At 37.9% G+C, this 144179-nt stretch overlaps 2 protein-coding genes across 2 annotated transcripts; one reads left to right on the top strand and one right to left on the bottom strand.

The window, feature by feature from the left end:
• Nucleotides 1–54245: 54245 nt before the first annotated feature.
• Nucleotides 54246–55729, top strand: NKX2-4 (NK2 homeobox 4). The gene is made up of 2 exons (XM_030309012.1): nt 54246–54714; nt 55113–55729. Exons 1-2 carry the CDS (start codon nt 54258–54260, stop codon nt 55727–55729), a joined length of 1074 nt encoding a protein of 357 aa, XP_030164872.1. The 5' UTR covers nt 54246–54257.
• A 6324-nt stretch (nt 55730–62053) lies between these two features.
• Nucleotides 62054–142675, bottom strand: XRN2 (5'-3' exoribonuclease 2). The gene is made up of 30 exons (XM_030310206.2): nt 142458–142675; nt 126686–126813; nt 126492–126603; nt 123977–124088; nt 122396–122454; nt 122230–122319; nt 121303–121375; nt 121124–121174; nt 120507–120664; nt 119417–119491; nt 119197–119330; nt 119040–119097; nt 118849–118956; nt 114465–114509; nt 112719–112850; nt 109065–109183; nt 106854–106989; nt 104928–105035; nt 104745–104834; nt 103893–103965; nt 94584–94667; nt 93389–93486; nt 92703–92782; nt 91441–91497; nt 83367–83435; nt 83137–83268; nt 81988–82115; nt 70724–70787; nt 64802–64940; nt 62054–62591 (listed from the first exon to the last, which is right to left on the bottom strand). Exons 1-30 carry the CDS (start codon nt 142530–142532, stop codon nt 62526–62528), a joined length of 2853 nt encoding a protein of 950 aa, XP_030166066.1. The 5' UTR covers nt 142533–142675; the 3' UTR covers nt 62054–62525.
• Nucleotides 142676–144179: the final 1504 nt, after the last annotated feature.

Below are 144179 nucleotides of genomic sequence, written 5' to 3'. Positions count from 1 at the left end.
GTTTAACTGACTGAGTTACTGGGGCATCCCCCAAAATTATTATTTTCAAGGCCAAGACTCAGATGAGGCAAGCAAGGCACCAAGGGTGTAAAATTTAAGGAAGCGTTGCTTTTGGGACCATGCCATCCATGTACAGTCAACACTTGAGAATGGGTACCCTCCTATCAGCTCTGTATTTGATAGTGCAGAATCTCATTTCCCTTATTGTTTCAAATTTTCTTCTTTTATAACTGGTTTGTTTATTTGGGATCCAAAAAGAACCAGAACTTCCTTTGAATTGTTACATGTGTACACCTTTTATTTAGGACAGTCCTCACCCTTTTCTGTTTCCTGCTTTTGATTTATCCAAATACTGTGTCACACTCTTCATTTGTCTGCTTATTCCTTGTTGATATCTTTAAACTTGTTTCTCTATTCCCTGCATTTTCTATAAAGACTGAGATTCATGGTGATATAAATGCATTCAACTTTACATCTATTTATAGAAAATATTTATATCATTTATAGTTTTTTATTGATTGTAATGAAATTGTCTATGATATTGTCTTAGAATTCATGTTCTCTGCATCTATAATTTTGCAATAGATCTTCTCGTGTTTATTTTTTTTTAAGTAAACTCTACACCCAATGTGGGGCTCAAACTCACAACCCTGAGATCAAGAGTCACATGCTCTACCAACTGAGCCAGCCAGATGCCCCTTGTCTGTGTTTCTTGATCACTATTCTATCTTATTAATATTCCAAAGAACCAGCTTTTAATTGTATTGAACCACTCTCCTGGGTTTTTGTTTCACCTATTTTATATTAAGTTATTTTCATTATTTACTTCTTTCTACTCTGCTGCTATTTTACAAACTTATCTAAATCTCAGGTCCTGCCAGGACTCCATGCATTCAGTCATGGGTATGTCCATTCTGCAGTAGGCCTCCCCCCCCTTGGGATACAATGTCTTCTTTCGGTCACTTCCACTTGCCTTCCATCTTTCAAAGATTCATCATTGTTCCAGTTACTATTGCTGCATAAAAAATCATTTCAAACTTGGTTGTTTAAAACAATAACAATTATTTATTTTTCTCAGGAACCTACAATGTGTATTGAATTGAACAGGGACAGGTCATCTCTGTTCTATGTAGTACCAGCTTGGAAGGTACAACTGGGTGCTAGGGGATCTGCTTTTAGATGGCTCATTCACATGGAGGGCAACTTGGTATTGGTTATCAGAGCTGTGGACCAGGGGCCTTGGTTCCTTTGCACAGAGACTTCTCCACCAGCTGCTTGGGCTTCCTCATAACTTGGTGGCTCTGTCAAGACAGCAAAGCAGAAGTATCTGGCATTTTCATGATTTGGTCTCAGACATCACGTGACATGCCTTACACTGTCACTATTGATTGAGTCACAAAAGCTCATTCAGGTTCATCAGAATGAGACTTACACCTCACCACTGGATAGAAGGAATATAAAGATCACACTGTAACAAGAGCATATGGCAAGGAGGGAAAGAGCGTATTATGGAAAGTATATTATGGAGGGAAAGGAGAGGGAGATCTGGAGTATAGAGATCACTGACACAAACATTGTCTTTCTGCCATAAATGATCAGATGCATGGTTTGAACCTGTGCCATCAAGCAGAGAAGGAACAGTAACTGTGCTTACCTACATGGAAGAGGCAATCTTTGTCCATTTTTGGGCTGGTGATCTTCAGTCTGCCCCACACCCATTTTCCACACTTCTCTTGGCTCTGTGTCCTGGGAGGCTGACCTCTATAAGCTACATTATTTGGGCTTCTGTGCCCTCTGGCTTCCAGTTGGGAGATGAGGGAGTAGAAGGAGAAAGGAGTGGGGTATTTATCCCCCTTTCATGCCTTCTCCCATCTCTGGTTAAAGAGAAAATCCAAAGGAAGGGTAAAATAGAAAATAATACACTATTTAGGAATGGCCACAATGAGATTCTATCTACTCTTAAATATCACTATTTTTTAAAACTTGTGGTGTAATACAGTTGGTACCTAGGTATATCTTTGTCTTTGGTTAGAAGAATTATTTTAGTCTAGATTTAAACATACATTTTACTCTTAACTGATTGAATTGAATTCAAAGAAGAGGGACACATGGAAACTTACTTTTATTTATTTTTTTCTTTTCTTTTTTTTTTAAAGAATTTTTTTTAACATTTATTTTATTTTTGAGACAGAGAGAGACAGAGTATGAACGGGGGAGGGTCAGAGAGAGAGGGAGACACAGAATCTGAAACAGGCTCCAGGCTCTGAGCTGTCAGCACAGAGCCCGACGCGGGGCTCGAACCCACGGACCGCGAGATCATGACCTGAGCCGAAGTCAGACGCTTAACTGACTGAGCCACCCAGGCGCCCCTTACTTTTATTTTTTATTTTTTTAATGATTATTTATTTTAGAGAGAGAGAGAGAGAGAACCGGGGAGAGGCAGAGAGAGAGGGAGACACAGAATCTGAAGCAGGATCCAGGTTCTGAGCTGCGAGCACAGAGCCCAACGTGAAGCTTAAACCCATGAACCATGAGATCATGACCTGAGCCAAAGTGGGATGCTTAACTGACTGAGCCACCCAGGTGCCCTGGAAACTTATTTTTAAATGTTAACTGGCACTATGCAAAAGATTGTAAAGCAGTGTTGATTTAATGAGGTTTTCAGCTTCCTATGCCTGGTAAGTCTTAAGCCAAAATTTGCAATTTCAATTTTTTTTTATATTTGCTATTTGATAAAACAGATGATATGTTGTATTTCCAGTGACATTTGCTGATATGACAATAATAATAATAATACTGCTGTGAACAACTCTGTATTTCTGACTGCACTTTGGATCATTTCTTAGTATGCATTCCTAGAAGAGGAATGACTGGGGCAAAGGCTATCACCATTTTTCCTGCTCTCGGGTACAGAGCAGAGCCCTTTTCCGGGCTTGTTATAGTAAGTCATACTTTCACCAGCCATTTCATAGCCCCAGTCTCAACACACCCTCAATAGCATCACTGATTCTCAATGTTTTGTAATTTCATAAGCAAAGTGGTATCGCATAGCTGTTTAAATTGGCATTTATTTCATTACAGATGAGTCTGAATCTTTTCACATATTTATTTTTAATTCATATTTATGTTGCAAAGTTATCTTATTCTTGTTCTTCACCTATGTGAATATAAGGCACCTCTTATATTTTTCTCATTGCTGAGATCTCTTGTTAAGATTACAGACTTAGGTGGTGCCTGGATGGCTCATCAGTTGAGTGTCAGACTCTTGATTTCAGCTCAGATCATGATTTCACGGTTCATGAGTCTGAGCCCTGCATAGGGCTTGGGATTCTCTCTCTCCCTCTCTCTCTGCCCCTCCCACACACATGTGCATGTACTCTCTCTCTCTCTCAAAAATAAATAAATATTTTAAAAAAGATTAGAGATTTAGTTTTAAAATCCTGTTACCTGCAATATTTGCAAATTAGATGTTATATGAACAGTCTTGAAACTTTCAAAGGTGATTTTTTTTCCTGGTTGGCATGTGTATGTGTGTTTTCATATTAATTTCAATAATGCTACTTTTAATTGTCTCTTTTAGTTGTATCTATACAGGCAATATATTATGAAGAAACAAATTCAAGACCAAAGCAAAGTTTATATGGATGTTTCAGATAAAAGGAACAAAAGCAGAGTGCTGCCTGTTTCAACTGGATCATTGGTACAGGTCTTACCTTAACTTTCCATAAGTAGATATACCTTATTAAAACATCCACTACTTAACTTTGTAATGGTTTTCTACTTTAATATCGATGCATCTGTGTAGAATGCAAGAAGTTAAATGTTCAAAGTGCTAGTTGAACATAACTCTTCTTCTGATGTCTTTGGGTTCCTGGTAATAATTCCTGTAACAAGTAGTTTCAAATGCATTTGGGATTTGCCTTATTTGGACCATCTGAGACAAGTTTGAGTTAATGTGACTCTTTGCTATAAAAGCTGCTGAAGAATACATTTCCTCCATAATGCAGGGGTCCACGTGGAAAGAGAACATTGTATGTTTGCTTTAGTATATTGCATTAGAAATTCCAAAAACTGATTTTGTTTCAGGGTGATTCATTGTCCCAAGGATTTGGTCTTCAAACTGGTGTTTCCTTCATTTCATTCTTGGAGAACTGCAGGCACACATATTTGTTAATATTGAATACATGAGTGCCATCACTGGCTTCCTTATAGGATAGGTACATGAATGACATCCCAAAATGACACACAAAAAAAGTCTTCTCAAGCATTTTTTTAACTTTAGAATATAATGGTTCTTTATATTAGAAAGCTTTCATTATCATCACTTAGGAGAAACTAAGTCTTCCAATGCAGAACATCTTTGCTAAAGATAACGGGAGATCTGTAAAAGAGTTTACAATCAACATGGCACATAGGAGAAGTGTTTTATGGATAACGTTTGTTTTTTACACCAAATATTTATAAATGTATATGACTCAATATATGTAGAGCTTAATTGGCACAGAGACATTCTCCCATGTGACTTTCAATCTGCACTTGAATCTTCTACCTGGAATCTTTCTTCTTCATTAAGTACTTGATTGTGGTCAGTGATTTTTGAAGTTCCTCAGCACTTTGCTTAAGTTCCATTTCAGACACACCTTGATCAACTTCTGTATCAACTCTGCCCACTTCCCTTAAACAAATGCTTTCTGAAGAAGCCCTCAGTCACATCTCTGCTACAGAGATTGCTGAACATCAAGTCACCTGATATTGGCTCAAAGCTGGACACTACTTGATATATTTTTTATCCAGAAGACTAAGCAATTCTTTTAAGAATTTTAAAGAGGCCAGGCCAGACCAGGCTTCTTATGAAAGCCTAATTGACAGGCAGCTCTCTAATCAGAATGAAATTCCAAATCATCTTTCAACATTTGCCATATTGATAAATACCACTTGGAGTATCTGTGGCTATTTTCTGAATTTCACCTTGATATTCTGTCCATGAGCAGTTTTTTTTTCCTTTCATTGCACCTTCAACCTACAGCCTACAGCCCCCACCCCTTCTAGTGATCTTTTCCCCCCCATTAATAGCAGTGTTTTAGTGATTGATGGTTTTTAAAAAGGACAAATAATAGAGGGATAGAGTATAGATGTTATTTTAAGGTCAGGAATCATCTATTACCATGGCTTGAAGAACGTTGACAGATTTTTGTTTTACCCCTGCATAATTTTTTAGGAGAAACCAGGGATAGTAAATATGGAAAGACATGAAAATGATAAACTTCCCTGCAATGACCTTATAACTACAAGTCAATCTATAGACAATTCCAGAATTAAAACATCTTTTGGAGATCTCTATTTCACTCACTACCATCATCATCAAAATCATCAAGATTTGCAAACATGTATGGTGTATTTCCTATGTGTCAGGCCCCGTGATTAGTATTTACATGGATTAAACTACATTCGTGTCCTTTCGGGAAGGTGCTATTACTATGTTCATTTACAGGTAAGTAGAAAGTTGGGCTGTTTGGTGCACTTCTCACAGCTAGGAAGTGGGAGCTGGGGTATAAGGTCAGGCAAATGGATACCTGAGCCCTCGAACTTCATCACTTATACACCATCCTGCTTTCTGTCATGCAGGTTCAGCCAGGAGCCAACCTTTCAATCTCCCGTTCCTCCACTCCTTCTATTCAATTACTCCAGTCCCATTGATTCGGAGTTGGCTCCTGAGACTGCCCATTCTTGGCTCTCAAGTCTTCATTCTCCCCATGGCTGGGCTTGCACCAGCTTTCGTTGACTCTCTCCTCCGTGACTGTGGTCTCTCTGCCTCAGTCTTCCCTCTGCCCAATCAATTCTCTGCATTGGCACAAAGCAAGAAACCAGTAAGTTCAGGTTCCACTAAACAAAAGTAGAGACATGACCATGTTACTGCCCACTGATGGTAGAGTAAAGTTTCAAGACCTGAGAACAGTGTTCAAAGTTCTTGGTGTTCAGGTTCCTAGCTTGGTCTGCCATGCCCTCCTGAGAGCCTATGGTATAGTAACCTGAGATTCAGCCTGAGATTATAAAATTACCCAGACAAGTTGGGACTTCCCTACTGTGTGCCTTTGCTCAAATTCTTTCCTCTATTTGTAATGTCCTTTCCTTTACCCTACTTCTAATCCTTATTTTCTGCCTATGCTTTCTTCAAGGCCCTGCTCAAGCACCATCTCCTTTGCAAAGGCTTCCTGACACCTTGAGTTAGAATACTCACTTTCATTGGACTGTTCATACAAGTCCACACTCCTCTATTCACAGTTCAGAAACTTAAAATGCTCTGAAGACTAAAATTTATTTTTGTGATTTTGAAACAAACTTTTTTGGTGGCCTAACCTAATCCAAACTGACATGAGACTATTTACAGTCAGCGTGAAAATTCACATTTCACTTTAAAAATTTAAAAAATTGAGTATGATTACTGTGTGGCTCCCAAGATCCCAGTGGAGGTGTTACATAAAATGTGGTATGTGTATTATATTGCCTTAAATTCTGAATTCCATAGTGCCTCTGGTCTCAGAGTTTTGGATAGAGGATTATGGACCTATACCTAGTGCTCACCACAGTATTTGGCATTAAAGGTACTTGTCATCACCCATCTCACCAGCCACCTAAGGGCAGAGATTATGAATAGAACCAGACACTTACGTGGCTGACATTCACACTCTTCATGTAAGCCATGAGAGGCATCAGGTATGAGGTCCCTAAACTTTCCACTATAGTCCCTACATTTCTTCCTTTCTGTTTTTAGGTTGCATAGTTCCCACACCTGTCCAGCACCAGCTCCTTCAATCTGCAGTCTTAATCCCACCCTTTCTTTAGACTTCGTTGCTTTAATTATCCCCTATATTCTCTATATTACCTGTTGGCTCTTTTTATTCAATCTACAAGAAAATTCAAGTCTTCCCACTGTTTGAAAACCTTCAGTATCCACCCTGATTAAATAAACAAATAGAGAGCTCTTCTTTATAGTAATAAACAAACTAATAAAGGCAGAAGGAATAAATTTTTTAGAAAAATATCACATTTTGTAATCATCAGAGTAATAATTGATTCAGGCAACAATCATCAATGGATACTGAAACTAGGAGGTGATTATTAAGGAGCAGGATATTTACATAGTCTCAAAGTAACTTTCCACGAACTACAAATTATAGAAGGGAAATAGTTACTTTACAGTGGAGAAATGTAGCAGACAAGTGATCAAAGTTCATATCCCCAACATGGTGACAAAATGGCATCATATGCCTCCTGATATAATGCTCTATAATATTCCTGCAATAATTAGTAATCTTGATCAAATTTTGAGGAAGCATCATCAAACCCACATTGAGGGACATCCTATAAAATAATCAGTCTGTACTCCTCAAAAAATGTTAATGCCAGGGCGCCTGGGTGGCTCAGTCAGTTGAGCAACCAACTTGATTTCAGCTCAGGTCATGATCCTGGAGTCATGGGATGGTGCCCCGGGTTGGGCTCTTTTCTGAGTGTGGAGCCTGCTTAACATTCTCAATCTCTCTCTCTCTCTCTCTCTTTCTTTCTTACTCTGGCCCTCTTCCCCAACTCATGCTCTCTCTCTCTTTAAAAAAAAAAATTAAATGTTAATTCCATGAAAGACAAAGAAAGTCTTGGAAACTGTTCCAGATTTAAGGAGATCAAAGAGACATAACAACAAAATGAAATATACTATCATGGTTTGGACCCAGAATGGGGAAAGAATAGCTGTAAAGGATATTTTGGGGACAATTACTGAAATTTGAAAATAGAATGTAGATTAGATAATGATATTATATCCATGTGAAATTTCTTAATCTGATAACTGTACTGTTTGTAATGGAAAATAATGTCCTTGTTTCTAGAAAATACACAGCGAAGAGTGCCTGGATGGCTCAGTTTGTTAAGTATCCAACTTCGGCTCAGGTCATGATTTCACGGTTCATAAGTTTAAGCCCCATGTCTGGCTCTGTGCTGACAGCTTGGAGCCTGTAGCCTGCTTCAGATTCTGTGTCTCCCTCTCTCTCTGTCCCTCCTCTGCTTGCACTCTGTCTCTCTCAAAAGTAAATAAACATTAAAAGAAACATAAAATTCTCTTAAAAAAAAGAAAATACACAGTGGAATATTTAGTTGCAAAGGGGGCATGATATCTTAAACTCACATCATTCATAAACAGAAACTAAGTGAGAGGATGATAAAGCAAAGAGGCAAGATGTTCACAGATGGTGAATGGTGAATCTGAGTGTATGGGAGATCTTAGTATTATTTTTGCAATTTTCATGCGAGTTTGAAATTATATCTGAATATAAAGTCACCAAACTTTTCCTAGATTCTATCTTAACCTAAAGCTAACATCTTGTTTCTTCCTCCTGTGATCTCAGCCTTCTCATACCGACTCCAAGTTCTCATTTTGTGTTCACTTAAGTTCCAGTTCCAATTACAGTAAAACGTTGGTTTGTGAGCATAATTAATTCCAGAAACATGCTTGTAATCCAAAGTACTTGTATATCAAAGCAAATTTCAAGAACCGTTGGCACAGTTGGGATCATGTGACATTCAGCATCACATAATACTTGTATGGTGAGACATCGCTCATTTATCAAGTTAAAATTTATTAGAAATGTTTGCTCATCTTGTGGAACACTTGCAGAACAAATTACTCACAATCCAAGGTTTTACTGTACTTCTTTTTACTTCTCATCCATCTTTACCTTCACTGAGCTTTTTAAAAATCCCCCAACTCTTCTGTAAAATTTTAACTTCCTGTGGGTTCCACAATAAAACTCTCTTGTTTTTACTCCACTTTTCTCATCTTTCTGATAATGTTCACTGACTCCTCATCCGGTGGTTTTCCCCCAAGACATCTTCACCTTTTTTTCTTTCCACTCACCATTCTCTAAGCGTCTCATCCATTCCCACTGCTGTCTCCCAAGCAGTTAAATCCAGCCCTGGCTCTCTCCCAAATGCTATAACCACAATATCAATAGCCTAAGGAAGAGTTTCTCATGTAGGTTCCCAATTTTGCCAAAATTTATCATCTCTCTTCCCTCAAACCTCTTTGGTTTGTCCACATCTTGATCTCTAAAATCCTTAACCACTCAGTCTAGCTTGGAAATGCAAGATTGCTTTAACTCTTCTTCCCCATATGTACTCTGCCACTCTATTCTCTCCTCTACTCTTGGCCTTTAACAGGGGTTGGGTCCAGCTGCCTAGAAACCTGCTAGGGTGGCTGATATTAATGATACCATCCAGCCTCTTACTAGGCTATGGCCCAAATCCCTTAGCATGCGAGTCAAACTCTCAGTCCAGGGGAACCTACCTCTTGGCTCCACCTCTTACCACTCTATGGTGCTCCTCAGGCCCCAGTTACACTCGGCTTCTAGCTGGACACCAGGCACATTGTATCATCTCATTCCTGTATCCATCCTCACATGCTGTTCCTTCCATCCTTTCCTAATCTTCCACCTGATGATCCCACTCATCTCTCAAGACCCAGTTTAAATATCACTCCCTTTACAAAGCCTTTTATTATCCTTCTTGCCAGATTTAATTGAACCAGATAATTCTCTGGGCTCCCATGGCACTTGATTTATCTCCTGTTTTAGTGCTATCTGCAACTAAAGTATAGCCTAGTTAGAGGTATAATACTTGTCCCCCAAAATGATTCATTTTTTATTTCTAGTAACTCCTAAGCACACAGTAGGCTTTCAACAAATGTTTTATATATATATATATATGAAATTTATTGACAAATTGGTTTCCATACAACACCCAGTGCTCATCCCAAAAGGTGCCCTCCTCAATACCCATCACCCACCCTCCCCTCCCTCCCACCCCCCATCAACCCTCAGTTCAACAAATGTTTTTAATTAACTTTCATTTCTGCATGCTACAATTATGCTAGTTGCCTTGAGACATGTCTAACAAAGTCTGCCAATCTTACTTTAAAGGCCTTTGTGGTTGCCCAGTTACGGCTCTTCACTCCTTTCTCTATTGCTTGTTTTTGGCTCCATGCATAAGGCCTTGGCTTCTGCTTTGGTCCTCATTTCTGTGCCTCCCTGCTCTGAGAGCTAGTCAGGCATCCTGCACTACCCTAATGTCCCATCTACCTCTTGCCTGCCCTCTTCTCTGGAACCTGAGTTTCTGGAAGAGATAGAATTACACCTTGACTTAGAAGAATGAGTAAAGGTAACCATTCAATCGTCTCAAAGATTTTCACTCTATTCTTTTGTCCCATTCTCAATTCCCTGTCACATGAGCTGTGCTCTGTATTGGGTGACTGTGGGCCAGAAAAACATTGATGTTAAGCTCCTTGTGAGACCTTACAGAGCATCTAATAGCAACCCTTCAACTTACAGATGAGAAAATTAAGACTCAGAGGTGAACAGGCTTGTCTAAAGTCTTCTAGGCAGTTGGCAAAAGCCTTCTGAGTTCACTGCTCTTTCCACTCATATTACCTCTGTGAAGAGCAGTTCACATGTCATCACTCATGACTGTGAAACAGTCTCCCTGTAAAAGCCCATTTCATAACCCTAGCTCATCTTATTTAGTACATGGCAGTCATGTTCCAATTTTTGATTGCTGAATGAATTATATTTCTCTATGTTTGCCAAGTAGGTTTTTGTGTATTGTAAATAACGCAGAAGGACAATGTCTCGCATATGGAAATTGACTAAATATTGGCCCTTATTTTGTCAGATAATTGTAAAATAATAAGCACCTGGGAAAAAATCAGATATAGTTTTCTATGCCATATTGTCTTCAACAACATTGGATTTGGTTAACAAGGAGGAAAAAAACAAAGTTGAAATGAGAAAAATAAAGAGGGTTATTTACATCCTGCTTTGTGTGTATGTCCTCAAAGAAGCTGTAATGCAGCACAATTTCAATGATTGTCACAAAATTGGTAGTTCTTAGCAGCACCTATGATTCTCCATTGATCTGATTGTTCCTGAAATTCATTATAAAAGAAAGATAAGGATAATTTTCCTGGGACTGTTGTCAACCATTCGATTGTATAAGCAACAACCATTTTCAGGTTTTTTCTGAGTATAAAAGGACAACAAAGAGAAAGCAATGATTAAGAAAAAATCCACAGAACATGTTATATTCAAACCTCCCTGTATGTATCTGTATTTGTTCTGTCTTTAGAATTCAAAAGTCAAAGAAGGCAAAAAAGTATTTACTTATGATTTCACTTTAGTGTAATACTTCTGTAGCTCATGTAAATGTTTTTTCTTCTTCTTATATTTGGCAACAATTAAGTGCTTTTATTTTTAAAAAATCTGAATCTTCAAAACAATACCTGAGCCATTCCCAAAATAAAATGTCTTCCCCAGAATTTAAAAGTATATCCAGTTACAAACAGAAGTTTAATGACACCTAATATGAGTATAATTATATGGCCATTTGTGTGATGATTTGTCTACCTTTCTCACTCATCAGTAAGTGCCATTAAGCACAGATGTTCTGGTTTGGGGTTCCTCCAGAAATAGGTCCTGAGATGAAGATTTTACTACAAGTGGTTTATTGAAAGGTGAGCCCAGGAAGCACACACTAAGAATGGAGCAGTGAGAGACAAAAGAAGGAAGTCAACAAAGGGTGCACTATTAAGCAGGTAACTTCTGGGTGCTTCAGATTTGTCCCCTCCTTGGAGATTTATATACCAACTAACACCCATCTGGCATAACTTGAGGGCTGCTGGGGTAGGAAGGTATTAACTCTCAGTATTTCTGTCCTGAGGATAAATAAATCTTCGGCACCAGGACACCAACAGTTTTGCTGTAATAGTTTATGGCCATTTTTGATCACCACTGCATCACCTAGCAGAGAATGTGCCCTACAGTGGATGCTCAGTGTTGGAAGGAAGGAAGGAAGGAAGGAAAGAAGGAAGGAAGAAGAGGGAGGGAGGGAGGGAGGGAAAGGAAGCTGGGAGGGAGGGAGGGAGGGAGGGAGGGATAAATTGTCCTTCTAAATCCATATCCAGTCTAAGCATCACACTGAAACTGGATAACTGATGGATAATCTGTTCTTAATGTGTCCATTTACTCTATTTTATATATCACTATTGCCTGCTGCATATCCATAGTCTCCAAAAAAAATTTGAAGAGGTAAGAAATGCATTTACAAAGCTAAACAGAAGCTAAGCAGCTGAAGAAAACAGCAAAAGGAAGAGCAAAAATTTTGTTCTTCAGACGATAAGAAAAAATGGGCAAGGTTGCCATTGTGACCAGCAGATCCTCAAAGAAGAATTAAATCAATTCTCAGAACTGATATATCACTGATGGAAGAAAAGGAGTCATTCTGATGAGAGGGATGATGACCAAGCAAAACCATGAAACCTGAGCTAGTAATCTTTGGTGCATCCCTTTCTTCCATTCTACTCCTAATTCCCATACTCTCAAACTGACCAAAGTCCCTGCTTCCACACAGACTCAGCAGCAATCTCTTTCCCACCATGAAAGCTACTCCCATGTTCTGGTCATTCCTCATTCCTCCTCCCATCAAAGCATGCCTATTCTTTTTCTTTTTTTTAACATTTATTTATTTTGAGAAACAGAGAAAGACAGAGCATGAGTGGGGGAGGAGCAGAGAGGGAAATAGAGAATCTGAAGCAGGCCTCAGGCTCTGAGTTCTCAGCACAGAGCCTGACACGGGGCTTGAACCCACAAACCATAAGATCATGGCCTGAGCCAAAGTTGGACACTTATCGGACTGAGCCGCTCAGGCACCCCAAACATGCCTGTTCTATATCCTATAGAATCCCAGCCCCTATCTGAGTTTGGTCATGCCAAATGACACTAATGTGAATGGGTGAGAGAATGTGTATGACCTCTCTCAGAACTACACAGTGCATTGCAACAACCACTTTTCAGAATAAGGCCTTACTCCAAAGTGGTTTCTTTAAATACCACAAACTTATAAAGAAAATTCTTCAAAATAAGACACAAACCTTTCATTTGGGAATCATTTTAAACTTATAAAATGTAGCAAAAATAAAAACAGCACAAGGCATCTCTGTACCCAGATTATTAACTACTATTAACATTTTACCTGATTTGCATTATCATTTCTCTTCTCTTTCTCACTTGCTCTCTCCACATACCTTTCGCTGAACCATGAAGGTTAACATACATCATGGCCTTTTATCCCTAAATAATACATATGTGTTTCCTAAAATTAGGAAATACATGCACACAGGACAGGGGTCAACTTCATGAATTTCATTAGCATAGCACTTTTATCTCATCCGTGTGTAAATTGATTTAATGATTTCTTTCATAGCATTTTTCCCCTTGTAGTATAGAATCCAGTCTAGGGTTTGGTACTGCATTTAGTTGTCATGTCTCTTTAGCCTTCTTCTATCGGGACATTTCCACACACTTCCTTTGGGCTTTATGACATTGGCATTTTTGAAGAACACAGTGCCCCCTCCAAACTTTAAATAGACCCATGATCCAGCAATCTACCCTAAAGATACAATGGTTAAAGCATGAAATGATGCATGCTATTCACTGCAGCACCATTTGTAATAACAAAATACTGGGAACAACCTAAATTTCCATCAATAGAGGATCAATTGATACATGTACATCCATACAGTGGGGAATCATGCAGTTGTAAAAAAGAATAGGAAATATATCTCTATGTCTACAGAGTAACCTCCAGGATATACTGTTAGGTGATAAAGGCAAAGGAATAATAAGTGTGTATTATATACTCCCATTTATATAGAGAGAATATAAAATGACTTCTTTCATATATATAATATATATATATGTTATGTGTATATATATATTATATATATACATATGTCTTTATATATAAACACTGGATCTTTTTAATATTATGGAATTATTGCTTACCTTTATGTCTGATTATAATATTGTGGTTATTTTAAAAAATAAACCTTAAAAAGGAAGCATTAAAAGATATACTCCTACTAGTAGACCAAGAAATAGGGGGAAAATCTCAGAGCTCAAAAATAGAGAAATGGAACATAGATGCAAAACTCCATAAAAATGTATGAAATCAACCATGTTATAAAAAGGAAAATATATTATAATTAAGTAAGATTTATCCCAGTAAAGCAAGACTGACTAAATATTTTTTAAAAAATTATCAATGTAATTTACTACATTCACAGAATAAAGGAGAAAAACAATATCATTCCAGACACGCCTGGGTAGCTCAGTCAGTTAAGTGTCCGATTTGGGCTCAGGTCATGATCTCATAGTTCATAAGTTTGAGCCCCATATAAAGCTATGTACTGACAGCTCAGAGCTTGAAGCCTGATTCGGATTCTGTCTCCCTCTCTCTCTACTCCACCCCTGCTTGTGCTCTGTTTCTCTCTCTCTCTCTCTCTCAAAAATGAATAAACATTAAAAAAAACAAACATCATTTCAACATATGCAGAAAAACATATGATGAAATTCAACATTGACTTAGGATAAAAATTCTCAGGAACCTAGAAATAGAAGAAAATTTCTTCAAATTGATAAAGGGCATCAGCAAAAATATGTACAACTAATATAATACCTAACAGTGAAAGACTGAGTGCTTTCCCCCTAAGATTGGAAACAAGGCCAGGATGTCTGCTTTCAGCACTTCTATTCAATATTGGGCTAGAGGTCCTCCTAATCTTTGCTGTAAGGCAAGAAAAAGAAATAAACTCACAAAGATTGAACAGGAAGAAGTAAAACTGTCTGCACTTGCAAATGTGAGCATATATGTAAAAATTTCAAACACGTCTACGAAATACTACTAGAACTAGAACTAACTCATGAATTTCACAAAGTCACAGGATACAAGGTTAATATGCAAGTCAACTGTATTTCTATACACTGATGACAATCTAAAAATTAAATGAAAAAAAAAAAAAGGGGCGCCTGGGTGGCGCAGTCGGTTAAGCGTCCAACTTCAGCCAGGTCACGATCTCGCGGTCCGTGAGTTCGAGCCCTGCGTCCGGCTCTGGGCTGATGGCTCGGAGCCTGGAGCCTGTTTCCGATTCTGTGTCTCCCTCTCTCTCTGCCCCTCCCCCGTTCTGTCTCTCTCTGTCCCAAAAATAAATAAACGTTGAAAAAAATAAAAAAAAATAAAAAAAATAAAAATTAAATGAAAATATATCATTTACAATAGCAAGAAGCTCGTAAAATACTAAGAGATCAATTTAGTTAAGTGTATGTAATATGTATACACTAAAAATCCTCGAAATTAAAGAAGATCTAAATAGTGTTCATAATCGTAAAATTCAGTATTGTCGGGATGACAGTTCTCCACAAATAAATATACAGATTCAATACAATTCCAATCAAAATTCCAGTTAATTGTTTTGCTGAAATTGAGCATATCTCTTAAATAGCTGCAGTCTCCTTGGAATTTTACACAATCCATCCTGGACTTGTTTCCTCTCATCAGTGATGTGAAATGAAAATTACCACAGTCCAACAAGAATGTGTAATATTTATAATTTGACAATGAAACATCTCAATTCAGATTATTGCTTTATTTTGCATATTTTTAATTTTATAACTTATCCTTTAAGTTTTTGCCCATACCGACCTACTGAACTCATACCTGAATTCATCTTGAATAAGGAAAAGAAAATAAGAAAGAAATGATGGTAAAGATTGTAAGAAATGATGGTTTGCACCCCAAAAAGTTGAAATAGAATTCAAAATATTTGGCTATAAAACCAAAGTTAAATGTAAAAAATACTATATCTTGCCACAATAAAAAAAAATGAGATAGAAAAAATTCTACTTGAAATTTCAAAGGCCAAAAAATGAAAATAAAATTATGCCATCACTAGTCTTCCAAACAAATTATTGTAAAATATAATGTAAAAATGTACCAGTTACTTAGATCTAAAACTTAGTAATATAAGAACATAAAAATGGGGATGAGGAGAAAGGAATAAAATCATACCAAATCTTTTACTTAACACAACAGAGTAATATATGGTGTTTCCCTCTTATCTCTGAAGATTATAGAAATAAAGTTTAAAAACGGCTTCTGGAAAACTCAAAGGTAATTATTAGCAGAATTTAAAACAGTATATATGCTTTTTGATCACTGAAGATGAACAGAAAACACATACTGTGCACATCGAGAACCATCTACAAGAGACAAAAAAAAAAAAAGGATAAAAACAAGAAAACACAAGATGACAGAAGCAAGATCAGATGTAACAATGATAATTACAGTTAATTATAATAATAGTTAAAATACATTAAAAGACAAATTCTCTGATTCAGTAACAACAGTGTGACACCAAAAGTCTAAAAGGTCGGGTCAGCATCTGTCAGACAGATTCAAAAAATAAAAAAGCAAGAGTACAATATTAATATTAAACAGATTAGAATTTAAGGCAAAACATTAAAATGGGCAAAGAGTATTAGAACAGATAAAAGAGCACAACTCAAAGTGAATTTGTTTCATGAACTGGTACTTTCTAAATACAGTTGCAGCCAAACATACAAAAGTTATATATTTGTATCTTGCACTTGCAAGAATAAATTTATCAAATTTACATATGAACAGGGGCAGCAAGAAATAGGGTAGGAACAGGGAAGAATCTTTTAGTGAATCTCTTTAGTTGACAAAAGATAATTCTCATAGATCACGTGGTTTGGAAACAGACCCTAAGACAGAGTTTGCATGCAAGAGGTTTACTGGAGTGTCTTCTCAGGAATACCATCTGTAAGGGAATGGTGGAAACCAGATTGGCACAAGGAGAACTTGAACTATGCTGCAGTCACAACAAAGGCCTCAGCAGATCTTGGGAAAAGCTCTGGAGCTGACACGGTCCTTCAAAATATTTCCCCATTGAGGCAAGCGGAGCATAACTTTGTACTCCTGTATCTATCAACCAGTCATTGGCTACAGACTGCACCCAGGGAGGGGACTTAATTTGGGACAAGAGAGCTCCCTTCAGCTGAAGACAATTTCTTCAGGTTAGAAATCACCACTCCATCCTAACAAGTTAAAAGCTGCACAGACTGAAAAATCAACTTTTCTTGGATCAATAAGAGAAGGAAGAACACAGGGCAAACTATTGCCCCCAAGGTTGGAAAGACAGGTGAATAGACACAGTCAAGGCTTCCTGGTGCACACATTCATGAGTGGAAGCCACTGTCAGGGCAAAAACACCAGAACTACAATTGGAGAATTGCTGGAGGCCCAAAGCAGACAACTCTAAGAGTTAAAAGCTAGAGGTGGGTCCTGTCACAGAGGCTCACAACACTGAGATTTGCCACTGGCAAGTCAACCACATTCCTACAGTAAATATCAGAGAAAAATCCCCTCCTTCTTCCAAGAGGAGCAGGGGGAAAAGAACCATTTTGAAATACACTAGACCATTCTGTTCTTAACAAGGCCTGCCCTCGGGGGAAGCTAGTTAACCAGAGTGTAACCTGCTGGGGTATTATCAGAAATGAACTGACCCAGGGAAGGGAAATACTGAACTCAACTCTAGCTGGTTCTAGCCATCCTGTCCCAACAAAGTGGGGGGAAAATAAACTCAGAAAACTGAGAAACACCTGTGAAGTTCACAGACAAGAGGCACAGACTCACTAACAGATTGAGACCTAATCATAGGCTTATAGAACAATTCTGTCTCCCACACCTCACTACCACATCACTAGGGGCCTATTTACCACAGTTTATTTTAACTAGTACATCATGTCAGGCTATTAAGAATAAATGATAATACACACCAAAAGGCAAAAAAGTACAATTTGAAGAGACAAAGCAGAACTTTACATGGCAGATGTTGGAATGATCAGAGTGGGGATTTAAAACAACTATGATTGGGGTGCCAGGGTGGCTCGGTTGCGTAAGTGTCCAACTCTTGATTTTGGCTCAGGTCATGATCTCATGGTTCATAAGATTGAGCCCTGTGTCAGGCTCTGTGCTGACACCATGGAGCCTGCTTGTGATTCTCTTTCCCTCTCTCTCTGCCCCTCCACTGCTTGTATTCTCTCTCTCAATCTCTCTCTCTCTCTCTCTCTCTCTCTCTCTCTCTGACTCTCAAAATAAATAAATAAATACAAATTAAAACAACTGTGATTAAAATGCTAAGGGTTCTAATGGGTACAGCATGCAAGAACAGATGGGCAATGTAAGTAAAGAGATGAAAGGCCTAAAAAAAAAAAAAAGTGCTGAAGATTAAAAAGGAAAACAGTAACAGAAATGAAGAATGTGTTTGATGGCCACAACTGAGGAAAGAATCTCTGAGCCAGAGGATATATCTGTAGAATCCTCAAAAACAAAAATCAAAGAGAAAAAAAACTGAAAAATACAGGACAGAATATGCAAGAACTGTGCGACAACTGCAAAAGGTGCAACATACGCATAATGGGAACACTGGAAGGATAAGAGAGAAAGGAACAGAAGAAATAGTTAAAAGAATAATGACTAAGAATTTCCCCAAATTACTGAAACACTAAAACATAGATCCAGGAAGCTCAGAGAACTGAATAAATGCCAAAAAACAAACAAACAAAAAAAACAAACAAAACAAAACAAACAAACAAAAAACAACCTCTAACTTTATCTTTGACTTTCTGCAGTTGATAATCCAGATGAAATGAACCAACTGCTTAAAAGACATAACATGCCAAAACTCACACAGGAAGAAATAGATGATCTGAATGGGCCTATATCTATTAAACAAAATGAATCAACAATTAATAATCTTCTGAAACAGAAAGTACAAGGCCCAAATGAGCTTAGTGATGCAATATACCAAACATTTATGGAAGAAATTATACCAATTCTCTACAATCTCTTTCAGAGGATAGAAACAGATGGAAAACTTCCTAACTCATTGCATAAGACCAGCATTACCCTAACACCAAAAGTAAACAATGCCATTACAAGACAAGAAAAGTACCAGACTAGTATCTCATGGACATGAATGGAAAGATCCTCAACAAAATATTAGCAAACTGAATCCTAAAAAGTATTAAAAGAATTAAAAGAATACATCATGACCAAAAGTGGATTTTTTCCCCAAGTATGCAAGGCTGGTTTAACATTCAATAATCAATTAATGTTTGATTCCATCACATAGACAGACTAAAGAAAGAAAAAAATCACATGAATGTATCAGTAGACGCAGGAAAACCATTTGACAAAATCCAACATCCATTCATGATAAAAACTCTCAGGAAACTAGAAATACAGGGGAATTTTCTCAACTTGATAAAGACTATCTACAAAAATACTACAGCCAACATTATACTTAATGATGAAAAACTCAAAGATTTCCCACAAAGATCAGGCACAAGGCAAGGATGTCCCCTCACACCAATCCTTTTCAGCACAATACTGGAGTCCTTGCTAGTGCAACAAGGCAAGAAATGGAAATGACAGATATACCTATTGGAAGGAAGACAAAAAACTGTCTTTGTCCACAGACAACATGATTGATTGTCTAGGCAGAAAATAAAAAAAAAAATTATTAAAAAAAAAACTGGAACTAATGGGGATGCCTGGGTGGCTCAGTCAGTAAAGTGTCTGACTTTGGCTCAGGTCATGATCTCACGGGTTCGTGAGTTTGAGCCCCATGTTGGGCTCTCTGCTGACAGCTCAGAGCCTGAAGCTTGCTTCAGATTCCATGTCTCCCTCTCTCTGCCCTTCACCTGCTTGCACTCTGTCTCTCTCTCCCTCAAAATAAATACACATTAGAAAAAAAATTTTAAAGAAAAAAACTGGAACTAATAAGTGATTACAGCAAGGTTACAGGATACAAGTTTAATATACAAAAGTCAATTGCTTTCCTATATACCAACAATGAAAAAGTAGACTTGAAATTAAAAACACAATACCATTTACATTAACACCCCCAAAACTGAAATACTTAGATATAAATCTAACAAAACATGTACAAGAGCTATATGAGGAAAACTACAAAACTCTGATGAATGAAATCAAAGAAGAACTAAATAAATGGAGAGATAGTCCATGTTCACAGATAGGAAGACTCAATATTATCAAGACATTAGTTCTTCCCAATTTGATCTATAGATTCAATGCAATCACAATAAAAATTCCAGAACACTATTTTACTTATATCAACAAAGTGATTCTAAGGTTCATATGGAGAGGTAAAAGACACAGAGTACACAAAGTTGGAGGACCAATGATATGCAACTTCAAGATTTACTGTAAAGCTAGTAATCAAGATAGTGTGGCATTTATGTAATAATGGGAAGTTAATAGATTAATGGACGAAATAGAAAGCCAAGAAATAGGCCACCATAGATATAACCAACTGATCTCTGACAAGGGAACAAAGGCCATAAAATGGAGCAAAAATAGTCTGTTCAACAAATGGTGGCAGAACAACTGGACATCCGTTTGCAAACAAAACAGAAGAATCTAGACACAGACCCCCCACCTTTCACAACAATGAACTCAAGATGGATCACAGACCTAAGTATAAAACACAAAACTATAAAACTCCTAGAGAATAACAAAGGAAAAAACCCAGATGACCTTGGGTATCGTGATGCCTTTTTAGGTCAAAGATATGACCCATAAAAGAAATATTTTATAATCTGGACTTAAATAAAATTGAAAACTTATGCTCCACAAAACATAATACCAAGACCTCACCAAAGAAGATATGAAAAGATATCATACATCCTATGTCATCAAGGAATGCAAATGAAAACAACAACAAGAGGAGCAACTGGGTGGCTCAGTTGGTTAAGCATCCAACTCTTGATTTCAGCTCAAGTCATGATCTCACAGATTCAAACTCGATCTCACGAGATCGAACCCTGTGTCAAACTCTGCATTGACAGCATAGAGCCTGCTTGGGAGTCTCTCTCTCCCTCTCTCTCTGCTTCTCTCTCTCTTCTCTCTTCTCTCTCTTTCTCTCTATCTCAAAACAAAAAATAAAATAAAATAAAATAAAATAAAATAAAATAAAATAAAATAAAATAAACAATAGATACACACCTATCAGAATAACTAAAATCCAGAGTACTGAAAACACCAAATACTGGTGAGGATGTGGAGCAATAGGAACTCTCATACATTGCTGGTGAGAATGCAAAATGGCACAACCACTTTGGAAAACAGTTTGGCAGTTTCTTACTTTAAGATCCAGCAACTGTGCTCAAAGGAATACTTACCAAAAGGAGTTGAAAATTATGTCCACACAAGAAACTCCACATGGATGTTAATAAAAGCTTTATTTATAATTGCTCAAACTTGGAAGCAACCAAGATGTCTCTCAGTAGGTGAAAAGATAATAATCCTTTATTTATCCAGACCATGGAATATTATTCAACACCAAAAAGAAATGAGCTAACAAGCCACAAAAAGACAGAGAGGAAACTTAAATGCATATTACTAAATGAATGAAGTCAACCTGAAAAACCTACATAATGTATTATTCCAACTATACAGCACTTTGGAAAAGGCAAAACTATGAAGACAACAAAAAGGTCAGTGGTTGCCAGGGATGGGAACAAAGGGAGATGAATAGGTAGTACATAGAGGATTTTAAGGGAAGTAAAAATATTCTGTTTGAAAACTTGTCATTTTACATTTGTCCAAAACTATAGAATTTACCACTCAAAGAATGAACCCTAAAGTAAACAATGGACTTTGGATGGCTATGATGTATCAAATGTAGGTTCATCCTCAGTTTAAAAAATGTACCTTTCTGGGGGTGCCTGGCTGGCTCAGCTGGTAGAGCATGCAACTCTTGATCTCTGGGTTGTAAGTTACAGCCCCACATTGGGTGTGGAGATTATTTAAAAATAAAATCTTTAAAAAAAAAAAGTACCATTCTGGTGAATAATGTTGATGATGGGGAAGGCTATGTATATGTAGGATCAGGGGGTAGGTATATGGTAAATCTCCATACCTTTCTCTTAATTTTGTTGTAAACCTAATAAAACTTCTCTTAAAAAAAAAAGTCTTAAAAATTTTTTCAAATAACAAAGCTTACCTTCTTATCTAGCATCCAGGAAACATCTACAAAGTTGATTGAATATTAGGTTACGGAAAACACATAAGTACATTAAAAGCATATTCTTTGGTGATGTTACACTACAAGAAATAATCACAAAAGTTATGAAATAAGACAATAGTCAGTAAAAATTTTAAAGTAAAATCCAAAATAATAAAGCTAAAGTCAAATGACAAAAAAAGTTACTATTCTAGCAAACAAAAGATACTTATAAATAAAAAATGGAAAAATGTCTTAAAAAAGTGAACAAAAGACATGAACAGGTAACTCAGAAAAATAGACTATTTATGACTAATAAACATGTGAAATATGTTTGGTTTCACTTAAAATTTTAAATATGAGGGGCGCCTGGGTGGCTCAGTCGGTTGAGCGTCCGACTTTAGCTCAGGTCATGATCTCATGGTTTGTGAGTTCGAGCCCCGCGTCAGTCTCTGTGCTGACAGCTCAGAGCCTGGAGCCTGCTTCTGATTCTGTGTCTCCCTCTCTCTCTGCCTACCCCTGCTTGTGCTCTGTCTCTCTCTGTCTTCCAAAAATGAATAAACATTAAAACAATTTTTTTAATAAAATGAAATTTTAAATATGAAATAAAACAATATCAAGATATTTTTATCAGTTTGACAAATATTAAAATAATTTTTAAAAATCCATTGTTGGGGCGCCTGGGTGGCACAGTCGGTTAAGCGTCCGACTTCAGCCAGGTCACGATCTCGCGGTCCGTGAGTTCGAGCCCCGCGTCAGGCTCTGGGCTGATGGCTCAGAGCCTGGAGCCTGTTTCTGATTCTGTGTCTCCCTCTCTCTCTGCCCCTCCCCCGTTCATGCTCTGTCTATCTCTGTCCCAAAAAATAAATAAATAAACGTTGAAAAAAAAATCCATTGTTGCCCAGGAATAATAAGCAATCCCTGCAAGGATGGGGACAGAGAATCTAAATTGGACCATCTTCCTAGAAGGCAGTTTAGCACTGAATAAAAACTATGGGGCGCCTGGGTGGCTCAGTAGGTTGAATGTCAGACTTTGGTTCAGGTCATGATCTTGCGCCCATGCGTTCGAGCCCCACGTCAGGATCTGTGCTGACAGCTCAGAGCCTGGAGCCTGTTTTTGATTCTGTGTCTCCCTCTCTCTCTGTGCTTCCCCTGCTCTCACTCTTTCTCTCTCAAAATATAAAATAAACCATTAAAAAAAATGCATACCAGATGACACAGCAATTTTACTTTTATGAATTTGTCCCATTGTAGAAGTTTATTTTTCCCTTAATAAAACTTACTTGTAGTAAAATTCACCCTTTTTCATGTAGAGTTTTGACAAATGTATACAGTCATACAGAATAGGTCCATTACGCCTCACCAAAAAATTCCCTTATTCTATCTCTTTGTAGTCAAACCATTCCCCTAAAATTACTACTGATCTGTTTTCTTTCACTATGGTGTTGCCTTTCCCAGAATGTCATATAATTGAATTATACAGGATGTAGCCTTTTGAGGCTGGCTTCTTTCACTTAGTACAGTGCATTTGATATGCATCCATTGTGTTGCATGTGGTATGACTGTACCACAGTTTGTTTATACATTCCCCAGGTGAGAACTGTTTCCAGTTTTTTACAGCTTAGTGGGTTTTTTTTTCTTCTTTGGATCATGTATATCTAAGAAATCTTTGCCTAACCCAAAGTCACAAAAATCTTCTGTTTTCTTCTTTATACTTTTAGGTATTACATTTATTTACCTTTATTATGTGTTTGATTTTGGTATGAATCAAAGTTCACTTTATTACACATGGTTGTTCACTTATTCCATCACCATTTGTTAAAAAGACTAGCCTTTTTCCATTCCATCACCTTTGTATTTTTTTTGAAAATTAATTGACAGGGTATGTGTGGGTTTATGTATGGACTCTATACTGTTCTACTGATCTATGTGTCTGTCTTTTCATGTCGTGATGACTTGTAGCTTTATAGTATGTCTTGAAAACAGGTAATGTTAATTCTTCCAACTTCGGTCTTTTCGCTCTCTTTTTTTTTTTTTTTTTTTTTTTTTTTTCCAAATCATCTTGGCTCTTCTAGGTCTTTTGCCTTTCCTTATGAAATTTTAGAATCAGCTTCTCAATTTCTATAAAAATTTCTGCTGGTATTTTGATTGAAATTGTGTTGAATCAATTTGGGGAGAAGTAACATCTTACTAGTAACAGTCTTAAAATGAACATGATATATAGCTCTCCACTTATTTAGAAATTTGATTTCTTTCATCAATGTTTTATAGTTTTAAGCACACAGATCCTGAGCATATTTTGTTGGATTTCTATTTAACTATTTCTTTTCTGGTTCTATTATAAATGGTACCTTTTAAAATTTTCAATTTCTGGGGCACCTGGGTGGCTCACTCGGTTGAGCGGCCGACTTCGGCTCAGGTCATGATCTCGCGGTCTGTGAGTTCGAGCCCCGCGTCGGGCTCTGTGCTGACAGCTCAGAGCCTGGAGCCTGTTTCGGATTCTGTGTCTCCCTCTCTCTGACCCTCCCCCATTCATGCTCTGTCTCTCTCTATCTGAAAAATAAATAAACGTTAAAAAAATTTTACGGGCTCCTGGGTGGCTCAGTCGGTTGAGCGTCCGACTTCGCTCAGGTCACGATCTCACGGTCCGTGAGTTCCAGCCCCGCATCAGGCTCTGTGCCAACAGCTCAGAGCCTGGAGCCTGCTTCAGATTCTGTGTCTCCCTCTGTCTCTGGCCCTCCCCCCATTCATGCTCTGTCTCTCTCTGTCTCAAAAATAAATAAAAATGTTTAAAAAAAATTTTTTTTTAATTTAAATAAATAAATAAATAAATAAAATTTTCAATTTCTAATTGCTCACTACTAATATATAGAAATATAATTAATATTTGAACATTGGTCTTGTATCCTATGATCTTGCAAAACTCAGTAGTTCTAGTAGCTTTTTTAAAAAACTGAGATAAAATTAACATATACAATTGTATTAGTTTTAGGCGTACAACATGATGATATGTACAAATTGCAAAGTGGTTATCGTTAAGTTTAGTTACCATCCATCACCACACATAGTTTCCAGCTTTTTTCCTTGTGATAAGAAATTTTAAGATCTACTCTCTTAGCAACTTTCAAATACGCAACATAGTACACATTAACTGTAGTCATTATGCTGTACATTACCTAGCCCGGACTTATTTATCTTATAACTGGAAGTTTGTACTTTTAGGCCACCTTTACTCATTTCACCCACTCCCACACCCCACTTCTGGTAACCGCAAATCTCTTCTCTAAGAGTTTGAGTCTTTTTTTTTTTTTTGATTCCACACATAAGTGAGATCATATAGTATTTGCCTTTGTCTGACTTATTTCACTTTAACACAATGTCCTCAAGATCCATCCATATTGTCATAAATGGCAAGAATTCCTTCTATTCATATAGCTGAATTATATGTATATGCAAAAGACATATATGTGTGTATATATATATATGTGTATGTATATATATATGTGTGTGTATATATATACACATATATATATATAGCTAGTGTAAATAGTGCTGCAGTGAACATAGGGCTCCAGATATTTTTTTCAAGATAGTGATTTTGTTTCCTTTGGATAAATACCCAGAAGTAGAATGCTGGATCATATAATAGCTGTATTTTTAATTGTTTGAAGAATATAATGTTTTCCATAGTGATTGTACCAATGTACTTTACCACCAATAGTGTATGAAGGTTCCCTTTTATCCACATCCTTGTCAACATTTGTTATTTATTGTCTTTTTGGTAATATCCATTCTGACAGGTGTGAGGTGATATCGCATGGTGATTTTTTAAATTTGCATTTCCCTGATGATTAATGATGTTGAGCACCTTTGAATACAACAGCAGGCCATCTATATGTCTTCTCTGGAAAAATGTCTACCCAGATCTTCTGCCCATTTTTAAATCATATTGTTTGGGATTTTGTTCTATTGAATTGTATGAGTTCCAGTCCTACTTTTCTGAGAATTTTTATCATGAATGGATATTGAATTTTGTCAAATGCTCTTTCTACATCTATTGAAGAGATCACATGCTTTTTCTTCTTTCATCTGTTGATGCAGTGAATTAATTACACTGACTTATTTTTTAAATTTTGAACTAGGCTGTGTTGTCATGAGGTATTATAAGGATGGAAAAATAAAATTTAAAACTGTCCTTATTCACAGATTGTGTGTGTATAAAGTTAAAAATAGTGTACAAATAAATTAGAATTAGTGTATTTTGCAAATTTGCTGGATTTAAAGTATTTGTATACAACTATATTTCTATATCTAAGCAACAGTCAGAAAATGAAAATTTTGGTATTCCATACATAATAACATTTAAAATCATTTACTAGAAATAAATTTAACAAAATATATGTAAGATCTTTACGCTGTAAGCTATAAAACATTATTGAGATACCTAAACAAATGGAGAGATATACCATGCCTATGATTGGAAAACCAACATTATAAATAAGTCTTCTTCCAAATTGATCCATTCCAAATACTGTAAAAACTTTAATAGAAACTGACAAAGTGATTCTAATGTAACCATATATGGTGATGGATGGTAACTAGACTTACTGTGGTAATCATTTCACAATGTATTCAAATATCAAATCATTATGTAGTACACCTGAAACTAACATAATGTAATATGTCACTTATAAACTTTAAAAAAGTCCCCAAACTATATCAACACCTTTAAACTGGCTCCCCTCTAAACTCTGCTCAGTCATTTATTTTAATCTAAAGGATATTTTTGAGGATTTTTACCTTTAATTCTGTTTCTTCCTGAATTGTTTCTATGTTTTGGGACCTATCAGGTATTCTGTTCACACTGAAGTTTAAAGATGGGTTTTGTGTGTGTGCTATGTTTGTGTGGTGATAAACCATAAAATTATGGTATTAATTTCCTACCTGAGAAGATAGACTTGACTCCAGTGTAGGCCTTCCCCATGCTTTGCAACAACTTGTTTCACACTCTCTTGATAAGCTACAAAATGAATGTTCCCATTGGGCTAGGACTGAGACGCAGATGAAAATACACTCTTTGTGCCCTCTTTCCTTGCCTTTCCATTCCAGCATTTCTTTCTTTTTTTTTTTTAATTTTTTTTTTCAACGTTTATTTATTTTAGGGACAGAGAGAGACAGAGCATGAACGGGGGAGGGGCAGAGAGAGAGGGAGACACAGAATCGGAAACAGGCTCCAGGCTCTGAGCCATCAGCCCAGAGCCCAACGCGGGGCTCGAACTCACGGACCGCGAGATCGTGACCTGGCTGAAGTCGGACGCTTAACCGACTGCGCCACCCAGGCGCCCCTCCAGCATTTCTTTTTAAAGGTAAATCAAGGTTTTTTTTCCCCCTAGAAGGGGAAAGAAGTCATAGAAGTTTTGTGTCATCTGAAGTTTGTGTATGGTGAGAAGAGGCAGTTGTATTCTCCTTAGTGGTGGCAGTGGTGGTGGTGTTACAGGGCAAATGGCTCAGGGAGCACCAGTTGATGTGGTATCCTGCTATTTTCATTCCCATCTGTCATTGCATAGTAACCAGTTAGTGGAACAGCATAGGAACCCCTGAAACATGCAGTTTCCAGTGGTCTTTTCTTAGGGTTTTAGTCATTCATTTGTATATGCTATGAACATTTAGTAAGTGATTATAAAATTTATATGAAATGTATAGGGCCAAGAATAGCCAAGATAATTGAAGAAGAGTGAGATAGGAGGACTTAATCAGATATCAAAATTTATTATAAAGTTACAGTAAATAATACAGGGTGGTTTAGTGCTTGGGAAGACAAATGAACTAATGGCACAGAATAGAATCCAGAAAGAGATCATATAATTTAGGCATAAATTAGAACATTAAATAGTAATGTTAGAGGATCATCATATTGTATTAAAGTTTAACCTTTTCTTGGAAGCTATGTCTGATAACATCATGATTATACCCATGTAGCATTATTTCATCATCATATTAGTAGTATGTTTATTTTTATAGGGGATAATATAGAGTTATCTTTCAATAATTAATGTGTCAGTATGTTGAATGCAATTTTAATAGAAGATTGTTATGTTTACCTTGGTCATGTTATAGTGTAAATTATATCAGGATTGTACAGTACTTACTTGCTGAAACTTTTCTGAGTTCAGAGCTTAGTGATTTATTTTTTTAATGTTTATTTATTTTTGAGAGAGAGAGAGAGAGAGAGAGAGAGCAAGCACAAGTGGGGAAGGGACAGACAGAGAGAGGGAGACAAAGAATCTGAAGCAGGCTCCAGGCTCTGAGCTGTCAGCACAGAGCCCGACCCAGGGCTCAAACTCAGGAACTGGGAGATCATGACCTGAGCCAAAGTCAGACACTTAACTGAATCACCCAAGAGCCCCCAGAGCTTAGTGATTTGATTCCGTTGGACTTAAGAAACAAATCTAATCCATGTTAATGCTGATAGCACAATCCCTTTGCATTTTACTAAAGAGTTTCTGATTTCAAGTACAGGGAGCCAACATCACTCTTTTTATTGGAAAATTATTGCCGCTATTTTAGGTAAAATTTGTTCAGCATTTTCCAAGAAAGCTGGACCAAAACCTATTACTTTCTTATTTTTAATTTTTGAGAGTTCTATATTAACAGGTTTTATATTTGCCAAATACATCTAGTAAAGAAATCCCTCAACTCCATGAACTTGATGCCAGTGTGAAATTCATGTTGATCTCTCAGAAATCTATGGTTTGTAATTCCAACAAGTATAATAATGGAATAAAAAGGATTTATGCAGGAGTGGCTCAGTTGGTTATGCATGTGACTCTTGATTTTGGCTCAGGTCATGATCTCATGGTTCTTGAATTGAGCCCCATGTCAGGGTCTGTGCTGAAAGTGGAGCCTGCTTGGGATTCTCTCTCTCTCCCTCTCTCTCTGCCCACCCCCCCCCCCACCGCTCACATGTGTGCACACACTCTCTCTCTCTCTCAAAAATCAATATGAATATTTTTTAAAAAAAGGATTTATGGCAGTGAAAGGTGTTTGAGTAATACCTTGAAAAAAAAAGAAAATTTTTGTACATACAATAAAAACCTGTGTAGAAAGCATGATCAAAGGATTAAAAACATAGTATAAAAATAAAAGGACAGAATACTAACTCTTTAAAAACAAATAACTACAAGTGGAATTCATGACTCAAGATCTTGGTGTTTGACAAGCTTTTACAGAAGGCAAAAATTAATTACCTGGCATGGCATTAAGTGATGAAAAAATAAGTAACATTTGATTCTTCAGTTTTCCCAACCACATATTCAGGCCCTGAAAATTAGTATTGAACATGAAACCACATTTATTTCAGAACTAAATAGATTCACAAAGATATATGTAACTAATCTAAATCAAAGAACCCACTGAAATCAAATAACCACTTACACTCTCAACAAAAGCAGGAATATCTAAGAAGGAAATGCTCCACTATGTCTGTTTGTACTATTGAAAGTGGTTACCAAGAAAGACAGAAAATCTGAAAAGCAAGCAGTCAAGGGCAGTAACTGCTGCCTAAAGAGAGAGAATAAAATTACTGTGAATAATGGAGTGATTTCAGGAGGAAATGAGAAAATCATATATCAATGAATAGAATTTTTACAAAGAAAAATAGCCACAGTTTCTAGATATTCAGCATTCTAGAAATAAATGTATTGCTGACATCTGATTCATAGGACATTAGTAACTAAATCACCAAATAATGGAAAACTCAGGACTGAGGCATTATTAGAAGAGTATAAGATCATGTGTGTCCATGTGGCTGAGGAAATCATTTAAAATCTGTCTCAACATAAATGACTGACCTATCAAGAAGCCTAGGTTAGGTGTGGTGAACACAGACATCATGATTATCTGCAGTTCCTGACACAAATATTTTTGTTTTTATTTTTACTTATTAAATTTTTTAATGTTTATTTCTGAAAAAGTAAGTGGGGGGTGGGGGGCAGAGAAAGAGGGAGACACAGAATCTGAAGTAGGCTCTAGGCTCTGAGCTGTCAGCATAGAGACTGATGCAGAACTCGAATTCATGAACTATGAGATCATGACCTGAGCTGAGATCAAGAGTCAGATGCTTAACTGACTGAGCCATCCAGGAACCCCAAATATTTTAATTTTTTTGAAGGTGTTTTGTTGGTTTTGGCTATTAGCAACTCCATAAATAAATACCTTTGGTATAAACCAGCATTTTGGGGGGAGTGTAAATTCCTTAATATACTGGTGTCCCCACCTTTCAGGATATATAAATGTTACTGTTCAGTGATTGGTGGTTATACTAAGGAGACTGACTGCTATGGGCCTGTAAGACACATCCCTGCCTTTGCCCCTCTGCTCCACATTTGGGAGAGCTGATAAAAAAAAAAACCTTTGACTCCAAAAGAAGATTCAAACCAAACAAGCTTCTGGCCCCACACAGAAATCCTCTCCCTAGCCCCAGGCCCAGCCCCAACCACAATAGCATGCCAGTCTCCTTTCCTTACTCTCTCAAGCCACTTTGGATCTTCTTGGATGCCTGCACTACTCTCCTCAGAGACCTGTCTTATATTTCGATTAACTTTTCCATACCCTCTTGGTGTGTGTGTGGTGTCATCAGTCTCAACACATGAAACAAATATTGAGAGGGTGTCCATACTGTTTCTCAGAGTGGCTACAACAGTAATTAATAACATATTGCTTACCCAGGTTTCTTTTCCCTTATACAGAAAAATCTAAGCCAATTGGTTAGTGGCCTAAAAATTATAAAGCTGTTATATATTTGGTCAAGACTGGAAACAAAACATTTGTTCAACTTAATAACAAGAGAAACATGGGTTCTACCTTTCATTTACTTACAAAACATTTGGGGCAATTGTATTAAAACTGTGTGGATATATCCAATGTCATCAAAGTAGGCTCTTGGCTGCACTCAACTTCTATGGTGCTTATAAGATTCTATTTCACCAAACCTGTGAAGAAGTGACTTCATAGTACCCTCTTTCATTCAGCATGGGAAGTCATCCTACAATAATCCTTCCCTTAACAAAACAAATTCTCCATGTTAAGATTTTTAAAAATTGTTAGGAGCAATAAACACATTTAAATATGTTTATAATCATTGAGTGGGAAAACTGAAAAACCAGAAGCCACAAAGGAAAACACCAACACATTTGACTGCATAAAAATTTTAAATTTCATTTGGCAAAAGACACTAGAATCAAAATTAAAAGAGAAACAAACTGGAGGGAATATCTGCAATGTATACACAAGAACAAAGAGTTAATATTTTTACTATATAAAGAAGTCTTACAAATCAATACAGAAAAGATGAACATTACAGTAGAAAAAAATATGAACAGACAATTCACAGAAAAAAATCCAAATACTATTCACTACATGAAATGATCCTCAACTCCACTGATAATCAAAGGGATGCTAATGGAAACAATAACATATTATGTTTCCCCTGGTATAGGTTTGGTGTGAGACAGATAAAAAACAATAATAATAAAGCCCAAAGCTGGTGAGAGTGTAGGGAAATGGTGATCCTTATCCTGCTGCTAACATAAATGGTGTTGCTTTCCTAAAGGGTAATGTGTATCAAAACATAAACTCTATTCAGTTCCACTTCTGATATACATATACATAAGTATACATCCTGAGTAAATCATGTTCAGGTAACAAAGATGTACATACATGGATGTTCATGGGGTTGCTATTTGTAGTACCTGAAAATTGGAGCAGCATAAGCACCTGTCAATAAAAATCTGGTGAAGTAAACCATGCTATAACAATCCAATAGAATTTCATGCAGTTGAAAACATGGACAATGCCATCAACATAGGAGTAAATAAAGAAGACTACTGTCTGAGTGGTATCACCCCATGTATGTTTTGAAAAATGCATAAAGAAAAGTGGAAAATGATATACCAAATCTTTAAATGGCTGACTCTGGGAGTTATGCCCTGGAAGAGAAGGCAGGGAAGGCATGACAAAAGGCTCTAGGATCATTTGCACAGATGCCTCCCTAGAAGACTGAAATTTGGAAAGCAAAACAGAATAATGAAGCCTTCAGGTAAAGTCACCTTCGCCTCTGGCCCCAGCTGCCTGCTGCTCCAAGTGTTCTGTCATTAAGGGTGCAGGGAGATGTCTTCCAATTACAGCAGTCCCTACAAGTAAGGCACCATGAACACAATTGGTTTCGGTAGCCAAATCAGGGGGCTTAGAATGCTTTTTCATTTAGCATCACTGAGCTAGCTATTCCTGGCTGCAGTGCCCTCAAGAAAAGGGAGATGAAAGGGTCTGTTGTAACACTGGAATGGGGTGGGAGTGTGGGAGGGGGGGGTGTTACAAATTGCTAAGGAACTCTGGAAACTACCAGGACTGACTTAATGAGCTGTGCCCTGGCCTAGGCAGAGGAGATGGTAAAACAAATCGCTTTATCAGGGAGGGAGGGAAATGGCAATGGCTTGCCTTCTGGGAGCTGTCAGAACATGCTGGGGCAGAGTTCCTTCAGAGGCACACTCTGCAAGTTGTCAATTGAAAGACAGAAGGCCAAGCTTCTGTAAGCAGGAAACACCACAGAATAGTGGAAGCAACCTAATGAAACTCTTAGCAGGTGCAATGAATATCCCTATCTGTAAACCCATCTGCAACTTTCTGGAATCTTGTGCTCGTCATGTGCATGACACAGAGTGGGAGGTAGGTATGGTCTGGGAGTGACCATGCTCATCCAGTGTCATGACAGAGGAACATTTCCAAGGCTATAGAAAGCCAACCCAATGATAGAGAATAAGAGTCACTGGGGCAAAGAATAGACTAGATCAGAGTTCTCTGGGTCAAGGTAAACAACAACAACAACAACAACTCCTCTCATTCCTCTCCCTTCCTCAGTCACGGCTATTCCCAGAATGAGAGACTGATTTAGAGCCCCAACCCCTGGAGACATAGGGAAGAGCAGAGATTTTAGTGGTTGATATTCCATCTCTTGCTCTCTGTACTCCCACCACCTCCAACAATAGAGACAAAACCTATCTACTGCTAAATATGGGCTTGAAGAGAGAGTACTTGAAAAACAAAATATCTGGTGGAATACAGCTTTTCTCAAAGGAACCAAAGTAGTCTTGCTTTGGATGTAGGCAAGGGAGAAGTTGGGGTCCCACCAATCTTGATACACTCGTCAACTCGAACCCAGGATAGACAAGAGGAAGTTAGACAAAAACAAAGAGACTTTCTGCTAAGAGTTCAAAGAAAGAAATGTCTCTACTTTCTTAGTAATGTTTTACTCTTGAATACTTTTAATATTGAAACAGATTAGACTCTTAAATACTGAGAACAAACTGAGGTTTGATGGGGGGTGGGGAAGAGGGGAAAGTGGGTGATGGGCATTGAGGAGGGCACCTGTTGGGATGAGCACTGGGTGTTGTATGGAAACCAATTTGACAATAAATTATATTTAATATTTAAAAAAAAGAAATAGATTTTCTCAAAATTACAAAGTAATTATGGGACCAGACAACCAGGATGGCAAAAAATGGTTTCACTGTGATATCTGAAATAGTTTCACAAGATAGATTTAAACATGTTAACATTTTCATTTCATTATACTGGCAACATAATTAGTTTCAGAATGTAAGTACCAAAGGTGTTGATTCAAATGTAATCTCAGTATTTTAGCTTGGAAATATAAATGTCAATGAGTTATAGTAAGATATTTTTAAAAGTCAAAATGTATACATATATATACATACAAATCTTTGCTTTATATTATTTTGGCACGTCACAGCTCAAGTAGTGGGATAACAATGGCCGTAAGTGCTAGGTCTTAACCACACTAATGAATTTAAAATTTATAGAATTTTGATCAATGAAATAAAAGTGAGAGCTCAGAAATTTTATATATACACATATATGGTGAATTGATTTTCCACAACAACAAAAAAAGGCAATTCAGCAAATGGTCCTCAAATAATGGCATATCCACTTTTGAAAGGAAAAAAGGGGAAAAGAAAGGAAGGAGAGAGGGATGAAGGGAGAGAAGAAATGATGAAGGAAGGCTGAAAGGAAGAAAAAAAGTAAAATAACTACATCTGTACTTCCTCACATCCTCACAAAAATGGACTGAAAATGGATCATAGACCTAAAAGTAAAATTTAAAACTTTAAAAGGGCATGATTGAATTTTTTTGGTTAATGGAAATATTCTATATTTTGATTGTGGTGGTGATTACATGACTGTAAGCATTTGTCAAAGCTCAGAGAACTAAACATACAAAAAAGAGTGAAGTTTAATGTTTATAAATGGCAACTTAATTTAATTTTTTTTAATTATGAATGCTAGAAAGGGATCACTTTACATAAAACCTATCAACTCTATTACTAACATCAAATGTGACTTAAGTCAGGATAAAAACCTAAATTTTCTCATCTCTTTAATAAGTATACTGATTTTTTTTTTCAACGTTTATTTATTTTTGGGACAGAGAGAGACAGAGCATGAACGGGGGAGGGGCAGAGAGAGAGGGAGACACAGAATCGGAAGCAGGCTCCAGGCTCTGAGCCATCAGCCCAGAGCCTGACGCGGGGCTCGAACTCACGGACCGCGAGATCGTGACCTGGCTGAAGTCGGACGCTTAACCGACTGCGCCACCCAGGCGCCCCTAATAAGTATACTGAAGTCAATATAAGTGGTTCCTAGAAAATAAAATGAAAAATAAAATGAGAAAATATATTCATAAATATGCCATGGGTTGATTAGTGGGAAACAAAACCCCAATGAATTGAATAGAGTTCAGAAACCATGAACTGCATACAATTCAGAAACATTGTTATTTCTAAATCATATTTCTTAGCCCTTGAAAACAACTTTTTAAAGACCTGATTTGTTTTTTAACCTCTGGAAACATGAATGTTTCTTCAAAATATAACAGGAAGATGTAAAACAACCAACCAAGGTCTTTCCCTCTTTATCATTATCAATAAAGCTTTTAGTGCAAAAGCAATACAAAATAGCCATGCCACAAACAAGCACTATATTTTCAGCAAGCATGCTACATACAGCAGTTTCCCAACAGTGGAGATAAAAATTTTAAGACCTTTTGAGCCCATCTCTTCCCTGAACGTAAGTTCCTGCATAAGGGGAAAGTCACTTCCGGAAACTTGTGCAAAGGCATTTTCTTTCTCCTCTGCTCTACAGGCATACTTGTGAGCAATGTCATGACAGCCCAGCACACATGCAAGTGTGCCCACTGGCATTTCATTTGGAGGCATGGCTGTCAGCAGGGCTGGTAACCCACACACAGCAGCCTGCTACAAGAGGAGTCCAAAGCCTAACCCTTAGATATACACATATTAGATACATGGAATGGGGTTCAGGACACTGTACATCAGCTTCCTCAGAGGCCATGCCATCACCGTTACACATGTGTACAAATGGATTTAAACTCTATTTAGACAAAAATTGAAAAATAAGTGGAGGTTTTTCTCCTTTGGGAGGTTAACAGGATACACTGAAAATCAAAGAACCTCCACACTGAAAGCTTTATAGTACCACCTCTCATCCAAGATAGTTTTTCCTTTACTGCAAGTACCTGAGGAGTTGTCCCTTAGCTTATGCTTCCATGTACCCACCCATGAGAGCAGGAAAAACTTACTGGCATTCCCAAAATAATTCACAGAAGTGGATTTTCAGAGGCGCCTTGGGGGCTCAGTCGGTTAAGTGTCCAACTCTTGATTTCAGCTCAGGTTCAGGAGATAAAGCCCCAAGTTGGGCTCTGCACTGACAGTGTGGAAGCCTTCTTGGGATTCTCTCTCTCTCTATCTCTCTGCCCTTACCCCCTTCAAAATAAATAAACTTAAAAAAATAAAATAAAATAATTTTTCTAGAAGTTCCTTATATTGAATTAAGACTTGACTACATGGAAATTTTAATTTCCACTAATAGACCTTTTGGTGCCATTGAGAACAAATCCAATCTCTCTTTCATATTATAACTCTCTAAATATTTGAAGGTGGCTTTAATTTTCCATTTAAAAACTTTTATGTCAGCTGGCAATTCGCAGAACAAAAAATAAGTTGTTAAAATAAATATACAAAATTCTACAGTCCAATAAAGTTTACTTTGTGGCTACTAAGTGTTTAGCACACTTCACTTCCAACATGTAAAAAGCTTAGACGTCATCACTCTCCTCTTTACAACAAGAAAAAAGCTGAACAAACTGAAAACCAAAGGCTTTTCTTGGACCCATTAGAGAATTGAGGATGCAAGGCTGTCTGCCACCTTGATATCTGGCAAGATAGAAAACCTAGCATGTCACAGCTGAGCTCTGCTTACCTGGAGCAGAAATGCTAGAGCCATAAACTGGTAGGGACCCTTAAATGGTAAATTTGATTAACTTCTAGAGGCTGAGGGTAGACTAGTGTAACAGTGAGAATATCTTGGGGCTCAGCCTTGAGGGCAACTACACTTCTTGAGGGGGGAGGGGGAACCAGCTTCTTATGGTAAAAAACCAAGAAAGATTCCCTCAAGACTGTGGTAGGGGAAGGGGAAAAGTGACATTGTGAAATACACACAGAGAATTCCCCTACAAATGCCCACTCTCCAGTGGGAAGGACTTTACCAGAGACTTCTCCAACCTGGGGAAAGAACATTTCTCCAACTCTAGCCCTCTCTAGCTTTCCTGCCTCACCAAAGATTATGGGGAGCTAAGAGACATTTCTGACAGTCACACTCAGGGACCGAGGTCCACTAAAAGGCTGAGATTTAATAAGATTATAGAGAGGCACCTGGGTGGCTCTGTTGGTTAAGCATATAACTTTGGCTCAGGTCATGATCTCACGGTTCATGAGTTCAAGCCCCACATCAGGATCTCTGCTGTCAGCACAGAGCACTTTTCAGATCCTCTGTCACCCTCTCTCTCTGCCCCACCCCCCTCTCAAAAATAAATAAACATTAAGAAAATTAGATTTTTTTTTACCACCACACCATCAGGGCTCCACTATAAAAGCAGTGGATTATTGGGGCGCCTGGGTGGCTCAGTCGGTTGAGCGACGACTTCGGCTCAGGTCACGATCTCGCGGTCCATGAGTTCGAGCCCTGCATTGGGCCCCTGTGCTGACAGCTCAGAGCCCAGAGCCTGTTTCAGATTCTGTGTCTCCCTCTCTCTGACCCTCCCCCGTTCATGGTCTGTCTCTCTCTGTCTCAAAAATAAATAAATGTTAAAAAAAAATTTAATAAAAAAAAAAAAAAGCAGTGGATTATAGCCGAAAGAGCTTCAGGACACAGACTCTATTTAAGAGAGTCCTTAGTTAAGCCCTAAAACAACAGGAGAGACAAAAGCAAGGACACTAGAGAAATTTGAAGCCCCCAGCATCTATAGTTACAGAAAATATTAAACACAGCCCAAATCTTAGCCAGATTAACATTAACATCTTACACTAAAAGCCTATTTAACAATTACTATTGCCTAACACATAATGTTTGACTTTCAACAACAAAAAAACTAAAAGCCATGTTAAAAGGCAAGAAGAAGCACAGTCTGAAGAAACAAAATGAGCATCAGAATCAAACTCAGACATGGCACAGATTTTTTATCAGACAGGGACTTTAGAATAACTGTGATAAATATGTTAAGAGATCTAAGGGAGAAAAATGCACAATAAACGAGAATGCAAGGGTAAGAGAAGCATAGAGATGGAAACTCTAAGAATCAAAAGGAAATACTAGAAATCAAAACCACTCAGTGGGCTTGAAGAAGTGTCAATAGAAACTTCCCAAATTGAAATATAAAAAGAAAAAAAAAAGAATGAAAAAGACAAAAGTATCTAAGAATTGTTGGACAATTTAAAAATATATAACATACACATAATTGGAATACCAAAGGGAGAAGACATAAGAGAACACAGTAGAAGAAATACTTGAAATAATAATGGCCAAGAATGTTCCAAAATTAATGGCAGACACAAACTAAAGATCCAGGAAGCTGAAGGAATACCAAGTAAGATAAATACTGAAAAAATCTACACCTAGGCATATAATATTCAAACTGTAGAAAACCAAAGACAAACAGAAAACTGTAGAAAACCAAAGACAAACAGCCAGAAGGGAATAGGGCTAAGGTTATTATAGAGGAGTAGGGATCAAAAATACAGCACACTACTAATCAGAAACATGTAAGCAAGAAAGAGTGGAGTCAAGTTTATATAATCAGCACTGTGGTAAGTGCTACGAGGAAGAGATGATTTTATCTGGAACTAAAGAGTTAACTAATTGGAGAAAGAAGATTAATATATTAAAAACAGGTAATCTTAACAATTACAGCCAAGTTGGGGAGCCTGGGTGGCTCAGTCGGTTAAGCGTCCAACTTCGGCTCAGGTCATGATCTCGCGGTTCATGGATTTAAACTCAGAGTCGGGTTCTGTGCTGACAGCTCAGAGTTTGGAGCCTGTTTAGGTTTCTGTGCCTCCCTCTTTCTCTGCCTGTCCCCTGCTTACGCTCTCTCTCTCTCACAAAAATAAATAAACATTAAAAAAAAATTGCAGCCATGTTTAAAAGTGAAAATTCCTTACTTTATTTCTCCTACTTCTGCTCCCTAGGAGTAATTCTGTGTAACTGTTTGGTGTGCCTCCTTCCAAATAATGTTTCAGGCATATAAACAGATTGATGAAGTTGTTTTTTTTTTATTTTTTTTAACATTTATTTATTTTTGAGACAGAGAGAGACAGAGCATGAACGGGGGAGGGGCAGAGAGAGAGGGAGACACAGAATGGGAAACAGGCTCCAGGCTCTGAGCCATCAGCCCAGAGCCTGACGCGGGGCTCGAACTCACGGACCGCGAGATCGTGACCTGGCTGAAGTCGGACGCTTAACCGACTGAGCCACCCAGGCGCCCCACAGATTGATGAAGTTTTAAGTGTATATTTAAATACATGATTCTTTTTTTCTTATTTTCTTTCTTTCCCTCTTTTTTTTTTAACAAAATGGGATTATAGTGTATGGTTTTGCAACTCGCAAAATCACGGATATCTGTTCACGGCTATGAATGCAGCTGAATGCTGCCCTCCCCCACTCTTTTCAGTGACTACCTGGCATTTTCCTGTTGATGGGAATTCATATTATTTATAATACTACAAATTATGCTACCATAAGGACAGAATATGTGTGTTAGTGTGTGTGTGTGTGTGTGTGCGCGCGTGCGTGTGTCCTCGTCCAACATATTCTCATCAATAATGTGCCTTTGTGGTCCTATTTGGAATTCTCCAAATTCTAGATAGAATGTAAATCTTTCTGGGAGAGAGAAGTGGCTTTTCATGGCCTTTTTAATTTGGAGGTTTCTAAATACTACCGGGGAATGAGCACCTTTTCAGGTGGTTATTAGTCATTTGTGTTATTTATTTTGTTTTGTTTTTTTTTTTTCAACGTTTATTTATTTTTGGGACAGAGAGAGACAGAGCATGAACGGGGGAGGGGCAGAGAACGAGGGAGACACAGAATCGGAAACAGGCTCCAGGCTCTGAGCCATCAGCCCAGAGCCTGACGCGGGGCTCGAACTCACGGACCGCGAGATCGTGACCTGGCTGAAGTCGGACGCTTAACCGACTGCGCCACCCAGGCGCCCCTGTGTTATTTATTTTGTAAATTATCCATTCTCTATTGACTTACTTGTTTGAAGGCACTTTTATAGTGGCAATATTAATCCTTTGTGTATAAGTTGCATGAAAAGGTGCTCAACATCATCAGGAGAATGCAAATCAAACCACACTGAGATATCACCTCACACCTGTTAGAATGGCTATTATCAAAAGACAAGAAATAACAAGTGCTGGCAAGGACATGGAGAAAAGGGAAGCCTTGTGCACTGTTGGAGGAAATGCAAATGGTGCAGCCACTATGGAAAATAGTATGAGGTTCTTCAGAAAATTAAAAATATAATTATTATATGATCCAGCAATTCTACTTCTGGGTATTTATCCAAAGGAAATAAAATCACTATCTTGAAAAGATAATTAGTTTTGCATGTTCACTGCCCCATTATTTACAATAGTCAAGACATGGGAACAACCTAAGTGCCCATTAACAGATGAATGGATAAAGGAAATTATATATATATATTTCAATATATATTTATATATATAATTTATATATATATATTTCAATATATAAACATGTATATATACAATAGAATTTTATTCAGCCATAACAAATAAGGAAATACCACCATTTGCAACAACATGGATGGATTTTGAGGGCATTATGCTAAGTGAAATACTGCATGATCTCACATATGAAGTCTAAAACAAACAAACAAAACCCAAACTCATAGATACAGAGAACAGATTGGTGGTTGCCAAGGGTGGGGGGCATGGGGGAATAAACACAGGTGGTCAAACGTCCAGTTATAAGATACATAAGTCCTGGGGGTGTAATTTACAGAATAGTGACTATAGTTAACAATACTGTATTATATATTTGAGAGTTGATTAAGATAAGATTAAATGTTCTCATCACAAAAAAAAAAATGCGTAACTATGTGCAGTGGTGTAGGTTAAGTAAACTTATTGTGGTAATCATTTCACAATATATACATATATCAAATCATTATGTTGTATACCCAAAACTAATACAATGTTTTGTGTCAAATATATCTAATTTTTTAAAAAAGAATCCAGCTCTTTCCACATAATATTCTCCAACAATGACAAAATAACAACAAAGACAATAAATGTAATTGATAAATCTAATTGTGCACTAGGAACTGTAAGTTGGAGTAGGGCATCAGTACAGAGATCAAGAGGGCTGGTAAACTGGAAGAGAAGTGCAGAGCTACTGTACTCTTCTTCTCCCTGCTGAATATGTGGTGAAAAAGAAAAAGTGGTGGCAGCAACCAGCTTGAGAATCCACCCATCAAAGTTTGAGATCTGCTAATCAGAATATCAAGGACTGGGTTTGAACAGTTTTTCAGTTGTGAGGGGTGTGAAGAGGAGATAGAATCAGTATAGGAATCACAGAATGAGCATGAGGTCAAAGGGGAAGCAGTACCAGAAACTAAGGAAGTTTCTCCCAAAGTGACGATAGTCAGCAGCATCAGCCTTAGCACAGAAGTCGAAAAAAAGGTACTGGATAAAATCTGTTGGATTCGACATAAAGTTTTGGTGGCCAGGTTTTGTTTTGCCTATTATGCCCCTTCCTCCAGTTGGGAGCTGTTCTCTATCCTCCTCTCAAACACACACATATTTTGAACCTGATAGTTCTTGTGGTAGCTGCCTATTAGAATTGTGGCCAAAGTGAACAAGCACTCTAAGCCAACATTAGAATTAAAGTAGAAATGAGTCTGAGAAAGGAACCACAGAACAGGAGGCCCAGAACTGTTACTGGCCATTTCTTGCCACATAGAGGAAACTGATCTACAGTAGGAGAAACACCACCAACATGCAGAAAGATATCGGGAAATGAGTGTGCTAGTGACATTTAAGTTTCTGGTTCCATTTCTGACACCCAGCTGCATGCCTATCCTTCTCTGGCCTATGAAACTAACTCCAGTATCATTCAAATAAATCCCCCTCTTCACATAAGCTACTTCAAGGTAGGTTCCTATAATCTGAATCCAAAAATAGTTGTGAATAATACAATATGGGTTTAAATGCAAATTAGTGGAATGAATTTCTACATGGGGCTATGTATTTTTTTTAAACTAAGTTGACAGGTCTACAACTGCTAATGGTGGATAATGGAGATGGCTTCACATGTGGTGATGTGGCAGACATTCACTAAATGTTCATTGACTTAAAATGCCTCTTCAAACATGCTTCTTCCTGGAATACCATTTCTACCTTCTAACTCACTGATCTATAAAGTTCATCCCATATATCACTTCAGCCAGGTAATCTTCCTTGATTTTCCACAACCCTTTTCCTCTCCTCAGACTGAGTTAGGGGCTCCTCCTTTGTAATTTCATAGCCCCTTATGCATAACTACCAAAGCACTTTAAAATAAAAAATAAATTGTAAATGTTGCTCACTTATCACTCTCTCTCCTTCACCCTTCCCTGTTCCTACCACAGGACTTCATTGAGCACAGAACCTGTCCTGTCTTCTTCTTTGTTATCTATAGCTTAGCATGTGGTGGGCAATTCTCAAATGTTTACTGGATAAGGGACTGAGTGGATAAAGCACATATTCATGTATGTGTGGAAAAGGGCTAAAAGCCATTCCGTCTCCAAAGATTCTGTAGTTGTTAGTTTAGCAGCCAAACAATACTGGAATAAACTTACTTGCAAAATATTGTTCTAGTTACAGAGGTATTCTTTAGTAGTATACCATTTGTTGTACTGGAGAGTTCCCATCGAGGGTTTTTTAGACATAACCTTCCAGATGTTTCCACCTTGACATAGAACTACCCAAAGGGAAATTATCTGCATAAGAAACTTTTCAGTTTGGTTGATTCCAGGATTATCCAGATAATTTTCTGGAACAGAAAGGTATTTCTTTTGTGCCTGAAGATTCATGTTTTCCCAAAAGAGAAGATAATATTATTTAACACTTTGGCTGTAGGACGTCATGGAAAAGAAGAGATTAATAAGTAAAGGGGAGGTGCTGGAGGATGGTAACACTCAGTCCTCAAATGAATAAATCTTTCCACACATCCAAATCCATTTCTATACTAATGTTACTTCTCAGTTATCTTCTTTGACATATTGTGGGTTTCTAACTGCTGCAATAAAACATAGTATTTTAGGAAATATGTCCTTTTCTTGTTCTCAGAAAGAAAGCAGAGCAAAAGAAAGCAATAAGGTGAATATTTTATGGAACTGAGAGGTGATTCCATCTATTACTTAAACACATTTAAGTTAACCTTCACATTTTTACACATGAGAAAATTGAGTTCGGAATGGTCAAGTAAAGTTTGCAACCAAAGTTTACAGTTTGGATTACAGTAGGATTCAACTGAAATCTAATTCTAAAGCATAATCATTTTGTATTATGCCATATACCCCCTCAAAGAAACATAACAAGGAGAAAAATGCAAATATATTAGAGTTGTAAGCTAAAATTTTAAGCTCGAATACTTATTTAAGAGTGGGTATCCCTGGATGTATTTCAGGGGACTTTTCCCTTCACACTTTATATATTTCTTGGCAAATTTTCTTGTTTTTTAAATAAACTGTAGTACTTTAGTAAAAATAACAATAAAGAGATACTAAATTATGTATGTAAAACTAGATTGGTAAAAAAAAATTAATGATTATCTAGTGCTGGTGAGAGATGCAGGGAGAAAGGAGTAAGTACACCATACACTGCTGATAGGTAAACTGAGATGACTTTTTGGAGGGTAATTCCTTTTCTTTAAAAAAAAAAAAAAACTTTTTTAATGTTTACTTTTGAGAGAGAGACAGAGCACTGAGCAGGGGAGGGGCAGAGAGAGACGGAGACACAGAATCCGAATCTGAAGCAGGCTCCAGGCTCTGAGCGGTCAGCACGGAGCCTGATGTGGGGCTCGAACCCATGAACCATGAAATCGTGACCTGAGCCTAAGTTGGACGCTTAACTGACTGAGCCACCCAGGTGGGCAATTACAACACCTGCCAAAATGGTAGGTGTATTATTAGCCTTATCCCCACCTTATAAATGGGCTATATTCTAAAAAGTTCATTAGTAAGTCAATTATATAATAAACTTACCTCTGATCCAATTTCACTTCTAGAAATATAGCCTGCAGAAATATTTGTACCGGTACACAAAGATCTGCATATGTGTTCACTGCAGCACTGTTTGTAATAGAAAGGGGTGGGGAGAGAAGAGAGGAGGGAGAGAGGGAACAGAGAGAGAAGAGGCGAGAAGAGGCTAAACTCATTAACAGGGGCTGATGAAATGTATAGTAAAACCGTATCACAGAATATGATATGATCATTAGAAGGAATGAACATCTATGTGCAATGCCATAAAAGCATATATTTGTACTGACAAGGAACATATGTATAGGTACTGATGTGGAAAGTGAAATAAAATATAATTGAATGAAGAAAGGAAATGAATATATATGTGATAATAACCATTATATCTTTTTAAAGTATGAACATAAGGTCTAGACACATAAAGAAATATGTATATACATTCCATAGTGTAAAATTACAAAGATTTAGTGACTAAAAACTCAGTAATTTTTATGTTGGTTATTGAAAGGACATTTGTATATGCTGGGTTAAATAAGATGTACTTTTATTTAACCTCACCTGTTTAATTTTACTTTATTTAATGTAGCTATTAGAAAGTTTAAAAGTATATGTGTGGCTCACATTGCATCTCTATTGGACAGAATTGCTCTATATACGTACATATTATTTTCAGTTTGTCTGGCAGCAAGCTTCAATTTGTTCCTTTAATAATTTTAATACTAAGCTGATATCAATAATTAATGCCTGTAATTTGCAAATCAAATATTTACAATTCACTATAATCTGAGAAATTATACTGCTAATTTTTCTAAGGAAATTACTTTATTCTGTAGTAAGTATAGGAAAGAAACACCTTTTATCACTGCTCTATTACAAACCCTACTTATAGTCACTTAAAGCTTCCAAACTTTCTGCTCTCTTTATAGAGAAAATGTATACAAAACAAACATCAAGTTGAATAGTAAGTTTGTAAACTTCTCTAGATAGCCATCAAAATAGTCTAACAATGTAAGAATAGTCTCATTAACAATAGCTACTCAAATATCGCATAAATTCTGATCCATCAACCTTGTAGAGATGCTGGAAAGCATATAAACAATTTTCTTTGATATCTCTTTCCCCACTCCTTTTCAAAATATTTTTTCATTTGAATTCACTGCCAATGTCAATCACACTTTAAGTTCTCTTCTATTGTAACTGTTACATGAAATAAACACCTAAACGTGCCTAGCACACTGGCAAAAGATTAATAAATTTTAGTGAGTTTTAATATATTAGCCTTATCCCCACCCTACAAATGGGCTATACTCTAAAAAGTTCATTAGTAAGCCAATTGTTTAGAACTTGACATGTATTTTCATACACATGGCCATCCATAAACACACATATATATTCACATGTACATAAACATACACATGTGTACATATAACTTAAAATAATAAATACATAATGTACATATAATTTAAAAGTACTGTTTCAAGATCTCGATACATGTGCCAAGAATAAGTCTCTGCTCTCTGGTATCAGAGGGACTCTCTTCCCAATTTTCTAAAGCACTCAGGATACTCTTCAACATATAGTAATCACTTGACAAATTATTGGCTAATACAGTTGTGTGTGTCCATTCCAGATACTTTTGTTCTGGGGGTTATTTTTGTATGAAAAGAAGAAAACATAAGATAATATCATAATAATATACCTTCTTATATTTAGAGGGCTTTACAGGAAAAGGCTAGACAGAATTTGGCATGAGAAGACTGAAGTAGGTACAATTTGTATAAATCACAGTAACTTAGCCTCAGTGTAAGAACTTTCTAATACCAAACTGTTGAACACTGTGGTGGCTTTTAGGAGGTCTTCTGTGAAAATATGGAATTCGTTTCTGGAATATCAGAAGGCTGCATATCTGGACCATATTATTTTGTCCCCACCCTTCAGAGTTACCTTAATTAAACTGATTGGTGTTGCAGGCTCAAATTTTTAGGCATGGCCACCATAATGAGCTAACCTTAGGGAATAATAACTCTATCTGTTACGGAACTATTAAGTACTTTATGCTCCCTATGTGAACGCCCCACCCCATGAGGAATTTCTAAGTGAAGTGTTAGAGGAAACAGGGTTTTTTTTCCCTAAAAATAAAAAGAGTGGAAACAGGCTTTTTAAATTGGCTGTTAGGAAGCTTAGAGACAAGTGGCAAGTTCAACTGTAGGAACATAGTAGGCTTCATGGCCTATATAGTTGTTTTTTTTCACCTAGATCTTAACTTCCTTCTCTTATAGGATCTTTATTTATGAAGTTCAGAGTCTCACTAAATGTTAAAAGTACATAAATCTATTTATTTATAAACTGCCTCATATCCTTTATGAATCAATGTAGAGGAAGAATAAATGTATAATTAAGCTTTTCTCTTTTGCATCATATAATTAATTCCTCCTCAGTCTCTGTGTCAAAATATCTATGTAAGAGCTACCACTTACTCCTTGAACACATAGAAATATGGCAATTTATATGTGGAAGAAAGCTAAGGACTATTCATGATTAGACTTTGACTATGAAAAGTGTTTGATTTTTGTATTTACATATATTCATTAATTGCCAAGAAGCGAAAGGCAACCCCACATGGAATACCGAATATACAGAATATTCTGTTTCCCCCTTTTGAAATTGGTATAGAATAGACACTCCAATTTGTTCATTTAAGATCCATGACCAAATAATCTCTTTTTCCCACGTAAATATTATTTTTCATGAGCAGAGCACTTATACCACACTTATACCTACTAAACCAGGGTTTTATGTGAAAATGATTTCAGAGGGCATTGGAAACCCCAGGTTTCTTTTCGATCCTCCAATGTCTTTAGAAAGCAATTCCTAAGCCACCATTTCCATCACCCTTTTAATCTCCGTAAATTGTTCATAAGAGCTGCATCAAGGCAGTCTGCCATCAATTATGTCCACAATGGCAGCTCAATCATATATGCACTACACCGATTATTCTAAAGAAATGTTACATTTAAGAGAATTAACTATAGAAAAAATCACTGCACATACCGGACAACTTACAGAAAAATAAAATGTCATATGTGAAAGTTTTATTCAGATCTTTCAGAATATTTTATAACGGCATAAACACAATGTGTTGTGCTATGCACAACATTCAGCCTTAACATACTCTTCACAGTTCAAGATTTATTTATGCCATTAAAAAGTGAACTTTAAATGATTATAAGCTCAATTTTAAACTTCCTTTCTTTATACTGTGTAATTTTTAAAAATCTTTCAGCCATTGAAGTTTGCCATTTATTCTTATGGTTAAGTTAGGGGTTTTTTAAATTATTATTTTTTTTTCTTTTTTTTTTTTTTTTTTTTTTAACGTTTATTCATTTTTGAGAGAAAGAGAGAGACAGAGCTTGAGCGGGGGAGGGGCAGAGAGGGAGACAGACTGTGAAGCAGGGTCCAGGCTCTGAGCTGTCAGCACAGAGCCCGACACAGGGCTCCAACTCGTGAATTGTGAGATGACCTGAGCAGAAGTTGGACACTCAACCAACTGAGCCACCCAGGTGCCCCAAGTTAGTTTTGTTTTTTAAACTTTTTTTTTTTTTGGATATATATGCTTTTTATTTTGGAAGAGATTTTGAGTAATCTATTTCTTCTATTAGATAATTATATATTATACCATATATCAGTAAGTTGCTTTCATTCAAACTGGTACTGATTTTCTCAAGCAATTCTTATTTGGCATTTTTCACTGAATTCCAACAGTTTGTAGCTTGTAGCACTTTTGTAAAACTTCTATTATTTCTAGTTCTGTTTGAAACCAGTCTGAATGACCTTTGCAATCTTACCTGTTGTCATTCCCTGTGTGGTAAATCAAACTACATTTTAAATTTAGTGCTGTACTTCATTTTCCAGAACTTAACAAATACTAGGTTTACTGAAGAGTCAGATTCCATTATTCGTTTACATCACAAACTTTATCACTCAGTTCTCTTTATGGCATTCAATGTTTGGATAAAGTAGATTAATGAAATTATTTATATATATTTTAAAAGCAAATTACTGAACCAATAATTAAGTTGTTTAAAATCTACCCAAATTCATATTGATTTATGAAGCAAACACTAGCCTAGAATGCAGATACATACAACTATCTGTCAAATAGCTCATCATTAGCAGGACACAGGACAAAATTGGGCAGATTATTCTCAAACTATATTACTGTCATAGTTACTTTTTCTAAAATGTATTTTGTAAAACTCTATTAATAAATGCAACAAATAAACCATTTATTAAAATATCAAAAATTGGAATTTCTCCTTCAAGTGATGGCAACAAATAACCTAATTACCTGACTTAAGTGTAAAGACTGATATCTTCCTTTATAATTACAATTCAATTTATAAATGTAAGGTGACATACACCTTTAATGAGATTTGCTGTAAGAGATTTTACATTAATTTCACTGAGTTCCTTAGATATGGAAGAACTGAGAGCATATGAGAGAAAAGTTATAAAAGTGCATATTTTTAAAAAAGATATATATGTTCACTAATGAGGTATGTGTAGAGATAGGGTTAAATCTTTATAATGACTAGCTCCTCCTACAAAATAATAAATAGAAATGTGGTTTTGCCTAAAATTCAAAGGATTCTTTTTTCCTATAAAAAAAAAGCTATTTAATGACATTCCAAAACATGTGAAAATATGTCAAAGGTATTGTTCAATGGAAATGCTATTATATTCCAAAAGGTCTTAAACATTCTATGTAAGCAAGATACATTCTAAGTAAGCTTGCTTTTCAGAAATAAAAAATATATTTCAATATTGCCATTGTTTCCCTGATCTAGTATTTTATTACTTACTCTAAAATATTTTTTTAAACACACAAGAATTCAAATTTCTAGCTCAAGCTCAAAATCCTAGGGTAAGAGAGTTATGACATTCTAGTCAATTTTCATGTGTTTACATCCCTGGGTAGCCTAATGTTATTCTCTGTTACTATAAAACCTTGTTGTACATCTTGACCCTAGGAAGGGAGGCTTCTAGTTTTTGCTTTTTAGGAATCATTTAACCAGACCTCCTTATTATGATTATTTCAACAGCAATATCTTTAACACCTACCGTTCATTCTCACATTGTATTAATAATCATCTTAATTTAAAATATATTCATTGCTATTGCTGGGTCATAGGGTAGGTCTATTTTTAATTTTCTGAGGAACCTCCACACTGCTTTCCAGAGCGGCTGCACTGCTAGGAATTTACCCAAGGGATACAGGAGTACTGATGCATAGGGGCACTTGTACCCCAATGTTCATAGCAGCACTCTCAACAATAGCCAAATTATGGAAAGAGCCTAAATGTCCATCAACTGATGAATGGATAAAGAAATTGTGGTTTATATACACAATAGAATACTACATAGCAATGAGAAAAAATGAAATATGGCCTTTTGTAGCAACGTGGATGGAACTGGAGAGTGTAATGCTAAGTGAAATAAGCCATACAGAGCAAGACAGATACCATATGGTTTCACTCTTATGTGGATCCTGAGAAACTCAACAGGAACCCATGGGGGAGGGGAAGGAAAAAAAAAAAAAAAAGAGGTTAGAGTGGGAGAGAGCCAAAGCATAAGAGACTGTTAAAAACTGAGAACAAACTGAGGGTTGATGGGGGGTGGGAGGGAGGGGAGGGTGGGTGATGGGTATTGAGGAGGGCACCTTTTGGGATGAGCACTGGGTGTTGTATGGAAACCAATTTGTCAATAAATTTCATATATATATATATATAAAAAATAAAAAATAAAAAAAAATAAAAAGTTAAAAAAAATAAAATAAAAAAATAAACTTTTTTTACCCCTGGCAAAAAAAATAAAATAAAATAAAAATAAAAAAAAAATATATTCATTGGTCAGAAAACTATCTTCAATCTAAAATATCTGAATCTCTGGGCGCCTGGGTGGCTCAGTCGGTTAAGCTTCCGACTTCAGCTCAGGTCACGATCTTGCGGTCCGTGAGTTTGAAGCCCCGCATCGGGCTCTGGGCTGATGGCTCAGAGCCTGGAGCCTGCTTCCGATTCTGTGTCTCCCTCTCTCTCTGCCCCTCCCCCGTTCATGCTCTGTCTCTCTCTGTCTCAAAAATAAATAAACGTTAAAAAATTTTTTTAAAAATATCTGAATCTCAAAGAGTAACTCAATGTATTTTTAATTGCAGAGTTTGCATTTGGTGAAGCAAATATGAAAGGGTGACTGTAGGGATGAGGTGAGGGGTGTCAAGTTCTCAAATTTCTTCCTCTTGTTCTCCCAGAGAGAGGTTACCATTTCTCCTCAGCCCTAGTGTCGAGCTCCCAAGCTGCATTTCTGTGTACTGTGGAGAGATGGGCTGAGGATTCGGAGAGGGAAGCATGGCAGGCAGGCACACAGGTACTGCAAAATCCTACCTCTGTGGTACCCCGTTGGGAAAGGGGGAGAGAAGCAACAAAGTTGCATAAATCCAAGTATAAAGTTATCATAAAAGATTGAAAATAATTGAAATGAACATTTAAAACAAAAGATTTTTATGATTAAAAAGAAATGAGGACCAAATTTCAGAAATTGATGAAATCAGCACTTTTCAAGATTTTATTTTTAAGTAATCTCTACACCCACTGTGGGGCTCTAACTTACAACCCTGAGATCAAGAGTCCTATGCTTCACCGACTGAGCCAGTCAGGTACCTCAGAAAAAAATTTTAAAATAATTTTTAAAAACTTTTATGTTTTATCTGTTTTGTTTCCTCTTTATAACCTCAAATTTTGCTACAAAGTACTATCTTGACATGTTTCTTTATTCCTTCCCAACTGCAAGGATGGCATTTTAAAGTTACCTCCACAAAATAGCCATTCTATTAACCAAATTATTTCACAATTATTTTAAACTAATCACAAATGCAAGTGTCTCATTTCTAAAAGTCACTTATCTTCTTGAATGTCAAGCAAAAGTTACATTTTCAAACACAGTCTGTCTTTATAAGGAAATTTGGGACACATTAGAAATCTACTTGCTAGACAGAAAAGCAACAACCTAGAAAAAACACATTTCCCTTTAAGTACCGGCTGGATATATCAGACGGTTTCTCAACATCTCGCAGGCCCCTTTCTCTGAGCTTCTATCTGACAAAAGCAAATCCCAAATTTGGAAAAGGCTTCTACTTCAGATTTTTTTTCCCAAATATCTTTGGCCCTAAGGGTAATGGACACATCAGAGATTTTCAACAAATGCCACATTTTTGTCAAGAAGCCAAGAGATCTTAAACTTTTTGTCCAGAAAATTTTCTATCTCTGCCACAACTCATTTATTAAGTTGCCAGTGTTAAATGGGATTTGTAAAATTACAAAAACCTAAACTATGAAAAAGACAAGGTACCAAACCATACAGAACATGCTACCTCTAGTGTGTAAAATGGTCGTATGCTTCAAATTGTACAGACTACCCCAGGAGAAACAGGTAACAATGCATCTGAAAAAAGAAAGTGAGAGAGAGGCTAGAGCAGAGGAATGGGAGGGCCCTCTCTTTTCACTGTATTCCCTTTGGTGGTATTTGCTTCCCACCTCCCACCCCCCGCCGCTGCCCTGTGTGCCAGCATTGTTTTTAAGGAATGAAAAATCCCCCCCACCCAAAAAAAATTCCTTAAAAATACATTTCCTGTGAAATCCAATTTAGTCAATAGTATTTAAGAATCTACCGAGTATAAATTTCCATACATAACTTAGGCAGACAATAATTGGATGAAGTGAATTTGATGAAAAGCTTTAATGGAGTATCAGTTGGACTGTTTTAATCTGTGTCTGTATATGAATGTACATATACATCCTCCAGACTACATCTACTTTCAGAATCATCTGCATATATCCAAATAGTGTTTCCAGCATAAAAGTACATAATTTCTAAAATGAGACACAAATAATTGAGAAAGAGAAATGTTAAAGATTATGGATTTTTTTTACCCCACAACTACTGACTTCTAGTGAAGGAGTAATATTCAGGGCATCAAGTTCCCCAGCAGCCAGAAAGTAACTCTCAGCAGAGAGCCTCCAGACAGGATAAAGTGCTTTTTTTTTTTTTTTGTTTAAAAACAGGAGGCTTCTATATGTAAATGAACCCGTAGTAGGAACAAATACAGTTGAAAAACAAAATAAGCAACAACTAGATGTGAACTGCTATCCTGTGGTTCTATAACAAACTACACAAGGTGAAGTATACAGCGTGAACAAAGAGTAAATAATAATTATCTGGAAAAAAATCTTATTAAACACTTTTTCAAGTAGGTAACTAATCAACATGAACATTATGACACTAGGTTTCATTTCTGAGACATGTTTGAACTTGAAAAATAAAATATAATGGTTCACAACAGACTTTTTAAATCCACAGATGCCCTAACACAAATATTTTTACTTACCTCGTTGTCGCTGAGAAAAGTTTGAAATGAAAGACTTTCTATTTTTTATTTAAGCGAATACAAGTAAACAATACTATTTGAATTAAACCAGAATTTAAAAGCCAAACTGCAGTTTTCAGGATTCCAGCAATCACAAGTACATATGTAAATGCTTCTTTGTGTGTCACTAATTTAAAAAAATGAATAGGCAATTCCAGTGCAGGTGAGGATGAAGACCTAGCCCAAGTGTTTCATGTTCAGGAAAGACCTGTAAAAGTCTGTGAAAGTAACATCATGTTAAATTGTAGCAATACTGATCTTGCCAAGTCAATTAACTGACAACTGCAAACAATTCATGTAACTTCGCCTTTCCTTCTTTTAGTATTTTAAAATACTACTCTACACACTTGCCTGGTTGACACTTTGTCCTCATAGATGACCATACTGATCCCTCCGCATACCCCTTAGCCCCACAGAGGGCAGATTCTTTGCAAAACTCACTGAAATGAACAAAACAAAGATTAAAACAATAAGAGCAAAGCTATGGAAGACATTCCAACCAAAGGGCTGAAGCCAAACAGGAAAAGGAATAGGTAGCACTGTTCTTGCTTTCAAGACATGTACCCTTAGGTTAAACTGGAATCATTTTCACACATCTTTTTCTTCTTCTTAAACAATAAAATCTGGCTTAAGAAAGCATTCTCCTTGTTTTCCTTTCTCTTGCCCCACCAGTATCCAGGAAAACTTAAAAACTGTATCTTCATCTCCCCATTTTCATTTTTTTTTAACTGCAAGGTTGTTTTCAAAATTTAGACAATATGCTTTACACACTTCTTTTGTCTTATTCTTTGCCATGCTCAGCATTTGGTGGAGAGAACTTAGACTAAGTTCTTTGCTCTGCAGGTAAATTTGCAAATTAAAGACTGACAAAGTTGTTTTTTTTCTTAAATCAGTTTATCTATGGTTTCATATTTTTCAAAAGAAACTATCATTTTTACCTGGTTTCTGTATCCACTTCATATTCCTTGAAGAGGTTATGTATTTTCTGACAACAACAAAAAGACCCCTTTCAAACAACTAGAAATATTTAGGTTTTCAAGGTTTTTTTTTTTTTTTCCTTTGATCATGGTAGTGATAGGAGAATAAACCCTAAGTTGGATATTTACTTGACAGCCAGAGAGGGAAGGCGGGAGAGGAGAAGGAAGAAAGCAGCAGCAACAGCAAAGGGAAAGAAAACTGTGATGAACTTTACATGTGCAAATTGAAGACGAAACAGCCCAAGAAATAAATATGTACTCTTCCTCTTATCCAACCTCCATCCCCACAGATAAAAACAGAATACTTACAAGTTAGCATCTGTGTATTTGTGGGTGTCTCTGTGTGCATGTTTTCTCTCTTCTTTGGATTTGGCTACTTGGAGCTAATTTAGAAGTGCCTGTTTGGTTACCCGCAAAATGACGCTTAAGGGTCTAAAGATGCATAAATTAGAAGCCTTACAAAGGCAGAGGGTGGTCATTGTACCTCATCTCTTTATGCGCTCTTATGGTGGGACCCAAGAGCCTTTTTTTTTTTTTTTTTTTTTAACACTTTAGATGATGGCGCGAATGAGAGGCTGGTCACCGGGGAGGACCAAGAGAGCCCTGCACACCCCCCTCCAACTCAGCACCACATCGCCGCTGTCCAAATATACCGGACTTTGCTACAAAGTCCCTTTTGGAAAACTGCGGTCTGGATGGAAAGAAGCGCCGAGTCCTCGACGTCAAGCCTGGACGCCGACCTCAGAGTTTTCTATTTCTGGTGCTCGAGGGCTGGGGTAACTGCCGGGGTTCCAGGCGGGAAGGATGGAGAAAGCAAAGGGGGGTGATGTTCTCAAGAAACACCCAACTGCCCCCTTTACCTTTTTTGCCTCCATTACAGGGGGTGGAGGGTAGAGAAAAAGATGTCAATGACCATTGTTTGCTCGTTTGGGATGTTGCTCCGCCCCCCGAGTCTGTCGTAAACCTGGCGGCGGACTAAAATAAACCCCAGATCCCGCGGCTCGGGGGTTCGCCGCGCCGCCGACTCCTCGTCACAGGCGCTACCGCCGCAGCCGGGGTGGCGGCGACGAGCGGCCGCCGCGTCCCGCCCGCGCCCGCCCCGGGCACCCCTACCTGGCCGTCCGCCGAGCCATGTCGTTGAGCCCCAAGCACACGACGCCCTTCTCCGTGTCCGACATCCTGAGCCCCATCGAGGAGACCTACAAGAAGTTCGGCGGCGCCATGGACGGCTCGCCGCCCGGCCTGGGGGCGCCCCTGGGGGCCGCGGCCGCCGCCGCCTACCGCGCGCCGCCGCTCGGCCCCTCCTCGCAGGCGGCGGCGGTGGCGGGCATGCAGCCGCCGCACGCCATGGCGGGCCACAACGCGGCGGCAGCGGCGGCGGCGGCGGCGGCCGCGGCCGCGGCGGCCGCCACCTACCACATGCCGCCGGGCGTCTCGCAGTTCCCGCACGGCGCCATGGGCGGCTACTGCAACGGCGGCCTGGGCAACGTGGGCGAGCTGCCCGCCTACACCGACGGCATGCGGGGCGGCGCGGCCGCCGCGGCCACCGGCTGGTACGGCGCCAACCCGGACCCGCGCTACTCGTCAAGTGAGCGGGGCGGGCAGCGCGGGGACTGAGGGCAGGCGGACGGCGCGGGCTTTGCCTGTCACCGCCCAGGTCGCGCGCGCGTGGCTGGGGGTGCTGGGCTCCCGGCCGGGGGCGCGCGGGGCGGGGGGTCCGGGGACCCGGCGCGGGGCCCTGGGCCGCCGGGCGCGCGAGGGTGCTGGGACCCAGCCGGGGGCGCGCGGGCGGGGGGTGGGGGGGTGTCGTGGGACCCGGCGGGGGGCGGGGGGCACTGGGCCCCTGGGCGCGCGGAGGGTGCCGGGACCCACCCGGGGTCCCGCGGGCGTCGCGGCCGGCGCGGTGTGAAGAGCGCGGGGCGGCGGCGGGAGCGGGCTCCCCGCGGGCCTGGCGCTCACAGGGCTTCCCCTCGGGCCCCTCCCCAGTCTCCAGGTTCATGGGGCCATCCGCGGGCGTGAACGTGGCCGGCATGGGGTCGCTGACGGGCATCGCGGACGCAGCCAAGACCTTGGCGCCGTTGCACGCGGCGGCGGCGGCGCCGCGAAGGAAGCGCCGCGTGCTCTTCTCGCAAGCGCAGGTCTACGAGCTGGAGCGGCGCTTCAAGCAGCAGAAGTACCTGTCGGCGCCCGAGCGCGAGCACCTGGCCAGCATGATCCACCTGACGCCCACGCAGGTCAAGATCTGGTTCCAGAACCACCGCTACAAGATGAAGCGGCAGGCCAAGGACAAGGCGGCGCAGCAGCTGCAGCAGGAGGGCGGCCTGGGGCCGCCACCGCCGCCGCCACCGTCCCCGCGCCGCGTGGCGGTGCCCGTGCTGGTCAAGGACGGCAAGCCGTGCCAGAACGGTGCCGGCACTCCGACACCCGGCCAGGCCGGACCGCAGCCGCCGGCCCCGACGCCGGCGCCCGAGCTCGAAGAGCTGTCGCCCAGCCCGCCAGCGCTGCACGGCCCGGGAGGCGGTCTGGCGGCCCTGGACGCGGCGGCAGGGGACTACGGCGGCGGCGTGCTCGGCGCCAACCTGCTCTATGGCAGGACGTGGTGACCGCGCGGGCGCCCCGGGTTGGGGTCCTGCCTGCGGCGCGGAGGGTGTGCAACGAACTTCGAGAACGGATGGGGAAAACACACCGAAGCGGACCCTTGTGTACGCGACTATCAAAAACTAACGAATAGGTCATGGAGGGGGCACGCTCTGGACCTCTCCGCTGGGGGTTGGGGGACCGCGACGGCCCTGGAATTGAATAATACCACGCCAGGAGACTGAAGTGGTGACTTCTTTCCAGAAGTTCCTAAATTATTCGGAAGCTGGCTGTGTCTACATCCACCACGTTCCTAACCAAAGCTCTCAGAGTTTTAAAAGTAGGAAACGTTGTTGGTGTTTGTAGCTCTAAAAACCAACCCAGCTTTAACAATGAATGCTTTTTTGGAGTGGAACTTGAGAGATTAATTTTCAAAGGCCTCCCCCTTAAGTGCAATTTCATTAATGTTTGATTGAAAGTAAATTGTAGCTCAAGGTGGATCATGCACATAGCAACATTATTGCAGGGGAATCATTGCCATTTAGGTAATACAGAAATGAAATAAAAATCAAAACATTGCTTATATGCATTGATAACAGCTTTTTAAATTTAATGCTGATTTTAGAATGTTTTAATCGTTATTTGGCGAATTCGTGTTTCTATATTACCCTGAAAGAGGGTATTTCCTTCCGTAAGATTGCAGCTCATTATAAGAAGGAAGGGTTGCAAACTACTTTTTATGTGAAATCTGGTCTCACAGATCAACTGATAAAATAAATGCACGCTATCCTTTCATAGACAAATTATTTTCTTTAAATTATTTGCTTGTCTGAATTTGAATACCTTACCAGAATACTAGAACAAGCAAGCAAATTTGCTAAAATTCACATCAATTAATCTATATTTCAAAGCATGTCAAGGAGAATAAAGTGATTTATTGAATTGTAATCAGAATGTAAAGAATAAGAAATATTTACAATCTTCCCACATCTCGAACCTAATAGGGGTTGCACACCGATCTTGGTGTTTTGTTGTACAAATAATGTATTTACTCTTTAATATGCCAATTTATATTTCCTATGTTTCAAATGGATATTTAAATATAACTTAAAAGAATCCGAAGTATTTTTTTTGTAAAAGTCAAGTGGTCATTTCTTTTTCACTAAGTTGTACAGGTTTTATTTTGGTTTGGCTTTTTTTTTTTTTTTTTTTTTTTTGCACTTTTTGGCATCACATGACAGTGCAGCTCAGTTTACTCACAATTTAAATAACTGGTATTGGAGTAAAAACACCAAAAGCAAGCTGAAGGACTTTAGTTTATATAAAATGAATGAAAATTATAACATGGATAAAGCATGATTTGTAAATGATAAACAAATGGTTGCCAAAGACCCTAAAACTCCTATACATTTGAAGTTTTAGAATTAGTTTGAGGCTGAAACATTTCATTTCACTTCATTGTTAAGGTGTTTTTTCTGAATGTGCAAAGTGAATCCTATGGAAGGTGTTTTAGAAATTAAACATGCACTTTCTTTAAACTGTATTTTACATAATAAGTAATAGTAATCATAAAACTCCAGTCCCTTTGACAGAGGGGAAAAAGCAACCACTGAAGAAACAAGGGGATTAGCCTTTATCAAAAGTCTGTGAATGCATTTTTGGAAAAGAACTAATTTTTTGAAAACATTTTACATAAATAATTTGAGCAGAAAATAATACTATGAAAATGGTGCAGTCACACCTACAGAAAATTCTCCCAATTTGGGCTTTTGCATATTAATTGAATTAACTTTTAAAGTGTTTGCCAAGCTAACATAACTATTTTTGATGTGCCACGTTTTGAAATGTTTGTTTATATTGATTTGGTTTCCTCACAGTAGTACCAGAATTTTGAAATTTTACTTCCAGAAAACATGTTCCAAATGTCCACAAAATTTGCAATATGTATATATATTTTACAGCCCAATACTTAACAATAATAGCTTATGGACTAAAGGCTCCAAGAAACAAAGAAAATAAGTCTTCATGGACAGTTTTTTCCCTTGATATAATTTATTTCTAGAGCAAAGAGTCTCTTAGACTAAGTGAACTCTGAATCGAAAAGAAAAAACAGCCTTCTTTATACAGTATTTTCTGAAAGTGTATTTGCTGTAGGCGTATCTTTTTCCTTTCAGCATTGCTCTCAATAGTAAGGGAACCACTGCCAGAACTAACTGCTGCAGATGGCTTGACGTTCTACACCCAGAAATGCACTGAGTTTATGTGTGCACATCCTGAAATTAGGATAGGGTTTGGTTCTTGAAACATTAAAATAGAAAATGTTTTTGCTAAAGAATTCCACATTCTGATTAACGCAAAGCAAGAGCTTTTTTTCCTTCTTTTGCAATTAGTGTTTTGCAGATCTTTTATAACAACACAAATGGCCAGACTAGGTGAAACTCATTAACTGAAGAGGAGGATAAGTGTCTTCACAACCAAAAGGGAGGGCCCGCGCAGGGTCTGAGTGGAACAAAGCCCCCTTAAAGTTTAGCAGAGGCCACAGCAAAACTTGGTTCCAGAAACGCTAACTGCAGATGTGGTATTTAAAAAAAAAATGTTTTGGGGTTGTACAACAAATTTATCTTTTCCAGTTGATGCACGGAAACAAAAACTCAGAATCAAAGTTTCAGAAAGGAACAGCAGGGATTGCAGGTACTTTTTTTGTAATCTGTGTCAGGATGCAAATTGAACCACTGGGTGTGTGACAGTGCAGTGTTAAAGGACACAGGAAGGGTGTTTTTTATATGGAACTCGTGGAGGGTGTAACCCAGTTGTCTTCTATTTAAGGCTTTGCTCAGAATTAAAACCTAATGGTCAGAACAAGTAGTCAATCAGACTTTTATCAACACAGATGTTGTGTTCAAACTCCATCCTGCTATCAGTTGTTTACTTTCAATTTAAAGCAAATCAGAATCCTGTTCACTAAGTGCAAGCACCTTCCAAAGAGGTGCTTTGTTAGCTGCATTGAATACTGATTTAGAAAGACTTTTGGAATAAATTTGTGAACCACAATCACATAAAGACCCACGGACTGCATTGTTAGATATCAGTTTGTGCATAAAATAATGCATTATGTAGTGGCAAGACAAATTTCATTTGTTCAAAGCATAAATGATGTTGCCCAACTGTTTAATGTAACACTAACGTGTGAGGACAAACCCCTGTATGTTAACTATTTCAGTCCAGTTTTTTTAAAATGCTGCTACTTCCCATGTCCAAACCCAATGAGACAGAGAGTTAGGAAACATTTTATTAAAAAAAATTTTTTTGGAATAGCCTTTTACTGCTAGTGAAACTGGTGAACATCTGGAGAAGATTCAGAGAAAATGGCAGATGGGAATTGCATTCACATCCCTTCAGTAATTCCCTCTCCCTAGTAAGTATTGAGATAATTTTGTAATTTCAAGATTACTTTTATTATTTTAAAGTTGGGACTAGTGGAAGCTTCTGGGAGAGTTTTTTTGGTTTCACTGTTTTTGCTTTATATATTTATCTGCAATTGGATAAAATGTGTACCCAAAACTGAATGAAAGACTATTTTTTAAAATCCCTTGTAACCTCTATTTCAGTCATTGTTTAAGTGACTTCTAATAAAGGTTTAACCACTAATACTGCCTAACTCTAAGTTGTGCAAACTTAGAGTTATTTTGCAGTAGTGAATAGCTCTATTCCCATTTCAAATACAAAAATCATACCACGTTCTCTTTTGGCCCTCATTCCATAAATACAAAATTTGAAACAACACAAGCAGTTAACGTTACGCTGCGTGGAGGAAAAATCCATCGAGAACGGGCGGTTGTCATTTTATTGTTGGTTGACTTTCTTCCTGGTCAGTAATAGTAGGACAGTCGATCGCCAGGGACGGTGTGGCGGGATCTCAGCTCCATGATCCTCTGGGGCGGTCGGGAAGAGGTACCGGACTAGCCGGACGGAACCAGCCAGCTTTCTGCCGTCCGGAATGGGGAGTGTTGACTCATCAGACAACGTCTAAATTTTAGATTTCTAAGTTTAGCTCACTTCGGTTATGTTCAGACTTAGAACTTAAAACTGCAGCCTTGGAAGAAGATTTCCATCATCTCTTCACGGGTCCGGTATTCGCATTCGTGCACTGAGCTGAGACGGCGAAACGAGCTGGTTGGGGATGCTTCGGCGCCGCCTCCAGGAACCGAGGGCGGCTGCTGCTGCTGCTGCTGCAATGATCCGCTTTGGGCCAGGCGGGGGCCGCGACACACAGGCCACCCTGCGGGTCGGGGGTCTGAACTTTCCCGTGCCCGCCCTGCTTGAAACGGCGGCTTGCGGGGGAGGGGAGGCGGGCCGGAGAGTGGCGGGACTGGGGACTCCGGCGGGCGGGGCCGCGAGGGCCGAGAGGAGCGGGTGAGCGCCAGGCGCGACCCCCACGTGCGCCGAGGGCCGAGCGTTCCCCCGCCCGCCAGTGCCCCGTGGGTCTGGGGGACCTTGCCTCGGAGAAGCGGCGCGTCTGTTCCCGCCACGCCAGGTCCGCGGCTCCCGGGCGTCGCCTCTATCCCCGTCTGGCTGCGACGTCGCCGCGCCCCGGGGCCCTCGACGCGGTCGGAGGTGCGCCCGACCTCCAACGCGCCTGGGGGAACACCGGAGCTTGGAACCATCAGCCGCACCCCCGCCGGTCCAGACGCCCCGCGCCCTGGCAAGAACATTAACCTCTCGCTCATTACACCCAATTTGCCTTTGTAACGCCAAATGGCTAATAGTTTGTAGACGGCTTTGTATTTTAACGTGCATCACCTCATTTGATCTTTAAAGGTTAGACAACTGCGCATTAAGGGCCCTTAGCGCCACAATAAAGTCACTCTGTTTTCATGTTCCAAGATTTTAAGCATCTTTAATATTAGACCCTGAATTACTGTGTCTTAAAGATAATATAATTAATTATTGAAATCTGGCCCATTAACTATTTTTACACCTGAATGCGGAGGGAATGTTTATAGCTTTAAATATTCTATTTGAAGTTCTAAAAGGCGTTTACACTTGTTGAATAGAATGCATTTTTTTCTGGCAGATTCAGACGTGGGAAGGAGAGGAAGAGTAAGGGAGAAGAGGTAGCAAGGGTGAAGGAACGGAGAAGGCCCGTTAAGTGAGGGTTCAGCTGGCTGGCAGGTGTGCTGCGGGGCACCAAACCTCTAAGAGGGAATCTAGGAGGCAGGCACAGCTTTTCCATTAGGCTTTTTTGCTTAAATGTCTTCAAAATACTCTAAACGTTCGTTTTCAAACTTAACAGTTACACGTAATTGAAAGGCCAAGCAAAAACAATTACTTTATAGACAAGCTCATGATAGCTTAAAATTAAAACCTAAAAGATCTGAGAAAATATAGGTTCTGTCAAAGTGTGCGTTTGGGGTGTCTATAAAGCTACAGACAGGAAGACATTTATATGGCCTCCTTTGGAATATGCAATACTTGATTTAGATGGCTATTCATTTGTAGTATTTGGAAAATAGAGACATTTAACAGAAGGTGTTATCACTTTAATGTATTGTGAAGGTTAATACACAATAGTTGTGTTGTTAATGCCCAGCAGAGAGATGCTTTGTCTCAACAATAAAGGACCCTACTCTATTCACCCATCACCAGCAAAGAACTCAATAGCTTCAAAATAACTTCCTATTCAAGGTTAAGGTGGCCTTTTTTCCACATAGGCTAAGAGTAACAAGTGTGCCTTAGCTGAAATATTAAAGCAAAAATGTCCTAAGTTAGAAGGTCAAAGAGAAGCCTTTTTCTACAATCTTAGGCTAGAACAGGCAAATGGAAACAAAGCAGCAAGCGCGCACGCGTGCGTGTGTGTGTGTGTGTGTGTGTGTGTGTAAATTTGTCCTGGCAAACAAGTGAAAACGCATGTGCAAGTGCCATGTGTGAAATGCAAGCATAAATATAAGGAGTAATAACAGTGTGCTAAGTAGCAAGAAAAAAAAATGAGTGAAAACAAATCTATTATAACGTAAAAAACATGCTAAGGAGTACAGACTAATTAGCTATGAATTAAACTTTTCACCTTAAAGATTTAAAACAAGTCCTTAAAACTGGAGTACAAGCCTACATGAAGTTTATAAAATGTACGTTAACTTATTCTCACAGAGAAGGTATAGTCAAATCAATAGCTGACATACTTATTAATATAGGAGATGGCTGGGTTTTCTTGCTACATTGGTTTTCTTTTGACATCTAATTATAGAAATAGTTTTCTGAAAAAAATGACTTAAAAAAAAAACACATTTGGCCAAGATTTTCAATGTTTAAAAACTATAAAAGAATAAGGACACAGGAGACCAGAGGTTTTCTTTTTTTTTTTTTACTAAAGTTCAGAAATTTTCATAAGACAAGTACATTAATGAAATGTTTCCAAAGAAATACTGAACAATATATACTCTAGTTGGCTGAGGATTCCAACTCAAGAGTTCATACCTAATTCTTGTGCATTAAAAATCAGCATGGATCTCAGATGATCTAGAATACACTGTGTTTTAAAATCCACAGCTGGTTTGATTTTTAACCATAATGAAAAACCAGTATTCCTATTCCATCAAATGTGTTTTACAAGCAATAATAAATTCAGATCCACTGTATTATGCAACACACATCTTTGGAAAGCAACATAAACAGTGAGATCAGATCAGTAGAAATATACACAGTTAAAAGAAATACACAAAGTACTGTAGTTTTATTAAAAACTACTACTTGAGAAAGAAATCTTTCCACAAATAGCATAAAATTGTAGAACGATGAAAGGATTTGGGAAAGCTTTACAAAAGCCTAATTCCAACTGTATCTTCCTGAGGGTGGTGGCAAAGGGTATTTCCTTCCTTCTCTGGGATATCCCTGAAAATAAGCAAAAGCAAGAGTTTATTTTCTGGATTAACACCTCTGCAAAGAAATTAATTTTACATTGCTCTGGAAAAACACACCATAAAGAAGCTGAATAGGTCTTAAAAGTATATCACATGGAAGGTGTCTCATAAATAGGTGCTTTGGGCCCCCAGTTTTATGCAAAGCTCGTTGCAAGGCTGGACTCCAGCACAAATGCTACTGCTGAAAACTACCCAAATGAGCCATAACAGGCACTGAAGAAATTCCCTACAATGTACACAAATGAACTATAGTTAAGTGTTCTGTGGTTCTCAATCTTCCCTGCCATCCCTGGCATTAATTCAAGCCACACCGTAGTAAGATGCCTACATCATCTTTAGACATATTACACTAGAAAAGTCATTTTTGCTTAACCAAGGCAAGAGCTTGCTAAGTGAGTTGAGGCCTAATGAACTACTTATTTTAGGGATTTTTTTTTTTTTTTAGCTATAAATTGTAGAGTATTAAGTAACACATTAGATTGTTACATGAACAATTTACCGGTGACATTCATAACATATCCTAGTAGACTTGCAAATAACATTTCTGCACAACATAAGATTCCATCAAAATTCCTTTCTAGGCTTCCAGGATTCTGAAACAGACTGTCCTGCCCCCATGTTGTCACGGAGTAGTTTAAATTATGAGTTATATAAACCTCACTAAAATACAGTGGGGATCATAATTAACATTGTTTTTAACAATGAACTTCTGCAATTAATAGTGTTTCAAAACCTGTGATTTAATAAAAAGTATCTCCATGAAAAGAGAGATTGAGAAAAAGAAATGTATTTCTAAAAGGTCCTAAAAGAATTACAAACTTACCAACTAGTTTATATCTTCTAAGTGAATAATTATTTTACCTGCTATAACAGCAGAGAGTCCCTTACAAGGAAGGCCTCTGAAGGAGATGGGAAACATGATGAACCAGGATCAGAAGGACAGGGCAGCCAGGCCCCAACTCTGTTGCCCAAGTGCAGGCACCACGTGGTTTCAGTTTCCGAATTGGAAGATGAGGTGGTTGGACTGAAGATTCTCCAGGGTTTTTTCTAGTTTATAAGTATGTCCCCATTTCAATAATACTCATTATTTAGACTGCCTAGTATCATCCCATCAACTCTCTAACATAAATAGTCTCAAACCATTGATGGGATTTTTAGACATCTTGGGCTGACAGTGTTCAAAGTAAAGTCTATGAACAGACTTTAATGGATTGTAACAAAATTCTCTCAAAAGATAATTAAAATGATTATTTTCTTGTGAAGTGAACACTTATAAGAACACACACAAAAAAGTATAATTTTTTTTTCTTAGCTGTCAAAAGAGCAGTCTTACATAAAGGGATGCATGACAAGAACCTGCATATGAAAATTAATATTCAAAGCACTGCAAAAGACCTGCAGGCAATACCAGGTAAGCAATTTTAAAACCACTTCACATCACCGCAGGTGCCAAACTCCATGAACACCACACACACTAAAACACTAAATTGCAGCATTCTGACCCTGTTCTCTGGCTAGGATTTGATTGCAGAGCATGTAAATACTGACCAGGGTGTCAAATGGCTGGGGGACAAATAGACTGAGACAAACAGACCTCTCGCTTAAATATGCTAAAACCGGATGCTTTACAGAGAAGAAAGTGAAGCTTACACATACCAAATAAATTTGTCTAGGAATTATTATACTGAATCAAGTATGGCTATTTAAATTTGGTAAAAAAAAAAAAACAAAAAACGTATGATGAAGGAGAGATTTCTTTCCATGAAAAAGGGTATTTGATGAATCAAGATAGGAGACTTCTAAGATGAATAAGGTTAAAAGGTTAAAAGGATAGATTCTTACTTTCAGTTTCTAGAACATTAATATCTATCATGAGATCTAGTTTCTACTTAAAGAACAACATCCTTAAATGATAAAAAAAAAAATAGGTTTTGGCAACTGGCCCTATTTGTGCTAAATACCACTGACTGCTATGATTGAAAGAGCCTTGGGGATGAAAATTCTTCATGGTGTAACAGATTTTAGTAAGGCAGATTATCACCCTATATACATTTTACAATGAGGGAGCCAAGTTCAGCTGAGCTACTCTATCAGTGACCTTTTCCAGAAGTGTTTTTAAGAAAATATGCTAAGTATAAAGTGAGCAGCAGGCTTTTTGTCCCATGGCCCATGCTGTATCACCTGTCTCCCTCCACGATCATCACGTCTGGGTGGATACCCGCCGGGTCCAGCTAGCATCTGGTACTGGTTTGGCTGGAAGGCTGCATTTTGGGTTTGGAGCATCCGGTTCCATGGCAGCAGAGGTTCAGCCCCAACGCCTCTGTGGAGAAGAATCATGTTGGCATTAGAAGTCATATCTGTTATACAGCCCATTGTCTCAAACTATCCAGCATCATCTCCAAATCTTAGGATGATCTACTTTGCCATTTGTCAAATGGGACATACAGTATTAGAGTGACATTTATGTCCCTCATATTCAACGTAGTCTAACATGTTTCATAAAGTATCACCATTTTTTTTTTATTTTTATTTTTTTAAATTTTTTTTTTTCAACGTTTATTTATTTTTGGGACAGAGAGAGACAGAGCATGAATGGGGGAGGGGCAGAGAGAGAGGGAGACACAGAATCGGAAACAGGCTCCAGGCTCCGAGCCATCAGCCCAGAGCCCGACGCGGGGCTCGAACTCACGGACCGCGAGATCGTGACCTGGCTGAAGTCGGACGCTCAACCGACTGCGCCATCCAGGCGCCCCATCACCATTTTTTAAAAAGGTACTTAAACTCCATTGAATCAGAAAGGTAGGACTTAAAATATTTTGCTCATTTTCAACTGTGAAATTTCTGTTTGGTTACCCAAAGATTTGGACTCAAGATCACCAAAGTGGCTACATTTAAGATGCTATCCGAAGTGTAAACATGTACAAGACAGGAAAATGGGCTTGATTTTTAAAAATGTCTAGACTCGTTCTTGGAGTCCATTCTTTCTAGTTAATTGCAGGTTGTAAATGAATTCTTACTGCTCAGTATTTTGAATCTAGGGTAGGGGACTTGGCTGTTTTTTCCCATCCATTATTCTGCTCAATATGTCAAAAGGTCTGATCAGGAGGAAATCTTTTCAAGTTCTATTGATGCAGCTTACAATTGACCATGGTGACCTAGCAACATGAGCACTAATTGGCATGGGCTGACTGGCATTTGGTGTACAGTTTACATGGGAACACAGATTCAACAGCTATTATAACCCAGTTTGCCGGCCCAGATTACTAGTCAAAAGAAATGTTTTAATTGTCTTCAAGTGCCTATTTTAACTTTGCAGATATGAAGCTACAGGTATGCTGTATTAAATCATAATTTAAAACCGTCACATAAACAAGGTAGCAAAGATACACCTTCTAAGAAAGGCAATCACCATTTAAGACACAACTTTCTCCTTGAGACATTTTCCTCAACTTCCATTTTATAGAACAGTCACTAAAAAGAATAAACAGAAGCAAAATTCTCCAATATATTTCAACACCACATGCTTTGGGGCCATTACAGATGTTAAGAGAAATTACAGTCAAACTTTAAAATTGCTAAAGCACTGACTCGTATTAATGATAACCATACCAGCACAAGAATTTCACCTCCCAGGTCTTCGAGGATGGGAGCTCAGAGCTGGGCTTACTGGGTAGTCCAATATTCTCACAGCTATTCAAGCCTCAGTCCATCTTCTCCACCCTCCTACTCTCCTTGCCTTCACTTGCAACTTGCTTTTTTTTTTTTTTTTTTTAAACACCAAAGATAATTCTTTTTGTGTGATGGCTCAAAGAACGACCTTGAAGAACTCCAGAGAAGCCAGCCAATACTGTTTTCTAGTTAGTGGTGAAACCAGAGCTCTAATAAATATAAAATTTGCTGTAAGTGAATCAAAATTAAATAAAAAAGAATCTATCTCAGAAAGAATATCCATATATACAGGCTTTTAATTATTTTTCAGGTTTGTTATTAATACAAATATATTTTAGCAAGAACAGCTCTACAGAGATAGGAATGGTCTCTTCTGGTCTCTGCATGAGGGAGGGGTTAATGTTTTGTACTATAACCAAGGAGGCTCATCAAAACTGGGCCATTCACACAAAACCCACATACCAAAAATGCAACTCACACATTGTGTTAACTGTAATCAATTTTTTTTTCAGTTCTGCAATGATCAAACTCACTCAATTGAGCTTCTGGAAAATCTGCTCGCATGGATGGAATATATTATAAATGCATTTTTACATTATTTTATGTTCTAAAAATAGGTTAGAAACAAAGCCAAATTTAAAAACACAAAGTCCTCTCTGTTCATAATAATTACTTAAAACATTTTTCAGTAATTTTTTAATAAAAATAATTTAGTTGAAATTAAACGGAAAAAACAGTAAGAGGGACAGGAATTACCCTCTTTTCCTTTTTACTGGCAGAGAATCCCTTACTTTCCACAAGTTTACCGTATTTCTATATTAATTATATTAATTTGCAAATAGTTACAAGTATAATTTGCCTTCTATTTAAATCTGGGACAGAAGCATTGAGGTTGACAGATTTCAACTATTTTAAATTAGTAGCTATTTATTGAGGCAACTAATCTGAGGCATTTGGCATCATGGATGGCAACACTTTTTTTTTTTTAACATTACTGTCAACGTTCTATTTTTTTTAATATTTATTTAAAAATATTTTAATTCCAGTATAGTTAATATACAGTGTTATATTAGTTTCAGGTATACAATATAGTGATTCAACACTTCCATACATCACCCTGTGCTCATCAGGACAAGCGCACTCCTTAATCCCCATCACCTATTTCCCCCCTTACCTCGTACCCTCTGCTAACCACCAGATTGTTCTCTATAGTTAGGAGTCTCTTTCTTAGTTTTTGTCTATGGCAACGATATTCTTAAGTTTCCAAATTTCTGTTTTGGAAAGTAGCTGGCAATGCGAAGTAACTACTACCAATTTGGATATTTTTAATTTATATATATGGCGAAATTTTTAAAGATTTTCAAAGACTAACTAAACTTAATGGCCATATGTTAAAAATTAAATGGCCACCTTGATTATGGCCAGAAAAGAGAAGGCCTCCACTAGCAAGAATTACAGACAATAGGGCAGAACTCGAATGCTCTGTTTACCATTAACTCAAAGTTAGCACTGGCTTGTCTGTGTGTGCATGTGGGGGGGGGGGGGGGGGGCGGGGGGGGGGGGAGAAGCAGTGTTCCTATTGCATTTTTTTTTTTAATTTTTTTTTTCAACGTTTTTTTTTTTTTTTATTTATTTTTGGGACAGAGAGAGACAGAGCATGAACGGGGGAGGGGCAGAGAGAGAGGGAGACACAGAATCGGAAACAGGCTCCAGGCTCTGAGCCATCAGCCCAGAGCCTGATGCGGGGCTCGAACTCACGGACCGCGAGATCGTGACCTGGCTGATGTCGGACGCTTAACCGACTGCGCCACCCAGGCGCCCCCGCATTTTTATTTTTATTTATTTATTTATTTTTCAACGTTTATTTATTTTTGGGACAGAGAGAGACAGAGCATGAACGGGGGAGGGGCAGAGAGAGAGGGAGACACAGAATCAGAAACAGGCTCCAGGCTCCGAGCCATCAGCCCAGAGCCTGACGCGGGGCTCGAACTCACAGACCGCGAGATCGTGACCTGGCTGAAGTCGGACGCTTAGCCGACTGCGCCACCCAGGCGCCCCATTTTTTTTTTGTTTGTTTGTTTTTTTGTTTTTTTTTCGCATTTTTAAATGAACATATGGATTACAGATACTATGTCAAAGTAAGAAAAAAATTCAAGAAACCATGTATTTCATAAAAAAAGGTACACTCAACATTTTCTTTTCTAGTAGGGCTCTCAACCAAACACTCAAAATCATGTGGCAGGCAACTACTGAACTAATAAGGATCAGTAAAACTGGTTCCAGTAAGAATTCTATTACTTACTAGTTGTGACATCTCAGCAAAGTCAAAGTGACTGCCAGTGTGTATCTTCTCTACATCTTGTGAAGTCAGAATGGTTAGACTGGCAAGTGCTCCAGAAGTGAGCGATGTACTCACTGCATTTGCTAACAGGCTAACGCACAAGTTTAGGAATGCCAAATTCAAACTCTGTTTTCTTTAGGAATAAATGGTATGTTTCTTAAAAGACCACAGTCTAAGACATAAGACAGACTTCTATTAAGCTCACATTCAACATTTGGCTTAAGGTATGATTTCCAGTTTCAGGCTAAAACTAAACCAAAAATGAATGCCCCACAAAACTTGCTCCTAATCTGCAGGGTTCACAAAGGCAGTCAGGATAATACCAGTACTTGGCTAGAGCAGAAGAACAAAAACCCGATGGATATCAGGACAATGGTGATGATCTTAGAGAATCTTTTAGTGTACACAGGGAAGGAGAGCCGCTGGGAATGAAAAATGAGCACCTCCTCAGAAGTGGAAGGAGACCCTTTACTTCCTCTAAGTCCCGGCGGCTTTACTATAACATTATGCTCAAGTCAGTGTTCTGAAGAACTCTGCTCATTCAAGTGAAAGTTTCTTAGTAAGAATGCTACAGAAGAGAAACCTTAGGTAAGCTGTCAGATTTGTGGGCCTAGGTTTCCTCATCTGTAAAAACAAGCAAGATCTACTTCAAAGGGTTGCTAGGAGGAATAAATGAAGTCATGTTTCTAAAGGTATATTTACACAGTGCAGACACATGATAGGCAGACAATAAATGTCAGTGATTATTAACAATATGGGAAAGAAGTAGAGAAATTGCCTGAAAATCAAATTCAACAAACTTAATGCAGAAGGATGGTTATTTAAAATGAGATCAGTTCTAATGTGGTCATTTGTAATTTAGGAAAGATTTACCCCTTACTCATTTAATTTGTTTGAAAATGGTCCTATCCTGAGGATGCTGAAGTAGTGCATATGGTGTTCTCTGAGCACTTATACTGAACAAAACATAAATACAGGCATTGTATCAGTCATCTGAAAATGAAAAAGCAGCTTGCACTAAGTAGTTGATACTATTAAAGCAACCGAGTAACATGATTTCTTTTATTTTCTTGAAAAAAATAATGAAATGATGTCTGAGAGTGTCTAAAGAAAGTTTTCTTAAAAGGGGAGCATCATTTATAACCCTGTTCCTAACACATTTTATTCATTTCAGATATGAACACATCAGAATGCTAAAACAGTAAAGGCGAGAAAAACAAAACAGATTAGAACTGGGAAGGCAAAGAGGGAAGCCTTAGTATGGGCTTCATTGGTTTCCGCATTTACTGATGCTGGCAAAACCAGCATAAAATGATAGATCTTAAAAACGCCCTCTAAAAAATTATTCTACAGATGTTACTATAATTATTCATAACATGCCTAGCGGTCTTGTTGTGCAGAGACCACCTGACTTAGGAGCACACAACTTATCAATGAAAGAACACAAGTCAAACATCCCTCGTTATTAAACCATGTCACACTCTTCCTAGTCCACGGTACTTATTAGACTGCAGATCCCATAATCCTCTTCTGAGTCCCTTCTGCGTTTAATTCAGTTCAGTCTTAAGTAGTTAAAGAAACTGTTTTCAGTGGCAACTAATAACTACTGACCTACAGTGACACTGCCCTACAATAGGCTTGTCAGCCCTGAAAAAGTTGTACCAAAGAAGCTGATTAGGACTTCAAGAGGTTTGTAGCAAGAATCAATGGTTGGTCTGTACTAATGCTGTGTTGCCTGCACAGAAATGATAAAAGTGGAACACCATTAGTTATGCCTCATTAAGCTGCGCAACCCTTCTAAAAAGAAATTTGTTTAGCCTGACCAAAATCTAATACAATTTTAAGCTCTCTGTGTTGCATTTTTCAGGGCACCTTAAAACATTCAATAAAATAAAAGGCCAAGGACCAAGAAAAGTAGGAAAGTATATAAACAGGAGTCTTTTACTTCAACGTGTTAGCCATCTGTGTCTAAAGAACAGACACAACAGAAACTGTTTGGAGGGAACAAAGTACATTTCAAACCATGGAGAAAACCCAAACCTCAAATGTTGATGTGGAAAAATACTTAAAAGTCATGTCTGCTTTAGTATTACCTGTCAAATCTTTGCTGCTGGAAAAGGGGAGGAGGACCCCGCCAGGAATCCTGGGGCCTCATATCTGGAAAATAAACAGGGAAGGGTTAACAGAAAATTTTAAGATGTAATCAAAACCATAAAAACCCTAGAAGAGAACACAGGCAGTAATTCCTCTGACAAAGGACACAGGACCTTTTTCTAGATATGACTCCCGAGGCAAGGGAAACAAAAACAAAAACAAAAACAAAAACAAAAACAAAAACTATTGGGACTACATCAAAATAAAAAGCTTCTGCACAGCAAAGGAAACATTCAACAAAACAAAAAAGACAACCTAGTGATATTCGCAAATCATATATCCAATAAGGGGTTAAAATATATAAAGAACTTCTACAACTCAAGACCAAAAAAAGAAAACAAAACAACAAAAACAACAAACACAATCCAATTAAGAAGTAATTGATTCAGCTACCTATATATTTTTGTGATTAAAAATTCTTGAAAAAAATCTAAGATTGAATATAAACCAAATAAACTAGCATAATTATACACAATGCAAATGTACAAAGATATAAAATCAACTGGGTCAGTAAATGTTTTGCTTTATTATTTTTCCTTTGATAATGAAACATAGTTTTAGGAACCCTGGTCATTATACTCTCATTTCTCTCTCACTGCCTATGTATGTGTGCATGTGTATGTTAAGGTATATATTTTTCACATTTTTTATTTTAAATACTGTGCAAAAGAAAGGTAAAGATTTAGGTTCTTTTCCATAAATACAAACTGAAAGAATAGTAACTTCAATAGAAATCCTGAAATTTTCCCCCTAAGCACGGCAACTGGAAGGAACCCTGCCCTCACCTAGCTATTATAAAGTGTAGCCCACACATCTCTCCCAACACAGGCCAGAGAGATGCTAATAAAGGGACCGCCCACTTTCCTATGGTTTTCTGAGTCAAACCTCTTCCCCTAACACAAAGCTGAATTGGCAATAAATATCTAACTCCAAGAAACAATTACATGGCTCCTGGTTCTGCATGTAAAGGAGCTGAAAGGAGCAGCCCCAAACACTGGTCAGGAAGGCACTCAGTGGCTCAGAAGGTCAGTGTTAACCAACTGCCACTCCATTCCCGTCTCCAGTCTCACAGTCACCTTGGCCACCCTTCTTTAGTGGGGTCCGTGTGTGACCTAATTAAAACAGCTGGTTCCAGGAGTTGTCTAATGAGTTCACTGTGTGAGGACAGTAACCTCCTCCAGACTCCCAAGACCCAAGGACAACAAGGCTTACCATAATGTATTCAGGCTCACATTTTAATGGAAACACAAACTAGAAACATGCTTTTCAAAATTACTTTCTTAAAGGAAAGAAGAAATGAAAGCTCATCTCTGGTTAGGAACCAAAAAAACACAGTCTAGGTTTACTTTAAAAAAACCCCAAAAAACGGAGAAAAAGAAAAGTAAAATTGTGCTTAGAAGCCCCACAAAGGAGAATATGGAACAAGTACAAGTAGAGGACCTGGCTGTTCACATGATTCCAGTGTGAACAACCCACTACTACTGCCTTGGACTCCCCTGGCCTCGACAAGGTTGACTATACCACCTGAAGGAAGTTTGCTACGTGGAGAGGCGACCCTTGGCCAGGGCAGGGGTGCAACCATAGCCTACTGCTCCTCGGCCAGCCTGAGTGTCCAGCAGCCAAACCCAGAAGAGATGCTTCTCTTACAAAGGAGCAGGAAACTTTCACCACCATTACTTTCATGCAGAAACCCATTCTGAATGAAAATGTGGTATCTCCAGTCAATTTCAATTAAGTCTCTTTTCTTCTCTTAAAACCAGACTAGTAATGGTCAAATTGAGGAACACTGCTGAGGAGTTTTCACAGTGGTCATTAGAAATTCCAAACCTGAATGGGAACTCACGAGGCTTACCACACAACCCACAGAAAACAGGGCAAAAAGGATCTCTACAGGCCCAGAATAACTTCTGAATCACTACTACAGACCAAACACCATCAGAAAAAAATCATAATCCTAAGAGGTAAAACCAGAAATTTTTACAAAAACAGCAATCATCATTTGTATGGTTTATTCCTATGGAAAAACATAAGACACACTTACCTCAAAACATACATGACTTTCAACACATTACCATTTATGAGAAAGTGATCTACTGAAAGTAAAATCAACTTTTGCGCCACTTTCTCTGATCATTACCTTGTTAAACTTCAAGTGCATTGGTCTATTCATATATTGCACACAAATTAGTTTAGCGAGAATTAGTTTAAATGTTTCCAGAAGTATTTTAAGTGTCTTACATATAGAAAATTAGCTTAACAAAAGTCAAAGGAAATACAGTGAATTTCATTTGATCCCTGTCTAGCTCTGTACTTCATATGTCCATGTCCCAGGATCACAGTGGTAATTAACCCTGGAAACATGCCCTTTTTTTTACCATGAAGACTGAATTCTGTGATTCTGGTTCCACAGAATACAAACTCTGCATGGTACTTAACAGAAGCTTCCAAACGGGATCCCTAATAAATTTAAAATCAAGTGAAGGTAACAGAAAGATACATCTACATTAACAAAAACCTTCAGAAATGCTTATCCTAATGTTTCATGACCAATAAAGACAGAAAAAAAGCTTGTTTATCTTCTCCTAGAAACAGTACCAATGGAGGGAAAGTCACCATGATCAAGAACACATGTTGATTAGGTTCAAATACACTACTGGTTAGATTAAGCACAACAAGATCTGTAAGTAGAACTGGAATATAAAGTTCATTAGCTATGAATACTTTCTTTGGGAAGAAGGAACCCTCTCAATAGTCTACTCATATAACTCTAAGTGCCTAGACAAATGGCCAAAGTCCCTATTCCATCAGTTTTAGTATTACAGGTACTTCCCACTCTACTTTGCTTTTACTATTTCTCACTTCCAGAACAAGTGTTTTTACATAAGCAAACTCAGCACATGCAAAAACTATAGTATTTTGTTAAAATCTAAGCAAATTTCCTATGACGTAAAAATTCTAACACAATTATTAAAACATCTCTTGCTTTCAACCCATAAAAGAAAAATAAAAAGGATCAAAGAAAACCTTTAAGGCTACTTTTAAACAGATCTCTTTGTGTGGCTCTGAGAAATATATATAGCCCTTAAGTATTCATAAAGCAGAAATATTTCCTGGCTGATAAGTAATGAAGTAGAAGGTAAAACAAACTTATTATCATTCATTTGTATGGCTCTAACAGAAGATCCATTTGAGAGGGAGAAAAAAAAAATTCTGAAGCAGTGAATTGCACTTCAGAAAGGCACAGGCGAGAGAGGAAAAATGACAGTTAATTTTTTCCTTTGGTCTTTAAAAACTTATCTCTTTTCTAAAGCTCTAAGGCCATATAAACCAAGGCTTCACCAATAGCTCCTCAAGTGACAATTTACCTAATCAGCATGGCAATCACAGGAAAGATTCCATGTTTACTGATTGCACTAATCAAAAATCACTTTTCAAATGCGGCTAATTGACAAGTTTACCAACTGAAATGAAGTGACATACTGGGTTCTCTGGGTTGCAGAAATGAAATGCTTCATTCACATGGAATGCTCAAGACTGCACTTGACTCCAACAAGTTTTCAATACCCGGGCCAATTACTCATCAGCCAAAAACTGACACATCAAAGACAAATCACAAACCAACAGTAAGAAACACCTACAGCAGATAGAGTTTGACCAAATGGTCTGTCTTGTTATTCTGCACCACATGAAGAAAACAGCTATGACAGTACGAACATTAAAAAAAATTAAATGGCTTATTAGATCTCCATTTTACTAAAACTATTTCTGATCAAATTTTACAGCTCAAGATTCTATAAAAAAGAAGGCTGATCTATCATTTATTATATTTATTTATTTATTTATTTATTTATTTCTTGTGAGAGAGAGAGAGTGAGCACACCATGTGTGAGCTGGGGAGGGGCAGAGAGAGGGATAGGGAGAATGTCAAGCAGGTTCTGCGCTAACCACGACACGGGGCTCAATCCCACAAATCATGAGACCATGACCTGAGCCGAAATCAAGAGTCAGTCACTTAACCGACTGAGACACTCGAGGGCCCCGGGATTTCCTTTCTTGATAGTGGGCACCATTTCTCTGGGCTCATCATATTAACTGTGACCAATTTACTATCTTGCAGTGACCATTCTAGATTAGGACAATTATTATCAGGGAATAACTTGTGAAATGACATGGCTGCCTTCAAGGAAGTCTACTCTCAGAACCCCAAGCTTTTCTAGGTTCTCTTATAACCAAGGGCAATTAAAATTCATTTACTTATCCAAATCCTTCTAAAGCTTTTACAGTTCTGGCTTGATTCCCAATTTTCTCTCTCCAAACCCTCTCCTTTCTGCTGAGCAAGAATCAGACCATATTACTAACTACCAGCAGATGACTTCAATGTCTTCAGGTACTTCAACATGCACAAAAATCAGACTCAGCATATTCTTCCGTATTCCTTTACCCTCCTGGATTTCCAAATTCTCATTAGTCACCCAGGTGTCCACAGTGCAAAAGTGAGCCTCATCTTCTCTCCCTCGTGTAACATATTCAATTATCCAGCCCTTCAGTTGTTCCTCTCCTATCTTCTCCACTTTGAATCCACTTTGCCACAGATCAGTTCAGATCTTCATCATCCTTCCCTAACTAAAACAACCACCAAGTCTTTTCCATAACCAACAGAGCTGTGGTTTTAGAAAGGAGATGTAACTGTGCACTCTTCTACTTTAAAAAGAGCTTTAAGAAGCTCTTATACATGAATAGGAAATTTATTAAGGAAAAACTGGTTAGTAAAAATTAGGATCAAAGTACCAATTTTAAAAATTATCCCTTAAAACAAAGATATATTATTCCTTGCTTATCAAATTAGCAAGGACTTTTAAAAAATGATAATACCTGGTATTGGTATATCATTACCAATGGTTAATGCCAAGTTGCTTTAACCACATAACAGAAGGAAAGACAAACAACATCATTACCATCTCAACATGGAGGAAAAGCATTTGATAAAATTCAATACCCACTAGAAACAAGAAACAGAAAAAAACTTGTTCAATATTTCTTATCTAAAAGAAAAAAAAACCACAGTAAACGTATTTGCTTATTTATTTTTTTAAAATTTATTTATTTTGAGAGAGAGAGAGAGAGAGAGAGAACAAGCAGGGGAGGGGGAGGGGGGGGAGAGAGAGAGAGAGAGAGAGAGAGAGAGAGAGAGAGAGAGACCGTCCAAGCAGGCTCCACACTGTAGTGCAGAGCCCAATGAGGGGCTCAATCCCCCAAACTGTGAGATCATGACCTAAGACAAAATCAAGAGTCAGACACAACTGACTGATCCACCCAGGCACCCCAGCAAACATCACTATTTAATGGTGAAATATTACAAGTTTTCCCTTTAAGGCTAGGAATGAAACAAGGATGTCTACCATTACCCAATTACACCAGAGGTCCTAGACAGTGCAATAAAGCAAAAAAGACCAAAAGGCATGAAGATTAGAAAGTCAATAAACAAAACTGTCACCACTTACAGATCACATGATTATGTAGGCATAAAGTCCAGAATATACAAACTTTCAGAATAAATGATTTTAGTAAGGTTGTTGGATACAAAGTCAAATTCAAAAATCAACTACGTTTTGGGGTGCCTACATGGCTCAACTGGTTAAGTGTCTGACTTCGGCTCAGGTTATGATCTCATGGCTTGTGGGTTTGAGCCCCAGGCCTGCTTCGGATTCTGTGTCTCCCTCTCCTCTGCCCTTCCCCTCCTCTCTCTCTCAAAAACAAATATACATTTAAAAAATTTAAAAAAATTAAAAAACCAACTACATTTCTACATACAAGCAACTGGAAAATGACATTTAAAATATTACTTCTAAAAACACCAACACACATCAAACATCTATGAATATTTTTGTCCTCAATTTTTATTGTGATTTCAACACTTACAGAAAAGCTACAAGAATACAAAGAATTCCCACTGCTCTTCACCCAGAGTTCCCAAATGTTGGCATAAACCTATTCCTCACCTGATGCCAGTTAAAGTGAGAAGGAAAACTAACAGTGATAGTGGAAAACGGTATTCCCAATATAAAAATAATCTCATAACCAGAATATAAAAGAACTCCTAATAAGGCAAAAGGAACAGATTACCCAGTAGAAAAATGGACAAAAGGCTCTAACAGGCATATTACACACACACACACACACACACACACACACACAAATGTTCAAGGGTCAATAAATATGAAAAAAGCTCAACTATAGTAAGCATCAAGAAGATGCTAATTCAAATCTGAGTGGGAGACCACTACCCACCAAGTAGAATGGCTAAAAGTGAAAAGCCTAATAATATTTAGGGTTGATTAGAATGTGGAGTACCTGGATCTTCCCTGCACTGATAAAGGAATGCAAACTGGTATAAACTGAATGTAATTTGGGAAACTTATTCACTACAGGTGAATGTGTGCAGAACCCTGACCTTGCAATTCTACTACTAGTCCATACTAATCAGAGATGTTTATATTATGTGTGCTGAGAAACATAAGAATTTCACAGCGGTGCTACTCCAGCAGCCCCAAACTGACCGACCCAAACACAACCCCAACTGGAGAGGGAAATGGTGATGTAGTCACTGATGGAACAGTGTAAGCGATGAAATTTGCAGCAACAATATGGATAAATCTCAGAACAAAATGTCAAACAGAAGAGGGCAAATTTTTTAAAAGATTAATGGAGTAAGAGTCCCATTATATAAAGTTAAAACAAACAAACAGATGAAACAAATCTATGACACCTATGTCAGGATAGTAATTACCTTTGATGGGCTAGAGTGGCACCTGGGAAAGCACATGATTGGGGGGGGGGAAGGGTGGGCTTCTGAGGACTGGTCCCTGTCTACATTTTGTTTTGTTTTGTTTTGTTTTGTTTTGTTTTGTTTTGTTTTGTTGAGAGAGAGAGAGAGAGAGAGAGAGAGCGCGCGCGCGCACATGTAGGGGAGGAGCAGAGGGTGGGAGGGAGAGAATCTCAAGTAGGCTCCATATGCAGCACAGACCCCACACAGGGCTGGACCTCACAACTGTGAGATCACGAGCTGAGCTGAAATCAAGAGTCAGGCACTCAATTAACCGAACCACCCAGGCACCCCTCTACTTCTTGACAAGGGTAGTGATTACATGAGTGTGTTCATTTCATAAAAATTAATCAAACTGTACATTTGTGACTCAGAACTTTATAGGTTACATTTTAATAAAAAATATGTGAAAATACATGTATGATCATCCAATTTTCAAAAATTACACATAAGAAGAATATAATGAAAAAAATTACTGCTTTAAAATTGCAGGATCATGGGATTATGGGAGTCTGTTTTATTACCTGCCACATTTTAATTAACAAGAACTACAGTTAAAATTCATTTAAAATGCCACTACAAATATGGAGGAAAAAACCAGCCTCTCCACCCTTGTAATCTGTCCCCGTTATGCTCCTGGAATTTTGTACCAGTTATTCTAAGCTTAACACCACCTGACTTTTTGCTGTGTATTTCTAAGCCCAAATTCCCCACTGTAGGCTCAATTTAAATAGCATATTCTTCCTGATTTTTTTCCCATAAACGTTTTCATTCCTACCATTCCCATCCCCTTTGAAAAGATGTTAAGTATAGAGTTCCAGCACTAATCCTCAGGTAGTTCAATGTTACAAGTCACCACGCAGAGAGGGCCACTTGTGTCTTGCTCTAAGTCAATCCCTACTTTATAAAACTTATTTCCCATTTTTAATGATGTAATTAAAATAGAGACTAACTGGAATAGATTCTAATTAAAGTCTCTAAGTATAAACAAATTAGATCTCATAAGAACTGTAACAATGGCAAATGAGGAGTTACTCAAAGTAGTAAAAAGGGAGAGGTGACCCCACTATTTGAAGTAAAATGCACAGATGCTGGTAAGAGGTAACTGTTCCTAAAGAAGGCAAACTAAGAACTATAAACTTGCAGGCCCCAAAAGACATGAAATTCTCTACCTCTGGTGTGACCCTGATAAATAAAAGAACTTTCTGACTTCCTTCTTTCTCTTACTGTTGGAGAAGAATTCTGCAGACTGATAGGGGACCTGAGAATGAAGCACTCAGATTTATACAAACTGCACACCAAGTGAGTGATTTTCTGTGAAGGGAATCCATGTTTTGTTTACAGATTCTCATGTGGGCCTAGGATTCCCTAAAAGATCTAGGCAACATTTCCCAAAGTGTATACCATGAGTGATACACACAATCAATTTCTGGGGGTCTGTGAACAAGCTTTTTGTCTTTACAGTTATGTATTTATTTTGACATATATTTGAAAAAAATACAACTAGCACATCAAACTCATGTCACACGGTATTGATATACAGTAAAACCTTGGATTGCGAGTAACTTGTTGTGCAACTGTTCTGCAAGACAAGCAAACATTTCCAATAAATTTTAACTTGATTAAATGAGTAGTTGATACGAGTAGTACGTGATGCTGAATGTCACATGATCACAACTGAGCCAATGGTTCTTGAAATTCGCTTTGATATACAAAGTGCTTTGGATTACAAGCATGTTTCTGGAATGAATTATACTTGCAAACTAAGGTTTTACTGTAATTTATGTATTCAAAATAAATCAAGTTAAAAAAAAAAAAAAACACTTTAAAAGGTGTTAAGTAAGTAGCTGGGTGATTATGGTGGCAGCAAGCCCAGTGACTGGGCCTTAGGAAACATGAAATGGAAGGAAGCTGCATAATGGAGAATACATGCTTTTACCTTTGCTCCTCAAACCTCTTTCCAAATCTCTCAAAGTTTACTAGACGCAACAACCTCAGGAATGCCACATAACCATCATCTTGAGAAATAACCTACGGAGATTATACTTGGCTCTAGCATTCTGTGTCTCAATTTTTTTCCCCACCTGGAAGCTGTGATACCATTATGGATAGAAGTGCATGGTGAAGAGCCATTAGATAAAAGGAACTGGCAAGGAATGTGTCAATAAACAGCTGGCTTTAACTGCGGAGGGGTGCCTAGGTGGCTGAGTCAGTTAAGCATCCAACTTATGCTCAGGTCATGATCTCAAGGTATGTGAGTTCAGTCCCCATCAAGCCCTGCATTGGGCTTAGTTAGTACTGACAACTTGGAGCATGCTTTGGACTCTCTGTTTCCCTCTCTCTGCCCCTCTCCTGCTCCCAAATGAGCATGCACATGCACTCTTTCTCTCTCAAAAATAAACATTAAAAAAAAACCAATAAGCTGGATGTGCTTTCAGCATTTACTAGTAAAATTTCAGGGCATAGATAGTTCTTTCAAAGGGACGAGACTCTTGTTGTATGTGGCATGGCTTGATAATATATGTATGGAAATATACAGAAATGTTATTTGCTGAATCTTGGGGGGAAAGGAATTAAATTACTGCACCAAGCAGATCCCCACAAGACCCATTAAAAATATTCTGTACCCCTTCTGTGTTCATTAAATAGAATAAAACCGCTGAACTCCATGGTTTTCATGGAGTCTAATAATGCTCCATTCAATGTCAAGCCACACAGCATACAGAGAAAGAGAGACAGAGAGAATACACTGAACACAGAGGGCTCTGAGAGAGACACCTTTAGAACCCATTTCTTCCTGGATACTAGATTAGGAAAATCTGGGTGGGCTTTAGGTTAAAATATGGGTTTATAACTTAATTAGCATGCAAACAGTGGTAGGCACATATCATAAATACTTCGCAACAAGCTTCACATTAATCTGGTATTTCTTTGACAACTCCAAGATTGATTTTTTTTTTTATTTAAAAAAAAAATTTTTTTAATGTTTATTTTTGAAGGAGAGAGAGACCCCGAGTGTGAGCGGGGGAGGAGCAGAGAGAGAGCAAGACACAGAATCCAAGGCAACTTTAGGCTCTGAGCTGTCAGCACAGAGCCCAACACAGGGTTTTATCTCATGAACCGTGAGATCATAACCTGAGCAGAAGTTGGACGCTTAACCACCTGAGCCACCCAGGTGCGCCCCCCCACTTTTTTTTAAACATTTTTTTAAATGTTTATTTATTTTTGAGAGAGAGAGAGTCAGAGACAGAGAGAGCGAGAGAGAGCACGCACATGGGACAGTGGCAGAGAAAGAGGGAGACAGAGAATCCCAAGGAGGCTCCATCCGTGCTGTCAGCGCAGACCCTGATCAGGGCTTGAACTCCTGAACCCACGAGATCATGACCTGAGCCGAAACCAAGAGTCGGGTGCTCAACCACTTAACCAACTGAACCACCCAGGCACCCCTACAACTTCGGTTGAAAAAGATTTCTTACAGCAGCTCCCTCTGTTTTTGTTAATTAATTTTCATGAAATATTTCAAGCATTCAGAAAGAAACTTAAATAAATGACACTTAGATTTAACAAATGTTAGCATCTTGCTACAGTCAAATTCCCCTGCTGCCATGCTGCCATTGTTTGGTTGGGTAGCAACCAGACAACTAGGAATGACCTTACAAAGAAAATGGTTTTGAGAACCTGGTACATGACTTCTACTTTCTTGGTAAACGAACACAACCACGGAACTCAAAAATAACAATATGGGGATACAGTTTAAAATTAATACAGAATCTATGAAAAGTCTAACCTTTAACTCTTTCTTCCCTCTGTCCACTGCAATTCAAATGCGATGTAACTATTTTCAATGGGTAACATTTCCGGACCACTTCTGTGCACAAAACTGGTTACCAGGGGTTAGGGAAAGGCCAAGATTTTCATAGAACCAGAGTTAAAGGAGTATTACTACCTAAAGCAATGCCTGGCTTTATCCTAAGGAATCCTGAGATACAATATGCATCGTGAGAAAGGGATACTGTCATCTTTCAATAGATTAAGAGGTTGCAATTCCATATCTAGCATCTGATTTAACTGCCCCAATACTTGTATTAATGAAGTAAGTAGCCAATCTCTCCACATATTTCTTTCTGCATACGTTCACTCTAGTAGAGTTACAGATGAAAATAAGAAATCCAGTTCATATTATTCAACTAGCTATACACAGCCCAGATAAAAGTATCTTCAAAATTTACATGAAGCATTCTCTTACAGTTCTCCTAAATTATGTTTTTTAAGTCCACTATCTCTGCCCTGATAAATCTTTTTAGCAATGAGATTAGGTTGGTTTACCTTTGTTGTAATATTTAACTTAGCATGTAAAATAATCAACTAATAAAAACTTACTTGACATGAGTTTTGGGATCTGGGCTTGTCCTCTCAACAGTGGCCTGTATAAGTTTCCCTGATAGGTCGCAGGTGGTGGTGCAGCATTGCCGTAAACGCCAGCCCCTGAGCCCCTTGGCATAACATGGCTGTAAAAGGACCCCACCAACCAGAAAACAAATTATAGATCTAGCCACCACATCATAGCTGACACAAATTAAATAAATGCTAGTAGTGGTCTCTTTACTACTAGATGTGATTAAGAGAACACAACCTTAAAAGATTTATAATTAACAAAGTTCAAAACAGTACCACGGATAGTAATGGTGACAGAATATGTTCATTTGCCACACCAAGATTCTTAATTGGTAATTATTTAGGTATTTATTAATTACTTAATTACTAAATTAATATATTAATTACTTCATGCAAAAAGTTAGTCTACTTTTCTTTTTTGTATCATATTTCAGTTTTGTCCTTAAGGACCCATGCTGTTGCCATCACTGTATACATTGCTGCTCTGTATCTTGCTATTTTCAATTATATCAAACATTACCCTACAGTTGTTATAGTCTGCAAAATTATAATATGTACACCTACAGAATACCATGGTGACATCTTCTAGTTTACTAAACCATTCCTCTCATTGAGTATTACTATTATTGATAACAATTCATTAGAGATTTGGGCATATAACTTTATACTTCTCTAAAATTATTTTCTCAGGACAAATTCCAAGGAGTAGGAATTTGGATCAAAGTTAAGAGTTATTGTATTGATCATGTATCATACTACGTACTTGTTATGTATTACACATTACATATATGGTAATATATTGAGTAACACTTTCAACAGATTCTGCCGCATATTAATTCAGCTAAAACTTTCTTGAGGGTAAAGAGAATGTTTTATTCCTTTGAAATAACTGTCAGAAAGACAGCAAAACCTCTTAAGGGAAAATAACAGAATTCTCAAGCAATACATAAAGCATAATACATATACCAAAGAAACGGGAGTGAATTTTAAAAAATGAAGAAGAGCATAAAAGCATCAAAGTCATTAAAATATTTGCCAACTAGGCTTAAGTATTTATGACATAAACATTGACCTAATGCCTGTGAATGATTCCAAAAAAGCAAAATATACAAAGGATAGCAACCTACCACTCACCCCAAAGTCCTGAATGCAGCCTGATCTAGATGGACAGGCCGCCGGTCCCGACTGAAGCCAAGCTGGGGCTTCCACTGCCGTCCATTGCTGGACTTTTCCCAGTCACTTGGTTTCAGTACTGGTGCTGGTTTTCTGACCATTTGAAAATACAAATATTCAGTACTGGGATAAACATTGTTCATACAAAATAAAACTAGATAGTTTATATTTAATGGCCACATCACTGTTACCTTGCTCCTGGAAGCATTACAGCTTTAAAAATGTAGTCTTCAGCAAACTGTGGGTCTTTAAAATTAATACTAGAAGAGAGCAAAACACAATTTAGTGATTTTAATATTACCTTGGCTTAACTATTTTATTTTTTTTTTTAAAAATTTTTTTTTTTTCAACGTTTATTTATTTTTGGGACAGAGAGAGACAGAGCATGAACGGGGGAGGGGCAGAGAGAGAGGGAGACACAGAATCGGAAACAGGCTCCAGGCTCTGAGCCATCAGCCCAGAGCCTGACGCGGGGCTCGAACTCACGGACCGCGAGATCGTGACCTGGCTGAAGTCGGACGCTTAACCGACTGCGCCACCCAGGCGCCCCTTGGCTTAACTATTTTAAACTGAGGTACTTTTCATGTTTAAAAAAAGAGTAATTAAAATTCCAAAGTCTTCTCCAAAAATTCTTTTAACTGATAGTTTCATCAAATGGCTGAATATCTCCTTCCCCAAACTAATCGCTAGTACACAGCCTTCATGTAATTTTCTGTGTGGGAAGAGCCATGTTCTCACTAACTGTGGGTGACCACAGACAAAGGACAGACCCTGCCTCAACTCTCGAGAAATACCAACAGGATACTGGAGATAGATGGAAGAGGTTTGCAACAACAAAAAATTTCAAAAAACGCCTTTCATTCTGTTTAGTGTAGGACGAAGACTTTCCCTCTAGCATCTTAGGGAAGATTAGCTCTTGTCACAAAAATAAGATGCAAATGCCACCAGAGACACTTGCAAACTCAGAAAGTGAACACAAATAATCTACGGAGCAAAAAAACATTAAATTTCCCAGTTGGAACCCTGTATCATGCTCTATTAGGATGTTTCTCTTCCTTCAGGAATGGTCACACTTTGAAAACTACAGAGTGACTTATTTTATAAGTCTGTACTCTTGGACTGTGAATATAAGCTTAATCAAGCTTCCTTTCTGGTGGGGTGAGTGTGTCCCAAAGCCTGGTAAGTACACAAGTTTTCCTTTTGACACAGAAGTTAAGACTCTGGATACATACAAGGTTTATACCTAAGGATATTCACAACGTTAGTATTCATGTTGAAAAACTACAACCGAAATGTATGAGTAATAGCGGAGTGGTTAAAGAAACTAAGGTTCTCCCTAAAAACGGAATCCTCAATTGACATTACAAAAAATTTAGTAAGAGAACATCCACTGACATGGGGAAAATACATATACAACAGACTAGACATATATTCACCAAAAAGTTGTCAGTGATGTTCACTGTATTATCATCGCCTTTCCTTCTCTGTGTTTTTTTTAGTATTTCCAAAATTCCTCCATGACTGCAATCAGTTGAAAAAGGTTTTATTCAAAAAGGTTTTATTGAACTGGTTGACATTTGAGACAGCTAACTTTTTTTTCTTCAAATACTGCCACTTTATATTATTAGGGTCTATTTTTGTTGCACTGGGATTTAACTGTATATTTTAAGTACAGAAAAATAACTTCATTTATAATAAAAATGCGGAGTTCAAGAGCAGCTGAACAATACTTCATTTACTCAATCCATTCCTCTTACAACTCACTCTTCACTGGCAACCGCCTTTATCTCAAATGTTCTTTACTGGGCAAGGTGGCTTAGGGCAGTGTTACAGGTTTAAGAGGGTGGCAGAGAAAATGGTAGTTAAGTACAGGAGTTCATTAGGGCCTTCTAGGTACAAAGTAAAGACAGAAAATCGGTAATAAAGCAACACTTGCAACTAAAGTGTCTCAAAGCAGGTATCTTTTGTCTCAGCAGGGCTTTTCGGCAGTTTACCAAACAAGCTTTAAGAGTTCCCACAGCACACGTGGTCTCAGAGTAGTGTGGGGGCACAAATGGCGGCCAGGGAGCAACCCTGCTTCCCCTTCTGTTAAAGGAAATAAGAAATGTTTAATAATATTTTCATAAGGAATAAAAGTGGAAAAGGCAACAACAGGTACAGAAAAGATGCTGAGTCAAAGCATGTGTATGCACATGCCTTCCATACATGTCTTTGTGTGGGATCAAAGCATGTGTGTATGGAGAAGAGGGAAGAGCATTCTTTCACAGGGGACCAAGGAAAACATCATCCAAGAGGCCTTGGTATAAGGTGGGACAGGACTGGTTACCAAACGAGAGAGGAAATAAATGTAACCAAGATGTGGAAAGGGGTCCCAGGACCAAGAAATAGCTCAGTTGAATTGGAACAGCAGCTGTATGAAAGTGATCTGAGTGATTACATCCTCAATTCTCCCAAGAAAGATTCATAACTAGTTCCATTCTAAAGGAGCAGGACGACACAAACCAACTTGTTACACGCAATGAATGCTTTAAGTTCTCAAGCCTTAACTCCCAGGTGGAATCTCAGTTGGAAAGAGCTAGACTGGAGCAAAAAAGTTTGTGAACAGAAGTGGGCAGGAAGACAGGCTGCCTGAACTGGGTTAATGTCCTCAGGAGGCTGTCCTGAACACAACATGAAGCTGCTTCAGGCAGTGAGGGAGTAAATATAATCAAGGAGGCAATTCAAACAGAACCTCCTGGCAACAGTGTGTCAGAGAGCAGAGGGAGAGAACCAAAAGAAGGTCTTCAACATAGTCTAGGCAAGGGCCTTCAATGTGTGCTTGAGATGAGAATGCTGGGCAGACAAAAGAAATGGCAGGGCTGCAAGTGGAAACACATTGAGGTGAGGGCTTGAGATGAAGATCTGCAAGTCATGTGCAGAAAGACTGGAAGCTAAGTGAAGGAAACAGCAAAGGTAAGGAGATAACCCCAGGGTCACAGGGATAATCTCTCCTGAAGGACAATGGTTACAATCAGAGATTTAGTAAGACAATTGAAATCAGTGTTTGAGAAAACAAATCCATTTATTTATGAAAGATGCAGTTTACTGTATGTCAACTGTTCCTCAATAAAACTGCTTTAAAAATCCCATCCTTGGGGTACCTGGGTGACTCAGTCAGTTAAGCACCTGACTCTTAATTTCAGCTCAGGTCATGATCTCGAGGTTCATGAGTTTGAGCCTGTCACTGGGCTCTGTGCTGACAGTGCAGAGCTTGCTTGTGATTCTCTCTCTCCCTCTGTGTCTGCCTCTTCCTTGCTTGCACCCTCTCTCAAAATAAATAAATCAACATTAAAAAAAAATTCCATCCTTCATGCTCATGCTCTAAAAGGGAAAACATTTCCAAGGTAATAGGAAAAAAATCTCCAACATCTCCCCTACTTCCTCTCAGAACCAAACTCCACAAAGTGATCTATATACTTAATAGGGAGGGAACAAACCATTAGGAGACAGAAAGGGCACATCTAAAAATAAGTTTGGAGGTCCCTATTGAAGGGACAAGGGATACTATTTTTGACCTCAAAGATTAAAGCATTCTTTTCCCTTGGACCTTTGAGTACAATTTGAAGACTTACTCTCTCCTAAATGAATTAAGCTTTCACTGGTTGAGATATTTTTTTAGTAATTTGTTCCCAAAAATATATACTAAGAACTATTACATTTTTAGAAATTAAAGAACAAAAGAAGCTAAAGCACAACTCAACTGTATTTTTCCAATGTGATAACATCAGCCGCAACTTAAACACCTCCAAAAAGAGAAACACGTAAAGAGGCAGGAACTCATTAGGCAAAGTCCCAAAGGGGAACTGTATTGAGATCCAAGCTTTTAAAGTTCCTTCATTTTTTTCAGGTTTATTTATGTAAGTAATTAAAATTCTTATAGACAGAGAAACTAAAATAATAGAAATTATTTTATTATAATAAAATATATAAGTAAAAATAATAGAAATAATAAAGAAAAAATGCAGATTACTCTGACAAATTTCTACCACCAGAAACAAAAGAGCTTAACCGTAGAGAGCACCAGGGGAAGGAAAGCAGTATCAGGGAGATACAGAAGCAACTTCAGGGAGGAAATGAGTTAACAGAACAGCTTATACATTCAACAGACTGCCCAGCTAAGGTAAGATAACTGTGTTTAGATGTACACTGCTTCATCCAGCTTCATCTAATTCTGTAAACAGGACTATTTTTCACCACTTCTAGGTGGCACCGTGCTGACTCATCTAGCACAAACTTCTACCCACTGAGAAGCCCTGCCCCAGGAGAAGTATGATGGACCCTTCCCTTGGTAGGGAACTTCCCTATTATTTCATATAATCACCTAATTGTTATCAGAAACACACTAAGGACAAAAATATAAAAATTGTAAACTTAAGCATGGTTGAAAATAACAAAACTGAGCAGTGCTTTCATCTGTATCACAAGTAGCACTTTAGACACTATTAGAAGAAAATACTACAGCAAAGTCTCAACTGGAAAGGAAAGGAATGTACAACACCCCTTTCCAACTCAATTCACTTTAAGAATTACCCTTAGAAATGCTATTTTAAGTACTATTACTGTTTGAGAGTGCTAGTACACTTCACAAAGATAGCAGAAAACTCTAAATATCAAGTTACTGCCTGCACTCCCCATTTTTACCCCACCTTTCCCTGATACCTTCTGTAATTAATGCTAAATCAGCATACCAATGCAAACTGTTCTTGTAGGGAAAACTTCATGATTCATATACTTGACATTTTAAAGCACTTAAAGAGTTTATAGGACTTAAGATGCCTTTTCTGACATTCTGTCAGAAGTAGCTAACCAGGTAGTGGAAGATAAACCCTTCCAAGAGTTTTCACCATCAAGTCTGTGACTAACTGTATATACTCCTCTTCCTCTAGGCTTCTGATTTCAAATCACCTGCTTGCCAGCCATGAGCATTATAGACACTGCAGTAACAGTTACATTAAAAAACTCACATTTTTAAAAAACCTCCTTGAAGAGATAAAACACTCTATCCCTTGCCTGATTCATCCAAAGATGACTACAGAAAGTTTGAGAAACACTTCTCTGAAGAAATAAGGGCTCCTGGAAGGCTCTGTAAAACACTGGGTTTTGACACTATGAACACTATGAACAACTGGGCTTTTACACAGGTTCAGAACTATGCTAGGTGCTATGAGAAAAAAAGAAAACTAAATGCTGCTGATGAAAATAACACACAAGAAAATTATATAAATTACAGATCACCTTGTAGAACAGAAGAAAAGCTATGAAGGATAGGCTATAAAGGAACGGGCATTCCAAACAATGAGAGAAAGATACAGAGGTTAGTGTGATAGTGATGGGAAGAGCATGGTTACAAGGAGAGGGAGGTGTCTGTGAGCAACTGCGTGGATTTAAGCACAGAGCGATGGCTCTGCCAAACTGTGACAGACCTCGACAAAGCAAAGTTTAATTCCACTGGCACTCTAGAGCAAAGATTTGAGGACTGGTAGTGCTTTTAAGAGAGAGAAGACTTATAGCATATGCCAACAGAGTCAGTGGGAAGGTGGAATCAAATAAATCAGCTGGGAAGTCACTATAGTAATTCAGGAGAAGAAACTATAAAATAAAGGAAAAAAAAAAACCTACAAAATAGGCCCACTGGGAAGAGCCAGGGATAAAAAATAACAGGGGAAAAAAATTCCAGAACAGTGGTGTAGATACAGGGATTATTGTAGGATGAGAGGCTAAGCACATGGAATGTAATATAGAACTAGAGGCTCCTGAGTCTGGGCAACTGCTCAGAGACAGAAAAGAGAGATCAGCCAGGAGAACAAGTGACAGGCACTGGACAAAGAAGTATGGAACACTGAATGTGAGGTAAAACAAAGGTGTGTGTGTGTGTGTGTGTGTGTGTGTGTGTGTGTGTCTACTCCAGAAGAACAGAAAATTGTGCCGCTGCAGTGGAAGAGAACTTCCCTTTAATTTTAAAATCATATGAGGTTGTATATACTTATGAGGTTTTATATATTTAAAGTTAACAAACAATATTCTAAAGATATTACAGCTAAGCAAATTACAATGGTGAAATGCAGGATGAGGAAAATTAAAGGGGATAGCTCAGTTCTATTCAAAGTTAAGCTACTAATATACTGACTGATTTATGGGATCAGAATTAGAAAAGAATGAAAGATTTCCTAGGTCACAGCCGCCTCTATTTTCAAAGGGTCCTTCTAGGAACTTAAACACTTCAACAACCTCTCTCATACACTTTCCTACTACACTTTCCTACTCATACACTTTCCTACTACAAGTAAGACCAATGCGATGGGAAGAACCCACCTACACTCAATGGTTTCTCTGATGTGGAGTGGAATACCAGATGCACCCAAAGAGAGAAGGGAAAAGATGCCAGGAGTCAAAACAGAGAGAAATAACTGCAATTGGCACCGGAGGCTGCATTCATAGATTTTCCCTTATAGAGCAAACACAACACTGGGATGAACAACAAGCCCCCAAACAAACACACACACAAAAATATGCAGTAAACTGGATCAACCTCATTACCCCTCAGGGGAAACAATGAGAATTACCTCATAAGGTAAAAATTAATGTGGTCTTTCACAAATCTCTAGGAAATTAACTCAAATCAATTTTATTATGAAGCTTTTTTCAACATGTACCTGAATACACACGTAGGGATTTATCTTATACATCAGATAATCTTGTGAACATAATGGATACCAAATAATACCAAAGGCCCCTCAGGCTCATAACCAACCAACACTAACAACACCATACAAACAGAAGCTAAAGGATTTGTCAATTTTGTAATTCTTCCCTTGGACAAGTTTCTCTATCCTAATTAGAAAGGTAAGTAAAGTTAACTACTTCTAGAGGGCTGGGCAGAAAGGCTCTTGAAAACATGCAGAAAAACGGAGGAGCACAAGCAAACATGTGACAATCCGAAGACGGATCCAGTGGGATTAAATGACCTGAAGCACCACTGCAAGGCAGAGACCCCAAGGGTGAACACAGAGCATCCTCAATGGATCTGCCCAAACCAGACTATTCGTGAAGGGCTCAAGAGCTTGGCTCACAATTCTAACTCCACCCATAACAGAAGAGCTCAAAGACAAAGAGCTAGAACAAATTATGTGTAAAGATAAACAAAACATGTGTGTAAAGATAAATAAAAGCAACTAATCTAGAAAGATTTTCCAAATTCATGACAGTTTTTTTTAAATAAAACTCCTTCTCACTTGTTGGGATGAGCACTGGGCATTGTATGGAAACCGATTTGATAACAAATTATATTATAAAAAAGAAAAAAGAAAAAGAAAACATCACATTCAGTCTATCACCACAATAAATACATACATACATACCTCCTAAAATTGCAGGTGCTACCTAAATCCATTAAGGATAGGAAAATGAACATGCTTTCACTTTATAATGATAAATCTAAAATGTTTCCCAAGAATCAGAGAAATAGTATGAGTGGGAAATAGTCTTCCCACACAGCCTTTTACAAAATCCTCGAATCACTAAGATGTGTTTGCCTTAGTCTTGCCTGAAGACTGCAGAAAATGATAGTAACAAAAACCCTGTTGTCAAGATTAGTAATTACATACACTAATTAAGCAAATAGTAATTTGTTGGTTTTTAATTCTAAACAATCATATTATATTTTACACACAGAAAATGCTGTCATCATGCAAGAAATGAAATATAAGTAAGTTTTCCAGGTAGCAGAAATTAGCCCTTTAAGTTTATATATTAATTGTTGGTAAAAATTTCCATAAAATCATTCTATCTCAACCAAAGTAAAGGATGTAATAGTTTTGTTTTTAAACTCTGCAGAGCCACAACTGTAAATATAATTAAAATAATCTGTTGTAACACAGTGAAGCTGTGTGGGCCTCTGGGGTGTAGAGGTCTGTTTGCTCCTACATACAACTACTCCTAGAAACTCCTACTTTCTACCTCCCACTTACTAATCCGGGAAGAATTAGAGGTTGTCAAGGGAAACCAGAAAGCTGAGAAGCAAGCTTGTTCAATCAGTAACTTTAACAATATACATAATTTAAAGTCAAGAGGCTCTGTTCTAAGGTTTGCAACACAGGGACTCTCGAATCTCAAAGCATTGGTAGATTAATAGCTGCCATTTCCTTGTGATTCAGAGGTCTTTTTAGACTTATTTGCAAGTTACAGAGCTGTGTTTTGGTCAAATGACGTGAATTTTGGAAGACTTACCTGATTGCAGTGTTCTGTGCCAGATCTCGTAACATGGGGACAGGAGAACATACTATTCTAAAGACAAGGAAGACAGTTAAGTTGTAGCCTTCTGGATACGTGGAAGTAAGATATTACTTTAGGAAAGAGAACTCATTAAAATGTACCAACAAAAACAACATAACCAATTATAGCTTTCAAAAGGACCCTGTCTTCCTTGTTTGTAATCTCCTTAACAGAGAACTATTTTCTGCAAAAGGCTCCTATCAGAATTTGTAAAGGATACAAACAAATCAAAAAAGGGGCGTCAGGGGAACAAATAACCAAACAGAAGAATAGAACAGGCACTTTTTAAATGAGGAAAACCAACTGGTTAATAAATATACCATATGGCATTTGATTTCATTAGTAATCAGAGAAAGGCAACTGTAAGCCAACAGGCATCCACTAAATTGACAAAAATTAAGGTGATGACAATTCCAAAGGTTTGCAGGAATGCAGAGCAACACCTCTCACAAACTGCCACTGAGATTATAAAATAGTGTAATCACTTTGGAAAACCATCCAATATTATGTAGAAAAGAAGATACACATACTCTGTGACCAAGAATTCCCAAACTCTGATCTCAGAACCCCTTTAAAACATTCCTAAAAATCAAGGACCTCAAAAAGCTTTTGCTTACATTGGTTATGTCTATCAATATATACCTTTTAAAAATTAAAACTACAAAATTTCTAAAATACTAATTTAAAGATAACAATAAACCTATAACATAAATAACATTTTTAATGAAAAACTATATTTTACAAAATGAAAAAAAAAATAACGAGAAGTGTCATTGTCTTACATTTCTGAAAATTTCTTTAATATCTGGTTTAATATCTATCTTAATAGCTGGATTCTCTTATCTGCTTCTGATTTAATCTCCTAAGATATCTATCACACTACATTCAGTTTCTGGAAAACTCCATTGTACACTCAAGAGAGAAAGAGAGTGAGAAAAGCAAATATATCACAGCATCTTAGTATTATCATGAAAATAATTTTGACCTCATGGATCTCCTGAAAGGGCTTTAGGAACCCCCAGGGCTCCCTATACACAGTGACACAGCCACTGGGTTGAAGAGCTGGGCTCTCACCCCAAGTCTTTTTCATAGTGCAGCAGGTTTTCTGTTGTTTTGTTTTCTCACTATTACTAGAAAATAAAACATGTAGGCAACAAAGACAAAATGCTAACTAAACTTCTTCCCAGTTGTACCAATTTACACAAATGAATGCTTACTGATCTGGAAGAACGGCTTCTTCATCCAAAGAAAATTTTCCTTGCATTCCATGACATAGTTCAGGAGGTACATCCACTGGCTGTGGAAAAATGCATTCTTGATCATATATCCAGAAGAATGGAAAGCAGGGACTCACACGTCTACTTGTACACCAATGCCCATAGAAGCACTATTCTTAAAAGCCAGGAGGAGGAAACAACCCAAGTTCCCATCAACAGATGAATGGATAAACAAAATGTGGTATATACACACAATGGCCATTAAAGGAATGAAATTCTGACACCTGCTACAACATGGATGAACCCTGAAAACATTAAGCTAAGTAAAGTAAGTCAGACACAAGAGGACAAATACTGCATGATTCCATCTATATGAGTTACCAAGAACAGGTGAATTCTTAGACAGAAAGTAGAATAGAAGTTACCAAAAGTAAGAGGAGAGGAGAATGGAGATGTATCATTTAATATTGTTTAATGGATACCCAGTTCTGGAACTGGACAGTGGTGATGGCTGTACAACACTGTACACAGGCTTAATGCCAAAAAATCACACACTTTTTAAGGGTTTTTAAAAAGTTAAAATGGTACACTTGTTTCTGTTTTATCAAAATTTAAAAAATGCATTTCTGATTAATCAAATAATTACACTGTCTAAAAACACCTCATGATGGAAAAAGAGACCATACCTCTGTGGAACCTGTCTGATAGAGCTCCAAAATGAAGTCGTGAAGTGGGTGATGTTTCCCCACAAATAAGACATCGCCTCCAAGACTGTTTCTTTTAGCTGGGAGGAAAGTAAGGAAAGAATAAAGATCAAACAATTACATCTGCAAGCACAACTTTTATGAGAAAATGAAACATCTAAATTCTATTTTATTTTTTAAAGTTTATTTATTTTGAGAGAGAATCCCAAGCAGGCTCAGTGCTGTCAGTGCAAAGGCTGACACAGAGCTCGATCTCACAAACCGTGGGATCAAGACTTGAGCTGAGATCAAGAGTCAGATGCTTAACTGACTGGGCCTTTCAGGTACCCCAGGAAATCACCTAAATTTTTAAAACTTAAGTATAAAGTTTACAAAAAATAATGTAAAAGTTATAGGCCAAAATGTGTGAAGCCTCTATAAAAGAAAAATAATTTTTGACAATAAGGTTTCAAAGATCAATGACTATCGGAAAAAATTATCACTAAAAGATATCTGAATATAGTATTGTAAGATAAGGGACAAAGTTATCTGTACAGAACTCATTTGCTTTCTTTAAGAAATATAAAACCATTTCATGAGGAAACCCAAACAAATTATACCATCTGATAACAATGACTATTCTAAGGATGGCTGACAGAGAAATTATTTCTATAGCTTTATCATACTGGTGTTAAATAAATTTCCCAATAGAATCTAGCTTCCCAATTTCCCAATACTTTTAACTATCAGTATTAATGACAAAATGCCACTGTTTATAATAAAACATTTTAGGTTAGCAATCTGAGAGAAAATGCCTGTGTTTGAATCTAACTTTTCAAGCAAACTGTTATTGAGGGGAGATGAAGGGAAGGAGGATGGAGGAAACTAATACAACCCAGTATGGAAAAACACTTTTGTGTGTACGTATCATACAAGAACCAAAAATTCAAAGGATATTCTTGAAGTGCTGCTTTTTAATAAATCTAACAAACACTTGTGAGTTAAAAAAATTATAATTACTATTCAATTTATGGACAATAAATTCTAAGAAGCTGACTTTTCTTATAAAGAAAACATCAAAGGTTTAGGCCTTTATGTGAAATTTGACAAGTGGAAGAAGAGTCTAATTTCATAGGGAAATGTAAAGCCTGTATGATATAGACTCAATGTTGAGATCAAGTGAAAGTACAATTCTTACTCTCTTCTGGAGTGAGGTCTGGGTACACCTCTTCTAGAGCAGCTCGCAGCCTTCGCTCATCCACAAAAGGCAACAGAGCAACACCTGGGGGAAAAATGCACACCAACCACCCAGCTATTAGGATCATCCAAATTCCATTTATCATTGGTCCAAATAAACATTTCTAGTAGAATATCCTTGCTGATGTAAAAACACTTCGAAACTGAACTCTATTTGGTCAAATCTCAGATGCAAATACTTCCCATGTGGTGAGAGAAGACAAAAGTTCTATATATTTTCCATCCTTAAAATGGCTCGTAAGAGCCATGTTTGCAGAATCTTAAGTCTATGATGATAAAATTTTTAAATTAATTGAACAAGTAGCCACCTGGACACGAGTCTTTGTTCTCGCCTTACTTACGAGGATGCCCTTGGGCAAGCCAGTTAATCTGCCAAGGGCTTGAGTTTGTCCTTTCCATCTTTCTGACTTGGTTTTCAACTAAAATACTCAACTAGAATAAATACATGGGATGTCTTCCAGCTCTAAAATTTCACAGTATTTTGTTTACATTTTAAAACCTAGTAACTAATTTATATGCAAGAAGTTTTCAGAGACTTGCTTAAATAACTGTGGGGAGTATTCAGGCTGAAAACTGTTCTCTGGAATGTGCCAGAATTAAGGTAATTGTTTTATTTCAATCTAAATTCATCATTTTCAAAGAAGCACACCAGTAGTACAATGTCTATTACTAGAAAAATATATGAAGTTATTCAATCAAATGTGTATGTTGTACTGTATACAATATAAATAGTCTTTTGGCTAAAAAATTTAAAACAAATGGCAAAGAGTAATGCTAAATAGAGCTAAATAATTTTGAAACTACTGACAGTCAAAACTGCTCTACTTGTGATTGTTCCCTTTAGAATGAGAAATGAAAGCCTCCCCAAGTTGTCATTAATTACTTAGCTACCATATTTTCAAAGTTTAGAAACAAGTTCAATTTCATTACCTAGTAGGGAAACATGTATTTTTTTAAAGTTAAAAAGAAACTAACTTCTAGTGTGAAAAGTGATTTCAATATTAACATCTATCATCTGAGTTAGGCTATTTCATTTACTGGTAAACATCTACACAGAAAAAAAATGTAGGGAGCTTTTCAAGTTTTGTTTAGTCATACACTTAAAACCCAAATTATCAAGCAGACATTCCATCAACTCCAAAAGCCAACTCCAACTGGTCAGCAGCTAATGACAACAATAAGGTTATTAAGCAAAAAATCAGCCCTAATGGCCAGGGTGGGAAGAAATGCATTATACCCAGATATGATAAAGTTAGTGCCTGAGTGAGCTGATAGTAAAAACGACATTACAACCTAAAATTTTCCATAGTGCTTATTTACAGGTAACCTAAGTAGCAGTAAAACTTAGGTAAACATAGTGCTCATACTCTCTGTGTTCAGATCTTAGTTCTATTGCTTTGTGACTTTGATCAAAATACTTAAATTCTCTGTTCATATATATAATACACAACATTCGAAATGACTATGCTATATTTCTCTTATATAAATTAACTAAATATAAAAACACAACATTGAAAGTACACATGTTCAACAAAAGTGTTGTTTTTTTTTTTAAAGCATGTGTATTTATTTTGAGAGAGAGCTCAGCAGGGAAGGGGCAGAGACAGAATCCCAAGCAGGCTCCGCACTGTCAGTACGGAGCCTGAAGCAGGGCTTGATTTCAAGAACCATGAGATCATGACCTGAGCCAAAATCAAGAGTCAGATACTTAACTGACTGAGCCACACAGGTGCTGGAATATTACATGAATACTATAAAAGAACAACAATGCATGTTCAATAAATGTTGAAAATGTACCCAGATATATTTTATCTTCTATCATTTTAAGATGCACTCAAGTTAGGCAAGAACTTAAATGTTACCATTACTTTCAATAAATTTTAAAGACATATGAGAAAAACTGTAATAGTACTAAATTTTACCTTAAAAAAATTTTTTTTATGTTTATTCATTTTTGAAAGACAGAGAGAGATACAGCACAAGCAGGGGTGGGGTGGAGACAGAAGAGGGGAACACAGAATCCGAAGCAGACTCCAGGCTCTGAGCTGTCAGCATAGAGCCCGATGTGGGGCTCAAACTCACGAACGGTGAGATCATGACCTGAGCCAAAGCAGGACGCTCAACCGACTGAGACACCCAGGCACCCCTACAAGAACCCCTGTGTTCTTGCTACAGTCTAATAAATGAAAATACTTACACAAAATATAAAAATATTAAAGGCCTGAATTTCAACCCACCCTAAAATTCATTTAGAATCTCAAGGGACCCCAAATACCCAAAACAACCTTGAAAAAAATAAATAAAGTTGAAGGACTCCCACCACTTGATTCCAAAACTTTCTAAAGCTACAGGAATTAAAACAGTTTGGTACTGGCATAAGATTAGGAATAACAGGGAGCGAAACAGAGAGCCTATCAACAGGCACTCGGATACACGGTCAAATGATCATCAATAAGGGTGCCAGGACCATTTGATGGGAAAAGAGCAGTCTTTTCAACAAATGGTGCTGGGAAATGGATATCTACAGCAGAAGAATGAAATTGGACCCTAACTTTACACCGTATACAAAAATTGCCTCAAAATGGATCAAACCTAAATGTTAAGACCTAACACTATAAAACTCTCAAAAGAAAACAAGGAGGAAGCTTCATGACACTGGATACAGCAATGACTTCTTGGATATGACAACAAAAGCACAGGCAATGACAAAACAGTCCAACAAAAATTGGACTTCATCAAAATTTAAAGCTTTTGTGCGGGGCGCCTGGGTGGCGCAGTCGGTTAAGCGTCCGACTTCAGCCAGGTCACGATCTCGCGGTCCGTGAGTTCGAGCCCCGCGTCGGGCTCTGGGCTGATGGCTCAGAGCCTGGAGCCTGTTTCCGATTCTGTGTCTCCCTCTCTCTCTGCCCCTCCCCCGTTCATGCTCTGTCTCTCTCTGTCCCAAAAATAAATAAACGTTGAAAAAAAAAATTAAAAAAAATAAATAAATAAAATAAAGCTTTTGTGCCTCAAAGGACACTATCAAACAAAGTAAAAAGACAGTCACAAAATGGAAGAAAATAAATGCAAAATCTTATATGAGACTAGTGTCCAAAATATAAAAGTACTCCTACAATACAACAAAAGCACAATTCAAACATGAGCAAAAAACTTGAATAGACATTTCTCCAAAGATGTAGCTAAGCACAAGAAAAGATGCTCAATATGACTAATCATTAGGGAAATGCAAATAAAAAATATAGTAAGATCCCACTTCATAACCATTAGGATGGCTATTACCAAAAAAACAGAAATACACACAAATAAATGGAAAAGATAATCCATGCTTATGGATTGGAAGAATACTGTTAAAATGCCCATACTATCCTAACCAATCTACAGATTTAATGCAATCCCTTATCAAAATATCACTGGCATTTTTCACAAACTAGTTAACAAGGAATCCTACAATTTGCATGAAACCACAAAAAACCCAAATAGCCAAAGCAATCCTGAGAAAGAACAAAGCCAGAGGTATCACACGCCCTGATTTCAAACTATACTACAAAGCTACCGTAATCAAAACAGTATGGTACTCACATGAAAACAGACATACAGACCAACAGAATAAAACACAGAGCCCAGAAAACCCCCACACGTATATGGTCAATTAATTTATGACACAGGAGGCAAGAATATACAATGGAAAAGAAGAGTCTCTTCAACAGATGGTGTGGGGAAAACTGTAAAGCTACATGCAAAAGAATGACCATTTTCTTGCATCATACACACAAATAAACTCAAATGAATTGCAGACGTGAAGGTAAGACCTTAAAGCATAACACTCCTAAAAGACGGTTCTAAAACCAAAGACCCCATAAAAAGGAGAACTACAGAGCAATTTCCCTAATGAACATGGATGCAAAAATTCTCAACAAGATACTAGCCAACTGGATCCAACAATACATTAAAAGAATTATCCATCACAACCAAGTGGGATTTATACCTGGGATATAGGGCTGATTCAATCAATGTGATACATCAAACATCAATAAAAGAACAAGAACCACGTGATCTTCTCAATAGATGCAGAGAAAGCATCTGACAAAATACAGCATCCTTTCTTGATAAAAACCCTCAAGAAAGTAGGCATAGAAGGATCATACCTCATAATCATAAAAGCCATATACAAAAGACCCACCGTTATTATCATCCTTAATGAAGAAAAACTGAGAGCTTTCACCCTAAGTTCAGGAACATGACAGGGATGTCTACTCTCACCACTGTTATTCAACATAGTATTGGAAGTCTTAGCCTCAGCAATCAGACAACACAAAGAAATAAAAGGCATCCAAATCGGCAAGGAGGGAGTCAAAAGTTCACTCTTCACAGACGACATGATACTCTATGTGGAAGATCCAAAAGATTCCACCAAAAAACTGCTAGAACTGATTTATGAATTCACCAATACTGCAAGATATAAAACCAATGCAGAGAAATCGGTTGCATTTCTATACACCAATAATTAAGCGGCAGAAAGAGAAACCAAGGAATCAATCCCATTTACAATTGCACCAAAAACCATAAAAATAAACCTAACCAAAGAGGTGAAAAATCTATACACTGAAAACTATAGAAAGCTTATGAAAGAAATTGAAGAAGACACACAATAAAGGAAAAATATTCCATGCTCATCAATTGGAGGTACAAATATTGTTAAAATGTCGATACTACCCAAAGCAATCTACATGTTCAATGCAATCCCTATCAAAGTAACACCAGAATTCTTCACAGAGCTAGAAGAAATAATCCTAAAATTTGTGTGGAACCAGAAAAGACCCCAAATAGCCAAAGAAATACTGAAAAACAAAGTCCATCACAATTCTGCACTTCAAGCTGTATTACAAAGCTGTAATCATCAAGATAGTATGGTATTGGCACAAAAACAGACACAAGATCAATGGAACACAATAGGGAACCCTGAAATGGACCCACAAACATACAGCCAACTAATCTTTGACAAAGCAGGAAAGACTATCCAATGGAATAAAGATAGTCTCTTCAGCAGACAGTGTTGGGAAAACTGGACAGTGACATATAGAAGGATGAACCTGGACCACTTTCTTATACCATACACAAAAGTACACTCGAAATGGATGAAAGACCTAAATGTCAAGACAGGAAGCCATCAAAATCCTAGTGGAGAAAGCAGGCAAAAACACTCTTTGACCTCAGCTGCAGCAACTTCTTACTCAGCATGTCTTCAGAGGGAAGGGAAACAAAAGCAAAAATGAACTACTGGGACCTCATCAAAATAAAAAGCTTCTGCACAGTGAAGGAAACAATCAGTAAAACTAAAACACAACCGACGCAATGGGAGAAGATATTTGCAAACGACATATCAGATAAAGGGTTAGTATCAAAATCTATAAAGAACTTATCAAACTCAACACCCAAAAAACAAATAATCCAGTGAAGAAATGGGCAAAAGACATGAACAGACGCTTCTCCAAAGAAGACATCAGATGAAAAAATGCCAACCGACACATGAAAAAATGTTCAACATCACTCATCATCAGGGAAACAAACTAAAACCACAAGGAGATACCACCTTACACCTGTCAGAATGGCTAACATTAACAACTCAGGCAACAACAGATGTTGACAAGGATGCAGAGAAAGAGGATCTCTTTTGCACTGCTGGTGGGAATGCAAGCTGGTGCAGCCACTCTGGAAAACAGTGTGGAGGTTCCTCAAAAAATTAAAAATAGAACTACCCTACGACCCAGCAATTGCACTAGTAGGTACTTACCCAAGGGATACAGGTATGCTGTTTTGAAGGGTCACATGCACCCCAATGTTTACAGCAGCACTATCAACAACAGCCAAAGTATGGAAAGAGCCCAAATATCCATCGATAGATGAATGGATAAAGAAGATGTGATATATATATATATACAATGGAGTATCACTCGGCAATCAAAAAGAATTAAATCTTGCCATTTGCAACTACATGGATGGAACTAGAGGGTATTATGCTAAGCAAAATTAGAGAAAGACAAATATCATATGACTTCACCCATATGAGGACTTTAAGATACAACACAGATGAACATAAGGGAAGGGAAGCAAAAATAATATAAAAACAGGGAGGGAGACAAAACATAAGAGACTCTTAAACACAGAGAACAAACTGAGGGTTGCTGGAAGGGTTGTGGGAGGGGGGATGGGCTAAATGGGCAAGGGGCTTTAAGGAGGATGCTTGTTGGAATAAACACTGGATGCTATATGTAGGGGATGAATCACTGGATTCTACTCCTGAGATCATTATTGTACTATATGCTAACTAACTTGGATGTAAGTTAAAATTAAAAAAAAAAAAAAAATCCTAGAAGAAACCGTAAGCTCCTTGACTTCAGTCTTAGTAATAATTTTTTTTTTTTTTTTTTTGGCGAGTGCCCTCAGGCAAGGGCAACAAAAGCCAAAATAAAGGGGACCACATCAAACTAAAAAGCTTGTGTTTCAGCGAAGGATACCACCTACAAAATGAAAAGGCAACCTACTGAATGGGAGAAGGTATTTGCAAATCATACATCCAGTAAGGGGTTGATATCTAAAATATATAAAGAACTTGTACAACTTAATACCAAAAAAACCAACTCAATTAAAAAATGAGCAGATGTGAACAGATATTTTTCCAAAGACATGCAGATGGCGAACAGACACATAAAAAGCTGTTCAGTATCACTAATCATCAGGGAAATTCAAGTCAAAACCACAGTGAGATATCACTTCACATCTTTAAGAATGGCTATTATCAAAAAGACAAGAAAATAACAAGTGTTTGTGAGAATGTGGAGAAAAGGGAACCCTCATACACTGTCGGTGGAAATGGACACTGGTGCAGCCACTATGGAAAACAGTATGAAGGTTTCTCAAAAATTAAAAATAGAATGAATGTATGGTCCAGCAATTCCCACTTCTGGCTATTGATCCAAAGAAAACAAAAACACCAATCTGAAGAGATATATGCACCCCTTTGTTTACTGCAGCATTATTTACAACAGCCAAGGTACGGAAGCAACCCAAGTGTCCTTAGACGAATGGGTAAAGAAGATATATACAATGAAATATTAGTCACAAAAACGAATGAAAGCTTACCATTTCCAAAAACATCAATGTACCTACGAGGTATAATGCTAAATGAAACAAGTCCCAACAGAGAAAGACAAATACTGTATGATTTCACTTATATGTGTAATCTAAAAAAAAAAAAAAAACCCCAAACAAATGAGCAAACAAAACAAAACAGCAACAGACTCATAGATATAGGAAACAAACTGTTGGTTACCAGAGGGGAAAGCAGGTGAGGGGGCAGGCAAACTAGATGAAGTGGATTGAGAGGTATATGCTTCTAGTTATAAGTCAGTCATGGGTATGTTATACTGCATAGGAATACACTCAATAGTACTGTAATAACTTTGTATGGTGACAGACGGTAATGAGACTTAATCATGGGAATTATTTCATAATGTATAAAAATAGCAAATCACCATGATGTACACCTGAAAGAGGGTATTATATGTCAATTATACTTCAATAAAAAATACCTAAAAGCCATTTACCGAATAAAGAAAAGAAAATAACAAATGTTAGCAGGGATGTGAAGAAATTGTAGCCATTGTGCATTGCCTCACTTTTCCTCCGGATGATTTATACTACAATGGTATATACAGAAAGCAAGACATCTGCACACTTATATACTTACTTACTTGACATTTACATAAGTATACTTATATACTTATATTTTTACTTCACTCCCTTTTATTCTCCTATGCCTCCACTCCCTGTAATCAAAGCATTCTCCACAAAGCACCTTCAAAAACAATCTAAGACTCCAATCCGTTTACATATAACAAAATATGACCACAGAGCATACTTGCTAACCTCAATCAATGGGTTACATTTCCCATTATCATTCCATTAAAGAAATAATGAAACGTCTTTCACTACATAAACCAAAAGTCAACCCTAGAAATCTCATAAAATGATTTTCAAATGAATACCCCTTTGTCTCACAATTCTGAGTCATGTTATTGGTCATCTGCACCAGAGGAAATAACCAAGGAAAAAGTAAACACATAACTTTACCAAATTGATTATCTTAGAAAAATATATGGGGGAAGAAAAGATTAAAATGATTGCTGAAAAGGGCTTTGGCATGAAATAATAGTTGACTTACTGTGTGACAGAATTCTTTATTGTGTTTTACATTCAGTCATCATCACACATTTGCTGAGTGGTAAACAGTACCTTAAATTTAGTAGTACTAATTTAAAATTGACATTCTTATAAAAACTGTAAACAGAAGGAATGAGAAAATAACAGCTAACTAAACAAACAGGAAATGATTACTGTCAAGTATTTAAAACTAAATTTCTTATACATTTTTCATCTTCAAATTTCCATGGGGTATAAGTGAATCTCCACAAGGACACAACCATGTTTTTTTATTTGTCAGCAATCTTACAAGGTGCCAATGAGCTACAGACTAGGAGCAAGTCCCAAGTCCCATTAATCAATCACAAAAGAGACAAAAGACAGAATGATTAATCTCTTTCAGTCTAATTTACTGTTTATCAGAATGTTACTAATTACTACTAATCACTGATAATCCCAGGTCAGATGGAAAAAAATGAAATTTTCACATGTAATTCTTAAAATATTTACTTTTTTAAATTATTTTTTATTATGTTTCTTTATTTTTGAGAGGCAGACAGAGACAGAGCATGAGCATGGAATGGGTAGAGATAGACAGAGACACAGAACCTGAAGCAGGCTCCAGACTCTGAGCTGTCAGCACAGAGGCTGACACGGGGCTTGAACTCATGAACCATGAGATCATGACCTGAACTGAAGTCGGACACTCAACCAACTGAGCCACCTAGGCGCCCTAAAATATTTATCTTTTTAAAAAAACTTTAATATTTTGAGAGACAGAGAAAGCGTGAATAGGGGAGGGGCAGAGAGGAAGACAGAGAGAATCCCAAGCCGGCTTCAAACTGTCAGTGCAGAGCCTGATACGGGACTCGAACCCATGAGTGAGTTCATGACTTGAGCCAAAGTTGGACGCTTAACTGACTAATCCACCCAGGTGTCCCAAAATATTTCTCTTTCACAGAAATTCTTTCATCCCATAAATTATGTTTTCTTACAGTTTACCAAAAAGAGAAAATTATTTTAACAAAAAGGAATAACGTCTAAATTTTACCTTGCCATGCATATTTCTTCCCATTCAAATCAATAGCAAAATCTTCAGGGTAGAAGTCAATTATACTAGAATCCTGTATCAGGGAGAAAAATAAAGATTCAAAACAAAAGTCACACATGCACGAGTTATAAAGAATTTGACATTTCTTTCATTCATGTTATCAGGCCCGATGAGAAAATGAGGTTTTATTCCTTCAAAAACTCTTGTTATTAAGATATCAAGTCATTAACCCCAGTAGGAAAACAAAATTAACAATTTTATTTAAAAAATGGGGGGCGGGAAGGCATTATTATAGAAAAATTTTAGAACTGACAACTGTGAACCCAAGACAGTCAATGAAGAGTTTACAGACTCTAATAATTCCTACTTCATGCCAGGGTCTCCCCTGCTTTCTATCTGGCACATAAAACAAGCGCAGAGATGATCTGAGGTAGCCCAGTCTGAACTCTGGAAGCCACTACACATGGTGGAAATAAATAAAAATAATAACTTACAGGTAGGCTGAGAACAAAGTAACTGTTACAAGAATTTCTCCCAGGGGCCTCTGGGTGGCTCAGTCATTTAAGTGTCCGACTGCAGCTCAGGTCATGATCTCGCAGTTTGTGAGTTCGAGCCCCACATTGGGCTCTCTGCAGTCAGCATGGAACCCGCTTCAGATCCTTTGTTCCCCTCTCTCTCTGTCCCTCCCCCACTCACGTGTGCTTGCTCTCAAAAATAAAAATACACATTAAAAAAAAAGAATTTCTCCCCAACACAAATTAATTTTATTTGCTGGGTAAGGGTTCTGATGACCAAGGAAAGTAGAAAATAAAAAGGTGAAAAGTATAGAGAACTCAGTACGAAGACACTTACGGGATCACTCATGAGCTTCCGCCATGATGGAGGTAGAAAGTTACCACTTGCAGCTGGAAAAACTCCCATAAGTTGTTCCAGTGGTTTAAACTGCAAGAAAGAAAAAAAGTTTAAGATAAAATACACAATTTTTATCTAAGCCAAAATTCTATTAATTTTATGACTCTAAATAACTAGGCTTACCGGTTTAGTGCCCTTCTCAAAATCAGATGGCATGTCTGCAATTCCTTCAAAGTCTGAAGCAAATGGTGCATAATGGAATGGATAATACCATTTCCAGGAAGCACAGCCCTAGAATCATCACCAAAAAACAAAACAAAAACAAAAAAACAAAAAACAACAAAAAAACCCAAACCCAAAAACCTATGTTCAGTATGGACACAGTAAAGCAAACAAAACTTAAGAGTATTATTAACCTATAATATTCTATTTGTAAAACACGACTTCCAGTGCACATTCCATATACTAATTTTTTCCTATAAGTCCTAAAAGTTGTTTTGATTAACTGAACTTTTACTTTATATCAATGGCTCCTTGATTTAGAAACTACTGCATGGGGTACGTGGGTGGTTCAGTTGGTTGAGCATCTGACACTTGATTCTGACTCAGGTCATGATCCCAGGGTCCTGGGATTGAGCTCCACATGGGGCTCCATGCTGAGTGTGGAGCCTACTTAAGATCTACCCCCCCCACACACACTCTTTCTTTCCCCTCCTCCCTCCCTCTGGCCCCTTCCCCCCTTGTGCTTTCTCTAAAAATAAAAATCTTTTTTTCTTTTTAAAGTTTATTTGAGAGAGAGCACGTGTGCATGCAAACGAGCTGGGGAGGGGCAGGGAGAGAAGAGAGAATCCCAAGCAAGCTCCACACTATCAGCACAGGGCCTGATGAGGGACTCAATCTCATGAACCATGAGATCATGACCTGAGCCTAGATCAAGAGTCAGACACTTAACTGACTGAGGTACCCAGGCACCCCCCACCAGAAAAAAAACAAAACAAAACAAAAAAACAAAAAAAAACCACAAACTACTGCAAAGCATTTTTAATAATTAGTAGTTAACACCAAACTTTATATTTACAAACAAATTTGGTGAAGATTTTTATCCTTAAAATGTGCTTGGTGGTATTTCTTTCCAATTCTACAGCTGCCATCACCAAACAGAATGAAGAGCGGTGGTAGCTGGCACTTACCTATAGCATATAGATGGTAAGGCACATCACTGAAACAGTGACTGAGTAAAACTGCCAACAAAAGTTTCATTTTACAATTCCCTATTACATTTTCATTGTGACAACTTTCTCTTTACTATAAAAATATTTAAGTAAACCTATCAAAAAGAAAACAGTAAGTTTTACTGATAGAAAAGTCCTCCTAATATGTTTTGATTCTATGCCTAGGGAATTAAAATCTTGAGGACGAAAGTAAAACATGAATTTGCAGTATTTTACAACCTAATTTAATGCATCCAAATTACACTTTCCACTTAATGACAAACTCCATCTTTTCTCAGATCACACCAAACCTAACTTGTTTTGCTCTCCAAGAACAAAACCAGGTATTAACTACTAGTGTTACAATCCCCTCTATGTCTACCTAATCTCTCACACTCTGACATCTCAATTATCAACAGCTTAAAGTCAGATACAGATTACTCCAATTATCATGCATTTCATGTAACATCACTACATTACACGGAGGAAATGGTATCATTCAAATGTCTTTCAAATTCTTACTAGTATTTTCTAGGCTTTGTCCTTTGTTCAGTCATTTAGTGACTGTCTATTAATTACTTAGTTATTTTTAATTTCCAATTAAAAAACCATTATACTTTAATCACGTTAAAGACAAAGTACACTCAACCATACTACTTGACGCCGAAATCTTTAATAAGCAAAACAAAAATTATCTTTGTTTATATATTAACACTTGAGAAGCTTCAAAGGGTTTACAAACAAATATTATTTAAGGTAATGAATTTCTGAACAAGAAGCTTTTAAAAAAATGAGTCTGGATTTAATTTCATAACACAGCTCAATAATACACATTATTATAGAAATTACTATCTTCCTTAAATGATTAGGTAGGTTTAGAGGAAAATATTCTCTGTACCTGGTAATAATATCGAAGAACCCAGCAGAGCCCCTCAACGTAAGACTGTACAACTTTACGACGGAATTTCTCATCAGCTGCATCAACATCAAATTTGTTCTTGTAGTACCGCTGTTTCCAACCAGCTTCCCATAGCCTAAAATCCAGGCAAAGCCGGTTCATGTCGAATTAATACTTTCAGTAATTGTTCACCGATTTATCACCCAAACCATTTTATATTTAATATCCAGGTGAAATGTTAATGAGTTAAGCAGTAATGCTAACACAGCTTCATTTAATTAATCACTTCTAAAAGCCCACTTACACAGGACTTATTATCAACTTAAGAGATAAACATCAAAAACCCAAATGATGATTCTAGTAAGACCATTAGAAAGCAACATTTTGGAAAAAGAATAACTATTTATTAAAGTAGATACTGAGTATTTGTGTGCTCAAATGTTAATACTGTTTTACATGTTTTTTGATTGTGGACCAATTCTAAAACTACATTTTAAGATTCAAATACTGAAGATATTTCAAGGTCCTCCATTTGTAAAATACATTTAAACTAAATAAAGGAAGCCAATCAAATTACTTAAAAAAAAGAGTTACATGTGTAATTTTTTAAAAGGTAAAAATGGTTTATAAGATAATCTAGGAACCAGGCAGAAAATTATGTTTATATCTACTTTCCCCATCCGTGGGCCTTATTCTTCTTTCAGCTAAGAGCTGTTGGCTTAAGGGAAGGACACATAAACACATATATGCATGTTCTGGTAAAACTTAGAAGTAGGTTCACTTCTAATTCACTAAATTCTCATTTGTCATTGACAATACATGTGAACTATACGTTTTTCACTCAAAAGTATATATATATATTTTTAAATACTCATTTTTCATTCTCTGAAAGATTTAAACATTTTATCGAAGAACACAAAGAAGCCAAAGAACACTAAAAAAACAAATCAAGACAGATCAAGAACATCAAGATGATTCTCATTTAAGGGCTATTTTCTACCATGTGCCACATCTTACAAATTGCAGTCATGTTCCAGAATACACCACATCAATTTTAATTTCCTCCCACCTGCCCCAAGGATTCACAGGACATCACTTAGGAGAAATATCCTCTATGATGCAGACTGTAATTGTTTTACAGAAAATATTAATGAAATACATGTTAAGGGTCCCAAGCATTTCTTAATAGAAGCATTTCTACCTTGACTATTCTCAGCACTGGGATTACACAATAAAGTACTAATAAATCAAGTTAACTATTAAGCTGGTATTGATCAAGATGGCTACACAATAAAACAGAAAACATACTCTAAGAGGAAAATCCAGAGTTGCAGAAACAGAGGATCAGGTAAATGTTCAATCACAAGTCACCAAAGATCTCAGAATCTGACATCAAAGGACGTTAGGAAAATACAGAACCATATATGACACTTGAGAAGTTTCTCATCATAAATGCAAACATACCATCCACGTCCTATAAAAGAAGCATGAGTTGTGGACCACTATTGTTTAACTTTGAAATATATCATTTTGCTAAATTCTTAATTAGTTATAATTATTCAGATTGTTGGCCTTTTGCACTTGGAACACAGGGTTCAAATACGGATTTAATTACATGAGAGGCTGTTAATCTTACATAATGATCTCAAATCTCTGGATAAAGAATCAAAATTTCTCATTACAAATTTCAAGTATACAGCTAAAGGGAAACTTCCCTGTCATGAAATATAATTGTACAGATCCAAGTCTGTGGTTTTAAAAAATATACATGTTTATCTCTTTTGCATATTTCATTTGAGGAAGAACCTTTCCAACTGAGATTAAAGCAAACTATATTAAGTATCCAAGTGTAACTGAACTTTCTGTGTTAAGCAGCCTGAAGATTTAATCTCAAAACAGTAACATTCAGATCACATAGTCAGAGCTAAACACCTCATGTCTAGCCGATCTAGTGCCTGGTCTCAGAGGGAAAAGTGGCTTGGAGGACAAAAACCTGCACGCATACTAATCTAGATACTTAGGTTTAACAGCTATAGCTTACACATCTCACTGGAATTTACTGACTATTCTAACCCTCCACATTAATTACTGGTGGATAAAAAGATCACAGGCAAGCATCTGAAGGCAATGCTGCTCTAAGCTAAATAGCATAATTAGACAGCATCTATTTCAGCAATTTGATAACAAAGTGTTACCAAAAAATGGTTTCACCTGACATTATCCTCTGGCTCAGGTTCACTGTCACTGTCTTCTGCTTTTCGCTTAATTCCTCCTATCGGAGATGGGGAGCCATCAGAAGTGAAACTTGTATTAGGAGACACTGAAGGACTCTGCAAACAATTATAACATTACACAGAAAGGATTTAATTATTCATGTCACACAAGAAGTTACATCCAACTGCTGTTACAATCATGCTTCATAATACATTTTTTAAAGCTATTAAATAGATACGGTAAACATATTTAGAAAATACAAAGACTGATCTTGGCCTACGCCACTTCTTCAAAAAAGAATAATATAGTTTCAAGCTTCCTATGCTTAAACTCAAAGGAATCTGAATATTATCAGAATAAAAATTATTTCAGAAGAAAAAAGAATTTAATCTTATAAATTTTTAAAAATTATAGGGCTTGATTATTTTTTCTTTGGTGGTTCCTCACATTATGAATTCACAACCACTTTATACCAAACAAATAGCAAAGTTGGGAGGGGGAAAATATAAATACATAAATTAATTATATACAATATAATCAATGCTGGAGACAACGAAGTTAAATGGTAAGTGCTCAACCTCACGCAACCATCAGGAAATCAACAGTTTAAAGACACTCTGCCAAGTAAGTGATAAAATTATTGATAATGTTTTAAAATTCAATGTACAAGTAAAAATCTATCAGTAACTTAGAAAAATGCAGATTTAGTATTTCAAAGACTTAGATACCACTTTAAATTCAGTATTATCTTCCCTTTGTAACTAACTCAGGAAACACAGTGAACACTCTAAAGTATTTCAGTATTTCATTAAAAAATTAAAATTTCCTGCAACTTTAGTTTTTCATGTTATGACCAAAAACACAAGTGGCAGAAAAGGTTTTAATGATAAGGTTTTTCTTCTGTTATACAGAGTATATTAGATGTTGTGAGTAAACTGAATTATTTTTAAATTACTTTATGAATGCAGTTTACACCATAGGTCAAAAAAAGTTACAACAAAGCAGAGCTTATAACTTTCTTTTAAAAATGTATAATTTCCATTTTTTTCATGATACTATATGGCCAATACGTTAAAAAAAAACACACAAAACTATAAAAATAAATTCAGGAAGGTGCGGTTGTACTTGAAACTGAGATGGGTATTTTCAGTCAGACAGATCTGAGTTTGAAATACCAAGTCCAACCTTTATAGCTTATACAGCCTTAGACAATTTACCTCTGTTAGCCTCAACCTGAAATGGGATAATGTTCTCTTTGGAGGTTATTATGAGGATTAAAGGAAAATGATATGAACAATACGTATGAAAGATCAACAACACAGGCTGCCTACATGGCGTAAGGTGGGTCACCTTTCAAGAAGTCATCACTTTTATTTTTCAAACCCAACACTAAATCCATTTGGATTAAATTATGAGATGATATTCATAGCAATCATCTAAGTACAAAGAAGTTGGATAAAAAGCAAACTTTCCCAAACTGACAAACAAGATAAAAAAAAACAAACAAACAGAAAACTATCTTTAGATAACAAATACAACTGCAACAGAAAACAAAAAGAAGTAGCTTGTTCTTTAATACCAAATCTCTACTGCTCTTTTTTTGTTCTCTCTCTACCAACAAAAATAGTCTTTCCTGAACATACCAGATTTATACCAATTTATTCAAATTCCTTTTTATTTTTTTTTTTAATTTTTTTTTTCAACATTTATTTATTTTTGGGACAGAGAGAGACAGAGCATGAACGGGGGAGGGGCAGAGAGAGAGGGAGACACAGAATCGGAAACAGGCTCCAGGCTCTGAGCCATCAGCCCAGAGCCCAACGCGGGGCTCGAACTCACGGACCGCGAGATCGTGACCTGGCTGAAGTCGGACGCTTAACCGACTGCGCCACCCAGGCGCCCCTCAAATTCCTTTTTAAAAAACTTTTTTGCAATCAAATTTTATCAAATGGCTGCAGATATAGTCAAACCATACTTTTCAGAATGCAAAACTTAAAAACACAGATTTATGAGGAAACAGAAGCCAGCTAGTAAAACATTAACAACGTTGACCATCAAGTAGACACCACTCAATACTGGACATGTCCAACAGCTTAAAAAAAAAAAAACAACACAAACTCTGTAACTCAAAAGGCACCCTTTAAATGAACTGGTAATTCAGCCTGTGATTTCCTTAAATTTATAACATTCTAGATGAAAAACCCTCTACGCCAAGACTCCAACAGAAATAACTGTGTCAAGGGGAATTAAGATAGGATCAAATAAGCAACCTAATCACCAATCTCCCTATTCCTACTCCCATGGCAGACATTATTAATCAACGGTGGGTCTAGTCCTGTGGAGCTTTAGTATGATACTGGAATCTCTCTCAAAGCAATCACAGCTGGCCAAGTTTAACTCTGCCATACTCCCTGGGATTAAGAAAAAAAGCATTGTATCATCAACATGGTGTCTGACAATACAAGTCACTTAGTTCCACTCTGTGGAGAAGGCAGTCACTATTAAATGATGGACATCAGCCTTTTCTGTTCTATTCAAGTGTCTCATCACAATCCTTCACTGACCCTCCATATCCCACTGTTAATGGTGAAAGGAATAAGACAAGAACACAAAAATCAAACAGAACAAAAAACAGAACAGAAACCCAGGCCGCTTCTCTCAGGAGATGCAAAATCTCAGTTCCCAAATTCCAAATCTAAGGTTCTAAAACTTCAAAATGGAAACTGGCGAGAATATAAATCAGTCTCCTAGTATGGCAAAGACTCCACAAATAGGACTGCCCTGTAATAAAGGATTTGAGCATAAATAGGATAACAGAATAATGAAACTTAAATATCAAAACTTATACAATTTCCTTGAATATAACAAAAATTTACACTAGATCTCAAGCCTTACAAAACATATTTCCTCTCTCTATAGTACACATTTTCTCTCTTATGCCTACCAACCTGAAATAAGCAATCATTTTGATTATTTGCTGTCCTTCAATTCGTGGTCTGTTCCCTCACCCCTGCTGCTGCCCTGTCATGTGCTCTGTGCTCAGTGTTGCCACTGAACAACAGGACGCTACTGGACAGAGTACAGCCTTGCTGGCTGAGATGATCTGCTTCTTCAGTTTGGATCACCAAGTTTAAACAAGGAAGGACTGCAGGTGGCAAATCCATTCAGTTCCTGAGTTTCTAAGTACAGAGCAACCAGAATTTGGATAGCGAGAGCTACCTTAAAATATATATTCAAATCTATTCCATTCCTGAGTTGGAGGGTAAGGGTTTGGGCAGTGAGAAGTGCTTATTTTTGACAGACTGGGATTATTCTGTAAAATGTCCATAACTGATCCCTGGAAAGAAAGGGGAAAACCATTTTTCTCTCTTGTCCCCTTCAAGCTTCTAGCACCCAGTACCTTTGGTTGCATTACAGAAACCCTACAGCCTCTTAGCTATCTATATTTGCATGCATTTTCTTTTCTTTCATGTTATTTAGATATTTACATATTGATAATCATGGATTCAGCAAAGTTAAAAATATCTCAAGGCAAAAGAAATTGAGAAAACTACAAAACAACTCCAGGCTGAGTAACAAAATTCACACACAACTGCAAGAGACCTCTGATGGTCACCACTTTTCAATGCCACATGAAAGTAAGTCACTTACAGAGTTATTCTGCATCCTCATTTCATAGGCTGCTTGTCTTGGATTACTGGCTACTTGAGAACCTGGTGAATTTCTTGAACCCAAGGCATGTGGGGTTAATATTCCACCAGGAGAGAAAGCTGGTTGATCTCTCTAACATAAGTGGAAACAAATGTAGAAATTAAAATTACATCACAACACAGATGACAGGAAGAAAAGAAGGCAATGGAACAGGATTCTCACTGTAAGCACTTAAAGGAGGAACTGGATTTGTTAGCATTTACAAACTGTTAGCACAATTTGATCTGATGGTAACTCACCCTGTAAACAATATCCTGTAACATTTAATAACTGTTTTAAAGTACATAATACATTGTTCTGATACACAGAATCTACTCATGTCTCACTAAGCTATTCTATGATTCCTGACAATTTCAAAACACATTCAAGAAACAATTTCAGGCACATGAAAATAATAGAACTATTAAGGTTAAAAAAACTAATCAAGAGTTTAATCTATACTTAGGAAAAACCATTTTTATTTACCCTTCACCTAGCTAGAATTTAACTCTTCACTTCCAATTAGAGCTGTAATTAGTGACAGTTGTGGCTGACTGATACAACACACTTGTTACACAGGTACTGACTGAAAGAAAATAGCAATACATAAGGTAGAAATCAAATATGCCCCTCTGAATCTAGTGGTTTTGAACATACCTGTAACAATAAGGAACTCTACTTTTCTCCCTTCCAGAGTCCCCAACTTGCTTACTTCTAATAAAATATAAAAATAAATGGGGTGCCTGGGTGGCTCGGTCGGTTAAGCATCTGATTCTCGATCTCAGCTCAGGTTATGATCTCACAGTTCATGGGTTCAAGCCCCGCATCAGGCTCTACGCTGTCAGCACAGATTGTGGGATTGTGTCCTTCTCTCTCTGCTTCTCCCCGACTTGCTCTCTATCTCTCTCTCAAAATAAATAAAAATAAACTTAAAAAATATAATAATAATAGTAATGATAATAAAAGGCAGTCCTTAAACTCCATGAGTCTAGTAAAGAAGCAAGAAAAATAAGAACTAAAGAAGTAACTACAGAGCATTATGCAAGAAGTAAGAAAACAAGTATCACAAGCAAAAGCAGCAGAGTTCAGAGAAAGGACTGCTAATCCTGGATGAGGGTGGAGGCCTTAAGAGAGGCCCTGGTGGAAAAGCTAAGATGTGAGGGAGTCGTGAAGTCAGAAATCCACTCGGAGCTAGCAAGTGCAGGCAATGCTCTGAGTCAGGTGGGACGTGATACATTCAGAAGACAGGAGGGAAAAGCCGGGCAGCTACAATCAGACCGGATCAGAGTACATTCTGCATGCCAGACTGAGACAGAAGTGGGTTCTGAGGGAACTACAAAAATCACGGGTCATTTCCAAGCAGAGAAACAACAGTTTCAGGAAGATTAACCTGACAGATGTAGACAGAATGCAGTAACTTTTAAGAGGATATAAAGGGTTGACTGCTTTTATTACAGAAACAATACCTGATAATGACAAAAAAATTCAAATAGCTAAGTGCCCCATGCCCATCAAGTGCATCCTTTCAGACTCCAGAGCTTAGAAAAAACACCAGCATTCTTTCTCTAGGCAAGACAGCAGCTGGGTAGACATTATGTCCCTAACCAATTCCTATTAGAGAAGAAATAAAACAACTGCAATGAACATCTTTCTCCCAAACTGTAAACTTAGGCTATTGCCCATCTTACGAAATTAATTAAAACTCACCTTCATTCTCTTTCTTTTTTCTTTCTGTCGTCTTCTAAAACTGTCCTAAAAGTATAAAATCCACATATTCTGTCAAATAATTACACAAAAATGTCAGAGTTAAACATTACCAGGAATGATTTGGGAAACAATTTAAGTTTTAAAGGAAGACCCCAGAAACCTAGACATATATAATTAAACTAGGCAATGGACCATATGTTCAAAGTGCTGTTTATCAGAACCTTTGACGGACACAGATCATTCTAAATGGAGTTTAGATTTAATTTGTTCCTCTTAATTTTTTTCACTTAAGCTTTTGACATCATTTCAGGAAAGAATGCAAGTCATGACAAAGACTCTTGGTTTCACCCTGGAGCAAATAGGCTGTCAATATGGAGAAGATGCAAGTAAGTAAGAAAACAAATAATTCTAAGTTTTAGCTGTATACAATTAATAACCAAGATGTCCATTTAAAAACAAACTGACAATTTAATAATGAGCTTGTGTTACCTAAAAAGGGCTTGACAGTTCCTAATTCTGTAGCATGCATGGCACAGAGTGGGTAAAGAGAGAAGTGGGGCTCTATACAAACATCACCCCCCTGCCCCACACACCAGGTTCTAAGAAGTCAATCTAATGAAAGAAAGGAAGGAAATTCAGATGTCTGCCCTGCTCATTCTGAGCCAATTTAATCCACAAGAAAGGGTCCACTCTGCATGGATTCTTCCCCTCCGCTCATTTTCAAAATGTAGTCACGGTTTCAATTAAACAGGATTTGGGGTTGATCTTGTTTCCCACTAACTGTTTGGCCATTCAAAGGCCTCCCTGGCCCCAGCATTCCTCCCATGCCCAAGATTCTGTGAGAATCAAGGCACTGGAATGTCAACTGAGGTCCTATGACAGCCCAAAACAGGGGCTAGAATTACTGTACTGACCGCCACCTTACTAGCTGCACTTCTCTGCTCTTCCAGATCAGTAATGCCAACTGTAAAACATCCTTAAATAAGATCTTTAATTTGTATTTTCTGTCAAAAGAGAAGCTGAATGTTGGATATATGGTGAATGACTACCTTAAAACCTCCTAAGATATGAAATGCACCAACTTCTTTAAACAAGATTTCCTCTCCATCTTTAATGAAATGTCTCTTATCTAGGGCACCAATGAGCTACAGACTGTAAAATTCACTAGTCAGTTTTCAGTCCACATCTGACCATGACTCTCCATCTTGAATCATGCTCTTCACTTGGGTTCCCAGCCACTACACCCACCTGGTTCTCCTCTTTCACTCTTGCTGCATGCCTTTGCTCCTTGACTCCCCAACCTCTGTTAGTGTTCCTCTGTGCCTAATACTTGGACTTTTCTACTCTCATGAGAATAGTCATCTGGTCTCATGGCTTTAAACACCATCTAAATGGTGATGAGTCTCCAACCAGGACCTCTCCACCACCTCCTAGTCTTCTTTATCAGTTACTCAGACCATTTTTCAACTGCTCAGACAAAAATGCCTTGGAGTCATTCTTTATAACTTTGCTTCTCTCAGCCTAACATCAGCCAATCCAGTGGCTCTACCATCAAAACATATTCAAATTTCAACTACCTCTTATCATCTCCACTGCCACCATGCTGGCTCCCTTGGATTGCTGCAAAAGAGCCTCCTACCTAGGCTCACTACTTCCATATAGTCTCAATACAGCAGCTAGAGTGATCAATCCTTTCACATGTGCCAGATCTTGTTACTTCTATACTCAAAGCCCTCCACTGATGTAGAATGAAAGCTAAGTCCTCATAATGACCTACAGGATCTTCCCAGAATGGGCCCTGAATCACTGTTCTGATCTCTTCTCCTGTCACTTCCCTCTTGTTTCCTCTGCTCTTGACATACTGGGTCCTTACTGTTCTGTCAATATCCTAGGTACACTCCCTACAGCCTCTGCACAGCCTATTCCCCCCGGCTTGAAATGCTCTTCTTACAAACACCTGTATAGTTTACTTCTTCACATTCTTAAGGTCTTCTTCAAAGTCATCTGTCAGTGAGGCCTTCTCTAATCACCTTTTCTAGAACTGCAATGACCTCATATCCACCTTCCCAGATATTTTCTCACCTGCTTTAATTTTCTTCATGGCACTCATCACTAACATATTACATACTTTACTTAATTTTTGTGCTTATTGTCCACTTCTGGAAGAACGTAAGCTCCATAAGATCAGGAATTTTTGTCAGCTTTTTTGTATTTTTTTTGTTACGTCAATGACACTCAGAATACTATCTGGCACATGATAAATACTTAATAAATATTTGCTGAATAAATGAGCATTTGTGAGATAAGACAAACATAAAAGCTTATAAAATAAAAAGCATCACCTTCAACTGCTCAATTTTAGTAACAAATATTGATGCATCACTTTTCTACCATCTATTTTGTGCTATGAACTCCTCTGGAAATCAGTCAAAAGCCACACACTTTCCAGGAAAAAAACATATACCCGGATACTTTTACATTGAATTTCTGAGGGTTCATAAATTTCCCCCAAAGACCAACCTTGCTGATGAACACTGTATGATGTCAAGGAACACCAAAAAAGATCCAAAGCTGTAAAATACCCTCTCTGCTAGTCCAGTTGGAAACCATATTAAGTATTTTGGTATCTATCAAATCCCATAATCCTGCTCTAATGCCAAATATCACCAATATTTATTAGTACAAAGTCTGCTAAAGCCATGTAAGAGCGCTGTTCTAATAAAAGTTTTTATATCAAGTAGTACACAGTACATACATTTTTTTTCTTAAGCGTAAATGGAAGTGGGTCAAGTGGAGCCACTGTAATTGTTGATGATTTAATTAAAAATGGCTATTCTGGTAGACATTTGATATCCCAAAGTTAGTTCTGTTATTTGAACCTTACATGTGAAAATTTCTTGCCACCACAGTGGATTACCAAGTACCAAAGGCTTCGGAAGGAATGCTTACAGTCCACTCACTTTGCTACATAAAATGGTACCCAAAGTTCTAAGAAAGAGATCACCAGCTACAGTAAAGAAAGTTGAATAAAATATTGTCAGATATAATGACATGTTTGAATCTGACAGGAGGTCACAAAGCAACACAGCAATATTACTATATTGCTATTTGCTCAAAATAGGCCTATGAATTCGCTTAAGATCTGAAAGGACTTCCTTCATTCTCTAAGAAGCTATTATCTGCTCATTTTACCCACTGTTTGCCTTGCCCCCCTTAACCCTCCCCCACAACGATCCTCTAAGCCCTTCTGCCTTCAGGCTGCTGCCCTTCCTCCTCACTGACTCCGAGGGCCTCCAAACCCCTGGCCACAGACTAGGGGCCTGTCCATCTTTTTTTTTTTTTTTTTTTTTAATTAACTTGTTTTATTTTCAACTTTTTAAAATTTACATCCAAATTAGTTAGCATATAGTGTAACAATGATTTCAGGAGTAGATTCCTTAGTGAGGGGCCTGTCCATCTTGCTTGGACACCTCAGACAACACAAATGGCTTCTCTTCTCTTTAGGGATTTCCTCCCCTCTCTCTAGAACTGGTCCCTCCCCCTCCTTAAATGTCCATGTTTCTCAAGGTTTCTGTTGGAGGCACTTTCACTCCACACAGGCTCCCAGGGACTTCAAGTTCACACCCATAGCTTGAAGTACCCCCCACCTGCTAATAGTTCTCCAATCTCCTTTCAGAAGACTTCTGCCCTGAGCTTTACATAAATCCATCTAATTGCTTCATGGACTTTTTCCTCTCCAGTATCCTATGGCCTCTCAAACTTAGTATCTCCAAAATCAATTCAATTTCCATCTTGTCCCCACCCTAACCTGCTCTACCCCAAGTGCTTGCTATCTCAGTGAATGGCACCAGGAATCTCCCAACTGCCTGAGCCAGAAACCCAGACTTCTCACCTAAGCATTTACCCTATCACATGTAATCAATTTCCAAGTGCTTCCAAGTGCTTCTGCCTTGGCTGATGCAGTCCAACCCTGATTCCCTACACTCTACTACCAGAGTACAAAGTTCCTTGGTCTTAACCTGTCTTCCAGGGCATAAATATTTCCTATAAAACATGGCAGCCACAAGTTCAATCCCAGCATTCTTCGAGTGTTGGCATCCTCATTTCATAGCCTACTGATCAGACAGGTGTTTAGATTTATATCTTAAGATCATGAAGAGAGAAAAAATTACAATGCAACTCACACAGTGTATAATACATAGTTCCACACAGCAAGCATCACAACCTTTATAAAATAAAGCACTGACCACTCATGATTATGTTGGTGTTTGATACACTATAATAATATAAGAACGCACTCAAAGAGGTTAAAAGTACAATCACAGGATCATCATAGCCTATTAGAGACAGGAGCAATTTAGCTACTGCAATAGAAACACTTTACCTCATCATCTTTTCTCTTTTTAAAAATGCTATCCTCAACTTCACCAACTGCTAACATGATCATCTGTACTCTTTGCAGATTGACATAACCACTTTCTGTAAGGTAACCCTGTAAGTGATAAAATACATGTAAAATGATCTTCTTATAAAAGCAAATACTTCTGTTTTGAAATTATTCAAGAGTGAACTTACCCCAGTTTTGTGTACCACATTTTTGTATATGTTAACCAAACGGTCAATTGCACCTTCCCTGCCACCAGGAAACAAACATTACGCATTAGGACCAGTGTGCACTGTAAAGGCAAGACGGCTAAAACACTAGTGTGAAAACTTACACAAACACACATACCTAATTTCTAATGATGGCAGGTGAGGAAGGAAGTCATTTCCCACAAAGAAGCACATGAAGACCCAGTCATCAATGCTCCTCTCGACATCAAATGTGAATGGTAGGCTGGCCATGGTGAGCTCTCTTTCCAAATACTACAACGAGAAAGAAATGCTGCCATTAAAGCTATCAAAAGCCACCCTGCTTCAGAGCACCGATCCCAGTGTTTACTGCTACATACCTCACGAAGAACATTAAGACGAAGGAAGATAAATTCTCCTTCTGCACAAGGAAGACTATCTGCAAGTTCATCATGCTGCAGGAAAGTGAATCAAGATTAAACAAGTATACTCTAAACCTTCTCATTTTTCCCAACTCAATAAATATTGTGACTTTCTCTAAAGAGAAATTTTACAAGTATTAAAAAAAATGGAACTCACCAAACCATCTTAAAAAATTATCCATAATCCCAATCACACCTAGACCAGGGATCAGCAAACGCTTTTGCAAAAGACCAGATAGTAAACATTTTAGCCTACAGGACACACATATGGTCTCTGTTGCATATTCTTTCATGTTTTTCTTTTTACAACTCTTTAAAAATGTAAATACCATTCTTAGATCATTTGTCAAATCTGGAGGGCTGTAGCTTATCAACCCCGACCTAGAGCCAGCCAATATTAAGGTATTTCAAGGTATATGCCTCTAGACCCTCCTCTGTGAATATACAGTATATTTTTTACCTCCTTTTTTCACTCAGCATGTCTTTTAAAGAGGCACCATATTCTTAAATCAGATAAAAAATCCATTCAAAGGGGACTGAATATAATCAAGTGAACCCAAAATATGTAGGAACTAGGGGTAACTTAAAAGTATCAAGATTAATATATTTGATTTATACTTCTTTTTAAGAAAAATAACCATCTGAAACAAATACTTCTATAAACAAATCATGTACAAGAAGCGTTATTAACTAGGAGACCTAAGACTCGTGTAGATATAATAAGCTATGTTAGAAAAAACGGAGAGAGTAGAAAGAATGAATGCATGCATGCTTTTCAAACCGTGTTTCCTTTAAAGAGTTCCGAAAGACACAGTTCTGTGAGGGGTAACAGAGCAAGTACGTAAAAACTGAATCAACTAGTCGGTGCTCTTTAAAGTCTTTTTTTTATCCATTTTAAAAATGAAGCAACCTGAATATACTTAATGCCATTGAACTGTAAACTTAAAAATGGTTAAAATGGTATATTTTATGTTACATAGACTTTATTACAACAAAAAATAAAACAGAAAAATTTTAAATGACAGAACTACCATCTCAAAGTTCTTACCTTTCCCTTCTTTTCTCTTGGCAAACCTTCACAGTCCTTGATCTCATGTCCAAACTGATTACAAAGACCACATGGTTTGGGTTTGTTTGGTTTGAATTCTTCTCTAATGATGGTAAAGTTGGGTTCGTGTGTAGCAAGGCCGAGCATAATGAGATCAGCTATCAATCAACAATGACAAAACACTGAACAGTAAGCACTTCGAGAAGACCCTACCACAAACAACGATAGAGGACACCACCATGACAGAAGACACCAACACAAAGAAAAGCCCAAACACATAAATAGAAGTGGCAAAGCCAAAAAGCCAAAACTTCTTAGTAGTTCTCAGCTAACAAGTTGTCCTCCAGACACATGGGCACAGAATGTGGACTACCATTCAAGAGTCAACACTTGGGGAAACCTTCCATTTGAATAGCATGTGCAGCAGTATCAAAAGATTGAAAAATATATAAATAAACATTAATCACAGATTAAACAATACCAGTTCCTTCTCAAACATAAAATAAGCAAGGCATTTTAGAATTTCCAGGCAATCATGAATAATCCATTACTACACACAAACCCATCAGCTTGTTTTGCTTTAATCGAAGAGAATCAAACCCAAAGAATAAACTTACCATCTGCTCCACATAAGCAATGATGAGTGTTTGGGTCATGGTTAGGCTGGGCTAAAGAGGGAGGAGAAAGATGTATTATATTTTTATAAATGTATTTTATACCACAGGAATATATTTTCTATACAGTGGCTTATCTTTTTAATAGAACATATAACAAAATATTTATAAGGAAGTTTTACCTCTTTGTCGTCTAATATAATCCATGATTTTGTGTTCTCCTTCACCAGGAGCACTAGCATCAGATAAAATAACCTATAAAAAAGTTTTTAACACTTTCAGTTCATCCCCAATTTTCTAGCACAAAAAAATCAAAATTGAATACCTTAAAATTGGGATAATTCTACTAAGATAGTGTCATTAACTGGGAAATTTTCATAATATGTGTGTGTGTGTTAAACACCAAAACCGTTTCATTGGTAAACTTATTACATGGACTAGAAAAATGAAATGTTTTGGTCAAATTTAGCTAAGGAAGAATTGATCAGCTTACAAGTTTCTAGTATTCTCACTGCTACCCAAGGATACAGCCACAAAGTATATAAGCCCTGGGAGTAATCAATAATAGATACCCATTAAATATAATTTACTATGTCTAGTTTATAGTGAAACCATCTTTGTACTTAAAAATTACATAAAAGTTCTTCATTTAAATTTTACTTAAACACTTAGGAGAACACAGCTCTTCTTTAAAGGCAGTCCCATAACTTTAATCTTGCTGCCTTTCAATTTATAACAACAGAAATTTTAACTTAAAAATTGCTTTCCTGCATATATATATATACACACACACACCTATCTATCTATCTATCTATCTATCTATCTACCTACCTACCTACCTACCTACCTATCTATCTACCTATCACAGGTCCCATTTTAAAGCTTCACAGTGATGGTAAGAGGACAAAATTGGCATTGAGAGAAAATTCAGCAGTCTAAAACTGGACCATGCAGGGCACCCCATCTCTAATAACCCTGGAAGCTTCTCTTTCCTCTGACAGTCAACAGCATTTTACAGGGGGGGAAAAAAAAGACAGTATCAGTCAAATGAAAGTACAGCCTAAAATGATCACTCTTATCTTTCTCAAGTACCAAAATGTGAAACTTACTGTCAAGTTTTTCCACCCAGGGTCATTATTTAAACGATCAGCTATGTAATAGCGAAGGCATTTAGCAAGATTGTCCATGAACTCAGTTCCCTAAAATGATAGAAGGAAATAAATTAACCTACCATTTAAGAGTTAGCAATAGCTGGCAAAGTATGAGACTACTTACTGGTGTAATACAGTTGCTGTCAAATCTTTCTTTTATTTCTTCTGGAGGAAGGAAGCCACCTAGAGAAAAAAGAGGCAATGTTTTGTTCTCCCCATAAAAAGTGAGGTAAATTACCCAGTATTAAACCAGAACAAGAAAAACAACCAGTTCAAATACAAAAGAAAGGGAAGTGTTGTCACCTGAAGAATAAATGTTCCCCATTTTGGGAAGAAAGTAAGATTCATCCCTTCAAATTGAATACAACATTTAACATGACCATCAAACAATATACGGTATACAAAAAGATACTATAATATAGAAATATGAAAATTATGGTATTCTTCATGATGCCCTCAACAGCAGAACACACACACACACACACACACACACCACAAACACACACAGGTTAGGAGTTCTCATTTTGACTATAATTCCTGAGATAAAGGCACCTTAGAAAAACAAAATTAAAGTGCTGAGTTTATACAGCTTTATATGATAAGACATAAAATTATCACTTGGGATATAAAAGTCCTATTTGTCGTATTACTTTTTTCAAGACAAATATATTTCAAAACATCTTCAAGAAAGAAGACATCTTTAAAATCAAAGACTACCTTTCATAAATACAAACACGTTTTAGCATAGTAATCACAAGCTGCAGCTATAGTTACTATGCAGCTGCACACGTCTAGCAAATTCAAACAGAAAATGTATCATAATTGCAGGCCTGAGCTGACCATACTAGCGTATCCTTTTTCACTGGCAAAGTACACTATCCTCACCCAATGAATCATAGCTTTCTTGGTCTATCAGATTGCCTTACCTAACAAAACACCAAACAAATCATCCTGCTAAAGCCACACCCAACTCACAGGTAAGTGTCTCAGTAGAGAACCAGTCCCACTAAGTATCAGGACTCCCTGACCTTCCTCCCCTCCAAGACTGTGGCAACTTCTACCCATTAGTACCCACTTCTCTCCCTTATGTACCCACTAGGAATTCCAAGGCTCTAGAGGAACTACAAAAATCACCCCCCAAACCTCCCCCAAATCAAGGGAACCCTGGGTACTTCACTGCCTCAATGCCTGTTGCATCCACCTATACTGAAGTGTGAAAGCCTGTAAATATGGATCACATCATCCTGGGCCTCCTCTCACAGACCTCTGAGTTCCAAAAAGAAGCAATAAGCAAGCTACCAAGACTGATTTGAGGAAAATGTATACAAAACTGTAGCTTTCTACCAGCCCGCATAGAAAAAACAAATAAGAAGCACTCTTAATGTATCTCTCCTCTACAGATACATAAAAGTTAGCTGAAGAGCTGTGCTCACCTTGAAAGGGATTGACCATCTCCTTTCCCTACCAGAATTCCTTCCTTTTTATTCCCAAGTTTCCCTTTTACTACAGAGTTTGGAAAAGAAAAGTTTGTTAGTGGGAGTGACGGAGTCCACTAACTATTTTTGACAGTGAACATAAATCTTCCGTGGATATTCTGGATCCTAATTAAATTAAAATCATTCCTGTTCCGAGGGAAAATTCACACACCCTCCCCATTCTATATATATTTCATAAGAAATCCAACTTCGAGATGCATATTCTTTACCTTTTGACAGTATTTCTTCCCTGACTCGCTGCTTCTCCACTGCTGCTTCCATTCCTTCTTTTGATGCTCTGAACCTCCTGGAACGCTGCTGGTTCATTTTAGCACGCGGTGCCTGAAAACATTATTTCATAGTCCCTTGATGCTATTTGAAATATGTCCAACTAAATCTGTACATTATTTTCAATCAGTTGTCCTTATAAAAATAGTATACTAAAATGGAAAAGTAATATACATTATCCTTTCATGACAGATAACTCCTAAGAACTTAAATTTTGGACCAAGATCCTAAAAGCTGACCTCAGTCAGGTGAGTGACATGTCAAACAGACAAACATTCTAAGAAGCCACTTAATACTGCAGAGCCCACAACCCAATGCCACTTCCACTCGGTTATAGTCCTTCAAGGCACCCAAGAACAGCAGCTCACTTTATTCAAAGACCCAGCCAGCATGTGATGAGTAGTTACTAGTACATACAGGACTGGGAAGACCTTACATCCATGCCTGCCTAAAAGGAAGGATGGTCTCCACATGGGATTCACCATGCCCCATGAAAGCAACAGAAAACTACTTCTTAATCTGTAGGACCTCAAGGCACTTCCATTTTTTTTTAATTTTTTTTTTTAACGTTTATTTATTTTTGAGACAGAGAGAGACATAGCACGAACAGGGGAGGGTCAGAGAGAGAGGGAGACACAGAATCTGAAACAGGCTCCAGGCTCTGAGCTGTCAGCACAGAGCCCGACGAGGGGTTCGAACTCACGGACCGCGAGATCATGACCTGAGCCGAAGTCGGACATGTAACTGACTGAGCCACCCAGGTGCTCCAAGGCACTTCTATTTTGTATTTCCCACAATAAGGTAGGAATGATTACCACTCCGTCTCTACAAAGCAGGTAGAGAGGGAACAAGGTTTTAACAGGAAATACTTTTAAATCACTCTTACCAAATGTAATTTAAAATCACTGTGTAAGTTTGAATGAAGTGAACTGGACTCTAAAGTTTTTAAATTCCTGAACTTCGTTTTGGGGTTGGAAGAACTCTTGAGTATCCTGTCTACATAAAATAAATTATTTTAAATTCTCTTTAAATAGTTCCCTTTCCTACAAAATAGTTCTATTTTGTATTAAAACTATTAAATTCTCTTTAAATAGTTCCGTTCCTACACCTAATCTAATGTAAGTACCGAGTTCTTTGATCTACATTTATATTTAAACAAACCCATGTTATAGACACAAGTGAACAAACATGCAGACAGACATACAGACACTCATACAGATATGCACATAGTTTATACTTGACCTAGCAGTTAAGGATACACTGGATGTAAACTGACAGATTTTCTTCAAGAAATGTCACCAATGTGAGTCAGAATATGCTCCAAATAAGATATTCTTATCTCCTCTATTCTTTATTGCACTTTAACAGAAACTTAATAAGTTATCAAGTAGCTAAGATTTTTCATTGAATAAAAAGAACCTTACAGAAAAGTTCATCTTCTTGTACCCCAAGTTTTCTAGATTTTCAAAATCATTCTATTATCTACTAGGATTACTAAATCTAAAAGAAAGAGAGTCTATTTGTATAAAGCTAAATAAATTGTAGGGTTATAATTTACTTTAATTTTCCTTGAACTCTGATATATAATGTGCTGGTCATTTAGAAGCTAAGCTAGCTGGTTTATCATCCTAGGTCAGTAAGTAAGTTACTGCCCTCTTAAAGCATTCTGATGACTGCTCACTGCCTATAAGATAAAACCCAAATTCCTGAAGGCCTTCTCAAGTCATTGCTCTATTTCCCTTTCTGATCTAAAACACCTATGATTTCCCAAATTTGTCAGTGTGATTAAAGGCATGGCTTTGAGAAATCTGGAAGGCCTTCTTTCTTCCCATCTATTCCAGCAATTCCACTCCCCTCCCCACCTGTTATTCTTTATGCTTCAAGAAATGGGACAAAAGTGGAGCACCTGGGTGGCTCAGTCGGTTAAGCATCAGACTCTTGATTTCAGCTCATGTCATGATCTCATGGCTGTGAGATTTGGGTTCTGCACCAAGTGTGGAACCTGCTTAGGATTCTCTCTTTCTCTCCCTCTACCTCTCCCTCAAAATAAATTTAAAAAGGAAAAGGAAAAGGAAAAGGAAAAGGAAAAGGAAAAGGAAAAGGAAAAGGAAAAGGAAAAGGAAGGAAGGGGAGGAGACAAAAATTACTCCCCTTTCCTAATTCCCTTAGTAGCACTGATTTCCTCTTCCCTCAGCACCCTGCAGGTGTTATCTAGTACCTAAAGCCCACAAGTAAGTAACCTTGCTCATTTATCTCTGTCCTGTTAGTGGTAAGTCCTTCAAAAGCAAGGGCAGTCACCACTAATCCCCAGCATCTCACAATCTGGCACAAAACACTGACAGAACGATCAGGCTGTCTCAAATTCACCACAGTCAACCTTTACTGTTATTTAGCTGACTTTCCTTCTACACACTCAAAACCCAGCAAAAACAAAAACAGGATTCTAGGTGAACTTACCACTCCATCTATTGCCATATAAAGAAGTCGTCTTGGTCTCACAATATTGAAAAGCCTGTCAATGTACTCAAAAATTGCAACCATCATTTCATCCTCATTTTTCGGGGCTGGCCTAGAAGGACAAGCAGACGGTGTCATTTAATACAGTATTCCTCTGTAACTTTTAGTACCAGTGACAAAAATGGGTTACGTACTTGTCTTCAGGATGAGTACAGGGATGGATGATTCCATTCATATCCAAATAGAGATTATCAAACTCCACATCATTTGGATTTGGTTTACTGGCATCAACAGGAATCTTGACACCATTGCATTCTTTTGGCTATGAGGAAGTGATAATAGTAGTTTGATTGTTCAAGTCTAAAATTAACACATCCCAGGCTCAGTATGAACCCATGTTTCACCTCTGAATTGGAAACAAAACACTTTAAGTCATCTTTACATTGTAAGATGTTATTTTACTCCTTAAAGCAAATTGAAGCGGATATTTTGTCTGTGGAAAGTGGACAGCTATCAAACTCTCAAATCATTCAAGTGTCCAAGTGAGAAACCCTGGGAGTCATCTTAGAATTCTTTTCCCTTCCCACCCATTATCAGAAAGTCCTGTCAATTTAACCCAAAAGATGCCTCTCCACTTCATTTCCTCTCAGCCCCACTGCCATGGCTGTCACTGCATCACTCACCTCAAAGATCTGAATGGCCTTCATATGGACTGCTTCACCCTTAGACTCTCCTATCTCCAGGCAACCCCACAAGCGGTCAGAGTTTTCATTCTAAAGTACGAATGTGGCTGCATCTTCATCTTGCCTGAGGTTTTCAATGATTCCCAAGTACAGACCAATGAGCCTGGACTCTTATTAGCTTTCTGTCCTACCAAAGTACCATTCAGACCAACCCTATCTCTAAGTTCCTGGAAAACCCTCATGCATCCCTTAGTGCCTCTGCACACTGCTTCTCCTTCTGCCTCCATACCAACACCCAGTTCCTGAAACCTTATTAATTTTCCACGGTCTAGACCGAGATCGAATGTCACTTACTTTATAACTCTTTGGACAGATCTCTCAGAAAACTGCTCCTCCTTCTGTATTTCCTCAGAATTTTGCTTATTCACTTGTAGCACTTCCATGGTTTTACAATTAGGCATTCTAACTCAACTACACTGTGAGTTCTTAAAAAGATAAGCACTACATCTTACTCACTCCTGGAGGCACTCAATTGTATCTTTGCAATTAATACTACCTTTGTTTTTTTTCTAACAGTTTCAGCAAATGATAAAAATGAGATCATAGGAAATCACTGTTAATAAAATCATTTTTTAAAAAGTTCTGTAACACACATAAAACATCATTTGTAATAGCAAAAAACCATGAACTTAAAAGCCCATCATGGGGGCGCCTGGGTGGCGCAGTCGGTTAAGCGTCCGACTTCGGCCAGGTCACGATCTCGCGGTCCGGGAGTTCGAGCCCCACGTCAGGCTCTGGGCTGATGGCTCGGAGCCTGGAGCCTGTTTCCAATTCTGTGTCTCCCTCTCTCTCTGCCCCTCCCCCGTTCATGCTCTGTCTCTCTCTGTCCCACAAAAAATAATAAACGTTGAAAAAAAAAATTAAAAAAAAAAAGCCCATCATGTACATGCTACATCATGGATGAACCTCAAAAACATTCTGCTAAGTGGAAGTCAGTCAGTCACAAAAGACACAGAAGATTCCATTTATATGAAAAATCCAGAATAGATAAATCTATAGAGACAGAAATAGAGGAGTTTCAATCTGAGGGTGGGGCAAGGTTGAGGGAGACAGGAAATGAATGCAAATGGGGACAGCATTTCTTTGGAGAGTGATACAAATGTTCTAAAATAGATAATGTTGACTGTTACACAATTCTGTATATAAACCAAACCACTGGACTGTACACTTTAAATAGGTAAACTTTATGGTATATAAATTACATCTCAAAACTATTAAAAAAAAAGAAATAAAAATGAAAGGTCAACTTAATTAGGGGGAAAAAAGAGCCCACAGAATGGATTATGTAGATGTCCATATACTAAATGCCAGACACAAGTGAGATTCAAAAAACAGGGCAGGATGGTCACAAGTATATTGCTGGGCCAAAAACAGACAAAAAACAAAACCAAAAACACCAAGCTTCAGAAAAATATATATATAGTACCATTTATTTATTTATTTATTTATTTATTTTTAATTTTTTTCAACGTTTATTTATTTTTGGGACAGAGAGAAACAGAGCATGAACGGGCGAGGGGCAGAGAGAGAGGGGGACACAGAATCGGAAACAGGCTCCAGGCTCTGAGCCATCAGCCCAGAGCCCGACGCGGGGCTCGAACTCACAGACCGCGAGATCGTGACCTGGCTGAAGTCGGACGCTTAACCGACTGCGCCACCCAGGCGCCCCTATAGTACCATTTATAGAAAGGTATAAAACAGACTAATTATTGGTATTGTTCAGGGTGGACAGCCTGAAAAATGCAGGGAGGAGCTCTTGCCAAGAAGTGGGAGAACACAAGGGGCTCCAAGCCCAGAGAGGAGCTCAAGGGATAGCCTCTAGATGATCCATCAGCACCAGCAGCAGTAACAGCCAGGAGGCTCACTCAGGCCCTTCACTACCCCCTCGCTTACACTCAGGCTCCACAAGGACCAGGTAAGATGGGTGCTTGAGAGGAAGGGCAGTGCAGTACCCTGGCTGATCAGTGGGTCCCTGGAGGAACAAGGGGCACACCCACCCAGAGGGCTGGCAGTCTAGGCAGTTGTGCCTAGCAGGATGCCCACTCCTCCTCCACTTCATGGAGAAAGGAGTATATACATTCTAAACAGGCAGTTGATAAATTATCCTATATTTGATAAAAATGCCAAGGAATCAAGATAAAGATACTTTAAAAAGTAAAGATGATACAAATACACAAATAGTGAGTCTGTATAAAAATACATTCCATAAGCTTTAACGTAAACCCGTCAAAAAAATTTTTATACCAACCTTACAAGGCTTTCTGGCTCCTCAAATGTGAGGCAGAAACCACTACTGTTAGTCATAGTTAAGTAGATGTATTTTTGTTTACGCCTGCATAGCATTTAACAGCAACATCAGAAAAATCATGAATTATGCCTTAGATTCCCCTGTATTGAAAGTTCCCACTGTTGAAGTCAAATACCAAACTACAGAACTGAGTTTTAGACTCCACTAGTTAGATTTCCCAAACCAGCTAGTTTGCAGGAGAGAACCAGGGAATAAGATGGCTGAGACAAATACCCACTTTAATCTCAAAAACTAATCCCTGGAAGGATCCAGTGTGACTGCATTAGTTTGTAGAGAAATTTATGACCCAGGGCACTGCTGAAACTGACAGAGTAATGGGCCATAATTAGTAAAGTTTAACTGTTGGGTGTGATCAGATAGATGGGAGAGAGCCCTACCTGTACCACGGTCAGCTCAGGGTGGTTATGGGCGTGCCCCAAACTGCACCTCCCCAAGGAGCAATATTAGATGCATAATGCCATGAGAAAGAAACATAGCTCACTACAATAAGCTAGCTAGTAAATAAACAAGGAACACACAACAAGCCCTGGCATGGGGAAGGGAGGAGGCACCAGTACCTAGAAAGTGCTATATTATCTAAAATGTCCTGTTTGCAGCAAAAAATTACTAGGCATGTAGAAAAATAGACCAAGTATGAGCCATATACCAGGAAAAAGGCAGGCAGCAAAAACTGCCTGTGAAAGTGTCCACATGTCATATTTAACAGAAAAGATTTTAAAATAGTTATCATAAATGTTTGTAGAACTTGAGAGGAGTATGCCAATAATGTTAAAATGTCCACACCATCCAAAGCAATCTACAGATTTAATGCAATCCCTGTCAAAATGCCAACATTTTTTACAGAGCTAGATAGGAATCACAGAAGATCCCAAATAGCCAAAGCAATTTTGAGATAGACTAAGAAAGCTTCAGGTATCACAATCCCAGATTTCAAGATATACTTACAAAGTGATAGTAATCAAAACAATATGGTACTGTCACAAAAAGACACATAAATCAGTGGAACAGAAGAGAGTCCAGAAATAAACCTATGCATATACAGTCAATTAATATATGACAAGGCAAGAACATACAATTGATAAAAGACAGTCTCTTCAACAAATGGTGTTAGGAAACTGGCAGCTACATGCAAAAAATGAAATTGGACCACTTTCTTACACCTCACACTAAAATAAACTCAAAATGGATTAAGGACCTAAATGTGAGATCTGAAACCATAAAACTCCTGGAAGAAAACACTGGCAGTAATTCTTTGACATTGGTTGCAAAAACAGTTTTTTAGATATGTCTCCTCAGGCAAAGGGCAACAAAAGCAAAATTAAACTACTGGGCGGGGGTTGGGGGTAGCTGGGCATTGCCTGGATGGCTCAGATAGTTAAGCATCTGACTCTTGGTTTCAGCTCAGTTCATGATCTCAGTTTGTGAAAAAGTGAAAGTCAATGGATGGGGAAAGATACCATGCAACAGCAACCACAAGAAAACTAGAATGGTTGTTATACTAGTTATCAGACAAAATAAACTTTAAAACAAAAGAAGTTACCAGAAATAGTGCTATTTTATGGTGATAAGATGGTCAATCCATCAAGAAAATGTAATAATTAAAAACATACACGCATAGGGGTGCCTGAGTGGGTCAGTGGGTTAAGTGCCCAACTCTAGATTTTGGCTCAGATCATGATCTCCTGGTTTGTGAGATCAAGTCCCTCATGGGGCACTGACAGCATGGACCTGCTTGGGATTCTCTCTCTCCTTCTCTCTCTGCCTCTCCCCTACTTGCACACACTCTGCACATGCTCTCTTTCAAACTAATAAAAATTAAAAAAAAAAAGTGTGCAACTAATAACAGCTTTCCAAACCCAATGCAAGAAAGGAATAAAGATTACAGCTGGAATAAGTGAAATAAAGACTAAAAAATCAATAGAACAGACCAATGAATGAATCCCTCTCCTCTGCACCTCCCCTGCTCACTCTTTCTCAAAATAAATAAATAATAAACATTTAAAAACAAAAAACTACTGGGACTATACCGAAGTGCCTGCACAGTGAAGCAAACCATCAACAAAACAAAAAGGCAACCTACTTTATAGAAGACATTTACAAGTGATACATCCTATAAGGGATTAATATCCAAAATATATGCAGAACTTATGCAACTCAGCACCAAAAAAACCCAAATAGTCCAATTTAAAAATAGGCAGAGGACCTGAATAGACATTTTCCAAAGAAAGAATACAAACGGCCAACAGACACGTGAAAAGATGCTCGACACCACTAATTATCAGAGAAATGCAAATCAAAATCACAATGAGATATCATTTCATACCAGTCAGAATGACTAAAACCAACAACACAAGAGATAAACAAGTGCTGGTGAGGATGTGGAGAAAAAGGAACCTTGTGTACTGTTAGTGAGAATGCAAATTGGTATAGCCACTGTGGAAAACAGTATGGAGGTGCCTCAAAAAATTAAAAAAACAGAATTACCATATGATCCAATTAATCCCACTAGTGGGTATTTACCAAAGAAAACAGAAACACTAATTCAAAAAGATATATGTACCCCTACATTTACTGCAGCATTATTTACAATAGCCAAAGTATGGAAGTGAACTGACTGTCCGGATAAAGAAGTTGTGGTATACATACACAATGAGATATTACCTGGCCATTAAAAAAAACGAGATCTTGTCATTTGTAACAACATGATGGACCTAGAGGGTAAAATGCCAAGTGAAATGAGTCAGACAGCACAAGACAAATACCACGGGATTTCACTCATTTGTGGAATTTAAGAAACAAATGAACAAAGACAAAAAGACAAAAAAAACCCACTCAAATACAGGAACAAACTGGTGGTTGCCAGAGAGAGGTGGATGAGGGGATGAGTAAAACATATAAAGGGGGTTAAGAATGCTCTTATCCTAATGAGCACTGAGTAATGTATACAATTGTTGAATCACACTGTACACGTGAAACTAATACAACACCGTATGTTACCTATACTTCCATTAAAAAATAAGAGGGGCGCCTGGATGGCTCAGTCAGTTAAGCATTTGACTACTGATCTCAAGTCAGGCCCTGATATCAGGATCCTGAGTTCAAGCCCCACATTGGGTTCCACATTAAGCATACAGCCTACTTAAAAAATAAATAAATAGAATAAAATAAAACAAAATAAAAAGCTATTGTAAAAAATACTTTTTAAATACATGAAGCTTTTTAAAAAAATTTTGAGAGACAATTCAAAATATGTTCTCCAACCACAATGAAATGAAAATAACAGAGGGAAACTTGGCAAATTCATAAACATGTGGAAATTACACAATATACTCGTGAACAACCAATGGGTTGAAGAAATTAAAAGAGAAATTAGAAGATAATTTGAGATGAATGCAAATGAAGATACAACATACCAAAACTTATGCTATAGAGCCAAAGCAATGTTCAGAGGAAAATTTATAGCCGTAAATGTCTATATTAAGACAGACCTCAAATCCATAACCTAAACTTCCACTGTAAGACACTAGAAAAACAATTGCAAATTAAACCCAAAGCCAGCCAGAAAAAATTACATTATAGCAGACATTAATAAAACAGAAAATAAAGAGGAAAAAAAAATCTATGAGACCAAAGTTGGTTTTTTCAAAAGATCAACAAAATTGACAAATGTTTAACCAGTTTGACCTAGAAAAAGAGATTCAAATTACTAGAATCAGAAACAAAAGAGGACATTACTGACAACTTTACAGAAACAAAAACTATCATAAATGGTACACCAACAAATTAAATAACTTAGATGAAATGCACAAGTTAACAGAAAAACTACAAAAATGACACAAGAAATAATCTCAATAAACCTACAATATGAGATAAAACCAGTAATAAAAATATACCCACAAAGAAAAGTCCAAGTCTGGATGGTTTCTTCACCGAATCCTACCAAACATTCAAAGAATTAACCTCAATTCTTCACGAATTCTTCCAAAAAACAAAAAAGGAAGAGTCACTTTCCAACACATTTTATGAGGCCAATGTTATCCTGATACCAAAACTAGACAAAGACACCACAAGAAAACAAAACTACTAGTTTTATAAGAGACTAGTATCTCTTACGATGTAAAACTCAACAAAATATCAGCAAACTGAATCTAGCAATACATAAAAATAATTACACACCATTACCAAATGGGATTTATCCTAGCAATGCAAAGTTGATTTAACAACAAAAAATCAATTAAAGCAATATGTCACAAGAGTGGAATGAAAGACAAAAATAACATGACCATCTCATTACATACAGAAAAAGCATTTGAGAAAATCCAATACCCTTTCATGATAAAAACAAAAACCAAATGACCACTCAACAAACTAGAAGTAATAGAAAGTAAGTTCCTTCTATAAAGGGCATTTATAAAAAAGCTGTTAACACATTAAATGGTGATGAAGTAGTTGGTTTCCCTTTAAGGTCAAGAACAAGGCAAGGATGTCCTTTGTCATTTGTATTCTAAATTGTCATGGAGGTTTCACTCAGGGCAACTAAGCAAGAAAAATAAAAAGAGCATCTATATTGGAAAGGAGGAAATAAAACTATCTGTTTGCATGATGTGACCTTGTATATAGGAAATCCTAAGGACTTTGCTAAAAAACTATTAGAATATATGAGTTCAGCAAGGTTATAGGATATGATATTTAAAAAAATATTTTCTGCACACTTGTAATGAACAACTCAGAAACAAGAACACAATTCTATTCATAACAGTATCCAAAAGCTAGAACTAAAATTAACCAACGAAATATAAAGTCTATAAAGAATCCACTCTGATGTGGATTCTAAAATTCATATGGAATTACGAGGAAGCCAGAATATACAAAATAATCCTCAAAAAGAATAAATTGGAGGCCTTATACTTCCTGATTTTAAAATTTACTACAAAGCAATGGTAACAAAGACAGCATGGTACTGGTACAAGGATAAACATAGAGATCAACAGAATAGAAATGAAAGACCAGAAATAAACCCATACACTTATGGTCAACTGATTTTTAAAAAGGGTGTCAACAAGACCATTCAATTAGGAAAGAATAGTTCTCAACAAATGGTGCTGTAACTATTGGGTAGTTTATTCATGCAAAAGAATGAAGTTAGACCCATGCAAAAGTTTACTCAAAATGGATGATACACCTAAATTTAAGAGCTAAAACTTAAAACTATAAAACTCTCAGGAGAAAACACAGACATAAAACTTCATGACCTTGGATTTGGCAATGGATTCTTTGATATGACACCAACAGTGCAAGCAACTAGACTTCATCAAAATTAACAACTATGCTTCAAAGGGCACTGTCAAGAGAGTGGAAAGACAATCCAAAATGGGGAAAAAGATTTGCAAGTCATATATCTATTAAGGGGCTTGTGTTCAGAACATGTATTCTAAAAACTCTTATAATTCAGTCAAAAGACAACCCAATTTAAAAACAGGCAAAGAACAGGAATAGACTTTTCTCCAAACAAGATATACAAATGGCCAATATGCTCATGAAAAGATGCTCAGTATCATTCTGTCCTAATGGAAACACAAATCAAAACTACAGTGAGATACCACTTCATACCCACTAGAATGGCCAAAATAAAAAAGCCAGATAAGAAATGCTAGCCACAATGTGGAGAAACTAGAACCCTGAAACACTGCTGGTGGTAATTAAAATGTTGCAGCCACTTTGGAAAATAGTCTGGCAGTTCCTCAAATAACCAAACACAGAGTTACCACGTAGCCCAGGAATTCTACTTCTAAGTATATACCTGTGAAAACATGTCCACACAGAAACCTGTATACAAACGTAGCACATTAGTCACAAAAGTCAAAAGATGGTAACAAACCAAATGTCCATCAACACACAAATGGATAAATAAAATGTGGTATATGTATATATCCACACAATGAAGCATTATTTACTCATAAAAAAGAATAAAGTACTGATACATGATACAACATGGATGTACCTTGAAAACATAGTAAATGAAAGAAGTCAGCCAGAAAAAACACACACTGTATGATTCCATCCACATGAAAGGCACAGTAGAGAAATCTAGAGACAGAAAATAGCTTAGTGGTTGCTTAGGGATAGGAGTAGTAGGGGCAGGGAATAGCGGGTTGGTAGCTATAGGGTACGGGTTTCTTTCTGAAGTGATGAAAATGTTCTAACACTGTGGCGACAGTTGCCCACATCCGTGAATATATACAAAAAACCCACCGAATTCTAAATTTTAAATGGGTGAATTGTATGATATGTGAATCATATCTAAAAAAAGCTGCCTAAAAACGTAGTCATCTCCCCCCAAAATATTACACTGACGAAAAGTGAATGCAGAGTCAGGGACCAATAGCCTCCTTAATTATTGTCCTTCCTGCCCTTAGAGTAGTGCCTGTCATAAAAAAAAGTATTCACTCAATCATACAGAAGAGAAAAAAAGCAGGGTAGGAAACCTGGATTTCACTACGTGAAAACAGAGCACAATTTTACACTACACAAGAGTTAGACACAAAAATATCCCCACTTTTACCTGGGCATACAAACTCCTGAAACTTAATTTAGCAATAAAATTTTGAAATATCAAGTGTTTCTGTACAAAAGCAATGTTTGAAGCACTTAACTTATATTAAAGTGATTTAATTCACACAACCACCCTGTGTGATATACATACCACTGATCTTCATTATTCATGAATTCCGTATTTGCAAATTCACCTCCTTACTAAACATTTTTTAGTAACCCCCAAATCAGTATTTGCAGCACTCCCACATTCATTCACAAACATTAGCAGAGCGGTAAAAAACCTGAGTCCACCAACATGCACATTCCCAACTGAGGTCAAACAAGGCAACACTCTGCCTGGTTTCAGCTCTCACACAGAAATGACCAGACTGTAGGGAGCAGTGCAGTGGAATGCAAGAAGCACTAATTCTTTAGACTTTAGGAGAGTTTAAGGCACTTTCTCAAGATGAGAAAGCTAATGAACAGAGGACTGTATAAGCCAAGGATGCAAAGTGAAGAAACTGATGGCCGAATGAATAAAGAGTAGTTAAAAAGTCAAAAGAAGAGAAAAAATGAAATCATAAAAGATACTCAATCCAAAAGAAGCAGAGGAATTGGAAGATGGAAACAAGGACCAGATGAGTCAGAAAACATGACAAATTTAAATCTAACCATACACGTAAATATCCTAAATGCCTCGCTTACAAGGTAGAGACTAGAAAAAGCAGTTCCTCAAAAAGGTAAAAGGAATTACCAAAAGATCCAGCAATTCCACTCGTAAGTATACACCCCAAAGAACTGACAGTAGGGACCACTTACGGACATCTACCCTAAGCCCTGATATGTATACAGATCACTGTACACCAATGTTCACAGCAGCATTATTCACAGTAGTTAAAAGGTAAAAATAACCCAAGCGTCCAAACAAAATGTGATATATACATACAATGGGTATTAGCCTGAAAAAGGAACGAAATTCTGATACATGCAAACATGTATAAATCTTGAAAACACTATGCTAAGTGATAACCAGACACAAAATGAAAAGTGTATGATTCCACTTACATTAGGTACGTAAAGTAGGCAAATTCTTAAGACAGGAAGTAGGGGAGGAGGAAGTACAGAGAATTATTGTTTAATGGGTACAGAGTTTGTTTGGGATGATGCAAAAGTTCTAGAAATTACTAATGGCAATACTTTCATAATATTGTGAATATACTTAATGCCACTGAATTCTACACTTAAAAATGGTTAAAAGGGCAAGTTTTATGTTATGTGTATTTTGCCACAATAAAAAAGGGGCAGGTATCATCAAATAGCATTAATGGCACAAAAACAGACACACAGACCAATGGAATAGAATAGAAACCCCAGAACTAGACCCACAAACCTATGGCCAACTCATCTTTGACAAAGCAGGAAAGAACATCCAATGGAAAAAAGACAGCCTCTTTAACAAATGGTGCTGGGAGAACTGGACAGCAACATGCAGAAGGTTGAAACTAGACCACTTTCTCACACCATTTACAAAAATAAACTCAAAATGGATAAAGGACCTAAATGTGAGACAGGAAACCATCAAAACCTTAGAGGAGAAAGCAGGAAAAGACCTCTCTGACCTCAGCCGTAGCAATCTCTTACTCGACACATCCCCAAAGGCAAGGGAATTAAAAGCAAAAGTGAATTACTGGGACCTTATGAAGATAAAAAGCTTCCGCACAGCAAAGGAAACAACCAACAAAACTAAAAGGCAACCAACGGAATGGGAAAAGATATTTGCAAATGACATATCGGACAAAGGGCTAGTATCCAGAATCTGTAAAGAGCTCACCAAACTCCACACCCGAAAAACAAATAATCCAGGGAAGAAATGGGCAGAAAACATGAATAGACACTTCTCTAAAGAAGACATCCGGATGGCCAACAGGCACATGAAAAGATGCTCAACGTCGCTCCTCATCAGGGAAATACAAATCAAAACCACACTTAGATATCACCTCATGCCAGTCACAGTGGCCAAAATGAACAAATCAGGAGACTATAGATGCTGGAGAGGATGTGGAGAAACGGGAACCCTCTTGCACTGTTGGTGGGAATGCAAACTGGTGCAGCCGCTCTGGAAAGCAGTGTGGAGGTTCCTCAGAAAATTAAAAATAGACCTACCCTATGACCCAGCAATAGCACTGCTAGGAATTTATCCAAGGGATACAGGAGTACTAATGCACAGGGGCACTTGTACCCCAATGTTCATAGCAGCACTGTCAACAATAGCCAAATTATGGAAAGAGCCTAAATGTCCATCAACTGATGAATGGATAAAGAAATTGTGGTTTATATACACAATGGAATACTACGTGGCAATGAGAAAAAATGAAATATGGCCCTTTGTAGCAACGTAGATGGAACTGGAGAGTGTGATGCTAAGTGAAATAAGCCATACAGAGAAAGACAGATACCATATGGTTTCACTCTTATGTGGATCCTGAGAAACTTAACAGGAACCCATGGGGGAGGGGAAGGAAAAAAAAAAAAAAAAAAAAAAGAGGTTAGAGTGGGAGAGAGCCAAAGCATAAGAGACTGTTAAAAACTGAGAACAAACTGAGGGTTGATGGGGGGTGGGAGGGAGGGGAGGGTGGGTGATGGGTATTGAGGAGGGCACCTTTTGGGATGAGCACTGGGTGTTGTATGGAAACCAATTTGTCAATAAATTTCATATATATAAAAAAAAATAAAAAATAAAAAAAATAGCATTAAAAAACACAACCCAACTGTATGTTGCCTATAAACACAAACACTTTAAATATAAAGACACAAAGAGACTAAAAAAGAGTGGAAATAGACCATGCTACCCTAGTCTGAAGATCTGGCTATCTTAATATTGAACAAAGATTTCAGAGCAAAGAATATAACCAGGGATAAAAAAGATAATTTTATGATGATAAAGGAGCATATTCATTGAATACATAACAATGTTAAGCATTTATGCACCTTATAAAAAAGCTACAAAATGCAAGGAGCAAAAACCAACAGAACTGAAACAAGAACAGACAAATCCAAATAATTATATATACCAGGAGATTTCCATGCTCCTATCAAGTAATTGAAAGGACAAAATCAGTAAATGTTATTCAAGTCTTCCATGTCCCATCAACCAGCATGATAACATTTATAGAACACTCCATTCAACAATAGCAGAACCTGTATCTCTTTTAAGGCAAAATGACATTTGCCAAGACCATACTCTGGGCCATAAAACAAAGCAAATAAACTTTAAAAGGACTAAAATTATGCAAAGTATGTTCTCTGACAGTGAACTAAATTAGAAATCAAGAACAGAAAAAAATGTCTGGAAATCCCCAATATTTGAAAACTAAGTAACACTGTTATAAATAACCAATGGGCCAAAGAAGCCCAAGAGTCTATTAGAATGTTACTGAATGAAAATGAAAAACACAGTATCTCAATATTTGTGGTGTGTAAGGTAGCAGGCACTCCATACCTGCATGAGAAGAAACAATGTATCAATGCAATGATACACAATTGCAGAAAAGGAAAACTTAGAGACACCAGGGTTGATTAAAGATTCACAAGGCAGGGGCGCCTGGGTGGCTCAGGCTGTTAAGCATCTTACTTTAGCTCAGGTCATGATCTCCAGGTCAGTGAGTTTGAGCCCTGCGTCGGACTCTGTGCTGACAGTTCAGAGCCTGGAGCCTGCTTCAGATTCTGTGCCTCCCTCTCTCTTGGCCTCTTCCCCACTCGTGCTCTCTCACTCTCAAAAATGAATAAATGTTTTAAACAGGGAGGGGTTTTAAGAAGAAAAAACAAAGGGGCAGATGGAATGTCTTAAAGTTATGTTTACTTGTGGTGATGGTTTCATAGACATACACATTTGTCAATCTATTAAACTGTATACTTTAAATATGCAGTTTGCCGTAGGTCAATTACACCTCAATAAAGCTGCAAAAGGGAGAGGGGAAGTGGAGAACAGAGAGAAAAGAAAAATCAATCGGAGGACCAGTATCCAGAATTCAGAGGGCTGAGGAAAAGGCCAAGAAAAAAAAAATCAAAGAGCATTCTCTAGAACTGAAGAACACAAGTGTCCAGACTCAAAGTCAACCAAGTACTGCTCAAAATGAATTTAATTAAAAAAAAAAAAAACCTGTACATAATCATGGAAGCTTACACTACCAAAGATAAAGATTTTTTAAAAATCCAGAAAGAAAAATAGATCAACTACAAAAGAATAAAAGCAGAACAGAGATAAAGAACGTGGTCTTTCCCAGTTGACACTGGCTTTAAACACCCATTAGCCAAGTGACCTTGAGTGCTCTGTGCTTCAGTTTTCTCACCAGTAGTAATAACAATAAGCAGTAGCAGTCATATGGTTATTATGAGGATTTAATAAACTTCTCTGTATAGTGCCTTGAATACTTAGTACATGTAAAACACTATGTAAGTATTGGTTAAATAAATAAATCACATTAACATTGAATTTCTCATCAACAACAATGTGACAGAAGTCAAAACAACAATGCTTTCAAAGTTTTGAGGGAAACAAATTTTCAAACTCAAACTATGCTTAGCTAATGATGTGTACAAGGATAGAATGGACTCAGAAAACTCACATCTCACATAACATTTCTTAAGAATTCAACTAAAAATAAAAACCAAGGAAGGATTTAAGCCAACAAAAATGATGATCAGAAAACTACCTCCAACAGAAGAAAGGAATTTTTAAAAACCTCAAGAAGCAGTTTTCCAGCAAGCCTAAATAAATAACCAGGTGTGACAGCACAGAAATAAAAGACCTCAAAAAGCAGTCTCCAAGAAGAAAGAGGACTTGATAGAATACCTGAGACAACCGGCAGTTTGGATGAGGAACCATATAAACAGGAAAAGAGAAAAGCAACACTAAGACAAAAGTAGCACATAACCTAAATCAGCATCGTGACAATAATCGACAATACTTTTTGATTTTTTCAGCTTTTAAAACAAACCAGTATAAGCCAATGCCCTGACAATTTAATTTTGGATGCCAATAAGGGAAAAATGTAGCTGACAGGCTTGGGGTAAAGAATAAGGGCAGCAGGGGTAGAAAAGCTAATACTTAAGCTTAGATGATGAAAACTCAAGGTATACTTTATATAGGAGAACCAATTTTAAAAAAAGGCATATTAAAGTTATCAAGTTTACCCACAGAAGAAACATGGTGATGTACTAATATTAGAAGGGGGGGGCAGGGGGGGTGCTGCATGAGCGCCTAAACCCTCATCTATCACAGCTGGAATTCCACAGCTAGATCCAAAACAAATAAATCAGGTATAAACATGATACTTAGAACGAAAACAGTTAAAAGTGGTTATCACTGCAGAGTAGAAACGAAGTAAGATCCAAGTTAGTAAAGCTTGATGAAAGTTTTAAAAACAAAGGAAATGAGCATTCAGTTTAACAGTTTCTCTAACAAAAACACAAGGAATATCATCAAAACAAAGCTTTCGATTCCTCCTTGGATAGAAAATCAGCAAAAATCAAGACCTCAACAGCTTTAGCAAAAGAAATGTTTTCAGTGACGGATGCGTACTTCCTTCAAAAACGAAGGGGTGAGAGGCATGATGATGTGTCCCTGAATCTTCCCAATCCAGAAATTCTAATTCAGAGTACAAAACCAAACTTGGACTGGAAACACGGAAACAGTAAACACAAAACTAAAGAATGAGCACAAGTCTACATGTATATTAACAAAGTAACAACAAAAAGTGTATTGTTCGAGTGCATTCAGGAATTCCGAAAATTTTTACAAGCATACTGCCTAGAAAAGGGGGCACTTATCAGACTTCTATCTTGTCCTAGACGTTTCTAAGGTGCTGCTTTCGACGTAGGGTTGAACAGCAACAAATAGCCTCTCACACTAGGAGAAAACCTTTCTGTCACGAACAGTAAACAACAAAAGTCCGCCGCCGGGGATTACTTTACAAGGCTGTTAAAGGCCGGGATCAGCATCCGTGCAACCCTAACCAGCTAACTCAACGGACCCGCCAGAAGTGGCCTAAAAGACTGAGTCTTTCCAGAAACGACAACGCGCGGTGCCGGAGGAAACAAAGCCATGGGCGGGGCCTTCCGGTCCGGGGGGAGAAAGCGGGCGAGGGAGTAACAGCCCTCCGGCGAGTTCGTATCCCTCTCGGCCCTCGCCCCGCCCCTCCCGCTGGCCCGGTTCCAGACTCTGGGTGCCGGCGCCCAACCGCGTGTCGGGCCACCGCAGTCCGCAGGGCTGGAAGAGCCGCGCGGGACCGAGCACCGTGCCCCAGGGGCAGGCGGCGGGCGCAAGGGCCGCGGCCTAGACGTGCCGGAGCGCCAGGCTTTAGCCGTCAGGAGCCTCCTCACCTTTTCTTCCACGCAGTTGACAATGATGGACGGGTACTTGCGGCTGAGCCAGCGAAAGAAAGCCGGGACTCCCATAGCAGCTGCCCAGCTCGGAGGCGGCCGCCCGACCCGCGGACGAACGTAACCAGAGACACAAGCAGCAGCGGCAACCGCGGGCACTAGCACTTCCTCCCACGTGCGCGCCGGCGACAGGAAGTGACGTCACGGCTGCGCCGTTTGGTGCGTAAACTGGCCTGTTGTTGGGGGTGGGGTTCGGCCGCCGGCCGGAAGGTGAAGGGGTTGGCCCTGCCGGGTTCCGAGCCCTTGCGGTCGGTGGGGCCAGGCCCAGAGCTGTGACGCGTCTGAGTCGTGGGAGGGGCCCAGGCGGCGACTTCGCCGCGGCTCCCGCTGAGCTATCCCCGGCTCCCGGGATAGCTGAGTCCTGGGGCTCCGCCTATCCCAGGGGAGCTCTTTGCGGGTTTGATCACCTCTTTCAAACCTATCTCAAGTCACAGTAGAACTACAACATGTAAACCCACTTGTTATTTCTGCTTCCTGGTTTTTCTCGGTTTTGTGATACTGTACATACCTGGACTATTTTGCTGTCATGATGGCTGGTTTGCATAAGTTCACTCTAAATACTTAAAAAATGGAATCTAACCGTTCAGCATTTAATTAAACTTTCCAGGTACATTTATGAGTGCAATTGCTGATATCTAGTGGGGTTTGTTTTTGTTTTTGTTTTTTTTTTTTTTGAGCGTTTACGTTGTGTTAAAGCATTGGCTAAGGGATTATCTCATCTAATCGTAACTCGAGCCTTAAGGTACTATTATCATCTTTATGTAACATGAGAAAGTCCATTTGTAGGGGGATTTAGTCACCTGTTTATTCACACAGTTTTTGTTTCAGTCCAACTAAAGATCATGTAATCCTCTATCCTTGCTCTAATAGGATACTTTTATCCTTTGTTTTGTGGTGGCTTCAAATACATTTTTCCAGCATATAAAAAGAGAGGTCTGGAAGAGGAGGTATTTATGTCCATTTGCTCAAGCTTGGAAGTCTCTCTCCCTGGAATCCCCTCTTGGCTCCACAAATCACACTCAATCCTAAAGGCTCACCTCAAGAGGCCACTGAAAGTATTTCTCCTTGCTACCTGGCATGCAATATTCATTGCCCCCTCCTCCTCTGTGATCTGATGCCACTTTGTTTAAACCGTTGGTGTGGAAATTAGAGAAATTATTATCCCATGTTTTACTTAAGAACAGCTGGAACTATTCCAGAGTATTAATGTCTATGGTGAAATCTCTTATGTCTCCTGGAAATAGCTCCTCCTCCTCAAGTATTTGGTTTCCTAGGGAGGTGCTATGTTCTTAGAACTCACACATCATATGGGGGTATGGACAGCTAGGCAAGTTGGGCCATTGGGAGTCATTGCTGAGCATTTTTGTACTTCGAACCATAAGGAAGGTAAGGCACCCCTCCCATATGGTTGAAAGCTGAAAGATAAGAATGGGATTTATTGCCAGTCTGCAACCAAAGAAGCAGATTTAAGTCCCTGTTTCCGGTGGCTTTTGAATACAGCTAAATCCGTCTTCCTGCAGTTCGGTTGCTAAACCTCTCCTTTAATTCCATGAACCAATAAATTCTTTTGCCCTAAGCTGGTTTGGGCTAAGTTCCTATCCCTTGCCAAGGAAATAGTACAAACAGCCCAGTAACAACATTTGAGGAGTACACAACTAATTC

Source organism: Lynx canadensis, chromosome A3 (assembly GCF_007474595.2).
Source record: "Lynx canadensis isolate LIC74 chromosome A3, mLynCan4.pri.v2, whole genome shotgun sequence".
NCBI classification, from domain to species: Eukaryota; Metazoa; Chordata; class Mammalia; order Carnivora; family Felidae; genus Lynx; species Lynx canadensis.
Note: the sequence above shows the minus strand (reverse complement) of the source record. Positions and strands in the feature narration are given on the sequence as shown.

Excerpts from the sequence above, each read along its gene's own strand:
- XRN2 (XM_030310206.2), bottom strand. The coding sequence starts at position 142,532 with ATGGGAGTCCCGGCTTTCTTTCGCTGGCTCAGCCGCAAGTACCCGTCC. Across the intron at positions 104,835-104,927 it reads TTGAGAAGGGCACTAAACCG|TTTAAACCACTGGAACAACT; the intron begins GTAAGCCTAGTT and ends TCTTTCTTGCAG. Across the intron at positions 83,436-91,440 it reads GCACAGAACACTGCAATCAG|TATTAATTTTAAAGACCCAC; the intron begins GTAAGTCTTCCA and ends GCTCTCTTCTAG.
- NKX2-4 (XM_030309012.1), top strand. The coding sequence starts at position 54,258 with ATGTCGTTGAGCCCCAAGCACACGACGCCCTTCTCCGTGTCCGACATC. Across the intron at positions 54,715-55,112 it reads GGACCCGCGCTACTCGTCAA|TCTCCAGGTTCATGGGGCCA; the intron begins GTGAGCGGGGCG and ends GCCCCTCCCCAG.